The 130966-nt window shown below is 44.0% G+C and overlaps 4 protein-coding genes across 7 annotated transcripts; 2 read left to right on the top strand and 2 right to left on the bottom strand.

Annotated features, from left to right (window-relative positions):
* Positions 1-8697: 8697 nt before the first annotated feature.
* Positions 8698-31702, bottom strand: LOC135236179 (neprilysin-like). 4 transcript variants are annotated; one of them, XM_064302406.1, is made up of 24 exons: positions 30935-31702; positions 28214-28384; positions 27483-27518; positions 27023-27184; positions 21655-21735; positions 20487-20582; positions 20290-20408; positions 20052-20117; positions 18845-18979; positions 18112-18213; positions 17683-17819; positions 17301-17394; positions 16913-17041; positions 15896-15994; positions 15611-15688; positions 15220-15323; positions 13936-13994; positions 13528-13647; positions 12569-12702; positions 12107-12172; positions 10754-10849; positions 10546-10622; positions 10188-10306; positions 8698-9885 (listed from the first exon to the last, which is right to left on the bottom strand). In XM_064302406.1, the coding sequence occupies exons 1-23, from the start codon at positions 30975-30977 to the stop codon at positions 10207-10209; spliced, it is 2304 nt and encodes a 767-aa protein (XP_064158476.1). In that variant the 5' UTR covers positions 30978-31702; the 3' UTR covers positions 8698-9885; positions 10188-10206. The 4 variants fall into 4 exon arrangements, with proteins under 4 accessions (XP_064158476.1, XP_064158477.1, XP_064158474.1 ...); XM_064302407.1 differs by having other exon boundaries at positions 8698-9279; positions 30935-31701; XM_064302404.1 differs by having other exon boundaries at positions 8698-10306; positions 30935-31699.
* Positions 31703-55991: 24289 nt separating this feature from the next.
* Positions 55992-62702, top strand: LOC135236408 (probable G-protein coupled receptor 149). The gene is made up of 4 exons (XM_064302725.1): positions 55992-57481; positions 58246-58417; positions 58756-59201; positions 61636-62702. Exons 1-4 carry the CDS (start codon positions 56510-56512, stop codon positions 62206-62208), a joined length of 2163 nt encoding a protein of 720 aa, XP_064158795.1. The 5' UTR covers positions 55992-56509; the 3' UTR covers positions 62209-62702.
* A 7244-nt stretch (positions 62703-69946) lies between these two features.
* Positions 69947-95388, top strand: dhx36 (DEAH (Asp-Glu-Ala-His) box polypeptide 36). Its single transcript, XM_064303045.1, has 25 exons — positions 69947-70613; positions 71103-71251; positions 71538-71727; positions 72082-72120; positions 73053-73223; positions 73771-73850; positions 75740-75814; positions 76598-76764; positions 76869-76950; positions 77103-77243; positions 77454-77559; positions 80182-80275; positions 80697-80752; positions 80962-81026; positions 81459-81602; positions 83309-83426; positions 84809-84907; positions 85179-85352; positions 85504-85590; positions 85801-85884; positions 86563-86662; positions 89555-89645; positions 90588-90708; positions 93472-93624; positions 94093-95388. Exons 1-25 carry the CDS (start codon positions 70356-70358, stop codon positions 94276-94278), a joined length of 3030 nt encoding a protein of 1009 aa, XP_064159115.1. The 5' UTR covers positions 69947-70355; the 3' UTR covers positions 94279-95388.
* Positions 95389-95933: 545 nt separating this feature from the next.
* On the bottom strand, positions 95934-130636 carry LOC135236775 (rho guanine nucleotide exchange factor 26-like). The gene is made up of 17 exons (XM_064303306.1): positions 130385-130636; positions 128837-129551; positions 128560-128784; positions 127883-128477; positions 127126-127177; positions 126501-126646; positions 124351-124407; positions 123531-123691; positions 117662-117814; positions 116852-116981; positions 114468-114542; positions 114283-114372; positions 111081-111235; positions 106556-106765; positions 98965-99035; positions 98304-98408; positions 95934-96964 (listed from the first exon to the last, which is right to left on the bottom strand). Exons 2-17 carry the CDS (start codon positions 129445-129447, stop codon positions 96822-96824), a joined length of 2979 nt encoding a protein of 992 aa, XP_064159376.1. The 5' UTR covers positions 129448-129551; positions 130385-130636; the 3' UTR covers positions 95934-96821.
* Positions 130637-130966: the final 330 nt, after the last annotated feature.

Raw genomic sequence — 130966 nt, 5'->3', positions numbered from 1 at the left:
AATTAGCTGGTTCATAAAAGCAAACTATTATTCTTAGAAATTCATATAAATATGTAGCATTATGTCCCTTTTTTCCTCAATAAGGAAAATACCTCTGTTTGGAGACACTTCACAGGCAACAATATGAATATGAATTATGAACTCTATGGTCAGTAAATTGAACATAATGCAATTGGGTTTTAAGTAAGTGCTGCTGCAACCCTGAAGAGGCTTCTCTCGAGTGAACTCTGTTTGATCCACCTGCGGCTCTTTTCCAGTGGTAATTTTGGTAGTGATGCTGAGTACTGCCCAGTGAGTGGTTACAGGCACCTAGGGGGTCAGCCATTTTCAAGACACATTTCAACATCAGGTGTTTTGAGTGATGGGGTTGCCATGGTTACATAAGAGCCCATGGCTTTTCATTTCACGGAGCTACACAATCTTAGTGACAAAAAAGCCATGGTAGTGATGCACTGTAAAACCCTGTTACCAAAAAGAGTCTGAAAGTCTGAAAGCTTAATGCAAGTGAAAGTTACCATGAACAGCCTCTCAACAGTAATCTCCTGTACCATTGTCTAACAGAGTCTTTTCCTAATCTTATTTATGCCTCAAAATTATTACGGTGACTATGGCCAGGATGTAATAAATGTATTCTGATGAAGGGCATTATCATACTAAATAGAATAATCATAAATATCTCTTAAATCACTTCCTATTTTTTATGGAAGAATAAATATCTAAGTAGATTCTTTGTATATTGCAAAGAATCGAGTCCACATAAAAAAAAGAAAATTAGGCCAGGAACATTTTAATATCAGAGATGAGGCCAAAAAAGGGTCTATATATAACAAACAAGTTATAAGTTAGTTTCCTACTGAATACATCCATAAATAAGTGTAAAGTTGTATGCATAAGTAAAAATCTGAATTAAAGTTTCATGTACATTAAAGTGTTCATAGAGCCACACAGAAACATCTCATCCAACACAAAATTCTGAAAGAACACTTGCTTAAGAGGCATGTTTACATCAGACACAGACTATTAGTTTAATGCATACAGCAGACCTAAAATTCATCCTGAAAATCTCTTAAAATGGACTTCTTAAAAAGAAATAGTACTAATTGTTTTTTTAAAGTTATTTGTTTCTAAAAAGATTGATTGAAGGCATGATAAAAAATTTAATATACATTAATATTGTTAAATAGCATTTATGTTGATAACATTTATAATGTGCATAGTCTGACAATTTAATGTGAAGAGTATATGAAACATATGAGTAGGGCCACCGGTTTGTCTCTGTCATGCGACCTGCAGGGATTTAATCTTGTATGTCAATGGTTTTCCTCCAGGGGTCCCCACAAACACTTCAGCAGCACAGTCAAGTGACTAATCATACAATTGAGTTTCTAATTAAAACATTTATAGAAGCAATTACTTGATCTATTATGGGGGGAGTCCAGAAGGAAACTGACCATGGATGGAATTTGATGTGCTGCAAAAAGCATACCTTTGAACCAGTGGTCCTCGCTCCTGGGGGCCGCAGGGTCTGCTGGCTTCCGTTGTTGCTCAGCACTTGAGTAGCTCAGCAATTGGTCAGTTAAATCAGTTGATTACACAGTTAATGCAGGTCACCTGGTTTCTTGGGTCTGAAATAGTCCCTGATCTTAAAGGGGGGGGGGGTCTTGAGTGAAGACCATACGTTAATTTGTTGAATCATGAATTTATTTTATTTTATTTAACTTTATTGTGCAAGTTAAATGTTTTATAACTGCTCTCATTTTTTATTTGGGCATGTCCCACTGCCCATGTACTACATTAAAAAAATATTGTTACATGTCCACGGTAGTAAGCCTTGCTTTTAAACATTGTTGGCAATGATCGTCTCTGCTTAATTATTGGCAATTACTTTTTCAACTTAGATTACTGAGGTGGCGCAAACTGGATAATTGAGAAGTGGGCTGACAAAGAGGCCATCACAATTTCTACTTGGTGGGAGACTAAAGACAAACTGGTGGCCTTAATTATCACAGAATGATTGCTTGATGACTGGTTGCATGTATGACTGACTGACAGACTGAAGGTCAACACACGCAAGCTATAGTGCTAAATGGTGTAGAGCAGGGGTGGGCAACACTGGTCCAGGAGAGTCACATGATCTGCTGGGTTTTGTTGATACTCTCAACTTTATTGATACATTAAAGCAATTAATTTAATTTGACTCATCTTACCTAGAAAAGGTACTTATAAAATATTCCACTTATAAAATATACAGAATGCAATTCATAATAATAACAGCAGTGCATGTTACTGTTTTTACTCTGTTTGCTGTACTTCAGGGAGAAAATGTGCCCCAACACCGACCCAAAAATCATTTTTTAGATTTTTGTGCCAGCTCTTTGGAAAGGTTTTGTGAGTCGATTATGTTCTGTCTACGAAGACATATTTAGTCATTATTTATTTATTTTTTTAAACACAAACATAACACAAGAAGACTCCGAGTGTCATGCACACTTTACATGGGGAAAGTCTGCCACCAGAGCGAGTTCTCTTTCTGCTGAAAGGAGTCGTGGCAGTTTGATTTGCGGTTTGCGTCTGTCACAGGAGTTATGACAGGGAAAGTTTCACAGGAAGCCAGCAGCAGTGCTGCCATCAGGTCTCCAGGAATAGCTCCGCTGTATCACTGCTAATATCTCCCCCTGTCAGCTGTAACCGCATTACTGGGAATGAGTCTGGAGTCCAGGACAATCTATGCACATTGTCTCAGGGGTATCCATTATCCGGATGCCATTACAGTGAACACACCAGCATCATCCACAATTACGTGCCCTGGTCTGATGAAATGATATTGCCAGATCCTGCTCAATATAGATTTGTTTACATTGGCGAGTGCAGGATCATACAGGGGGATACTGGCGAGTTTATAGAGAGAGTATAGGGAAATTTATACTTTAAATTTAATGCAGGTAAGTGCACATAAAGGAATTTGTATATGTCCATGCAGAGAAATGTAGAATTCACACGTGGAAGCTCATGTGTGTTTATTCAGGAGAGTGTAAGTGAGTTAGTACAAATCAGATGCTGGAGAGTTCATGAAGATACATTGTATTATTATTATTATTATTATTTTTTGATTGTTCATTGTTTTTGCTTTGCCCACAAAAATATTGAAGATTACTCAATGATTCTTAGGGTCTTTTTTTATTTTTTTGCAAGATTCCATTTTAAAATGTGAGTAATTTTTAAATGCAAAATACAAATGCCCAGAAATATATATTGGCTATGGTATGGCAAAATAAAATAGGCTTGTTTAAATTTAGCATATTTTTTTATCATACATTACCACATCCACCTGTAATAATAAAGTTATTAACATAAGTACTTAACAGTGAATTTAATGCCGTATTATTGTCAGAGTAGACAGAGACCAGTTTTAGGGGCAGAAGAAATTAACTATGTCAGGTCACATATGGAATAGTTTATTAAATAACAAATAACATGTTTTGTGATAAAACCATTTGTTGGAAGTATGCAAACATGTTTCAAATGACATCACCTCACAAACCTTGAGTTTTACAGATGAAAACAGATCTTTCACAAAGTGAAAACACAATTTTTAAAAAAAATTGACACTATTTTTCTCAACATAAATTTCTCATATGATTTTCATCCAGGGAGTTGTTTCACCTTCTAAGTTATGTTTGACAAGTGAGTGTTCGACCATGGTCCTCTTGAAATGCAGTACAGCTTTACACTTATGACAGCAACATCATGTAACTTGTTGGCCAAGCATGGCAGAATGTATAATACCACTGTGAACCATACACAGTATTTGGACATAATGTAGTCATTATGAAAATTGCTAACATACACTTTAACATGTGGATGTATGTAATTAAATTATTCCCAGATGGACTGAATTGGATTCTTGCGTGTCCTTGGACTTTAAAGAATGTACAGGTATTGCGCATTGCCATGTACATGTGTTTGTATAGTAAAATGCATAATCCTGAGGGATGCCTTTTCTTCTTCCACTAATAAAATATACAGAATGCAATTTATAATAATAACAGCAGTGCATCTTACTGTTTTTACTCTGTTTGCTATACTTCAGGTAGAAAATGTGCCCCAACACCGACCCTTAAATCATTTTTCAGATTTTTGTGCCAGCTCTTTGGACAGGTTTTGTGAGTCGATAATGTCTTGTTTACAAAGACATATTTACATTTGTAGTTTGCTACCCCAACACAATCTTAACAGCTAGCTCAATCATAAAAATACACTCCGGCTGCACATTAAGATTGCAACAAATACCTAGTGCTGGCAAAAGGTCCAGACATTACATAGCACAAAAATTGGCAGCAGATTGGAAATCAAAATATATAAAGAATTCAAAATAATAATGTTAGTATTGCCAGATCATCAGATTATGGCCCATGTAACTGCAGGCACAATGGTCAGGAAAAAAAGATAATGCATGCCATGGCCACAGGGTGTCATCATTTCACAGAGTTGTTTTAATTTTAAGTGGTGGTTTTGAGGTGCCAATGATACAAATAGTAATCAGTCTGCATACTGAGCAATACATACTATCATAAAATATGCTTCCTTTTAAATATAACTAGCCTGCAATCATGGACATGGTCATTATCCACACTGCTATTCAAACCTGTTCTTGCTGTCATGGCACTAATTCCTTGAATCTGTCACTTGTCTCTGGACTGTTTGTTAGAAAACAATTATCTACACTTAAGAGATACACACAACAACTGGCCTGAATGTCTCTAAGATGGAAGTCAGGTCCACAAGTGATGGGAATGTGTTGTGCTTTATTCCAAAATGATCTCTCAAAACAGATATATAAAACAAAGGTTTTATAAAGTTTGAAAATAATCATTTTAGCATTTTGACATTTCTTGCATGTTTAATGATTTCCAAGTCTGTCCAGGACCTTCTGCCTTCAGTAGCCAATTACCTTTTGTTGGTCTTCACTTAGGGTGGCACAGTGGTGCGGTGAATAGTACTATCACCACACTGCAAGGACGTACCGAGTTCTCCCCAAATACACAAGTTTCTGACCGGTACTCCAGTTTCCTCCTGCAGTCCAACGACATGCAGTATGCTGGCTGGAGACTCAAAATTTCCTGTCGGTACGAATGTGCACATGAATGTGTGTGGGCCCTGCTATGGATCGGCGACCTATCCATGGTGTACTCCTGCCTCTTGCCCACTGCATGCTGGGGTAGGCTCCAGCCCCCCCTTCCACGACTTGGCCCAGGAGTAAGCAGCTTAGAAAATTGATGACTGGATGGTCTTTCCTTAGTGGTTGGCCACTTCTTTGAAAAATAATATATCAAAAAATATCAAATATAGAATATATCCTGAACGCAAAGGAAATCTGTATTTCGGTCCTAAATTATGAAGAATATTGCCTGTTTCCATGTCAGCTCGCACTGTTTTAATGATTTTTCTGCTCATCTAACATTCATTTCTTTCTGAGGATATTCAGCGCAACAATTCAACTGTGCTCAAGCTTTGCTGACCAGTGGTGACTCAACTGGGATTTGGACCTACAACCTTTCATTTACCAGCCCAGTTCCCTCTTCATAAATCTCAACTGCCACCCTTAAACCCAAATTGTTCTCAATCCTGTAGTCAGACTGCATGCACAGCCCAGAGCACCCCCAGAGCACCCCGAGAGAGGTGTCTGCAGTCACCCAGTGCTAAAGACCCAGTGGGTGACTGTAAGCAGATTGCTTTGGGGTGTTAAATGCTGCAGCTCGTCCAGGACATCCCAGACAGGGGGCGGCCACTCGCCAGGAAATTGGACTCCCATCATATGGGTCATGCTGAGGTAAATCTACAGGCTTGTTAACATCAAAAGGGGCTATGACTGACAGCAAAAAAATTGTAGACAGAAATACTTAAAGAAATATAAACACAAAGGGGGAAGGGATGGAGTCAAGGTTTGATTTCCCTTCACTCAAAAACTGGAAAGTGCTCTGTACCTTGTTAGCATCTATAGACTAGGACCTCGCAGTTGTAGAGGTTAGACTTCCTTGCTTTGTTTCTCCTCCTCCTCTCTCTCTCACCCCTCTCTCCTGCTCCATATATGCCTATCCTGCACAGTGCTCGATTGACTCACTCACTCACAAATCAGTACTGCTCATTGGGTTCCCAAAAAATAATTGAATGATAAAATAATAAATTGCAGAACTTCTAGACTCTTTCCAATTTCCGCTGCTCCTCCACCCTCTCAGCATGTGCAGCTATGTTTTGCGCATAACCTCTCTGATCCCATTTGAAAGCAGCTAATTTGATGTGACTTTGTTTAATCCCTCTCTAAGCGCTGTTTTTAAGGGAATCCTTCCTAGGTTGGCTGAGTGACATGAGCGGGTTTTAAACGGTCAGAATTCAGTTTCACATCTCAATGGACCGGCTTTCTTTTTGACAGTTAACTTCTCAACAACTTTCTTTACAGCACTATTCCTAATCTTAAAGTGTCATTTTGCTCTAAATCCAGATGACTTTTGCTCCAGGTATTAATCTTCTTCACAAAAGATAGATTTTGCAATCGCTGAGTGACTAATGCTGGCAGCATCATCAGGGTGATGGTAAATTCCTTTCAAGCACAAAATAATTTAACCTTTGGATAGCTGATAAAAATGGTTTATTATTGTTATGCGGCAAAGAAGTTATTACGAAAATGGTCACCTCAGCTTGCATAATCAGGATAATGTGGCTGTTATAAAGAAGCATAGATACCTTCCATCTTATACAATGGCTACATTGAGGAGACAGTGCAGGAAAGAAGAGACGTGCTTTCAGAGAGAGAGAGAGGGAGATTTGATATTATTAAGGTCAAAGCGACCCAGAGTTTTCTCAAATTCAGTGATACATCAGCTTTACACTGGCCATCTCTTCACAAAAATGTGTTATAGCCTGTGTGTGTGTATGTGTGTGTTCGTACTACTGTCTTTGTGAGGACCAAATGTACGAGAAGTGAGGACATTTTGCTGGTCCTCACAATTTCAAGAGGCTGTTTTAGGGTTAAGACTTAGGGTTAGAGTTACAGTAGAATTACGTTAAGGTTAGGGTTAGGCATGTAGTGGTTAGGGTTAGGGTTAGAGGTTACTTAATGAATGTAGTCAATGGAAGTCAGTCAAAAGTCCTCACAACTATAGCAATACATATGTGTGTGTGTGTGTGTGTGTGTGTGTGTGTGCAGGGTATGTACACATCTCAACAAAAACATGTTGTAAACTAAAGAAAAAAGCTAAGTGACTCATGCATACAAAACACTGTCCATAAGTCATTAAAACTGCTGTTAAAAGTATTTTAAAATGAGGCCAAGTTACAGCAAACAATATTGGTTATCATAGCTCATACAAATTAAATGAGCTCCATTCCAAAGCAATACTACCCAATGTTTCCTAAATTATTTGGTCCAACAGTACTATTTCTTTCTAGCTAGGTAGCTAACCTCAACGTCAAGGGGGGAGTGCAATGATACTAGCTGATTTACTGTACTTAAGTTTTAACTATAGTTAATATCACTGGCTAGCTAGCTATTGTTCAGTATGTTTAGTTTTTATTATAAGTTAATAGCACAGATGGTTGCTAGCTAGTGTGGTGTGATGAAACATCTGAAGAGTAGCTAGGTAGATGCTAGTTAAGCAGGCAGCAAGTTAGTCATCCACCTAGACTAGCTACACTTCAGTAACGTTAGTTTGATTCTTCATTTTAACTCAACTGTGATGAAGATAGCCATGCAGGTTTAATGAGGCTGTTTTATTCATAGAGCTATCTGGTATGAATAAAACAAACATTGTTATGTAGCTGGCTATACAATGTTTTGGTCAAAGAGTAATAACGTTAACATCAGTCCAAGGTTTTATGGCCTACCTTGAAGTCATGTAGTCATGCAACTTTATTATGTGGGGTTTGTGCGTGAATTGATAACCAATGAATTTAAATGAAATATAAATTAGCTTCCAAAAACATTATACAGCAGTAAAAGCAATATTTCTAGCTTCCACAGAAAACTAAGATGGCTACCACAAGGTTTCTACAACGTCCTTTGTCTGGTGTTCATTAACCTGTAGTTGGCTAGTTTCAAAATGAGATATTGTTATTGGCAGATGTAGCTAAATATCCTATTGTAAGAAGTATAGAGGTACTGGAACATTTGTGATGATATAATCTGCAGGAAAAAGAAGGTAAAAATGCAAAATCCAATAAATTTGAGGCTTTATTGTCTGAACGTTGTTTGTGAATTTTGTATATGCTTATATATCAGGTGGGCTTTGGTAGCAGGCGGGCTGTGCAGGAGGTGTTTAATGCTGACCAGAGTAACGCGGACTCATGGTTCAAGTTTCAACCCTTACTGCATGCCGTCGCCAAAGTGCCAACAAATGTTTTTTTAATCAGATGGAGGCCAGAGTGGGATATATTTAACACAGCCCAAGGGTAGCAATAAAGATAGGCAGAAAAATATGCCGTGTAAAAGGTATGGGGTGGCAAAACTAACATGGGGGGATGGATGGTGTTGGTGGGTTCTAACCTCAGCCAAATTGCCAAACAGAATATAATAGTGTCACCTGTGCTATACATTTTTTTTTTTCAAAGTTTCAGACCTGAGTGGTGATGCTTATTACCTGCTGATCATCTTTTCACTGATGCTTCAAGCACACAGGTGACTCAAAAGGAAAGAGACCATAGTATTGTTTAGAATTTATTAAACAAATGCTCTTTTCTCATTACAAAGTATTTGAGGTAATTCTGTCTCTTTCTGTTGGCAAGGTGGTTTGGGATGTGTTCATTGTCCCAAATGTGTGAGAATCTAAGTAAAACAAAAACAGTAGTAGGTATTTTAAAAATGCAGCATACATTTTGAAACAGAAATTTGCTGTGTGATGGTACACAACTCTCATTTAAACAACCTAATTTCTCATATAAAGAAAAATGAAAAGAAAATATACATCTTATACAACTTACAGAAAGTTATGTTAATTTCAAGATTTGTTAAAAAATGCACTTTGATTTGGCTTGTGTAGGGAGTAGTGGGTTATGAGACAGGACATTATTATGTCACAATCATGAATATAATAACAAATATAAGGGAAAACCAGTGAAAGAGACAGGCAATCTTTGGCATTGTCATCTGGTAATGTTGTCTTTTTACACTAACACTCTACAGAACAACTGTGAGCATGTACAGTTTCCCCATCTGGTTTGAAGGGGGAGATCCAGGGATGTCGCACACCCACACCAACCGCTGTGGTTAGGCAAGATGCCACAATCCTGGAGGCACACCATTCACCTTGTGTAAGTTTATGTTATCTGTAGACATATACCTGTGAACTACATTTTAACTTAACTATAAAACACTGACAACATTATTGATTGACGCAGTACTAGAGATTAAAATTTTGATCTTTAAGTATATATAGAAGGAAAAACTGTATTGTGACTTGCAACTACTAAATATTCCTTTGTTTTAATGCTATATAGAAATGAGGCAATTATTTATTACACATGTGGCACCACAAGGCGTGCAACAATGCTTCTGGCACCACATGCCAGAAGGAACACTTTCATATGTGTGTGTGTGTGTGTGTGTGTGTGTGTGTGTTTGTATGTGTAAAAAGTCGCAATACAGTTTTTGAATATTCTGAATTGGGCTCATATATTCCAGTACGTATGAATAAAGCATATTATGCTAATTTATAATGAAAATAAATAAAAATACACATATATCAAAAGACTTGGTGTGCACTGTAATTTCAGTGGCTTTAGTGGATCTACCCCAGAGGAAGTCGAGTTCAGTTCCTGCAGGACCTTGTGTATGTGCTGGGATTTTTCCAATAACTGTTCAACGATCCCGATCATTTCATTGCAATATTAGTCCTGATGGGAAAGATTTTTAAAATATCATTTAGCTCAATAGTTCTGTGAATACACAAATATGCAAAATCATAGCACATTTACCATGGCTGTGTGCACATGTACACAGAAAAGAACATTTTTGTTTGTAATTGAAGAACTAGGAGTCTGGCTATTCCCTATAACAGCACCCCCCTGTATGCACACCACAGTCCTCCAGGAAGTGAGTGTGACAGCCCTAGTCTACCCTGTGGAGAGGCATGGAGTAGTCCTGTCCCTGCCATAGTGGTCTAACAGTCCTAGGAGAGGAGGGAACACCCCCTTACTTCTCTCTCTTATGGTTCATCACCAAACTTGACATGTTTTCTCAGGCACCATGTAGGAGTCCCTCCGGCAGTTGAAAGCTTTGGCAAACTCTGGGAAATTCTGCAGGGAGCCCAGCACCCTGTGAACCACAGTTGTTTCATCAGAAGTTTGTTTTCCTTAAACTTCGCTCACAGCATTCCCACAAAACCCAAGCACCGAGTTTATCAAAAAACAGTTCAAGTTCGACAGAAAACATAGTAATGTACAGCACCTGGGACACAGTTGTCCTGAAGTCATGTGGTGAATTATCAGCACAAAAGGGATATGAAATACATAATCTATTTTATGCTGAGTGGTTAAAAAGTGAGAAAGACATACCTGAACTTTCCTGGGCTGTGGACATCTGTTTTTATGGAGTTGATGGCATGCTCGGGTCTGTGAGTTCCACACCAAACCTTCGGAAGCACCAAGAGAAAGATAAAAAATAATAAATATAAGAAATAAAAAACTTGGGGCAGATAGGAGACTATCACTGTTCCTCTACTCCCAGTCAACCCCCTCTCTCCGCATCTCACTCTTTTATCACCTGGGCAAAATTGAGGAAGAACAGTTGCTGGTGGTTGAGGTTGATCCCTGGCAGTGGAGCCTCCTCCCCGTGTTTGATCACATAGTTCTGGTAAGCCTGCAGTGTCAAAGACAGTCCCACCATCAGTACACTAAGCAGATTAGCATGAGACCACACATCTAACCAAAAGAAAAAGGCTTTCTTTTCATTGTCTTACATAGACCTGTGTACCTTAATCATCATTTATATTGCTGAATATAGCCATTCTGGCAATTTTGGCAAATGTCACCCAGTGTTAACTTCTATTTAAGAGCCAGCCCTGTTTTATCAAAGCATCGTTAAGACCCACAAAGCAGGGAATGACTGAAGAGGGAATGTGTCGATACAGAATGTTTCAGCAGATGCATATGTAAAAATCTATGAAAGCTGAAAAATTGTAAAGATTTGAGGAGTAAAACTGCATTAAGAATGAAACCTGGTGCTGAAACCTGTTTCAATGCACACAGTCCTCATATTCCCAGTGGAAAGAAAAACAGATTGTAGGGCTGCTGGGCCGCTCGACCTGTTAAGGATTGAGCTCAGCAGCCCTGCAGGGTGATGCACACTTGGCGGTATTAGGGAGGGTTCAGTTCACCGGGATCCATGCCCCACCGCTCTAGTGACCTTTACTGGTCGATTAGGCACCTGCGGTCTGCTTGCTGAAAGCTGCACATGAAGTGTCGTCCTCCAGCTCATGTGTGTGCAAAGCTTGGCTTAAGCTGCAGTGGAAAAGAAGCAGCAGGCGACATCATGTGCTTCGGAGGAGAGTGTGTGCATGTCTACCCTTTCCTACAACAGATACTGCAGTCTGAACCCTGCTGTATATGATTGGGCAGCCGAAACTGGTGGCAAAGCATTAAAAAAATAATTACTGGTTCTAGCTGCTCTATAATCAAACATTGTAACCACTTTTCATCGAGTGAAAATACCTGGATGCTATTGGAACTTGTGTGTGCGTGTATCTACGCCATCCCTCATTCAGAGTTTTGGGTGCACGACTTCATTTATTTTTCCCTCTCTTTCTCTCACACTCTCATATCCTTTACAAACAAGTCTTATTACAAGGCCAGTAATCATGTCCAACATCAGGCTCAGCACAGTAAGTGGAGGGTGACAATTGAGAAACAGGAGAAAAGTATTTTTTTCTGAAAAATCCATTACAGCACTTGCCAATTTCAAGATTTTCTTCACAAAGGCTATTTTTCGCATGGGGTAAAATCCCAATGAATATGGACCTGCTGTATTTCCCGAAAAAGGAACAATTTTCCTGGCTAGATAGCAGAACATGGAGCAGCAACAGTCAATGCTGAAATGCACTGTGATTACATTACTTACTTGATATGACTGACGCATCCCTCCGTTGTCAGCGATGTTCTCTCCTAATGTATTATTTCCACTGAGCTGCTCACACAAAGAGGGTGTGCAGAAAATTAGCACAAAAAAAAACAGATTTTTTAAATCAAATTTCTGGAAATGACAAACTACTCTGGAGAAAACAATCACTGAAACTGATAGTGGCAGTTTCCAGCATGGAAAAATAAACTGGTGTTAACAAAAAATCAGCCTATAATGAAATTATGTAGCATAAGGTGGCAGGAGAGGCTGGAGGATAATGGGGTTCCAACATTTTATGTATTGGATACATGTGACCATTTTAAAAATCAGCCAAAAATGAAATGAAGAATTTGTTTGAAAACTGTTTGCGTAGAAAAGGTTTGTTGTGCCTGGTACCACACTGATATCTAAAATAATAAAGTGGAATGTTTTCTGCCAAAGGGGAAAACCTGGCACCCTCACATTTTGACCATTAGCCAGGTCCCAGGAGAAGTTTCCATACTGGTAGACCATGCACTTTGAGAGCTCCTGGAACTTCTCAGTCGACCCCGCAGTCCACCAGTCCTTCAGATCACCATCCTTGTCAAAGTTTCTCCCTGATTAAAGAAGAAACTCAGTTTAGTTGGAAAATTCTCAGTGCGAGTTATCACACGACACACTCAGTCACAGAGATATTACAGTATGCCACCATTCTTTGTTGAAAATATGAACAGTACTATTTGAGAAAAAAAAAGCTCTATTAATTCAGGAATGTGCTGCAGGAAAGGTGGCATCTGAATGCAATAAATACCACTGAGTTTAAGAGTACAATAAGCTTTCGATATCGCATTGGTTAACTCAATTGTTTTAGGTAACTAGCACTTTGCCATTACACCACATGGCAGCTTCAATTCAAACTTTAATTGGGCATAAGAGGAAAATGGAATACATTTTCACTGATCATAATCCTGAAATATTCATCTTTAACCTGTGTATGACAGAATATTGCAGATCACTCGAAATGTGGAATTTTTAGGAATGGATATTGTTGAAGGACGTTTGTAAGCATGCCAAATTACACTTGATTTGAAGGTTGTCTATTAGTTAGATAAACAGTCTAGTCTGACTAGCTGATTTCAACACTTTTGTAGTGAATACAGGCTTTTAAAAAAACATTTGGAATTAAATAGTGTTTACATTGGAACAAACGCATTATTTCAGTAGTAAAGAGTCAACCCTTCACCTCCACCAACTGGGTCTGTGTTTTTGTTCTTTTTCTCATTTACAGAGAAATTAAATATTCTGCAAATAAAATAATAGAGTGGTGCTCTTCTCAAATATCTCTTGTAAAAGTTGACCGGATTAACATTGTGTTGGAGAAGCTCCAAGTACAACATTAAAATGCATCATGAAGAAAAGATGCTTGGACTGACTTCCCTTACCGTTGTCATCAAAACCATGAGTTATTTCATGGCCTATGACCATGCCGATGCCACCATAGTTGAGAGACTTGGCTTGCCCTTTGCCAAAGAAAGGAGGCTGCAGGATACCAGCAGGAAATACTGCAGAGGAGATCCACACATACAGTACTGTATTTATGCCAGCTAACTTTCCAAAATCAATTTTACTTCATATAGTTTTTGAGAATGAAGTATCACAGAGTGCTGCAGAGACTACCTTTACATAAACACGAAGCAAGCAAAATATGATATTCACAGAGCATCAGCCAGTGTTTTATAGGTTGGGAAGCCAAACGGAGTGTCAGAAGCAATGAAAAGCTATATTTCAAATATTTCATATGTACCATATAATGGAAGAATGATTGCCATAGACGGTTGAAGTTCTGTTACCTATCTGGTTTCTGTTGGTGGAATAGAAGGCATTTACAACAGCTGCTCCTGAGATCCACCTTGTGTCAGGAACAAAAACCATTCAAAAGAATAACTTTATCAGTGCTCACAAGAAAGCATATACAACATGAAGGTCCTGAATCAATGTAAATGGAGATGTGGTTAGTAAGACATCCATTAAAAATACTTCTTGAGTATTTTTCTATAAATCACAATCTATAAAAAAAAAAAACTCTTATTTTTACTCAATTAAATATTTAAGGAAAAACTGTATGTTTTCTGTTACATTTTCAAATGGCCCCTTGTCCTTAGTTCCAAATCCTGTTGTCCTTAGTTACTATTGGTAATAGTAAATCAAGCTTTCATCTTCTGGAGCAACTCTACATTGGAAACAAAGCCACAGGGCTTATCACAGTCAAATTAAGCCAAAAAAAAACCTGTTTATCAGGAGACCTTTGAATACATACAGATCACATGACACTATTGTATAATTTTTATTGTTTTCATATGTGGTTAGTTGGTGAACTATGGCTAGTTATAGTTTTGATAATCAATAACCTAACATTAGAGTAGATTACAGTTTTGCAAGATAACAAGCAAGAAAAGGCTTTATTTAACTTAATATTAAGTTAATATTTTACATCTTATACATCTGAAACTTCAGAACTGAAAAAAGTGAGCAGACTTAGCAAAGAAACAATGTTTACTAATGGTCAAGATGTTGTCTAGTGGAATGCTCTGTGATCTAATCAAAAGTTTGCACTTTCTTAAATAAACCATAAATGGTTCAGGAAATGGAATAAGAGACTGTCCACTGACTGCCAGCATACCTGTCACTCTTAGTGGCCTATTTGCACAATTTTTTTAACTGGTAAGCATTTGGTACATTACACAGAAAAATGTGTAATGTAACAAAGAATGGGACAAAAAGTTATCTGTTAAGAGTTGAATTAACTGGGCATTTTACTGTGTAGACTTAAAAATAACACTCTTCATGCTTTAAACCAAAGGTTTGACAGAGGCAAGTGCTTACATTTACTAACAAAGTAACAATACTTTAGAGTAACAATATTTGAGTACAGTTTTTGAGTATTCTATCCAAATTTGTGCAGATAAGAGAAAAGTGCACAAAAATAAAACTGACAGGGAACACAATTAGCTATACTAAGACACACAAATTGATGAGAAAGATCAGGTTACTAGCACCTCAAACACAAAGCAGTCATTATGCCTGAGCTTGATGCAAGGCCATTTTGTTTTTCAATAGTGATAAAAGATACATACTCTTCCTTGTTCACTTTCTGTCTCAATTTCTTCAGTGATTTCCTCTGTAAGAACTCAAGATTTTGCAGGATGTTCTCAAAGTACTCCTCCTCATTGTAACTCAACTGAAGAAGAAAAAATGCAAAGAAAAAAAAGAAAAATGTGATTATTGCTATATCTCTGGAGACCCCATGTGTCCTCAGAAATTAGGCCATAAAATAGTGTTCCTGTCAGGACCCCAGCTGTGATGACTCTCCAGGTGACTGTGAGCCACATGGCCAGGACACAGCTGGGGGGCCCCTCATCATGCTGAGTGGAAGCACTCTCTGTCTTTCACTGTGCAGTCTGTCCTGCTTCACAACCTGCCACCCACCCCTTTTTTACCACCAAACACAGGCTCACTGAAACTCACGTCCTTGTATTCTTTGTCCAAGTAGGCATTGTCCTTGATGTTTTCCGAATAGCCGATCCTCTCTCGAATGGCCCACGCCTGCAGTGAGAAAGAAGACAGAAGGCTGACAAAATCTTTAAAAACACTTTTTAAAAATTAGAAGATGGAACTACACCGGACTTTTTGTGAAATTTACATGAAGCCAAAGTACATGCCCTGACTGGTCACTTCACTCACTGAAAACAAACAAAAACAGATATATTTAGATGTTTGATTCAAACCCCAAGAAGCAGAGATAGATCTCACCTTTTCTTCAGCAGCTTTTCTGGTCTCTGCATCCATCCAGTTGAGGTCATCCAAATTTTTCACAAAGACTTCCCTGATCTCAGCAATCATTTCATTCATCTGGGACAGAGAGCATTTAAGCATCTAAGCATTTATCAGTGAAAATATTAATGCTATAGGTCAAAAAACTTCAATTCACAGAAGCCCTGAAGTATCAGTCACACAACACCGGCGCACTGAAATTTGAATCACTACCACGCTTAAGCACAGATATTGTGTGGCTTTTTATCTTGTCTTGATATTGTGAATCTTCTACTGTCCTAAAAATACTTTTTGTACAGGGATATGTCCTGTACTATTGTTTACCGGGCATAAGATATCTGCGCAACACTTATGCTAAAAGACCCCCTCACACAGTTTGATAACAGCGAGCAGCAAGCTGCGTTATCCACAGGGACCTGCTGTACTTGCTGCATTTCACATGTATCCCAGTTACCAATCTCTCAGCACGCCTCAGTCTAAAACAGAATTTTTTTTATATCGCCTTTCATTTCTGCACACTGTGTTTTATTGCTATTTGACCTTAAATGAAAAGATTATGAGGAATAGTTTAGATTAAAAAATTGAATCGCAAAAATGCATTTAATTCCCTTGGCCAACAGTAACAGGCAAGATATTCATGCAGTTAACAGTGGTAGGGGGCATCGTGAAAGTTAATCAGTGATATGAGGCCATTACACACACACGCACACGCACACGCACACGCACACGCACACACACACACACAAACGCGTGTGCGCGAGCCGCATGGTGCATGGCTGGAAGTGAGCTCCTGCGTGCTGCTGTTGCGCGCAGTGCTAGTTAGAAGCTGTGATTTATGGCCTGTTCAAATTTCCTTTTAACGACATGTGGTGAGGGGAGACCCCTTGTCCAGCATGGACCTGCACTCCTGCTGCATGCCTACATGTACACACGTACACCCACACTCTCTCTCTCACACACATACATTCATATACACAACCGCAGGACTGAATTCACCATTTCCTTGCTCTCTCCAGCGAAGGCCTCTTCCACATACAGCCTTCCTACTGCCTTTTCCAGGTTGTTGTTGACGTAATTGGCACACTGACGCCACACAGCAGTTTCTGATGTCGTACCATAGATGGCCTAAAAGGGAAGGGGAAGGGTATCTGTGAACATAGTTAAAGCAAGCAAAGGAATCTGAAAGACATTAACTGAGCATTTAGCATGCATGTTCAGCAGGAAGTCTGCACAGGGTGAAAGCTGGGGAGAACCCCCCAATCAAATCAAATCAAATCGAACCAGATGAAGATTCTGAGATGACCAGTTTATTGAGGCTAACATTAGTCAACTAATATTTAACCTACTCCAAAAAATGCTGGAAAGGTGAGATCGTCCACGGTACCTTTCGGAAGGCTTTTTTTGTGTTTTTGTATGCTCTGCTGAGACCAACCACCATATTCATCACGTATCGCCAGACCAAGTAGTTCTGTATATCTCTGTGAACAAGGGAGAAGAGTGGGTGACTACTCACACCTATTCCTGTCTACAACCTGCCCACTCCATGCCCTCATTCACTGTTCATATGTTAGTTGGTCGCTTCCTAGCATAGTAGTGTAGCTGGAGCAGTGTCATTGCAAGGTGCTTAACCTGAATTGGTTCACTAAATTGTACTGACAATGTGCAAAAGAAGTGCGCTACATAAGCCGCCATAGTTAAGAAAATGTCTGCCGAGTAAATAAACAGTAAACAACAATAAAAGTTAGAAACAGTGTGGAAAAATGTACCTTGGGCTGTATTCTGCAAGGATGGGATTCAGCCTCAATAAATAGTTTGGGGCATACACAATCACCTGCTCATCTTCGGTCACTGTGATGTTCACTGTTTTCATGATACTATTTGTGAAACGGGTCCAGTTAAATTCCTGCCAGGCACAAAGAGAGGCTTTTTTCTCCAATGATCAATGCAAACACACAAAGGTACTCAGGCTAGTTATGGCCAAGACAAAAAAAGGAAGTGCATATTTTAAAATATATGGAAACAGGACTGAAATGTGTGGAATAAAAGGTGAGCAGCTTATTTGGTCATGATTTTCCAAGCCTGCAGAAGGCATATTACAAAAGCAGAAATAATAAAACCTTTTATTGAATGACATCATTCATTTAACTTTAAATTTTATCAATAAAGCATGGAGCTACACAAACAAGAAATCTTACTTTTGAATCGATCTGTAAGGTGAAGTTCTCATTGAGAACACGCAATTGCATTTTGTTGTAGAGAAAAACGGGATTGTTCCTGTCATCGGGTGTGTCTGTGGCCTGCAATAAATAAACGGTTAGGACAACATCGGTCTCTCTTACCAAGACGCACAACCCTCACAGAGAGAATGAGATTCCATCTTAGATTTCAATCTAGCGGCACATTCTGCATGGGATAAACATTTTGGAACGCTATCATGGCGTTCCAAAGTCCTGCTCAATGTCAGTGATCGGTGCAAGGTGACGCAAACACACTCAGAGCCAACTTAAAATGTCTCTGCCTCACAGACTGGCTCCACATCTCATTCCAAAGACCTTTGGTCAGCCCAAGTGCTCTGGACAAAACAACACCCAACACAATGGGTACGCTGTGTGCCAGCATGACGAGAGAAAGGGTTGTGGGTCCTTACTTATGTCCAAAAGCAACAAACCAATGTACTCCCTCAAAAACCAACAGGCTGTAAAAGTCAAACTATGACTGTCGTTGTTGAATCCTAAAAAAATGGTTGGGCAATAATGAAAATAATAAAAACACAATTTTTTTTTTTTTTTTTTTTTTGCTAGTTACAGTTTTGAGGCTTGAGGGTACAGAGGCTAAAAGCAACAACTGGAACTGGAAACATAAAACCGTGCCCACAGAGTTGTTGGGAAGGAAACAGCGCTTTGGCCCAGAGTCTGCTGTGACACTTACGTTAGCGAGCTCCTTCTCCAGCTGCATCACTCGAGTCACCTCCTGCGCGATCAGGGTCTCGTTGAGACTTAGGCCCCGGTCCGTCCGGATCAGCCAGGCCACATTGAACATGAACTCTTCGTATGCCTTGCATGCCTGTGCAAACGGGAGGGAGGCCAGCTGTGAGAGAGTCCCATGGAACAGGACTGGACATATTTTGCCTGCAAGCTTTCCACGTACAAACTCGTGTACACACATAATCAATGCAAGATATCCTGTACGGAGAGAGGTGAGGGGGAATTTTTTACAGCATTGGTGAATATTCAACTGACGAAAACACCATGAGGGAACATTTTTTTTCTGATCCTTTGGGACATTTTGGAATGATAAATATTCGCACTGCAGTCACGAACTCCCTTGAGCATCTCTGCTCCCCATTAATAACCAGACAGGACACCCCAATGGGGGGAGGGGGGGTAGTGCTAAATGCTAATTTATTTAATAAGTGCAGCCCCTCCCATTAGAGAATCGTTTCCAAATCTTTCCTCTTAACCGGTGCATAATAGACTGAAACAGGAGATAGGATGTCAACTGCAAAGGGTACATCTGGTTTGGGTTGTGGTTAGACTGCACCAGACAGTCTGCCTTGTTTCTATTTTTTAATGATTTATTTTGTATCTGGAAAGTATTATACATCAAAAGAGGAAGGCAGAAAAATGCAAATAATACATTAGAACAATATCTGCTCTGAGGCTTGGATGTTCATGCTGCAAGATGAGAAACCAAGCAATCAGGGATCAGATCCTTTCAAAGATTTTTTCCATTCGAGGGACTGAACTTTAAAAGAGTTGCATGTGTACAACTGGGATTTCTGTCTCATTATTTAAGATTTTGTTTTTGTGATCAGAACCACAGGGAAATTGAGAATTAAAAAAACATCTCAATCATGAAAAAATAATCTGTTGTGGATTTGGGTATTCCTGTCAGATGTCCGTTGAGAAATGTTTACTTTCAGTATCCCACAGTTTCCAGGATTCTGTTTGTGTGCATGTGAGTGTGTGCGTGTGTGCCCAATAACAGTACAGATATAACTGGAAAATAACCGAAAGCAGAAAGTCACACACTTAACACTGTTACAATGCATGCAAAAAGCGTATGTGACTGGGCGGTGTAGATTTCAGTATGGCCCCGCTCAGTTGTGTGGGAAGTGATGCAAAGTAAGCCCTACCTCTTCATAGGGCCCTGTGCACATATAGTAATCCCGGGAGGAGAGGCCTAGTGAAGGTTGGTCAAACTGCAGAGGGGACAAAACCATGAATTTTCCTTTGAAGAACAGCTGCTTCCATCAGCAGTAGCATGGAAATACTAAAAGTTATCATTTACATATAACTCTGGATTTGGTGAATGGTGTAAATGTCCAAAGGATATATAAAGCTGCACCAGGTGCACTGTGTTTTCACACTTACATGGATAATATGGGAATTGGAGTCTCTGTCATCGGCTCCGATGTAAAAATTAAGAAGGACTTGCATTCTATATTTCTCATTTAGCCTTGCTATGGAGTCTTCTGCCGCCCATGTCTGGCCTGTGGAGGGGAGGGAAAAATGGTCAGATCAGCAGGCTTAGCCATGGTGCATGTGCTCCGTGCTCTGTTGCATCTCACCATAATCAACCTCCCAGTTGTCCACAGCCATTGGCCACTCGAAGATATCTGGCAGCATGTTGTGTAAAGGAGTCCCGCCTCTTTTTTCAATTGTACCTGCCAGAAAGGCAAAAAAAAGAAAGTGTTTTGTTACCTCGAATGGGGTGTTCTTCTGGGTCCGATTTGCTCGTATTGGCAACCCCCGTTCTCGTAGAGAAAGTTTCTTTCGAAAACATCTCCAACTAGAAGAGTGCACTCAGTAGAGTGCAGATCTTCGCCAGGTGTGTTAGCTTTGTCTATGCAACAATAGAGGCTACACAATCAATGCAACCAGACCAATACAATATTACAAGTTTTTACCACTTGTAATATTGTATTGGTCTGGTTGCATTGATTGTGTAGCCTTTATTGTTGCATCAGCAAAGCTAACATGTGCCACTGAAAATCCCAAAAACGCCGATTCAGTGATGTAACGCTAAAGGTGGTGACATGTTAACTAATTTCATTCATATCAGCCACGATGTGTTAGAGCTAACGTCGACGTTATAGTCTGGCACTTTTGTTTCAAATCTGGACAGGAACAATTCCAAAAGACCAGCGATGTAAAATATCAATTTCAACGTGAAAATGGCAACAAAATAATTGCCACAGATTCAAACATTAGCGTACCCCATTAGTTGGCGGATTATTTAGTTGACATTTTAACGTTGAAATTGACATTTTACATCGCTTGTCTTTCATTCCAAATGGAAGCAGTTGTTGATCACTTGCGGCCCGTACCGGCAGGTTAGGAGGAGTGAGGAGTTAGCACTCAATTTATTTCAATGGACAATGATGGAAATTAATTAAAATAAAATACTTGTCATTGCAAAATATTCTAGAATTCAGGTCCTTGGTCTGCTGTCAGCATGCACAAGTATATGCTGATCGGCCCAGTAGTATGCGAGATTAGCTGCGGACAGATACATAAACACACACACGCGACCAAACGCATAATCCCCTCCAGGCTCTTGCCTGGAGGAGACAACAAACCATTACTTCATTAAGGCCTATTTATTTATTCAATTCATGCTTCATCATGGCAGAATGGAATGGAATCAAAAAATCAAGAACCAGCAGACTCCTGCGTGTAAGGAAGAGGTGGTGGTGGTGGAGGTAGTGGGTGTGTCAGTGTATTTGATAAACTCACTTTCATTTGTGCAGGATTTGTACAGCGTCTTGGCTTTCATCAAGGCACTGCTGTCACTTGAGCCTTGCCTCTCAAGAACACCTGGAACAAAAATGACATCAAGATAGTGACAGCAAACAAAAAATGGAGCTGGACAGCTTCTCACATTGAAGGCTTTTGGTGGTTCCATAATGGTGTGAGGTGCATTTTTCTACTTTGGATGCACTCATACACTTAGAAGGAAAGTTGTATGGCGATTGTTGCTTAATAGTACTCAGTGATCAACCATGTAAAAACATTTCTTTCTCTGTCCACAGAGCATGAGAAGTCACACAATGGTTTGAGCGGCATGACATGCATGTTATCCATGTCCGGGTCTTCTCAGGCACCATTACTGAACCCAGTCAAGCATGTATGGAACATTCTGGAATGATGCCTGATGCACTGTTACACCCTTCCATCAACTACCCATGAGCTTACATAATTTGTCACAACGTATTCTAACTGCAGAATTCCAGATGCTAATATATTTTGTGCCTTGGTGCATGCAGGCTGTACATGGCAGACTTGATAGCCCTGTTACATGACTTAACATTGGTGCCTGAATTTTTACAAGCACTGCCTGGCTGTGTTGGCAGATGTAACGTTTCTGTTAAAACAGTCAGTGAGGAGCCACACTCCTGGTAAAAATGGGCCGCTACACCTATTGCAAGTCATGTTTTATGGTGACAGGTTTCAGTGCTATCTATTCAGGTTATAGGACCACCTAAGTTAAGGAGTATAAGTAGAAAATAAGAAAATTATCCAAATCCTTCTTTCTGGATGTCCAATTGCACTTTAAAAATCTCTCTTTCTCTCTAATGATTTTTCTAGGATGTAAGTGCCAGTTTAATATTAATTAAGGCCAAATGGGCACCTCCTGCAGAGGGCAGGGATCACGTGTGTGATTGGATTACGGACTGCCTGCAGTCAGAGCAGCAGGAGCTGCTCGGGCTTCAAACCGCTCCCTTGGATTTGGAGTGCTCTTTGCCCCTCACACTGCACCTAAATGATGTTGTTTTGGATGTAGGGTTCAATGATTGTTAATTCCTTTTCCAGGAAAAATGTGATGTCTCTGCCACCTGCTGCTATCCTTAAAAAGGAAACGGTCAGAGAAATAAACTTTACCGCAGCAGTGCTATGTAGGGTCTTTCGGTCCAACAGAATTATTTCATGTAACAATTAGTACAGGCTTCTGAGAATATATACTGGGATTTATTGTCCTTTTTATGTCTTTTCAGCATGACATTAAGTTAAGTATTGAATATCTGTACTGAAGTATGTAGCTGATCCTGAAACCCAGAGACCCATGAACCAAGGTAACCTTAGAGAGACTCTCCCCCTTTAAGGAAAGGTAGCTACTGCACCACTTAAGAGCCACAATTGCATGGCTATGACTATGAGTGTAAATGAAGGAGTTCATCCTACACATCCTATTCTGCATCATGCAGGCAGTGGGCCTTATTGTTGATACAACCTCTTTTCAAACGTAAGTACACTTCACAGCCAACTGCGTACTGGAACACACAGCTTTCTTCATAAAACCAGAATGACTTTTCTCATTCCGGGACAGACTTTTTACAGACCCATGGCATCTGGGCAGACGTGCAATTATTTTATAATGGATTTCACACACGAAAGCAGAGTTGAACCAAACGTATGATATAAAGATTTATACGCAGACTGTGATGTCATGTCTGATGGTTTTCAGACCCAGTGACACAGCTGCATGTCCCTTCCCAACCCCGGATGTATCAACACGGGTGGAGGTTATTTATTTCTTCCTCTGCTTTGCATCTCGGAGAGATTATGCAAACAAGCTTGATATGCCCCTCGCTGTCAGTCGGATCTGCACTGGCAAAGCCTCCCACTGATGCAGCTGCTCCACTCCGTCGCACTTCAGTCACAACCAGTTTGCCACACTGCACAGAAACAGGCGCTGTGTGACATTTCTGATTCTCTGAGGTTAAATGGAATATTCCTTTCATCTGCAGTTCTCACATAGCTCACATACATGATATATACAGTATATACTGTATATATATATATATAGTTGTTGCACACATTAAATGATGTTTGGAATTGTTTCACTTAAACAGTGTGCATATAAATATATAATTTGTGGTTTTATTAATGTTAATGGAAACTACTTGTTGCATTTATTGAATAATAAACATTTTTTTCTGCTTCCGCCAACAATAATACATAATCTTAGACACAACACTAAATCTGCAAGATATATGGCAAAGAAGAAGGTGTTAAGATTAGATGTGCAAGGCCGAGTAAACATATTTGCGACAAGGGTATTCCCTGCGAGAAATTGCAAAGAAGCTTAAGACTTTTAGGTGCAGTGTTGGGTACACACTCCGAAGGATCTAGCTGATGGGCAGCAATGTTAACAGGAAAATTGTATGAGAACTGGAGTCTTTTCTTCTTGTTAGCAGAATATAGCAAGGTCTTTTTGCAGAAGCACATCCTTTTAGACTAGCAGAGTTTAGTTGCCATTTTACTGTAGTCAGGGGAACTGGTTTCTCTCTAGCTGAGTTCTTCCTGCAGTTGTGTTGCGGTTTTATGATGGTTTCCCTTGCTAGACAACACAAAATATTTGTCTTCAGTCTCTTGATCTTTCTGGTCTTCTCCTGTTAACATTACTGCCCATCAGCTAGAACCTTCTGAGTGTGTACAGAGCACTGCATCTGGAAATCTTAAACTTTTCTTAAGCTATTTCTCACTTCTTTGCCCCATTTCTTGCTAATTTAGCACCCATTTAGCACCCTAACTACTTTGGTGCAAGCCTTTGCATGCAATGACTGCTTGCAGTCTGTGACCCATAGGCATCTAATTGTCTTCTCTGTCGATACTCTGCCAAGCCAGTACTGCAGCCATCTTCAGATCCTGCTTGCTTTGGAGACTAGTTGCCATAGGTTTCTTCTTCAGCAAATGAAATGCATGGTCAGTTGGATTCAGATTGGGCTTGGTCAGTAAAGAATATTCCAGTTTTTGGCTTCAAAAAAGTCCTTTGTTGTGTTAGCAGTATGTTTGGGATCACTGTCTTTCTGTAGGATGAAGTGCCATCCAATGAGTTTGAACTTGAGCAGATAAGATGCTTCTGTATACTTTGGGGGGGGGGGCTATTTTGTTTTGGCCTCCACCCTTGCCATCATTCTGATACAAGTGAATCTTGGTCTCACCTGTCCACAAGACCTTATTCCAGAACTTTTCTCTTTTAGGTACTTCTTAAACTGTAACCAAGCCATCCTGTTTTGTGGCTAACTAGATTAGTATCTTGCAGTGTAGCCTCTGTATGTCAGTTTGTGAAGTCTTCTGCAGACAGTAGTCACTGACACATCCACACCTCCTGAAGAGTGCCTCTGATTGGTAGGCCAGGTGTTTGGGGTTTTGTTTCATTATGGCGAGAATTCTTCGGTCATCAACTGTAGAGGTCTTCTTTGGCCTACCATGCCCTTCACGATTACTGAGCTCACCAGTGCTGTCTTTCTTCTTAAATATGTTCCAAACCACATTCATTTTTATAAGTCAAAGTTTTAGCATATGGCTCTGACTGTTTTTTTCTCAGCCTCATAACAACTTCATTGACTTTAACAGACACTGAAGTCACAAGCCTAGAATCAAGACTAGATACAGAAAGCTCTCCTATCTTACCTGCACTACGGAATTCACCTGACTAATCAGGGACACCATCTGTCCCAAATGTTATGGTGCCCTGAAATGGGGGGGGGGGCTATGTATAAAAAGTTCTGTAATTTCTACATGGTGAAACCAACATGCAAAAAAATACTTTAATACAAGCTGAGAATCTGCACTTTAACCACATGTGAATTGTTTGATTACAAAGCTCTGTGCAGCACAGAGCAAAATCAAGAAAGAAATGTCCTTGCCTATATATATATATATATATATATATATATATATATATATATATATATATGTATATATATAATACAGTGTACGTGATGAGATGCAGGACTGTGCTCTACACTATTGTATGGATAACTTCACACTTCACTGTACTTCATGAATATGGTGCGTTCTTTCTTTGATAGATCACACTTAGTTTGAAACACCTGGGCCTTGGGCCAGGAACAGTGTATCAGATATAGCAGACAAACAAATTTAAGCCAACAGGTCAGCTTCATGTACCTATGCATGAACATACATACACACCCACGCACACGCACACACAAACACATCATGCACAGCTTTGTGCTAAACATAACCATGACAAAACAATTTTGATCTTGCACCAGCAAGTTTACATGGCCCAGAGCAAGATGCTCCCCACAATTTTGGCAGGGTTTGGTTGTTTTGCTATATTTAATTTGTTATGTTTGTTTTCTATTGAATTTGATAGAATGTGTTATTCTCAGTAACCTGGCCATCACTGAATGAATCCATGACAGCGATGAAATTAAAGGGCTCACTTCATAATAGAAGCCCTGAATATTACCCATTTTCAAGAAAGTATTATGTTGACTAAGTGCTATAGAACTTAGGACACTTAGCTTGGCACAGAGAATACTGGCTTCTTTCTACAATCCTTCAAGCCTGCCTTTTTACACATATGGTGTCCAAGGATTCCACTCTGGCATGGGTTATGCTAATAGACAGTGTTTCCTACAGAAAAGTGCTGAATAAAAATGACTTCATGAATGTAATTATATCAGAAGGAAGTCTCTGAAGAAGAAGTAACAGTCTCCTTTGATGGAGGGTGACAGTCCTTCAAATTTCCACTCATTTAAAGTGCACAGCAGTGTTAACAACACCACCACCCCTGGAACCTCACCTAATCATTAATGTTTAACCCCCTTAATGGAACAGAAAGCCCTTCTGCTAAAGTCTGCTTAGTCAGACTCCCTGGACTCCACTGTCCTTTCTAAAAAACCCAGAACATGAGGCCTGTGCAGAACTGAACATGTTGATCCCCCCCTGCAACAGGATCCCCACAGACAGTAAATCAGGTGCCACTGTGGGACTAATGAGTCTCTCAGTTCTATCATGTCCACCAGGGCTACAGGGCCTTCCGGATACCTCGACCTAAGTGCTGAGCAGGGTTAAGCCAGACACTGCCCCCTCCTCCCCTTATTGCCCCCCACCATCAATCCCAGCATGCTTGACTCGAAGTGTGAGAACACATAGCAATGCGCATGTTTGTTTTTTGCTTATGCACATTGCTCATCTGCAACAAAAAATAAATGAATAAAAATGTATTCATTAATAAAGAGGATGTTTCTCTGGCAAAATCCAGTGTAAATATTTTACCACTGCTGTGCCAGTCTTTGACCTACACTCAGTCAATGTTTCATCTACATGAAATCAATGTTTCACTGACCTTTCAGCACAACCTCCAGCTCGTCCCTCAGGATGTCGAAGGTGCTGTACCGGGAGCTGGTCTCTGGGATTATGTTCCTTTTCAGCCAGCCCCCGCAAGCATACTGGTAGAAGTTATCACATGGATTAACGCTGGGGTCCATGTTTGAAATGATGCGGGAAGCTGTAACAGCACCGGGATTAAAAGCCCTATTAGGCTCAGCTAGTCAGAAGAACATTAACCCCATATGAGTCTGGCAAGTGTCCAAACAGAGGTGCTACAGCCAGATTGTGAAATTTTTTTGGATTATTCAGTAAACAAAGTCAGAGTCCAGTTAAAATCTTTGAATTGCTAGATGCCATAAATGGGTTTAAAAGCATTTATTAGGGATAATAACCATTATGCAGCAAGTGAATTGCAAAAGCTTATTAGAATCGGTGATTGATGTTAATATCATTGACATTGATGTCATTCAACTCACCTGATTGGGTGCAATCTGCGCTTGTGCAAACAGCATCTGTGAAGAAAACCACAAACACCTTCAGCCATGTGTTTCACATCAGCCCATGTTAAAATATTCACCACCACATACCACTCACTCTGCACTGCATTTGAAAGTGCAGTCACCAAGGAATGCTGTGGAACCCACACTCAAATCTGTCTCCTGGGGCGCCGATGATATAAAGCTGCGCAGGATTTTAAACAAGCACAATATTGTGGGGGAAATCATTCCTTTTATAACAGGGTTATCAGCAGACAGAGCAAAGACTCGCCAGCCATTCTCACTGCTTGTTTTTTTTTTTTGGAGGGAAATGAGATGCAGTTATTTCTCCTCTTTCTCCTTATTATCCTGAGGTGCCATGCCTCCTAACCACTCCCCCCCCCCCCCAACACACACACACACACACACACTCACATTCCCATGGAGAAATCCTTGTGTGCTTGTGTTCTGCCTGGAATAGCTTATTAAACATTTATTGAGTGTCATAATTACAGTCAATGCAGTCAATGCAAGGGCCTGTTTATGTTTGTCATCCGCTACAGCCTCCAAGGGCCGCTGGATCTGTTTTTGGGATCTCAACTGAAGGTACACCAACAGTGTTGATATTACTGCATCCCACTACTGGCTGTCATCAATTGCCATTTCCTTTTTGTCTCATTATCATCAAAATCTAATTATGATTCATTAAATAAGCACACACTTCCACTTACCATGCCGTTGTGTTGCAAACAGGACAATCAAAGCAACCAGTACAATAAAGAGGAGTGACACAATAGTTATAAGTCCAATCTCCAGGGATGTCCATCGCAGCTTCTTGGCAGACTTGGGAGTGTTGTTCTCTGCCATAGTCTGTCCTTCAAGTGCAGCCTGTGTCAAGTCACCTGAATAACCAACAAAAAATTTTCAATGAAAAAGTATTGTCAAAAATGTGTCCCTTTATAACGGACGACTTTGACATCACTGGGGGAAAAAACCATAAAAAAGGGTATTTGATGCATAAAAATGTCCAAACTTTAAGTCCAGAGTACGTGTGAGTTATTTTAGATACCTTCCCTGCCTCGTCTGAGCCGTGTCTGTCACTGAATAGATAAAGGAGATCAGCAAAGTTCCCAGTGCACTGTTTAGTTTATCTTGCAGAGCAATTAATCCTTGATCCTTGGCAGTGAAGCAGACTGACTGTATTTACGGCAGGCCTTTCGAGCACTCATTAAGATGAAAGACCCAACCTGAGGACAAAGTCTTAAATTCCCCTTTGAAGCAGACAGGGAGACAGAGAGAGAGAGAGACACTTCTCACAGAAGTGGCTTCAGCCTGTATCTGTCCATTCTGAAGACGCGGATGACATTCTCTGCCAGGGGGCTTCCCCTGAGTGAGTGAGTGTGTGTGTGTGTGTGTGTGTGTGTGTGTGTGTTTGGGGGTGGGGGGGGGGGGCAAGACGAAGGCTTCTGATTTGTACATTACATTACATTACATTACATTTGTAATGAGATTCTTATGGTGTATTTTTCTAATGTGTTTCAGAACCCTCATACCCTTGGGCTTCAGGAGCCAGAAAGTCAGGTGAAGAATGACTCACTCCATTTGATTACATTTTGCAAGAAATATGCCATAGGTAATTACCGTGTGTGTGCGTGCTTGCGTGTATGTGTTCCAATGGAACCTGTTACAGAATGTGTTTGTGCTTTAAAAAAAATTGTTGTTATCCTTTATCTCATAAAAGTACGTTGGACACGCAGTTATTATATCCATGTGTTCAGAGACGAGACACTACAGGCTATTTTTGATTACACATGCTGTTCTTCTTTCTGTACATTGCAAAACAGTAGCTTACAGAGGTAGAAGAACTTATTAGGCAAATTTGTTAATACCTAGGCCTATAAGAAGACAGTAAAATAAGTCCTGCCTCTGAGCTGTTTCTTCAGTAGTCATGTCCTTTATACAACAGAAATGGTTAATCAATGTAGCTTCATGTTACTAAACCACTTAGGTTTTGCAATTTATTATATTATAAATGTATTGATTTTTTAATTTATTTATTTTTTTTTTTTACGCGGTGCAACCAGTTTTTCCCCCAGGGTTAAATGGCATGACATCACTTGGGAGCCAATCTAAGCCTGAACAGACCCATGTTCCCGCTATCATCCGTGTCATATTGCCATTCCTTTCACTAGCGTATGATTGATATTCACAGAAAGACAGCGATAGCGTTAACTGACACGCTCCGGCGTGTCAAAGCTAGCTGACAGTCACGCGCCTCGTTGAGAGTCCAGAGGAGGCTCCTTTACAATACTATTCTCACAGCAGCTCTGGTGCCGACTGCGGCCAGGAGTTGTTTCACATGGCAGGGGTCCGTAGTCTATTCAAAGGCCAAGAGAGGAATGACGCTTTGAGAGTGAAGTAACAGCGCTTAGTGCAAACGGGGAACGGTCTGCATCACTTATGTTGAGAACAGCTAGTGCTATAAAATAATGAAAATAGTTTTGAATTCCAATTACCTACAGCATATCTGAGCTCTTTTAAGTTTAGTTTTTCCTATAAGACACTTGTATAGAATCTTATGCATATTTTGTTGCAGTGTCTGCAATAACAAACGAAACAACATCCTCTTAGATTTATTGATGTTGCCACACTGGAGCGTTTACAGCTCTTAATTCGATTGTGCGACTTGTAGCGCTCGGTTGGTTGAGCGAAATCCCCAAAAACTCAGAAAACAATTTCAAACAGCGATCAGGCACTAAGCTTGTGTAAAGTTACTAAGAAATACAAAGCTTGCATGTTAAGTTCCTCAGAAACATTGGATGCATTGAGAATGTCCAGCTGATGATAAAAGACATAAAAGGTAGGCTATAAAATCTCCAATTACGGGACAGTGCGTTTATGAAATACTTAAAAGAGAATGGAATGAAGCAGGAAAAACTGTTAATCCCCGTTCATATTTCATTGCATATATATACATTTGAAACGTAATTTCTGTGCTATTATATGGTGACCGTTAGCAATTTTTAAAAATTGTTATTCCATGTGATGAAAAAGGAGATATATACATCAATATCTATAGATATATTTCTATATGTAAATAATTCAGATTATTAACATGTATCAATGCAGGTTGATAAGGTCTGAGCAATATCGATGAACTATTCGGCTATAATGACCGCTGTATGCTATAACAGCTGCACTGTTTCTATTAGAAATAGGGTTACATTCTTCAAATTGCTTATAGGAGGGTACCGTGCATTATATGAATAGATTAATGAAACAGGTGATCGGGCAATATTATTGCATTGATAGTATTTCAACGTAGTTGCAAATAAATGCATTATAAATAATTCAATGCACGCAACCGGTGCACAGTCCAAACAAGATCGCTAGCTATAGATATGCACATTACAGTACTAAAAACCTGTGTTTTCCAGGCGGGACTGACTTACCAGGTGTCTCTGGAAATTTTCGCTCGATGATGTAAATGGGCATCACCGACCAATCAAACAGTCATCAAATCCATAAAAGAACAACCTTCTTGAGTAAGCGCTGAACAACCTGGAAAATCGATAGCGAAAAAGGTACTCTGCTTCGGTTCTTGCTGGTTTTAAAAAAATGCGTTCCCCTCTGTAGCCTACTAGAAACGGAGGGTCTTTTTCTACCTGTTAACGGCACGACACCATCATCAATCCCTTAATACTGAAGTGCCGCTGATTCAGTATAGGCTTACTGTGTGCCAAAATAACCGACAAACAGCACGCAAAACTAAAACGAACAGCATACAAATAATTATCTAGCCGAGGAAGTACTTAAATGGCTCTAGTACCCGACGTTGACTATCTTAAAAGCCGGCGTTTAGTAGCCTACAGATCTTGTCAGTGACGCTCAAGCCGCCTCAGTGGTCTCGTAAGGAGTGCGCTGACAGTCAATCCTAAATAGCTCGGGAATGGATTTTGCCTCAAGTAAATGCCGTGGTTTATTCTAACACCCTGACGCAGATGATCCTGTGGAGGTAGGATTTACTAGGTGCATGACACCAACTTGTGCTCGGTGTTGTGGACGGAATAGTTGTAGTCACCCCACCACCCTCTGGTTTTACATTAGGCTAATATTGTGATACTCGCCGTCAAATCGCGGACTCAAAAATTAACTAAGCTCTTCCGAAGTTGGCCGCTTGTGTTAGTGATGGAGATAAATCACTGTTGCGGAAGCTCAAGAGCAGCAATTGTCAAATGGTATGTTAGCATTGGCAGGCTGTTTGAACTTGTAGTAGGATTTAATAGGACAGGAATTTTACAGGCTCCATTTAAAGCTGAATGCATGCGCATGGTAATAGCTGCATATATGAGCGTGATTTATTCATTTATTTCCCCTGGAACTGTAGCTTATATTTTTATAATAAAATTACATGTCTTGGTCTGTTTTGCAATTTTCTACATCCTGTAATTTACAACATCCTTTAATACACCCTGATATTATCAAACCAACCAGCTTTATTAGCATTTTTGTAGAATTTTTTGTAGGCTACATCATATTTTCTTTAATTCTCTTTGGAAAAAATTGGCACAGAAGAGAAGCTGCCAAAATTGTAATAACTTATTGAAAGGTTTACAGCATTCCACATTTCATACCCTCAATTCAACAAAGATTTTTCTGGATTTGGAGGTTTTATTGAATGCATGTTCTTCCCAAAATATATTATTATTATTAATAATAATAATAATAATAATAATAATAATAATAATAATAATAGCAGTAGTAGAAGTAGTTTTGGATGGTAGTTCTTGCAAAGAACACCAAAGAGCAGCATTTTAAGTCATCTAAGGATAGAGTGTGCATGTATTAATGACTGATTTTCTCACATAAATCATCTAAGCTAAACTGTCTTCTGCACTCTAGTTCCTGAATTTTTCATTTAAAAAATAATGCATTTTTTAATTGTAAACCATTTGAGAATAGTGTTGAAAAGCATAAAAAATGGGAATAATGTTGAAAAGTGTTAACAAAAAAAAAAAAAACATTACATCCAGGCATCCCTCCTGCGTCTCTTGAACACTTTTTTTTTTTAAATCATCAATTCAATAGTTATACATGTAAGGGAAACATGTCATGGCTTACAGAAATGATATATTTACAGAAAAACTGGAAAATAGTGGAATAACTGAGGAACTATCAAACAAAGTTGTATGAATTTGGGTAAATTTTTGAATGATAACATGTCTGGGACTAAAAAGGTGGCGTATAAGGGATAAGATTAAGAAGATTAAGAAGGATTAAGAATGTGTTATGGATGAGTGAGATATGACGTGTGGAAATACAGTGACTTGAATTTGGGCTGACATATTCAGTTCACCTAAACTTTGAAGGATTCTTATACATTCTTATATATATATATATATATATATATAAGATAACAGTAATAAACTGTTTTGAGCACTGGCATAGCTAAATTCTGATGATTATTTTGAATATAGTTATTGTTTTAGTGTGGTTTGTCATGTTTATTTGAAGTGCATTTCTTACCCAAGGCTATAAAAATCAATATTATAAATTCAAAAGTTTTCCATCTTGATGTGTGCATGTTTTATCAATAAATTTAGTAAAATTTCAATATGCTTTTCAGTTTTTTGTCCATTTGCCATAATACAGTCTCTGTACTTAAAGTAATGATATGCAAGACCTGATGAGAAAAAAAAAGAAAAGCAAAAATCCAAGGGCCCCCCAAAATGGGGAAAGTAGGCCCCAGACTTCTCAGTGTTAAACAGCAGGGCCCAATCATGTGCCACCTTGCTGCCATCATACCTCGTGTGGCAGTAGCTGGCCGTCCATATCAAAATAGTCCTACATCTTTCAGTTTTTCTCTTCTTTTGACCTGAGGAAATCCAGACTGGCCCCCCGCACAGACAAATCACATTTCAAGAAAGGCCTGCAACAACACCCCAGATGGGTTCCATTTGGAATTAAATCCTGGCTTTGCTCTAAGTGATCATTACACTAATGGCAAACCTCTCTCTCTCTCTCTCTCTCTCTCTCTCTCTCTCTCTCTCTCTCTCTCTCTCTCTCTCTCTCTCTCTCTCTCTCTCTCTCTCTCTCTCTCTCTCTCTCTCTCTCTCTCTCTCTCTCTCTCTCTCTCTCTCTCTCTCTCTCTCTCTCTCTCTTTCTTTCTTTTCAGAATTTAATTTCCTTCACTGTGAGTAATCCAGCACATTTCATTCTCTTGTTAAAAATTTATTTTTAATAGCACCGTCCTCCCGGGAGTGCTGGCTTTATCTTTTGGCTGTGTGTCACCCCTTAGTGCACTGGCATCAGTCCACCCTCTTGGGGCTGTTGGGGGCTTCACAGGGAGGCTTCTCAAAGTGCAATAGTATCCTATTACAATTGGCTGCCTGTGGTTCGAAAGCATAGCTGCTGCTTTTCCTGAAACGTCGTGAAACAGGCCTACCTGCAGCATAAATGAATCTGTGTTGAGGCCTGCTATCCATGTTACATCACTCCCCGGCACAAATGAAAAATGACTATATTTATTTTATTGCCACAAGAATCCACAGACCAGAGGATCATGGGGTCAGGCCCCAGATGTGACCACTGCCACTGTACCACAAGGCACTTCACCTGATTTTCTTAAGTTTCCATGTGACTGAGGGGACTATCTGTATTAATTTTGGTAGGTTTAGAGGATGCCCTCAGTGACTATGTTACACTATGTTACTTTATGATGACTAGAACAGGCCTTGGTCTCTATCTGTATCAAATCTCCTGGCTGTGTTGCCTGCCTCCAGGACTTGAGATTACCACCCCTGATGTAGACACTACTACCACGGAGAACATTCCTCCTGTAACTTTCCACCCCAGTACTGCGCTGGGTTGCCATATCAGTATCTCAGAGAGTGGTTTTATGTCTTCATGAGCCTGAACCCAGCAAGTTATTTTATTCATTTGATTTAATATCCCACAGTTCATAATGTTTGTGTATATATTCTTTGTTTTTGGTTTATTTGCTGCAACTTTATGATAATTATAGATGTTTAAACAAAAGGTGTGTTATAGCAGCAGTGAAAATACATGCTACTATAATACATTCTTCATAAAATGCATGCCTATGATGTACATATTTGCAGTATCCCAGTCAATAACTTAAAGAATTCAGCTGGTACTTGTTTTTTTTTTTCCTTTACAGTGCAGATTTCTGACAGACAGTGCAGTAAACATCATTATCTTGTTTCCTTGGTGATGAGGATGGACAAACATGATAATGATTATAATATCCGGAGACCTGAACACACAGGGCTGCTTGGTACCAGTAAAAAACCGGCTGTTCTAAAAAATAAATTGTTGAAAAATCTTTAGTTCTTTCTTAGTTTGCAGTTATATTTTATTATTGATTTATATTGGTGTAATATTGGTAGATGACTCCAAAGGTTGTGTGTGTGTGCTTATTGGTTGAAGGTTTGGGTGGGAGTAAGGGGTGGTTATAATTTAAATGACAGGGGTGGAGTGAACAAACTTACCTGTGTAGCAGGTGTAACATATGTGGAGAAAAGGAATTCCGCTGACAGGCCATTTGTTTGATGTGCCTCTTCTCCTTATAAGGTATCGCAATCAAACTGTCCCAAACTAGAACCTTCTCACCTTAATTCTTAGCCCCGGGGGTATCAGTATTGTATGGTGTGATGCTTTTTTTATGATTCTCATCAAACAAAAGTATCATTCTATACCACCATACCTTACCTATTAAAACTGTCTCATACTGGGCATTACTCTAAAATAGTGGACTGAAATTTCATACTGCATCAGATAATTCATTAAAATGAGGAAATATCAGCATTCAAACTACTCCTTTTATAATTTTAACTTCAGATCTAAATTTTATTGTACTGTATTTCTGCTCTGCTGTGGCATGTATCATTTGGCCAGCAGCCACACCACCATTTACTCTGCTCCTGCCGACTGCCTGAAGCTAAGCAAGTGTGGGCTTGGTTAGTACTTGAATGGGAGACCACCAGGGAATACTGAGTTGCTGCTGGAAGTGGTGTTGGTGGGCCAGCAGGGGGCAATCTTCCCTCTGGTCAAATAAGCCCCAATGCCCCAGTGCAGTGACGGGGACACTGTGCTGTAGGAGATGTTGTCTTTCGGATGAGACCTTAAACCGAGGTCCTGACTCACTGTGGTCATTAAAGATCCCATGACACTTATCGCAAAGAGTAGGGGGTTCCCCGGTGTCCTGGCTAAAATCCAAGATCTGGCTCTCGCAAAAAACTTGCCACCTAATCATCCCCTGATTTAATTGCCTAAAAAAATGTTCTCTCCCTTCAGTGGAGCTGCTCAGTGGCCAACAATAGAAGATTGTGGTTGAACTGAGCAGCTCCCAGGTGTGAATGTGTATGAGTGTGAAGCAGGGCGTTCCTGAAAAAGAGCATCCATGCTCAGCGAACCTACCCTGGGTAAATAAAGGTTAAATAAATAAAATAAAATAAAAAATGGTATTTACATGGTTTCAAACAGGATGCATGAAGTGGTTAACTCAGCGTATTGTTTAGTTCTCACTGTTTTCATTATCCACTCCTGTTGGATTGTATCCCCAAGGGAGAATGTTTCTCAGGGATCAGGTTCTCTTCTTTCCCTTCATTCTTTTCACAGAGGATTTTGCCAATTCAATAATTTATTTTAATCTATCTCTTCTGCTAACCTTTGCTTAAATTAATAAAACCAAATTCAGTTATAAGGAAATGCTAAATTCATAATATTATATTTTTTTGTGTCGTCGCTACTACTCCACATTTCAGATAAACATATCTTTACTTAATGTGTTCCTGCTGTTGTTAGTTAGAGAACATAGTTGTGCGTTAGTTCAGATAATCTCTCTTTAATTTGTTTCAGTTGTCCCAGCTGTTGCTGTTGCTAGTTAGAGAACATAGTTGTGCGTTAGTTCAGATAATCTCTCTTTAATTTATTTCAGTTGTTAGTTAGAGAACATAGTTGCGTTAGTTCAGTATCTCTTAATTGTCCAGCTTAGTGAGACTAGTGGCTAGTAACAGCAGTCACGTCCTATTCTGCCCTAACGAGCTCAATGCAATTATGTAATTGCCACCCTGTATTTTTAACTCCAGCTGAGGCTGCCATAGCCTTGTCGTTAGTTTGCCCTGTGTTTCACCCCGATTCCCTTGTGCGCGTTGCCTCGCTCCAGACAGGCCATCTACCGCAGGCGCAACTATCTAACCTGGTCTACCCACCCCTGTCCACTTCTCAGGAACTGTTGTGGGGGGACCATGGAACTGACAGTCAGCTATCCAGAAGGCTGACTTCATTACTGCCTTTTCCAAGACAAAGTCTCTTGACTTCTGGCTCTCACAGAAACCTGGATCACTCCCAACAACACCGCCACCCCAGCTGGACTGTCTGCGGGATACTCATTCTCGCACACCCCCAGGGCCTGTGGCCGAGGCGGGGGCACTGGTTTGCTCATTTCCCTGTCCTGGAAGTTCTGCATCCTCCCCAGTCCTAACCTTAATCCCTCCACCTTTGAATTTCATGCAGTTACTGTAACTCATCTTACACAACTCCAGATTGTTGTTCTGTACTCCTCCAGTTCCACTCGGCTGCTTCCTGGATGAGCTGGACACTCTCCTGAGCTCCCTCCCTGAGGATGGCACTCCTGCTACTCTACTGGGAGACTTCAGCCTCCCACCAGAGACCTCCCAACTATCCAGGGTTGCCTCACTCTTCCAGTCTTTTGCCCTCTCCCAGTCTTCTCCCTCCACACACAAGGCTGGTAACCAACTACACCTTGTATTCACCAGAAGCTGCTCCATTCCCCAACTCACAGTGACACCCCTCTATGTCTCAGACAACTTGTTTCTTTCTTTTACTCATGCTTACTCCCCCATAACTCATTTAACAGCTCACCCACAGTAACTTTCAGGAGAAATCTCTCTACTCTGTCACAATCCTCCCTCATCTGCACTGCTCTCTCTACTCTTCCTCCTCCTGCTTCTTTCTCTAACCTGCCAGTTGACCTTGCTACCTCCACCCTCGAGATAGCGACCATGCAGGCAAGACCATATCCAGCTGGTGGGCCAGCTTGGTACTGGCAACAGACCTTCACCAAATTCCAGATGGTATCAAGCTTTGTTTTGCCTACCCTGTCACAGTGTGGGCAAACATAGAAGCCATCTGCATTTACCCTCCCACATTCCAAATTTTGCTCCGATCATCTACCATGTAAATGCTACAGGGAATTCTAGCGTTGATGCCTCTACTGTATTGACTCAAAAGCATTCTGTGGAAGCAGAATTTTACACTGGGCGCTGCTGTGCTTTCCCAGTGCTTGCAAACGACGGTGTCCCTCTGAGAGAAACCAGTGATGTGGGGGTCCTGATGACTGAAGCATGACAGCAGATGTGCTCATGAAGCATCAGAGGCCTAGCCTGTCCAGCAGCTGGTTGGACAGAGACAATAACCATGCCCCCAAAATGGGGCAGTTAATATGCGGTCAGTTAGAGGTCCTCCGTAGCAGGACAGCATCTCCTCTTCTCTGTCCTCCGGAGACCTGCAGCTGACCACCTCAGGCTTGTTTTTTTTCATTTTCAATTTCCTCCACAGCCCCTTCCCACCCCAAACTCACTTTGAATAGAGTCTTTGAGTGTGCATGCATTTCTGGTATTTTCTCCTCTGTCTCAGGATGACCGTGTCTGCACGCTGGCTTCGACACAGCTCCATAAGGCTGAGGCATGTTATTTTTAACAAGCAGCTACAGAGAAAGTGGATGGAATTTATGTGGAGTGTAAAGTACTCCCGGAATCTGAGACGACAAGCAAAGAAAAAAGGCGCCATACGCCTTTCATCGGTTTCACGAGCAGATGCTGCAGGTCCCCATAGCGTCTGGGATCAAATTTGGGACATGTTGGACAGTGCATGCATGCCCATTCAGCGAGAAGGGAGAGATGGAGAATGACAGTAAATAAATTGTGCTAAACTTTTACAGTGATTGCTTACACTTAATGTTTCTACATCTAAAACAAAAAAAAATATTTCTCATGAACATGCCATACTTATATTTTTCATTCAACAAACATGAGCTTGTAATTTATAATCTGTTGCTTCATACACAGAGTATTTTTGGTGAATCATGTACCCACTACCCACAAATGTGTGGCACCGGTCTCATGGTCTTAGAGTACGGTGTACAATACTTTTTAAAGGTATATTTACACGCTCTGGAATGGTGTGGTAAAGAAATGAATTCTGATACATTTTTATCATGGAATGTTAATCCCACACGGTGGAGCACAAACCAAAAGTTCTGACTCAAATGGGAGGATTATCTGGAACAGCAGATTCAAGCAGGGACCAAGTGATTATTTCTGTGGAAATGCCCATGAAAATGTATGACTCCGAGCATAGTTACAGCTGTACATTGTGAACCCCTGCACGTGGCACTGCATGCACGCTGATAAATCATGTTTTACTCCAGAGATGCCGCTAAGAGAAGCAGTTTGCACGTGCTATGGATCTGAACGCCGTTGACAGTCTATTGGGAGAACACCATTAAGACAATATTTATCTGTATGAAAATTCATCATCTTTATTTAATAGGTAATGAACTGGGAAGTCTTTTCAACAAACATTTCTGCAAGACTTAACAGCTGCAAATAAAATAAAATGCAATAAAATAACATGAACACCACATATGAAAACACGATTCAGGCAATTTCCATGAGGGGTGGGTATCTCAAATGGCCCATCTAAAATTGAAAGGGTACAACACTTAGAATTTGACACTTATGATAATTGAATTTCTCTATAAGAGTCTTATATTTTCCTTTGTTTTTTCCCCTTTCCTTTCATTTCATGTTTTTTTTTTTTTAACTGATTTTTATGTATCTTTAAAGGTGTTAATATATCACTTCAGTTGCATTTTGTGGTTTTGTTTGTCCAATGGAACATAAAATAATACTGTATGTAAAACCCATAAACAAGCAGATATATGGCCTATGAAATCTAGGGAAGGTGTTTGGTTGGTAAACCCTTTTGTGGACCGAACAAAACACTATCCATGAGTTTTTATTTTAAATAGTTTTTGCCATTTTACCCACTGAATGGTGAATACACCATGTAGGAACTTTTGGATCAAAGGTAAAAGCAAGTATGCTTCCAGATTCAATTTCATATGTATTCAGGAGGAATTGAGAAATGGAGGAAAAACAAATGGAGATTTCTTTCTGGAGTTTTGTCAGATTGCATGTGTAACAAAGGATATTATGACTGAATATCCAAGACTCACACAGAATAGGAATCAGGTGGTGATCAGATGGCCCCTCTCCTACACAGATCCAGTGCTCAGAGCTGAAAGCACAGGGACTGTGGATGTTGTTTGCTCTGACAGAATCTGAATTTACAGACTAGATTAATGCCCAAAGACAACAGCATGTGGAAGATCATGGAACTGCAATGATGTGTGTTACGCCCCTGCCTCATTTGTGGTTCACAGCTGAATCGGATAGGGAGCGCTACTATTAAAGGCTCCTCCTCTACCCTGCACTCACTCTACTCTTCCCCCGTACACGCTGTGCTTGTACTTTTGTTTTTACACAACGTACAACACCCTTTTTTACTGACTCCATGCAACACTATGCTTTACACACTGACATCACACACTCACTCCATAGCCTTGGGTACGCATTAAAGTTTATTATTGAGTTTATTATTAAGCGTCTTGTTTTCTGCTTAATCATTGATGTTATCTTCCCTGTTCATGTTTCGGCCTCAAGCCAGCTGTTATTCATGAGCCATTCAGTTATTCAGCCACACAAGAATTTTTTTTTTTTAATTTGGAATTTTCATGCAAACTGAGCTGGCTTTTGTTCCTGTTCCCCCCCTCTGTGCCTGTACGCTCAGCCCTTTATAGCTCAGGGATGATGGGTCCAAGTGCAACCCACAGACGACATTATGAAGCAACTCCAGTGGCTAACCACCAGAATATTCAACATTCAACCAGAAATCTTTCAATGCATCATCTGCTTGCCACAGCCACATCACTGTTCCCTTTCCTCCACTGTTTCCCTGGGAAGTCCTGCATTATATTGTTCACTCATTTCATTGTCCAAAATTGTTTCAGGATCTTTTTACAGTCTCCTCTTTAGTGAAATGAATGCTGGATTGGATTTAAATTTAGTGACTTTGCCAATCCAAAACACTCCACTTTTTCCATTGATAAATGCTTTGGTTATGTAGGTAGTGTGTCTTGCTGCAGGATGAAGTTCCTGATGAGGTTTGAGAAAAATCAATTTCTGATTGTACTTTTGTCACATATTCATCTGAAATGAAAATACCTTACGTCTGTAGTAAAAAATACAAATTTCATTCTTCCCTTCCCATAATTTCGGTGGGCACTGTGACCAGCTTTGCTGAGTACACTTATCTGCTGGGTAGGACCCCGTTTTATCTCCGTAATAGTCAGATTTTCTCATGGCATTGATTCAGCAAGGTGCTGGAATCCATCTTTTGGGATTTTAATCCATGCTGGCTCCCATTCCACCTCATCCCAAAGGTGCTCTATTGGACTGAGATCTGGGGACTGTGCAGACAATTGGAGCAAACTGAAGTCGCTGACATGTTCGTGGAACCACCTTATGATGATGTGTGCTTTATGAAATTACATATTATCCTGCTCGGTTGGTATGAAAAGGCTTAATGTGTGCCACAAAAACATTCCCCACACCATTAAACCACCACCACCAGTCTGCAATGTTGATACAAGGCAGGATGGATCCATGGATTCATGCTGTTTTTGAAAAATTCTGACCCTACCATCTGCATGTCGCAGCAGAAATGAAGATTCGTCAGACCAGGGAACATTTTTACAGTGTTCAGTTACCCTGTGTCATTGATCATATGCCTGCTGTTGTCTCATCATTTTGTTTTTAGCTGAAAGGTGTGGAACCCGGCATGGTCATCTGCTCCTACAGCCCATCTGCTTCAACGCTCGATACCCTTAGATACCCTTCTGCACACCGCTGTTGTTGTAAACAGCTGTTATTTGTAAATTTGTAGCCTTTCTATTAGCTTGAAAGAGTCTGCCCATTCTCCTCTGACTTCTCTCATTAACAAGGTATTTTTGCCCACAGAACTTCCACTCAACTGATGTTTTTTTATTGCACCATTCTCTGTAAATTCTAGAGACTGCAGTGTGTGAAAATCCCAGGAAGGCAGGTGTTTGTGAGATGCTGGAACCACCACGTCTGGCACCAGCAATCATTCCATAGTCAAAGCCTTTTTGATAGTGTGTCATGCCCATTTAATTATTTGGTTAGAAAATGAGTTAACCTCGTCACCATGCCTGCATGCTTTGTATATTGAGTTGCACCAGCCACATAATTCATTATTTGGAGGAGCACGCTATTTGCGCTAACAGGCAGGTATACCTAGTGAAGTTGCCACCTAATGTACATACCACAAGGCAATATTAATTCCAAATAAACACACAGTCTGAATTCTGGCTGGTTGACACATGTAGGCTTATACTTCAAACCCGGTAATATATACATGATAAGCTTATACAGTGAAACGAAACATTAGGAGGGGTTGGTCGTTAGGGTTAGTGAGTCGTCTGGGTGTGCATGTGAGAGATGTGTTCTAGTGAGAGGTGGGTTGCTGTTTTAACATGATTTGTGTGTGGTGAATGTTCGGGTTTGTGGAGCATGTGGGTTTGAGCAATGGGTAGCGGAATTCAATACTCTTAGGAGGAATTTTGTTTGGAAAATAAAAAACACTTTCATTGCTCTGTTGTATTACAACACTTTTCTAATGTTGTTCCGGCAACACATTTATATATTGTATACAGTATATGCATATTCATTATTTACCTATACTTAACTGCAATATAGGGTAATGATTGGAGAATATTTATCATTAGTAAACTTTTAAATACAACAGTAAAAAAAAAACCTAACAAAATGTAACAGCTTAGATTACAGCTGAGGCTGACTTTTTTTTTTTTTTGGTCCAGTAACCACAGTCAGCTTTAGTAAACCATACAGTCATTTTAGATTAAAGCTGTGTCCCAGGACCTCGTATTGACTTGTGCGAACTCTGACCCAAAGAGCAAGCTTCTATGAGAGGAAGGCGATGGAGAGGATATGGCATGAGGAAGAGCAGATGGCCTCTGAGAGGCTGGTGATATGCCTATGCCAGTATGAGAATGCCAGTGCTGGGATGTTGGGTATGGAGAGAAGCACTGCTGATAAATACCCAGTGCTGGCACCTCAGCTTGTAGGCCGCAGACACCGTGGTCTGGGTTCACTCGCTCACATCTCAATATCATTCACAGAAAGAGAGAGAGAGAGACCACGTGAGAGAGAAGCAGCCAGAGGTACAAAGATAAAACGAGCACTTGCAAGTGTTCAATTTGGAGTTGGTCCATAAGCATGCACTTGCATCTTAGGTAGAGAGTGTGTGTGCTAGCATTTATGTACATTTGTAAATGACAAGTGTCACCGTGATTATTATTATTGCTTTTTGGGTTAATAGACATCCTTGTTCAAGGTAAGAATTCAGGGAAGATACTCTGTGTGCTTGGTCTTCTACAGACTCACCAGACTCCATCATCTGAGTCACTGATGTCCTTTGATTCAGAATCAAATATTTCAGTGCTGTCCATTATCATCTTATATCATCATATTAATGTCATTGTCCAAAGCCTGTTGAGGCTAATGGACAGTGGTGACCTCACCTACAGGCACACCCAGTTGAGGCTGGTTCCTAATCTGCCCAGTTGTTGCTCATTGTCTTCGTCAGGCCAGTTGTGTAGTCTCTGCCTGCAGTGCTTTTAATTGAGTGCCTGTGGGAATGCATTCTTTTCCAGATGCCTGATGCAGTCTCAAGATCGAGGTCTTCAGGCTGCGTCTCAAGATGGACAATGATATCACTGTCCTGACCATCATGACAAGCCATTCCACCATTGGGGGCCCAGTGCAGACATGCATTGTGACAGGGAGGAGTGACTATGGAAGAAGAGAATAGCCAGTTGCCCCAAGGGTGCAGAGAGCATAGATCTGGCAAGAGTTAATGTAATGTAACATATTGTAAGGTAATGGTTAGGGACTGCAGATTGATTAGAGATATGATGAAGTTGTTACATTAACTGCCCTGTAGGCTAGGGCCAAAGTTTTGTCCTTGATGCAAGCAGCCCATGACGTGCGATAAAGAGGGGTGTGACATAAGCATGCTTGGGAAGATTGTCAACAAGTTTTGTGACTGCATTCTGGGTAGAGGGAGGAAAACTGGCACATCGGAAATTGCAACAACCTGGCAACTAGAGTACCAAGACCAGGGCTAAGAGCTGTAGTGAGAAAGGGGTGGATTCTTTGGATGAAATATCCATTGTCCAAATACATTTGATACCTCTCCTGTTGGAAAATAAAATTATTATTTTGCAATTGTATACATTTAAAATAATAGCATTTTCCTATTTTTGAGTGTACATTATAGCTTGTTACCTGTGTTGTTTATTTTATACAGGCCTTTTACTCATCTGTAGTTACTTGTCTAGTGTAGGAGTGGGGTAAATTAGGTCAGGGTGATACAATATGTGTGTACTCGTGTGCTTTGTAGTTGCGTGGGGTTTTCACATTTTTCAGTGAAACAAATGCCTGAAAATGATTTATACAAGTGGATTTTCTCTGAAGCAATTCAAGTTAAAATCCAATCTCTTAACCAAGGTCCCACACTACCACCCACTGTAATATATATCTATATATACAATTCAGTTCCAAGTAGCAAGTGTCTTTCCCCTTCTCTGGAAGAGCAGGTCATCATGGTAGGATGTGGTATGTGCTGTTGCTCTAGTCATTGTGTTAAATATACAAGCATCAACTCGTTGAACCATGTACACACACCCACCCAAAATATATAAATGTTAGAAAATGTAAATTAATTTTATGTCAGATTAGTTTAAATGTATTGTGTGGCGCCCTAAATAACAATACGTACATATAGAGACTAAAAGCACCCTACAGACATTAGATAATTAGGGAAAAGAAACAAGCATTCAAACACAAGCAGATTTGCGATTTGCGGAAGTTCGTTTGGCTTAATCGTCTGTGCAATGAGGTTTAATGTTTATGTACAGCTGCTTCCCAATAGGCAGAAACACAATCCCAGTGCACATGAGGTCCATACTCCCAGGGAGGCTGCCACAGACCCCTTCCACCATATCAGCTCAGAGAAAGAACAGAACAGAACTTTATATCTCAAATAGACCCAAGAGACATGCACGATTGTGAAACTACAGCCATCTCAGAACACCATATCCCATGAAATCAGACCTTCTCCGGTCACCAGTGGAATATCAAACATGAACACTCAAAGGAAGGAGCCCAAAGACAGATGCAAAAAATACACAGATATCATCAGTAAAAATACTTCTTATTATTATTATTTTTTACATTTTTGTTCTGGTCAGAATGTGACTGCTTCTTTTAGCTTCATAGGTCCACATTAATAACACTTGAAATGTTATTAATGGAGTTGTATGATCACTGGATTTTATTTCAAATCTTTACTAATAGTTAATTGAATAGTTTGTTTTTACAATGCAATTTGGGTAGATGTTTGATCAATGAAAGACATAAATCTGCAGCTACTATGCAATTTCTTGTTTTCATTCATTCATTCATTCGTTCATTCATCCATGGTTTTGTTCATTTATATTACCTTTTGATCACTACCTTATAATTTAATACATGATGGTAAAAAATAGTACTCCATAAGACATCAGCTTCTGTTTACAATATAATTACACGTGCAACTTAGCATCCTGCAACTATGCAAATCCACTGCCCTCTAGTGCGTATATAAAAAAGTACAACACACTTCTCTTTTTCCATCGTATAGAAGAATTTTTAATCCATACCAAATAAAAAACTGATATTGAAATATGTTAATTATCACAGTCTTAAAATATTTATTTACTGTGATTGTACCACATCATTCTGTCAAAGAATTCTTGAAAAGGTGTCAGTTAATACACCTGCAATTGCATGTTGTGTGGAGAATAACTTGAATATATACAGTGCTACACATTTCTGTGAGTATTTCTATTATGCTTCAGCACCGTTCAGCATTAAAGGAGAAACTAAATAATAGCCTGCTGATAGCTGGCTGAAAACACCAGAACACTGTACCTGTATATGTGCAGAATTCAGTTAGAAGACTAAAGCTGAAGGTGAAATAAGTGTGGCTGTTTCCTAATGGTGTCTGTGTTAAACAGCATTAACTGTGCTCTGACAAAGTGGTTGATTTTACACGCTCATATATTGTGCTGTGATAACTGTGTGCATCTGACCTGTGGGAACTCTACTGCCATGCAGAGATCGCTCACACAAGATGCAGGTGTTTAGCTAATGAATAATTTCCAGCCTCCTCATTAAAGACAAGCGCACAGCGTGTGTACACATGTGGAGCATGCACAACCAGGAGCTTGGGTGGCCTTTCTGACAAGCTCTGGGGGGTTGACAAACAGCAGAACTCCCGACCCTCATCTTGTATTTTGAGTCATAAAGCCAAACTCACTGCTGTTTGAAAATCCTTAGAGGCCTTGAATATCCCCAGGCAGTGTGTGTGTGTGTGTGTGTTTATGCATGTGTGTACATACGTCAACACACGTGTGCTTGTGTTTATGTCTTGTGTGTGTGCTTGTTTTTAAATGGTTTTTAAATTTGTTCTTAGTCTTTGGTGCTTTGAACCCATGTGCTGGTTTATAGCAGAATGGTAATGCCATTTGTTGTTGCACCCTTGATGTTTATCATGGTAATGATTCCATTAATGGCCATGCAGTGCATGAATACATTACTGTGATCAGCCAGCACTTAACAGAATGTTTCTCATTTCTACTCAGGCAGATTCCGCGGGTTGATTGCATGCAGAGAGAAAGAGAGCATCTTGGGGTGCCTTTGAAGGATGACCTTCATTTTTCTATGACTGTCCCCCAGCTTAACACATTTAAAACACATAGACTGCATCTTTGTAGTTGTAAACACCCAGAGGATAGACAGGATAGGCACAATAATAAATTGGACAGAAGAAAATGTCAATATTTTCTTCTTTGACTAACGGAGATGGGACCACATGTTAACATAAGATGCTAGTTCACCATCTGACAGACCAGTATTTGACAGCATTTTCAAAAATCTGAATCTTCTTAGTTCTTTTGTCAATTTACCCCTTAGAAAAAATGAGATTCCATACTAAAATACTGCATATGTAGTCTTGGATTTATCTATTACATTTGAATCAAATTACAGGACTAAAACATTTTAAAATAGAATCATTATTAATTGGAGTGCTGCTCAGATTTTCTTAAGAAAATAAAGCAGGACCACAATACTGCAGGTGCCAAAATCAAAAGTCAAAATCAGGGGAAATTGGAGGAAATATTTTGTTTGGGGGGGGGGGGGGTTGTTAGAATGATAAAAGTGGTGGGTAACTTGAAGTGACACTTAGAAAAGCAGATGGGCAAAATGTTCTTGATTAAATATTTGTTTTCAGAAGATGAGAGAGGATAATCGGGCTGAACACTTATAATATTTATGGGCAGTTGCATTTTCCCCACAGTGATGGAGCAGGGACAGACTGAGGTGTAGAAATTTAAGAGCCAATAGAAGGACATTGTTGTTCTGTATATATAAAAATATTTAACTCCGGAGTCTTAAGAAGTGCTGGTCTAACTTGGTCCAATAGACCCCTCTAGTGGCAGTAACATAGTCAGATTTAAAACATGTCCTTCTGTGGGAAAATTGTATTTGGAATGCTAATTCTTGCTTTGAAATGATTTGAAATATGATTTGACAAAGACAGATTTGGTTATTGGCCCATAGGTGGACGGCTGACCTGATCTGGGGACATGTGCGTATCTTAGGCAATGCCTTAGGGAAGTGGAAAGGGTGATGCCTGACCTTTCATATGTGGCTCAGGGCTGAGCTCTCCAGGTCTCGGGGGAACATCGGTGTGGAGGAGTCTCTCGCAGTCGCTAAAAGGCTAAACGGGCGGGATACTCGGCCTGTGCCTCTTGTGTCATGTGGGAGAAGGTTTCCGCCCCCTCTTCTCCGCTGTGTTTGCCATGGTTGACCTTCAATCACCGTCTCCGTAGCAACTGGCCCAGTGTTAACAAGGGAGATGCGCTTAAACTCATCTGTTGGAGTGTCGTCTTCAAGTGTCTTCCTGGCGAGTGCCTCCTATTTCCACTGAAGGTAGTGTAATCATCGAGACTCTGCAGCGACTGCATCGGGATGAGCGGGCCAGGGTGGGCCACAGCCACCTGAGTGTCATCCTGCCCACCTATTTATCTCGGCTGAAGCACCACACTTAAATGTGAATGCCCAAGTAGGTAGTTCTGGCCCACATAGTTCTAGGCAGGCCCACCTATATGAATATTTCTGGCTCTGCTGCTGTTCTGCAGAGCTGAGGCAATGTCACATGAACTCCCACCACACACGTACATGGATGCACACATTTGCACACACGTGCATATGCATCTGCAGGCTTAATGCACACGCAAATGTATGCGCAGGCTCAATGCACACCAGTGCACATGCTCACACAATCTCATACTATGTGTACACATGTACTGACACATTCATGCACATACTGTATACAGACATGCTCACAAACACACACACAAAATCCATGCATGGTCACCTCACATGCACAGACTAACAGGTATGCAATTTAACACTCAAAACATGCAGACACATTCAGAACAGACAGAAGCACATACATAAAATCTCACACTCACCACAGCATGCGCAGCCGTATGCATATTCACACAGTCTTGACCTCGAAGTGCTCAGATAGCCTGTGAAGCAGAATCTCCCAGGCCCACTCTACAGAAGAGGCCCACTTCACCCCTCCTCAGTACACCTTCCCCTTCCTCAACCTCACTAGCTAACCCCCCCACCCACTTCACTCCTCTTCGGTACACCTTCCCCTTCCTCAACCTCACTAGCTAACCCCCCCACCCACTTCACTCCTCTTCGGTACACTTCCCTTCCTCAACCTCACTAGCTAACCCCCCCACCCACTTCACTCCTCTTCGGTACACCTTCCCCTTCCTCAACCTCACTAGCTAACCCCCCCACCCCCACCGCCACCTCAATCCCATTATCCCTCTCTTCACTCACACCCCCATACTGTCCACCATAATCCTTCAATCCAACCCAAATCCTAACTACCACCGTTATTATGACAGACAGTGAAACTGGTGCAGGGTCAGTGCTTGGGAGATGATTCTGTCCATAAAAGAAACAGTGGAGTGGAGCAGGTGTGCTCTCCTCAGGATTCAAAGAGTCTGTCCTAATAAGGACTCAATTGTGTCAGCACAATGGGTTGTTCAACATGTATCAATAATTAAAGAGAGAGAGATGGAGAGATGGAGACCTGCATGCTGTGCACACAAGACATAATAAGCACAGAAACACAGTTTAATGCTCACACAATATTCAAATAAACATGCACACAAACACTTAAACAAAACGCTCAAATACATGTATGCAAACACACAGTTACTACACGGAAACAAGACAGAGATACACATAATCAAATATTAATTTAAACACACATAGCACACAAGCACACTTACACACATGCTACAATCAGAGTAAAGTAGGCTCTTCTTTCATCTCTGGTGGGCAACTGACACTTTGGTGGGCATCTATAACAGGGAACACACAGATAACACAGGCATTTCACGTCCACATGTACACACACACACACACACACACACACATAGAAACACTCAAGCACATGCACACACACACAAGCACACACACTCACACACACTCACAGCAGCACCAGAATCACCTGCCCCCAATGAGTGGTGATTAAAACAACAAGCTCACTCATACATTAATAATGAAAAATATATATATTTTTATTTATTTACAGCATTCCTTAAATTAGTCACAACTTAGAACACAACCTGTCTGTTTTAAATCTTGATTTCACTCTATATAGTGACAAATGAGTGAATAATGTATCTGTCTGATGGAGATCTAAACTACTTTGACTGTTATGTGTGCTCATGTGCTTTGTGTGGCACTGCCTGTGTGTGTGTGTGTGTGTGTGTGTGTGTGTGTGTGTGTGCACACATGTGTACGTGTGTGTTTGTGTATGTGTAATATCAAATTTGGTTTTGTTTGATCTTTCACTTTGGACGGCACCATTGAGGAGATGACTGGTTTTCATCTTCAATTTTTTTTTTTCGGTATGGGTAGGGGTGCAGGGGGTGGGGGGCATGTGATTGCACTTCAAAGCCAAAAGGACACCTGGCAACATCTTTTGTGTCTTTCTTCATTCTCATGCAGACATACACACACGCAAACACACACACGTACACACACACGCACACACGCACGCTCACACACACCCGCACATGCACACACACACACACATACACACATACACACGCACGCACACACACACACACAGTAACACACACACACACACACAGTCAGGTCACAAACGTCAGCTTAATGGTCTGTGAGGAGCTGAGAAGCCTTCCCACAGAGTGAACGCAATATACCATGAAAGAGAAAGAGGACCAGATCTTTTGTTCAGCTTCTTGTCCTCTTTTTGGGCTGTTCCTGGAATTTTCATATCAGGTACAATTGGTCTAATATGAAATTATCCTCTGCCAACCTTGTTCTAACATGAGATGTTGTTTGTTGGGAATGAATTTTAAAATACAATTCTAGAAGCATAACAGTTTGAAAATACAAACCATATTAGCAGTCCAGGCTATGACAAGACTTCCATACTTTAAAGCTATCTAGGATTTTTAAAAAGAATAATTATCCCCAAACAAATCCTCAGCCCTATCAAATGTACAATCACAATTGTACTGCACTACTGTTACTACTGCCCCACACACAGACTATGTTAACGTTTGTTTAAATTGTACACAAAACATTTGCAATCACCTCAAACTTAAATTGATTTATTGTAGCAGACAAGTGTACGTGCTTTGTAGTGAAATTTCACAGCTTTTGATTACATTACTACTGAGTAATTCAGTAAAAAGTGAAAATTTTCACAATATTGCCGGTTCTCCCCTATTCAAAATTTTTTTGGCCAAAATGTTTTGTGACTATGAGTAATTTGAAATAACATATACAAGCCAAAAATTATTTTCTTTTCTTAGCATGAATGCTATCATTTTTACGTAGAAAAATACAGACAGAATTTTGAAACGTATTGCATTATTCATCAACTTATGTTGATAAATTAAGTTTATCCATAATTTGTGCCAGTACTGTAGCTCTCATGTTAACTACAGTCAATTAAAATGAAAATATTGTTCAAGTTGTGTTTATTGTCATTCTTCTCATTACAGATGGGTGAAAGAAAAATAAATGGAAATACGGTACCCAGGCACAGCAATGCAGTATAAGAATAGCCATAAACAATTTAAAATAGAAATAAATACAAAAATTAAAATTATAAAAAAGAAAAAAAAAGGACGATGAATAGTAAATGCAAAGCATGCATTTTTCTTGCTTCTGGGATTTATATCAAAGTCAAATTGGACATATGATCATGAAAACTGTTGATTGGCTTTTGAATAGACTGTAATCAGCAATCTGAAATTAGCAATCCATTCTATGCTGGGCTGTGATTTACACCGTAAACCTTGTCTGAGCAGGTGGATTGTGATACCACAAATTACACACCAGACGGACTGGGGAATTTCAATGAGCTGCACCAAAACTGCAGTCCGCTCCTCGATCTTGACTGACACACCCCCAGCAGTGACTCTCCTCCCACTTGATGCACATCAGGAAATTACCAAATGGCTAAGGCGCATCAAAATCCATGATAAAGATACCATTTTGTCAGTGCAACGGCTCACAACAGGCCATGCTCCGGCCAGAAAATAGAACCCTAAGTGTTCATGCTGCAAGTGAGCAGGATTCTAATTGTGTGAATGTTGCTTCATGAGATCTAAATGTATCATATTTAGACAGTCATATTTTAGTAGCTGGAGTGCGTCTGTGTGTCAGGCGTTGCGGGCACAGTTCCCTAATTGCTTGATCGAGCCTGAAGCACTGGTGTAACGAGGGAATTGGGGTGCGTGTGAGGAATGTTAATTGCACAGCTGACATTCCTTTTTCATTGGCTGGCAGGTTAATGCTGCGCAACAGATCGCTGTTTGTTAGGTTCCGGATTGGGCTAAAAAAGGGGAAAAAAGGAAGCAGTCTAGGTGAGGTGCAAGGGGACAAAAAAAATCTTTCCGTTAAGTTTAATTTAGTCGGTGGCAGGCAACGGCCGTATTCATTTGCATTGTTTCTTTTGTCGTCTTTATTTGAATTTTTGTAGCTTTTGTTTTGGTTTTTGTTGCTTTCCTGCTTTCTTTTTTTTGTTTGTTCTGTGTTTTGTGTTTTTGTGCTTGTGTTGGTGACTGTGGCTTGCCTGGTGGTGTCCAGCGGTGATCCTGGTGCATCCTTCGTCTTGCAAAGAGTGACCAGAGGTGGCGAGTGGCAGTGGAACTTCCCTGGTCTGATGTGCCATGGCTGGGGAGCAGGATTCTCACTGTAGTGAGGGAGTGGAAATCTGGTGAGTGCATCCCATGTGGGGTAGGTACATGAGCTGAGCAGCTTCTCTTGCCAGCAACAGTGTGTCCAGGGACCGGTGGAGCCCAGGGCCATGTCCAAACATGGGGTCAGGGGCAGTGTGCTGCAGGAGTAAAAAGTCTTGCGTTACTGTCACAGGAAACCCTAACCCTGAGGGAGAGGAAGAGGGAGAGGGAAAAGGGGGGGGGGGATGGGAGTAAACAAACTGGGGGACTAGTTCATGCATGGGAGTCATGTATATGATGACTAATGCTGATAAACAGTCATATACCTGTTATTAAAAATACTAGCATTGGTATGAGTTGATACAGCCTGTGAGAAGAATTTTTAAAAATTGTAGTTTGAACAACATTAGTCTCAGCCACTGAAAAGGACTTTACTGCAAGATTGTCTTTATTTTTAGCATTTCAAGACAAATTTGTGTTGCACTGCGAGGAGGGTCACTGTGATGCTAGAGTCCCAGCCTGTCTTTATTGCTTACTCAGTGGCACACCATAATCCTAAATTCAATTAAGACCAAGCAATGTCCCAGACAGGCCCTGTGTGTGTTTGTGTGCACGTGTGTGTGTACGTGTGCGTGCATGAATGCGCTTACATGTCTGAGTGAGTATTTGCATAAGTTTATGCAGATGAAGGTACCCTCCCCTCAGACAGCTTGTCTAATTGCCTCAGTGTCAGATACTCTGCCCTGGTTCCATCTTGAGAAGGATGTGTTCTGTCTTCAGGTGCTGATGACTGATCATGTGTATTTGCACAGCTAATTTACATTTCACACATAATCCCTTTACTCAGTGATGCGATGCTTTCCATTTTCCATCAATCAAACCTAATTCAAGTATATGACTAATAACCTTCTCCTGTATACGTATCTGTGTGCGCATGTATTTGTGCGCATACAACTGTACAAATGTTTGTGTTTCAGTATGATTCCAGGTTGAGGGAGAGCCAGTGAGTAACAGACGCAGGGAAAGAAAGATAGAGAGGGAGAAACAGAGATGACATTATGAAATTACATCTGTAATTGCCTCCGATGCCTCCATATATTCACTGGTGCCCAGAGAGCCATGAAGATGAATTTGGAATATGCAATGGGTACATAAAACAGAGAGGGGGAGAATTAGATGTAAAGGGGTACATAGTGACACTTTATCTATATTAAAGACAAACTTCCTCCACGGCATTAAGATTAAGATGCTGTGCCGTGCCGCCATTCTGCGAGTGTGTATTCCCAGTGCATGCAGATATATTGGTTATGCTGTGGAGATGAGAAGCTGTGGTGTTTGTCTGGTATTTTAAGGCTGAGACCTCAGCCTCACTGCATTCCAGCAGTCTGGGCGAATGCCTGTCTTTCTCATTCAAATTCAGAAAGACACTTTCTGACAGAAATCTTTGAGAAAATGACAATCACACCTCCACGGCCCAAACAGCATATTACCTGTCTCTTGTGATCATAGGTGGGAAATCCAGGTTCAGAAGTATTTGTTTACATTACATTGCAGGCATTTAGCAGATGCTCTTACCCCGCACAACTTACACAACTTTTTACAATCACATGGACTTGCTAATTAACACCATTCTTCAGCCAGGAACTATTCAGCTGTTTCATGGGTGAGTTTATTTTCTGGCCCCTAGCCTTCCCACCTCTGCTTATTATATTCCTGTGTTTGATTTCTTCTTTGCTCCTGCTGTTATTGGTTTTGTTTCCCAGTGTTCGTATCCTGTGTTCCTTCCTGTTTGTTACTCTGTTATTTACTTATAAAAGTTGTTTGCTTATTCCTCATTGAGTTATTCTCTGCACTTGCTCCACAGAATTACAATTCTGCACATTTACAAGACTACATAAACCAACACTACGTGAAAAGCTCCTCTGAGAACATACGCGCACACGCACACACACGCACGCACACACAATATGGTGATCATTTCTGAACTCTAATGTCAGGTTCCTCACGATAAAATTCAAATCACCAATTTATTTAAAATTCAGTTACAGGACTCCACACTCAATTATGGCCAAATAAATCAAATCAAAAGCAAATTAATTCACAAATAAATGAAGATATTAAAAATGAACAATTACATCCCTGTGTCATTATTCCGATTCAGAGAGAGAGAGAGAGAGACAGAGAGAGAAAGATAAAGAGAGTTTGTTACAACTCTGGCATATATATGCTGATGAGTTTTGCTGCAACAAACAAATATAACAGAACAATGAAAGTACTGAGAAAGGACAGCTTAACTTGACAGCCTGAACAGGAGGATTAGAATTTAAAAAAAGCTTGTTGTTAGTATAACCCTGAGCCTGTAAATGAAGGACATTTCCCATCCAGTTGGTTAGGATAGAAAATGAAAATGGCCGCGTCTTGCTTTATAGAAACCTTGCGCAAGGACAAGGCCTCCATTTCACAAAAATGGTCCCATGTATTGGTCCAGCTGTCCTTGGGTACAAAAAATAAAAAGAGTCAAGGCACTACCATCTGTCATGGCGTTGAACAGAACAGAAAGCAGAAAGAAGCCTTCCTGCCACATATAACCAGATGCCCTGTAATCCAAGCATGGAGTATCAGGGCTGGGGCTTCCATGTTGCTCAACAAGCAGCCCTTTTGTGTCACATGGGACTCCCAGTCACCTGGGTATTGCATTTGGGAAAACCTATTTTAACCGCTCAAACTGCTGACGCTCCCAAACCTATTTAGGGCAAAATAATTCAAAAGATCAATTCTGTCACTCAGCATTTGCTTCCTCATGTCCTAATCGATCATGCTCTCTCATTCTAATGCCTTGTCTGCTTGAAATCATAGCATGGACTTATTTTGTATTGTTATTACATTATTGTGTGCATTACATGACCACAAATGACACAAATCACATCTATACACAGGCATCATGCTTTGTCTGCATGGCTGTATATAGTATGTACATAGGCTTAAATTGGCCACTTCTGCATGAACAGAGCCTTGCACCCCGGCCTTATTATTCTCCGAGCGAGCTAAACAAACCAGTGATTATTTATTTTCATCTGGACAGAGACAACACATTTTGTCATTAAATAGGTTGCAGTGATGTGTTGATACCATCAAAAAGAAGCTTTATGCAATATATTTCTAGGCATTTACATATAAAGTAAAATCGTATTTAATGGACTGTGCCAATGCATGCACTGCAATATGAAGTGTAATGTGCATGGGGTGATGTGGATACTGCGACTAGACACCCTGAATTTTATAAGGAGTTGTGCTTTGACACTCCCCTCCCATTCTTCATCTTGGTCCATCCCAGGCCCTTCCCACAGTAAGCATATGAGTAAAAATGATGCTTGAAATTGCACAAGAGAAGAGGACCTTAGCACTTGATACCTTGAAAGGACAAAAAATCAAATCTGTAACAAGACTGCTGCATTTGATATGATCAGGACTAGGTGAGAAATGTAAAAAAATGTTTTTAATTTGCCCTCTCTTACCATTTTATATAGCTAAACTATGCTTTACCCGGAGTGTTACAAACAACCCAAAGGAATCCCATGTCCATGTCCCAGATGGGGACTCAACTGCTACAGCAAAAAAAACATCAGCATAAAGACAGGCTATGTAATGCACAGTGCGCAAATATTACTATCGCTTCATTAAAAATAATACATTAATTGATAAATGAATAAATTGTAACACAACCACAAATTCAACCAAACCAAGCTTCTGAATTATGATTACGTTAGATAGGGAAAAGGCTCTCTCTAAATCGACTGCTTAGATCCAGTTCCATTCTCCACGTGCTACCTGGTATATCTTCTGCATTAATTAATTTGAACTCATTGGATAAATAGACTGCTTTGTCTTATCACCAACAATGATATAATGTTTTCTGGAAGTTCCAGGGCACATTAGCATTCTCCAAAGGAAGTGGAGGGGAGGAAATGTACTCCTCCCACTACAAACGGCACGGGAGACAGGGGGCAGGAGCGCTGCGCGAGCTCATTCATGTTGGCTACAGTACATCAATATGCTGCGAGAGGCCAGGCTGCTGGATGGCAGTAATGCACGCTCTGTCACATACACACCCTCCCTCGCGCCTTAAAAAAACGAATGATTCGATCTACATTTAGGAGACCAGCTGGAGACAAAAGATGCGACGTTCGGCTGAAAATGATTAAATCGGAGCGTCTGCTGAACACCTCGCCCGTACTTGCAACGGGCTGCAGCAGCATTCGTGGAGAGTAGCCTTGTCTTTTTTTTTTTCTAGTTAGAAGCGAGACATTTGTAGGCTGTATGTTATTATCTGTACTTTGGACCTATATGGAATGATACGAATGGCCGTAGGCGTGATTCAAACTTTCTTATAGTAGGCTATATATTGCAAGGTGGAAGTCTGTTAAAGGGTAAAAGGGCAGAAGGTAGAGGTGACATTAAAATGCCGACAACCTATAGCTCGATTTCGCTCAACAAAACCAACCTTTTTACAGAGAGCTACGAAATAATGGATTCTTCTGAAGCTAAAAGGCAGATTAACTTGATTTTATTCTGCCTGTCTTTTGTCATCACCACTGTTACTTTAGTTGGTGGAATTTTCTCGCTCCTCTCATTGTCAAAGATGCGCAGTAAAACCTCTCTGTCTCTTATTGTGGCTTCGATGTCTATAGACGACCTTATTAGCGTGATACCGCTCTCCCTGTTCTTGTTCGTGCAGTGGGAGAGAAATGATGTGGCCAGGTCCGGAACACGGTGCACTTTGTCAGGACTTCTTTATATTTTTCAGGGAGTATCGAGCAATTTGAAAGCTTCTTTGATTGTAGCCTACACATTTTACATTACGAAACGTTTTGGAGCATTCCAGTCCGCCAGACGACCGTTGAGGGTGATGTGGGCGATAGCCGCGGTATGGATAGTCAGCTTGACCGTCAGCATTCTGCCAGTGTGCGGCTGGGGGTCTTTTTCTCCAACAACCTTAGGCTGCTTTGCTGAGAGCACAAGTTCTTATGTTTTGCTCCTTTTTGTTTTATACTCGATATGTTTTTGTGGGCTAGTCGCGTTCTCTGTTCCTCTCACATATCGCCTGCTATGTTTGGGGGACCCTCAGAAGACTTTTCATCCAAACTATCTGGAAATCACCGGGGGACTTAACGCAGATGGATCTGCTCCGCTATGTGAAATTCAGTCTTTTTCTCGGGACAGCCTCGATAAAAGTTTTGGAACATACAGCGAAATTAATTCGGAGCCTTCTGGCTTAAACAACAAGGCGGAGATATACACTTGTTCGACGTCAGCTATCCCTAACCGCCAGGATGCTGCCCAAAGTGGAAGGAACTCTCCTGTATTCTTTGCACAGAAACGCTTCTCTTTGATTGTGGCGATGGTCCGGGTTGTTTTATGGATGCCTATGATGGTAAGTCAAGATTACATACCTTGATGAAAAGCTTAGATATGACGCGGGCTGTGTTGCTTAATAAGGATCTCGTTGTTGTTTTCTGACATGAAGTGCCTGGGCTACTGACACCCGTCAATTGGATAAGCTCTCTCAATAGGGTACGCTATGCAATTATAGCCAAGTTTTTTCTTTGTCATTTAACTTCTATGTAGCAATGGGCTATGCACGTTTTAAACAGACTTTCTCATGCACTGCTTCACCTTATCGGCATGCAAGAATTGTATATTTCTGTAAACCTGTCGGTGAGAATATGAGCTAACTTTTCCGCAATTATTTTGAAGAAAATCATCAAATGCATGCGCGCTGACAAAATTAGAACGTTAACTAAACTTCTAAAAAAACAACAAAAAAAAAGGAACTTAAGGCAAAAAAAAGCAAAGAAGCCCAAATGTATGAAAATATCAGCAAGCTTTGAGTTTCTTTCATATTTTTTAATTTCACGATTGTTTACAGATGTGGTAGTAGCCTATTTACCTATTTGTTGAGAAGGAATGAGTTTGCAGGAGAGAAATGCATAGGATATGGCACGTTGGGACTGGGAAATGCCGTTCTTGTAACTCGAGTTGGATAGAAAGCGTAGGCCATTTTATATTTTTAAACGAAGCCTGTTTCACTCTCCCTACTGGCTATGCACTGACAGTCTTGCTCCCATTATACCTCCAGCAGTTACCACGTTAACCGTATTTGCTGCCCTTTTATATTGACATTTATTCCATCCGCAGGTACAGATCTTTGTGAGTCACACGGTCCACTTACGGAGCTCGTCCCTTGAGACCCTGTGTTTTTTCCTGACCTCACTCTCTGCTGCGGTCACACCAGTTTTCGTCCTGTCAGAACACTTCATTCACCTCCCGTGCGGCTGCTTCATAAATTGCCGCCGCGAGCCCTCCACTGGTAAGAGAGTTGAGTATGGAGAAATAACCACAATAAAGGTCAATTTGTATAGGTTCAGTGGGTTTGACCGTTTATAGGCTCAAATGCACTGAGGTATACATAAGTAGGTGTTGTTTATATAGGCTAGGCCAACATACGCACCAGGGTTTAAGATAACAAAATTTAAATACATTTAAAAAAAAATAAAAGTATGTTTAAAATGTGTACTGGTCGTTGACTAACCAGTTATATTTTGTTGTGAATTTGAATACATTCTCTGGAATGCAATTTATAATTAAAATTAAGAAGCCGTTTCGCAGTTATCCAGAATTCAACCTGCGCCTATACTCTCTTCACAGCGAAAAAAAGAGGTTTTGAATTCAATCTGTCCTTCCAGCAAGGCTACGGATTTTATAAAATTGCTCAAGCAAAGACGCCCACCATCGAAAAACCTCCTTACCACAACCTGTTCAATTGTGAATCCTCTGAGAGCAAAGACGGTGGTCAGGTATCAAGCCTGGACCATCTCGAGTTCAGGACCATGCGTGCGGACAGCTCTCTACCCAGTGAGCTCCTCGGAACTATCACGTGCGAAGCGAGAGCGGACAGTCTCACGCACAATGCCGAGGAGCAGGGCGTCTTCTGCGGCGGCTCACCCCCTGTGTCCGTACGAGAAGACCACAATCTCGATACGTCCTCTGTTTTCGAGGGCCCAGAGCGAAGGCTGTCCCATGAGGAGAGTCGCAATATCGAGCTCACTGACTGGGAGTGGTGTCGAAGTAAATCGGAAAGGACTCCACGACAGGTAATGCAGGAAGGAATCGTATTCTTTACCTTTGATACCCATTTATTCTCGTAAGAACAGTGTACACTCTGCCATTAGTAGCACCATATTAGTTTATAATAAGGCCAATAGGTGACCTACAACACAGCATTGTATGTATTTAAGTGCTTTGTGTTTCTTAATTCCAAATCTAAAGGCCTACTTTCTGTAAAATGACAGTGGATGAAACCACAAGTAGGCCGGATTTTACATGACCCTGTCCTAATTGTGGTGTTTGCACAGGAAATGACCTGCCCCTCCTCCAGGCAGAGCCACCACTAGGCACTGCACCTGTCCAGCTTTCGCATTCAAGTGTTTGGCGTTGCCATGGGGGTTGTATTTCCAAAGGAAGCAATGAAAATGGCTGAGATTACCATCAGCTCTGAATAGCCATTTGCAACAGGACAATAATTAAACAACACGGTTTTTTTTTTTTTTTTTTTGGTGGTGAAAGATGTACCGTTTCATCTTCACTATTCAATTTATCACATGAGAAAGTACTCTATAAAACTAAGATTATATGTACTCAGTTTAAATGAAATCAATTTATTGACTGCGTTTCCGAAGTGTCTTCTGCAACTAGTACTGTCACCATTCAGTACTCAAACAACACTTCAAAAGCTTTGACTGACAGAATGTTTAGAATATGAAAATCTCATTAAAATGTTTTTTTTTTTTTTTTAAATGTGAACTTTCCACACACTGCTAAGTGAGAAGAGCTGATTCAGAACCATGCTTTGTAGGTCCAATTGTATAAGAGCCCAATGACACATGCTAGAATTGATTAGTGTGCTTTAGAATATACATTTGCTTTTTATGTCCATTGTCTGTTGTCATTGACTGTAGGATTTGCCTTATATATGAAACAAATAACAACTGTTTTGAGCACAGTAACCATAATTTGCAAGATCATAGTGCCAATGTGAATGAACTCTTTGCTGTAAGCCATATTTGAAACTTATGTCCATTTTAGTCTCTCTTCAAAATCCCAGATGGCCCTGAATAGCAATTAAAAGCAAGAATTGTTATTTTTTGACCAGAAGCACAGTTTGATAAGTTCAGCAATCAAAAAGCTAATTTCTGAACGGAGTGTTGAAGAAACACTCAAAGTGTTGTGCCAAAGTGTTAAGGGCAAATATTGATTAAATCCAAGCCCGTGTCAAATTTTGTCCCAAACTGTAGTGCTCACTAATGCATCACAATGTTTGTTCACAAACAGTACTTTTACCAAGTGAGCTACACAGCAGATACTTACGATTGACAACTTTTTAAGGAAAAAATGCATGTTTTAATGCCAGCACATTTGCTGAAATTTAGTGAAAAGAAATCAATATTGCTGCTAGTTTATCTAAAAGCATTTAAAAAAAACCTTTATCAGTTCTGTTCTCTATTCCCTTACTTTACTCACCATTGCTCTTGACAAAGGTGTGTTTTGCACGGGTAACCTGATTGCATGACCTTTTCATCATTCAGTTTTCCATACAGATTTAGTAAGAAAGCTGTTATCCTTCAGAACTTCTGCTCTTTGTATGTCCTGTGACTCTAAGGAGTAAAAAGAAGAAAAAAGTGTTTCTTCTTCCCTCCTCTATATTGGGGCTGGCTGAAGGCATATTTCAGGCCCAGCTCTAAACTCCATTTCCATGGCAGCTGACGAGTCGTGTGAATTATTTAAATCGATTGACACAGTATTTTCAGCACAGCTTGATGGAAGTCAGGTCGGATTATTGATGACTCTCTTCTTCATTTATTTCCACGAATGCAAAAGGGGTCATTATGCACGGCCAACTATGACCAAATTAAATGTCGAAATTCATTCAATTCAGTCACTTGTGACGGGTGTGTTTTCCCCATTCCATCTGATACATATTATAAATGGTTTTGTTTTGTTATCCATCATTTGTTTTAATGAACAGAACATTTTGTTTTTAATGTTTCTCTTGGAAATACAAAATATTTGGCATTTGAGCAGCTCAGTGAATCATGAAGTGGTTCATATTTCCAGATATTATCATTAGAAGCTTGGCTTATTCCCTTATTTTACAAATCAAGTGAAATTTGCCTTTTCACATTCGAAAACCAGTTTCGCGCGTGAATTTAATATTTCCACGTGCAAATTAAAATATTCACATGTGGAAATACAATGTCACAGGTGAACTGGATATTTTGGTCATTTTTGTCACAGAAGTCCTATTGTTAATGTCAAATATAATATGTGGTGTTTCACAAGACTCACAGGGGACAATTTGACATTCTGAATGTCCTGATGTATGGTTGAATGTTGCTGTGGGATCCTATCTCAAACAGATGAACAGGAAAAATCTGTAGTTGGACACAATTATGGATTTTTTAAAGATAATAGACAGATTCTCATTAACCAAGCTCACTTGTTGTTTTTGTGTGTGTGTTTCTGTCACAGAGGTCCAGTGGAGGCTTAGCCATACCACTGTGTGCGTTCCAGGGCACTGTGTCTCTCCATGCCCCCACAGGGAAGACCCTTTCGCTTTCCACCTACGAGGTGAGCAGCGACGGCCTCAAGATATCTCCCAACGGCAAGAAAGTGGAGGTGTACCGCTCCAAGTCAGTGGGGCACGAGCCCAGGACGGAGGAGCCGACGAGCTCTGTCGGCGGTGACACCAACGTGAAGATTCACCTGGAGGTGCTGGAGATCTGTGACAACGAGGAGGCCATGGACAGCGTCTCCATCATCTCCAACATCAGCCAGTCGTCCACGCACGCCCGCTCGCCCTCGCTGCGGTACTCTCGCCGGGAGAACCGCTTCGTGTCCTGCGATCTGGGCGAGAGCGCCTCCTATTCGCTCCTCATTCCCACCAGCAACCCTGACTCTGACATCAACATACACATCCCAGACACGGTGGAGGCTCATCGCCAGAACAGCAGGCGCCAGCACCAGGAGAAGTCGGGCTACCAGGAGGAGATCCAGCTGCTGAACGAGGCCTACAGGAAGCAGGAGGCAGATCCAGAGAACTGAGCATCAGAGGAAGAGCACCAACAGATGAACTGACAGTCAAGGAACCAAACATCAGGTGAACCGTGGGCCAAAGAGAGAGAAAAGACCAGGAGAGAGAGAGAGAGAGAGAGAGAGAGAGAGAGAGAGAGAGCCATACTTAGCCATAGAAACTGGCAGGCACAGAAAATCATGGTTGCCAGAAGAAAAAAGATTGTGCCAACAATGCAAAGGCAACCAAATTGAAACGGAAAAACACTTCCTAATGGAATGCACAAAATTTGACCAAATTCGCCAAAAATTCTACCAAAAAATAATCCAGAAATGTCCCCAATTCAATGATATACCCAATGACGATAGATTACCCTACCTATTAGGAGAAGAAAAAGGCTGCTGCATACTAGCAGCACAATTTGTGTTCTCTTGCCATAATCTGAGGGACAATGTGTGACCACCTCATGCACACATTTACACACAGCATACACACGTACAAGCAGACACATAGTATTCACTCATGCACACAACACACAGATAGTCAGACACACACACACACCTAACATCACTTACTGATATTTTTGTATATATTTTTTAACGGATTAATTGTATATAATTGTATGTTATAACCACTGCTTTGGCAACACAAGTGCCTATATTGGTCATGCCAATAAAGCACTTTGAAATTGAATTGAAATTGAAATTGAGAGAGAGATGGAGAGAGAGACCTGGAGAGTTGAGAATCAGGCTTTTCACTGATCACAATTATGGTTTTTCATTCAGCAGTCACCCTGACTCATCACAGACAAATGGTGTGTCTGAGTCCCTGAGTGAGTCTTTATGTGTGTGTGTGTATATATCTGTGTCTGTGAGAGGGAGAGCAGCTTTCTCAGTCTCATTTCCAGTCATACAATGTTGTGGAGCGTAAGATGGAATTCTGCAGTGTAGAAGTAACTCCTGGTGTTTTTGTGGCTCAGACTTGGGAGTGAGGTGCTGTTTAGACAAACTGTTCAGCCATTTTATGGCTTATATTCATTCAGAAAAACCTACAGCCATGGATATGGTAACAAAGGCACATGATTTCTGATTCACATGCATTCCAGAAATGTTATTTACATGAGTGAAAATGTATGTTTATGGTTGGTGGGGACAAAAATGAATGTTCTCTATGTTCGTTACAAACCAGTTATGTTCCCTTTGTTCATGTCACTTGACAGCATTTGCTTGGCCAGGTCACTGTTACATTTAATAAATGCATAATTTAGCTTAGCAATTGAATATTCGTTGCAGTTTCAATACTCAGAACTATTAAATATTCATCAAATGACTTTGAAGGCAACATTTTATTCCTTTTAAAAGTAATCTTTAAAAAAATGCACCCAGCACACACACACACACATACACACACAAAAGGTAATTTAATTGTGACTTATTAGAGAAAATAGCTGTAGCCATTCTCTATGTTAGTGTTTGGTTCCTTGTAAGAATGGACTCATTCAGTTTTTCTAGGAAATACATGCCTTATGTTGGTGTAATGATGTAACGAAGCCTCTGATAAAAGCCTCTGACTGTACCTGACTGAACAGACATGGCTTAGTAGATTAGTTCCAGGATGGTAATACAATGCATAAAGACCTAGTATGTTTTCAAAGAGCTCTATTGCTATGTAAATAAACCTTTTCGGACTGAAATGGTATTTCTCTTCATTCATGTATGTCACAAGTGTACAAATGTAATGTTACCGTCTCCATAATCAGCATGCATTCTGGTCCAGCAGTTGTTATGGTCTAACAGATCTCGCTGTCAACATTCCCTTTATTTCAAAGATCGACTTATAGTCTGAGGTGGCCGTCATCCATGCTGGCATTCTGTTTCTCTCTTAAATTGTAACACGAAGGTTCACTTTTTGAATCACACACTACAGTTGTGCCAAAAGTTGCAGATACTTAATATGAATATAATCGGCACATTCGACATTAAACTCCATAAATTGACAGACATCATGTCAGTGTAAGCTATGCCATGTAAATTTCCCTTGATAAGCAAATAAACAATGTAAATTTTGTAATCTTATTCAATAGTTGCAGTGGACCATGCAAATTTGCAGTATAGTGGTTCCATCCATGGTCACGTGTGTGCATGCTTTATTTAAACATGAACACCCAATTATAAATAAATTTAATTGAGCTGTTTGCCAAATCTGATTGTTATTTGACATATTTGCAATTAATCTGTCATGCATCCTTCATGAAAGAGAAGTATCGTTGAAGGTGCATATACACTTACACAAATAATTGTTTTTTAGAGATTGTATTAGCATCTGCTTTTTGGACAAAAATCAACTTGTTGTTTTTGTTTTTAGTCAATCAGTTATTTGGTTACCTGCCTTTCTCCCAATGCACACTGGGATAGGCTCCAGTACCCCCCAGTGACCCTGCCCAGGATAAACGGATATAGATAATGGATGGATGGATAGATGAATACTTATTTGTTCTTGGCCCTTAGAACAACTAATTAGTCTCAATCAATAAATGAAATGTCTGTCCACATTACTAGATAGAAATAGCTTTTTATCAATAGCCTTCGTTTAGACCCATTCATATTTGTGACAAATACCTATTAGTGAATTCATGTTCACTGATAATCCCACATAGTATTCAGTTTACAGCAATGGTAAACCAAGTGTCATTAACATAATGATCAGTTTGAAAGAAAGCCAGGTTACATAATTTGTCCCAAGGAAACACTGGAATAGAGCATCTCGTCCTGTGACTAGTTCCTGAGACATGTTTAATGTCATCACCACTGTAGGAAGGATCAGCACCCATGTGACATAAATATTAGAGAGCTATGCTTGAAACCAGAAGATTCAAGATCTAAAACATTCATTCAGGATGTTTGCTTGGGCAAGGTCTTACTCTGGATTACATAAGTAAGAATCTGGGTCTATGTGAAATATTTAAACTACTGTAAGTCACCCACGGTACAGTTGTTAAATAAGAAAATAAATAAATAATAGAATGTCCTGTACTGTACAAAATTCTTGGTAAAAATACTGTGACAGTGAAATATTTATACCCAAGAGGCCCTGCTCAAAATTAAACAATGAAGTATTGTTTCTAATTTAGACAGTGTCACTTATCTGTTTAAAAGTTTTCGTCCTCTTTTTCTACTTGTCATTGTTGCTAATCTCTGCCTCATCCTTCACTTGTTTTTTCTCATGTGTCCCTGTTTTTGACCAATATTCTCTGGTTCTCTGTTTGTTCCCGGTGAAGTTTCTGTGCTGTCACAAATTTGTCACTGCAAATACAAAGTTGTTTTTGTGGCAGCCTACGTCTCCTCAATTAGCTGTACATCTTCGGTGGAGGGTGGAGGGTGGGAAAGAAAAAAGAGAGGGAGAGAGAAAGACAAAGAGAATGGAAAATGAACGACAGTACGTGGGAGCAGAGTGGCGCATAAGGAACCCGAAAGACTGACAGAGCGCTTGTGAAAGCATGCGCAGCGAATCCAAGGCCACTGTCCCTGCTTGGGGTCAGCCTCACAAGAGCCAGGGCAGCACGTCTGTGTTGAGCGAAGATGAATCTGAGGCTGCCTCCTCCCTCCGTGTCACTCCCCCTGACCAGCACGCACCGTTGCCATAAATAGCAGTGTCAAAAAGTCAAATGCTTCCTGTCTGCTTAATAATTTAAAAAGCTGAGGTCAAAGAGCTGGCAGGCATCCCAAGGATGAAAGAAAGGCCGAATGGCGGCGAGGTGTGTCAGAAAGGCTGCAGTCGGTGAAAACCAAGCCGTAACCTCACACAGAAGTGCAGTAGGGGGGAAGACACTTGGCTGTAGACGGAGCTGTGTAATGAAGTTGCCAGAGGCAGGAGCTTTTGATTCCTGAGAGCTCTCCCTTGCTTGGCGCTAATTGGTTCCTTTGTTTCTACTGAGGGAGAACCTGTGATGAAAACTCTTTGTGAGAGATTTTCTGAAGGGGAAAATTAGTCTCAGATCTCAGCTCCTTGGTTTAGGGTTTCCATTGGACTGAGGGGGGTCGATTAAAATCATTTATTGTTGATATTTGTGTTTGCTTTAAAAGTTCCTTGAGATATATAAATGATGGATGAATTTGAAAAGCGTGAATGATTGCAGTGATGCCTTTTCAGGTTTTACTGCATCCAGTAAGAGTTACGCTGTGACCCTTCTATTTTAATGTTTCCATAGACTCTCTATGGATCTCTAGGGATAATGGACGAATTGAAAGCTGGTTTCCCTCCCTGTTATGTGTTTTTTGTAGGTACAGCTATAAGGTGAGACACAAGTGATACAAGTGACACAAGTTTTGTTGTTTTGGCTCTGTACCCAGCACACTGGATTTGAACTAATAGAATTAATACAAGGTTAAAATGCAGACTGCCTTTTTTGTAAAGCTGTCCCAATTCATTTGCATTTAACTGTATGTCGGAAGAAATGGGAATACATACATTTCAAAGGGTTGGTGTGCTTGTACAGATCTGATACATATTCAACAACAGACACTTACGATATCCCAGTATAAGCCCTCGCTCCGGAGATTTTGACTGGCATCACACCCTGTTCAGGACTGCAGGTTTCAGGGGCCTAATTATCTTTCTGCTCTTACAAAAAAACTGAATTTCACAAACCTTATTAATCCTTATGGATTTAAAAGAAGGAGCTGACGGCTATCTGAGCATAGACCAATTTAATCCTCCACTTTCCAAAGGCTTCTCTTAAGCTGTATTCACACAAAACAATCTGTTTCTTACGGACTAAAATCCCAAAAGAAAGATTGTCAGCGTATGTCCATCCCTTCACCAAGACAGGATTTATTATTATTCTTGTGTTCACCAATGAGACCTCAATGTCCACATGACCTTGCACTGCAAAGCAAGTGGTATTCAACTCCCCACCGGCTCCTTTGAAAAAATGCAAGTGCACTCACCAAAAGCATGCTGATTCAATTTGCTCCAGGATAATTATGTCCCCAATTGACATTTATACAGCTGAATGAAGCAGCTGTCCTTTATAAAAGGTCATCCTGCTTTTCCTACACAATGGCAAGTAATCCACACCTTGCTTTTCTGATAAAGTCACACTAGGGACAATTTATCAATTACTACCAGATAGCACAACACCATAGAAGAGGAACAATTTCTATCAATTGCAATTTTTTTGGTGGGGAGGGGGGTGTGTGTGCACGATAATGGTTACCAGTCATCATAAACTGATATAATCCAACTATAAACTGATAGATGTATTGTACTCCATTACTGATTCTTCTCAATTTTCCATTTCAGATCACAATTTCCAGATCCTGCCATTCATTTAAAGGCTTTCTAATACATTGAAAACGTTGAGGAACTCATTACAAAGGTTTCAGGTTGCAACAAATTGCATAAAATAAAACGTTTTTTATATCACTTTGTTATTGATATGATGATGGGTGGTTGGTTTTTCTTTTTGGTTTTTTCGTGTTGGGAAACATTGATTTTGTAGAAATACAGTCGTTATGTAGCAGGAAATGCACAATGTAGAATGAATTTCACTTTTGATAATGTGTCTGCCAAATATCGACATATGAGCTCGGATTGCTTTGCCTTCATTGTGAACATTGAGAACCTTCTTCATTACTGACCATTTGGGCTGGATTAGATGAAAGACCTCTTGTACAGTACTGCTGTTTATTGAAATTAAGGTATGGTTGGTATTCATTAATTTAGCATGAAATGAGTGCTGGGCTTTCATAAAGGGCCTCAGTGGGGGATTTGCATCACTGCACTCCCAGCCATTCTTCCCCTGCAGCAGAGTGATTTGATCTGAAAGTGTCATTTTCCTTTTACAACGGTTAAACTGGATGTTTCAGTATGCTTAATGTTTAATACACACAACTGATAACTGAACAATCTCTTTTCTGAGACACACTTTGTTGTTTTAAATGCGGTAGTGATATTTAATGTGTCAGGGCAGTGAAATTACAATGGCCTCAAAAATTACTCACACCCTTGATGAAGATAAGCAAGGAAAGCTATATAAAATAAGCATTACAGGTAATGAGCAGTATCTCATGCTCAACAAATTCGAACATTATGTTTTATACTTATTTGTTCACTGGAAAAGATTTTGTTCAGGAAATAATCTGTCCCTTGTGATAATTATTTGCATCCTTAATAATCATTTGAAACAAAATCCAAGAAATATAAATATGCATTAACATGCTACTCAGTCTGAACACTACACAGCCTACTTATATGAAGAGCACACATTTTATGCCAGCAAAGTGGGATGGTTTGCAGAATGAAGGAAGATTGGTCATGATGATTTTATCGGGATGAGCCATAGGACAGCAAGTGTAATTTTGCTGCCTCAGTAACATACAGTCAGATGACATTTTCCCAAATAGGTTAAATTGCGTTTCAGTTTAATATTCACCAATGAAAAATGGATCCCCTTAAAACTTAATCCAGATCAACTGATTTATAGATGAAAATGCAGCTTTGATTTCATTTTGAGTTCTTTTTATGCCGAAACTAGTTAAAGGTTTCCGCATAGTTTTGCACATTTAGCGGAGTATAAATTCTATACTATAAATTCCTCTATCTTCCTTAGACCTGGTAATTGATGTTAGTTCCCTGTAGAGGACATGGTTCTTAATCTCATGAACCATATATTGTATTATGATGAAATCTAGACTACCATGGACATTCATTAAAAATAAAATAAATAATATTTTCTCTGCAACATGTTTGCAGGACACTTTCAATATGTGAAATACTTACACATTTCAAGAGGATATCTGAGCAGTTGTAATATCATGTGAGTATGTTCACCTTGCCTCCTGGAAAATAACATTTGCTAATTTATTTTTTCAAATTACCATCTACAGTGTGTTTTAATTAACTACAAGGGCTATCAATGATTTATTCACCATTAATACTGCACTTTTCTGCAAACCACTGGATACTTGTTTGGCTGTAAATATATGATAAGCTGATGGCTTGCTGAAACAAGCAGAGAAAAGTCCACAAGGGCTATCTCCTGCCTCAGGCGGTATTTCCCATTTGTGACACCGGCTGAAGGAGTTACCCAGTAATTCCGTCCCCTGTTGTAGCACACAGTACATTTGTGAAAGCATGCTGAAATAATAATAAATAAATTAAAAAAAAACATTATAGATCATTTAAAAAGTACACCTTTTTTGGATATGTTTGGTCCTATAGGTGCCTCCTTTAAGACAATGTCATTTGAACCATACATTGTACCGACAACATCTTGGTTAATCATTTTATTCCTTACAGAATGCTCGGAATTATAAGGGTAATTACAGTTCAGTGCATTATTAATGTACCATAATTTATTCATTTAGGAAAGTATAAATGTTCATGTTTCAAAAGTACCATATTTTTAACATGCATTTGCAAAAGTAATATGCCAAACAGTTCATGATAAAATGATAACAAAAAAATATAGTATACTACCCACAGTTACACCTCAATATCATGCTTCTTCGGTTATTTGGTGTACAGAATTCTGTCTGCTGAAATATTCCATTAGGGTATTTTCGTTTTACGTCATTTCTCAAACAGTACTCAATATCCTCCAAATTTCATAGCAGTCGCGTCGTGTAAATAATTGTAACCTACACTGGCAGAACGGCATTTCAATTAAAATGTTGTCATCTATTTTCAACGTTTTTTAAACTCACCGCATTGAGGATCAGCAACCAATCGTCGTTTAAAGCGTATTTTTTGTGTTGACATCGCGTAGTTGATGTCGTCATTTAAACGCGACATGCCGGATATGTCTGTTTACTTTACCTGAAATTCATCAACCCTTACATTAGATACATATTTACAGTTTCACTAGTGCTTCTGCAAATTGTGTTATATATTTGTTTGGAAATTTTTACGTTTCATTGAGTTCATTTATGTATTTTGCAAATTCCGATTTTTGGTTGGTTAGCCTATTTCGAACACTGATTACCCAGCTAGCATTGGATTGCTTCTGCAACCGTTGTTCTGTCTGTAGGTTAGCTAGCTAGCTGGCTTCCTAGGGACCGAAAATTGTATTGTTACCGTGACAGATAAGTTAGCGTCAGCTGACACCAGAAGTTCCAGACATCTAATAAACGGTGACTAGTCGTAGCATAGGTGCATTCGGACACCCGTACAGGACGGTATGAGTTATGGTTACGGTAATAGGCGAGGCCGGCGAGAGGGTCGAGGATTTGGACATGGAAACGAGGATAGGTGGGACAGAGAAGCCGGGTCGAGCGGAGGGGGATACCAGGGAAACTCGGGCTGGGAGTCCCGGGAGGATCGGGGACGCGGTGGTGGCTCACGGGGTCGGCACCCGGGACACCTGAAAGGCCGAGAAATCGGCCTGTGGTATGCAAAGAGAGGAGGCATAAAAAGGAAAGAAGAGGAGAGGAAATCGGCAAGTATTAATCCATTGAGTATTAATGACATTGTACACACTGGTACTAGGGCTGGAAAATTTCCATGGGAATCAATGGGGAATTAACGACAATATGTGGGTATTAACTGGAACAAAAGTTAAATTGAGGGGGTTATTTGCACGGGCTGCATTCACCATGCCATATAGAAACAAACCTTTCACCTTACCATAAGCATGCATAATGACTAATAGAAATCAAAAATGGACTATTTCGTTTTGAGTTGAGCTTTAAATGAGTTTACTGTTACATGAGATTCTTTAACTGAATGACAAAAAAACAGGAAAGTTGAATAATGTATTCCCTCTGTTGGGATAATGCACCTTGTAAGCAGAGGGTTGTATTTCTACTTAATTCCCATCAAATGGGATGCTGACAATTTTGTCAATGTATTTCTGTGTAAGCTAACTGACCCAGCTGATGGGATGTGTGCCAGCTGGAGGGTAAGATTGGTTGTGTTATTTGTTTAGAGAGCGGTAGTGCAGATGGACGAGTCTAGAGAGGAGCACATCACTAGACTGTTAAACACGGTCCAGAAAGAGCCTTGCGTTCCTGGAAGGGATGCCCACCCCTCCACGTCTGAGAGCTGGCGCTCAGGGTCCAAGACAGGTGGACACAGGTAAGTAACCCAGCAGTACTTATAATATCACTGTTTTTCAAATCTTTTGGAGAAAGTCTGAAAATACTCTTCAGTGTTGGTCCACCAATGTATGTTTACCTGAACGATTACATGTGGCTCAACCGAATTGCCAATTGTAATAACGTGCATTTAATTGGTTTCTAAAGTTTAACAGGTTGAAGATGGTCGATCTAATAGTTTTCTGAGTAGACTGTTGGTCAGAATGAAATCACATCCCAAGCATATGTACAGTCCTCCATATCAACCAGGAAATATGTTTTTTCAGCTACTTTGATGGTGAAGAGCCACCTCCAGAGGTTCTTAAAAAGCCAAGTCCTGCAGAAGTGAAAGAGGCAGTGAAAGACAAAGACCTAGAGTATCTGTTCCAGGACATCACCAGAGATTCCAGCCTAGACCAGGAGCTGAAGAGAGATCTGCTTAAGAAAAGAGAAAACCCAAAGTACACAGAGATGCTGGTGAGAGCTGGGAAACCATTATTGTCGTACAGACGCTGACAATGTCCCCATTGACTAGTCATTAAAAATAATGCTATTACAGTTCCTGAAATTGTGCTTATGACTATTGGCATGCATTCATTTGTTTTATAATCTGTATTTATGCTAATGGGGCTGTGGTGGTAGGTGGTACACAGGAGTACAGCGAGAGCTGGTCTGTCTGTTGGGTTGCTGCCAGGTTGACAGTTGTCTCCTAAAGACTGATGCATTCAGCACCATGCACAGTCACCAATAGGAATTTTCACTCGATAGGTACCTCCCCAGACTCTGCAATTTAGTATATATATTTATTTTATTTATTTATTTTTTTTTCAGAATTTCCGGGAGAAACTTCCCTCGTACAAAATGAAAGAGGTAAGATAAACACAGACATTTTACTTCCTTTTCCCTCTCAACACTGGAATAAAAACTTCTCTTTAATTATGATTGAGGTGTTCAGCTCCAAGCCATCAGTGGAACCAGATGTTCCAGGACACCCTTTTCCATTGTGACTTGAATTGCTTACATTTGTGAATGTTTAGCATGTAATGAGCTACATCCTGGTGAAGCACTTTGCTTAAGGATACAACTGCAGTGCTCCCACCAGGCTGTTCAGTGTACAGCCTTTTGGTTACAAGCCCTACAACTTAACCAGCACTGCTGAGCAGTCCATCCAGTAGGTTACATCCAGCACGTTGCTGCCGGCATTTATAAGACCCACTCTCCCAGCCATGTGACTCTTCAGAGTGAATTATGAAACCCGCTGTCACTCAAAAGTCTCTTTAAACTCCCAGTTTCCCAAGAGCAGAGTCAAGGATAAAACACTGAGCTCATCCAATAAAACGACTCAACGGTTTTATCAGTCAATTAGGAAATGAAGGAAAGGTACAGTACCCTCTCTCCAGAAGGACAAGGTGTATATGGGAACCATTAAGAGTTGCTCTCATGTGTTTATTTGCTTTTTTTGGTTCGAGTACATTGTGGCATGTCCCGGCAGGGTTGGTAAAATATTGTGTGTTATTTGTCTACATGCTGTTAGATGGGTGTTAAGGTATAGCTTGGAGTCTTAAGAATGAGTGGTGGTCATATGATCAACTTTTGGTTTCTACTAAGCAATTGGAAAGGGTGACTGTAGATACCTCACCCCTGTAAGACCTGGGTTGAACTTTGAGAATGCAAGAATCACCCCCCCCCCAGCCTGACTGGAAGCAAGCACTTGGAAGAGAAGGTTTTGTGAATAGCAGTGAGGTAATGCTATTTGGGTTTTACGCATAGCCGCCTGGACGGGTCTCTTCTCTTGTGTTTAGGAGCTGGTCCAGCTGCTCCGGGCCAACCAGGTTCTGGTGGTGAGCGGGGAGACGGGCTGCGGAAAGACCACACAGGTGACCCAGTTCATCCTGGACGACTACATCGAGCGCGGCATGGGCTCTGCGTGCAGGGTGGTGTGCACCCAGCCCCGCCGCATCAGTGCCATCTCCGTAAGTTCACTTCGCCCCACGGCTGCGGGGGCCAACTGTGGGTACACTTCTGTAATGTGCAGCTTATACAGCGTTAGGATAGATGCCCATATAAGTGCATTATCAGTATGTGGACACGTGAAAAGGATGTACAGCTGTTTTTTAGATTCTTGCATTACTGTGGAAATTTCTCGTGTGTGTCTTTGCAAGGTAGAGAGAATGCTGTTTTATTTGTCTAAATGCTGTGAGATTGGTGTAAACGTTCAGATCGGTGCCTTAGGAATGTGTGTTGATCATGTGATCAGCTTTTAGTTGCTACAGGCTACATACTGGACGTGGGTCTAGAGACCCTTGGTGACCTAGCCATGCTCTCATATGAAATGCCATTAATATACCCAATGGCCATAGGACTGTGTGTGTGTGTGTGTGTGTTTGGAGTTTCAGCAGTATCGCATTATGCTGCATCAGTTCTTACATGTCTTGGGTGTGTCTGCACCCGTCGCTTGTTCATTCTCACGTGTCTGTGGTATATTATGGTGTGTATTATTGTCTGTAATGTGTTTTTTAGGTGGCAGAGAGGGTGTCTGCAGAGAGGGCTGAGGTGGTGGGGGAAGGGAACTCCTGTGGGTACCAGATTCGGCTGCAGAGGTAAACGGACTGACCTGTCAATCACCTTCTTTATGGAGTGCAGAGGAGGGGCCAAGTGAACGCATAGAAGGTCATGGGTGGCACTTTAACTTTGAGCGCGGCTCTCTTCCTGATTGATTGGATGTATTACGTGTCAGCCGTGTTGTGTGCGTTTGACGTGCTGTAAGTGCGTTCCTTTAAGCTGCTGGCATGAAATGTCTCCTCGTGTGATATTCTAGCGGGCGGGTTTCGTTCTCAGGCTTTGTGCTTTTCAGTGTTAGACAGCAGAATGGTTCCTTTTGTCTGCGAGAATCAAATTTCCGTGAGATTTCATTTGATATCATGCTTTTAAAGTAATTTTCACAGAGTGCAGTTGATGGATTTGCATACTGGTATGTAGAGCGAAAGCGAAATGTTTCGTGTGAGCCGTTTCACAAATAAATAAAAAATGTGAAGCTCATTTAACAGAATTATGCAAATTACCTTGAGTATAGACGACAGGTTTTTGAGGGGGGGGGGGGGTTGTAGTGCTTGAGGTCTCGGTTTTTTCCGGTGAAGTGAAGCAGCTTTCTGCTCTGTGTTTTAAGCGAAGGGGATGCGCTCTGGGACCGCGATTATAAGCGGGCGGGGGAGCGGCTCGCCGCGAGTAATTGGGTCTTTTTTGGCAGCGTGTCAGAAGAGAGGGTCTGGAGTACGCGCGTGTCCTCTCCACCTCACTGGCTCCCTCCATCTCTCCCCTCCACACCCCCCCCTCCTTCTCCCTGGCTCTCCACCCTGGGGCTCTCGCTGCATCCCCGCTGCATCTCGCTGCCGCTAACTAGCGCGCGGGCTTGAGGATGACGGGGGCTTTGCGCACGCAGAGAAGCGGCCCGTCTCGTCTAGCGCTAATCGGTTGCTTTAGCCGTCAGCGCCCTGCGCAGGCAGGCGAGAGGCCAGCTCTGCCAGCGCGTCCCTCAGTGTAACTGCAGCCTGGCCCCTGGTGCTTTGACATGCAGCCTGAGTGCTGTATAAACAGGGCCCGATGCGTCCCGCCCAATGAGCTGCATACGTCAGTCCCTTGGACCATACCCAGAATGCATTGCAGCAGAGGAAAAGAGGTGGGGGACCTACGGTGTTTTGTTCTCGCAAACAGGTCTTGTTGTTGAAAGTGATGAAAGCGTGTTCCGCACAGGTTGCTGGCGGGGGGTGGGGGTGGGGGGGGGGGTGGGGAAGGTCGCTGTCAGGCCTCTGCTGAGTCTTACTGTATTATTTACCAGCGCATCGCTGTCTGAGTCACTCCTTCTCCTGGGCCCTACAGAGTCAGAGTGTAGAATGACACGGTCTGCTCAGGAGAGAGGGAGGGGCAGAAAGCAGGATGTTTTTTTCTGCTGGGAGAGGGGAGGAGAGGTCAGGGAAAGGAGGCTGACGCTAGCGATGTTAAAGAGAGGAGGGTAATGGTCATCAGAGAGATCAGAGGGGATGGTGGAGGAGTTACATTTAGCAAAGCCGGCGTCACTTAGGTGTCACTTACCCTTTTCCACACGAATCACCTTCATTTAGTTTGATTCAGTGTTGATATTGATTCATATGTTGTTGCAGAAAAAGGTTTTGGTTTCGCTCAGTATTGTGTTGAATAGGATTCTATGTTGCATGGCATCTGTTGATGTTCCAGACCCATGCAGCCCTGTTAGTACACAAGGTTCATCTGCACTGGCTGTCCACGGTGTGACTGTAGCTCTACAATGGGAGAAAACCTAATTATAATTTGAAATTACTTGGATACACTGCTTAACAAATGAGGCCTCTGTGTGCTTTTACATTTATGTATTTGTTTTTTTTTTTCGGTGGGGGGCGGGGTGGAGGTTTGCTCCTACCTTCTCCCACCCCGCTCATCTCTTGCCCGCTCTGTTTTTTTTGTTTTTCTTTCCCAGCCGGTTACCACGGAAACAAGGCTCGGTGCTGTATTGTACGACGGGCATCATCCTTCAGTGGCTGCGCTCGGACCCGTGAGTGCACAGCCGCCTCCCTCACCTCTGCCCGCCTTTCACGCGCTTCATTCCCCTCCTCTTCAGCGCTCGCTCGCTCTCTCTGTTCTTGGCCGCTGCCTTTGACAGGCGGGCCTGTATTGTATCGGCGGAGCGCAGCGGCGTCCAATCAGCGCGGCTGCTGGGATACGGGGGGGGGGGGGGGCGGGCTTCCTCGAGCCCGTGTTTTTAGAAAGTGAATGTGCTCGGGGCTGATACCTCCGTCTGAAGCCAACACAATGCTCCCCCCATTGACACAAGCTGGACATCGAAAGGACGTAAAACACGTGCGGCTTTCTTTGTGGCTGGCAACCATTTGCAGTTGGTTGCGAAGCTGCAAACAAAAGCATGATAATGTGGCGGGCTGGAGGAGAGGAGACCGAGGCTTTTGTTGTGAGGTCTGTGTGCTCCTGTCGCCTTTATATTTCATATTCCCTGATTCACTGTGTTCATTACAATGTGGTGTGTATGATGTAGGTCTGAAAAGACCTCTGACTTATTAAAAAAGCAGCGCAAGAAAGAACATGACTGCTAAATACCCGGATGTTACGCCTGAAAATCTCAAGACTTTTGGGATGCTCCACACTTGAAAATGCTTTGTCCTTCTTTCCGGATGTTTAAAATTTTGCCAGTTGAACGTGTGCATCATGAAAGGTGAATGACTAACAGCTCAGCCCTCAGAGGAAGGCTGCTGGTTTTGCTAAACTTTGCTAAAGCCTGTGCTAAAGACCCCCCGCCCAACATCACTTATCATTTCCTGTTCAGACACCTGTCCAGCATCAGTCACCTGGTCCTGGATGAGATTCACGAGAGGAACCTGCAGTCTGACGTCCTCATCACCATCGTCAAGGATCTGATCCGTCTCCGCGACGACCTCAAAGTCATCCTCATGAGTGCCACGCTCAACGCAGACAAGTTCTCCAAGTATTTTGGTGAGAGGAACGGGCGAGTTTGCACCAACTGAGCGGAGAAAATAATGCTCGTTATGATAGTCTTTCTCTGCCCTCGCTTACGTTTTGTGCGTCCCTCTCCTCAGACAACTGTCCCATGGTCCACATCCCCGGCTTCACCTATCCGGTGAAGGAATACCTGCTGGAGGACGTGGTGGAGATGCTCAGGTGAGACAATGACTGCGGAGGAAAAATGAGTAGAACTGGCAACCCGAGGAGTGTCCCAGGTTGCATTCTGGGAAACGGAGTCTATTTTTAAATTAAAAACCCAGAATCATAGGTAGCGCTTACTCTGCTGCTCTCCTGCGCCCGGTGTGCAGGTACCGGCCGCAGAGCCAGGACCGGAGGCCCCGGTGGAAGCGGCGCTTCATGCAGGGGCAGATGTCCCGGCCGGAGAAGGAGCAGAAGGAGGAGGAGTACAAGGAGAGCTGGCCCTGCTTTGCCCGTATGCTGCGGAGCAGGTGAGATGCCCCGAAACCCGGGCGGGGACCGGCGGGGGGCCACGCGATTGACCGGAATCTCACCGACCCTCGCGACCGGCGCCTTGTTCCCGGCGGGTGGCTGCAGGTTCAAGTCCCTGCATTGTTCTGTGAAACAAACACATCTGTCCTCGTCTCTCACATGGCCGCCCGCTAAAGCTGCACTTTGCTTTCTCTCCTTGTTTACCTCAGATACTCAGACAGCACGGTCGATGTGCTGGAGGCCATGGACGATGACGATAAGATCGACCTGGCGCTGATTGTGGAGCTGATCCGATACATCGTATTGAACGACGATGTGAGTCGTTTCTTGTATTCTTATCTCAGGAAATTTGTAGGGCTGTTACTCAGTTTTCAGTCCATCGGTTGATCATTAAAAATGTTGCATCATTTCACAGTTTCATTTAAGTAGGAAAACAAAAGCAGTCGGGTCAATACCTTGTTAGTTTTTAAGATGGCGTGAAATGCTGCCAACAACACTTTCTATTTTTACAGTGTTATTGTTACAGGCCCTGTTGCTAAATCCTAGAAATCAATATTATGTTATTTTGGTAGCTATTTACAAGCGATGAGAGAAATATTTAGGGAGGCACTATTCTAAGTTAACTTGCAGGTTAAAAAGACAAAACAAAAAAACTATCAAGGTAAATATATAAAAATTCAGTACGTCCAAATATTCATTTGTGCTCTTGGAATATTCATCCTTTCCAGCCTAAAATGTACGGCGTCTTGAAATTGAATGCACTTTGGCTGCATATGTCTTTGCTGTCCCTGCTGCCAGAAGCATCAGCGATGGTACAGATCTGCTGATCCAAACGTGATCCAGCTCCCATCTGTCCTCATTAGTTCCCAGGTCGCAAAGCGAAATGTTACTGCATTTCCTAAAATGAAATTGAAACTGAAGAAAATTGTAAGGATGCATTTATAGCTGTATTTTACATCTCACTGGTCAGAACATACCACGGGAAACTCTTTCTTAAAGGTTAAAGTCCAGACCCCTAACAGATTTTAACATTTAAATACCCAAGTTAAAAAAATGGATCAAAACTAATCTGCGTTTGGTTTGTTGCAGCCTTTTCCCCCCCTGCAGCTGGCTGCCTTGCTAAGTAGGTCATGGGCTTGGCCTGTTGTTTAACAATATATATTTATATTTTCACCATGAATATTTTATCCAAGTCAGTGCATAGCTGTGCCCAGAGATGGACATATCCTCCAGCACTTTAAGCACCTCGATCAGTTTGTACCTGAAAAAGTGCTCTTATGTCCAAGTCTTAAGTTGAGAGGCAATGCACTTCAGTGATTAAGGAAACAGGCTCGGGGGAGGCATTGCAGGTTAATGGGAGAGTTGAACTGCTTCTTCGAAATGGTCTTCTCTCTTCTACTCTCCTCTCCATTTCTCCTTTCCTCTCTCCTGTGTTCCTCTCATCCTCTCTTGTCTCCTCCCCTCTCTGGATATCTGGGCTAAGATAAACTGATTAAAAGGTACTCAAGCCTGGATCTCTGACGGACTCCGTTTCCCACGAGTCCCCTGGTGGTTTGAGCTCGGGCTCTGACATCACTCGGTGCTCTCCTATGGAGAGTCGGGGCTCAGCTCTATTAGTGGCCGCTCTCATCACCGTCCCCTCCGAGGGACGGTTGTCTCTGTGACTTTGTCTCTGGGTTCAGGGAACAAGCCAGTCTTTTTGTCCACTGATACCTTTAGCCTCCCCTGGCTTTTCAGCTAAAGACCCGGGCTCCAGTGCAATCTGCCGGATTAGCACTATCACATCTTCTCCCCGACCGATTCTTACAGTCCTTTCTCAGATAAAGCAGAGGAAATGGTTCGGTATCAGAATGTTCGCACATAGATTACCCTACTTTTTCCCCCTCGCTGGATGTCCTCATCCAGGGCCACATAAATGGCTTCTATTTTTACATTGTCCTGCTGCAGAGCTGAAATTGAGCATAATGCAGCTGGTGAAAGGCTGAGTGCTTTAGAGGGGTCTCGGCTGTTCGTTGGACTGATATTACGGACTGAATCCATCTGCTGCTTTTCTCTAAGTAACCCCCCCTCCCCCCGCGTAATGAGCTGGCGCAGTTCCTGCGTCACTTCTGCCACCGTGCCAGTCCCAGATGTGGAAGGCCGAGATTAATTACCATTAATTAAGCATCGGGTTTGGGAATACCGAGCCGAGTCTGGTCTCGCAAGCGTCAGGAATGTGGGTCACCGATCCCTCGCGCGCCAGAACACGCACTCCTCCCCGCCCCACTGTTTTATTTTTATTTGTTTGTTTCCCGTTTCGAAACGAGAGTGGCTTCACGCTTGTGTAGCACCTCTTATCCAACCTGAAAATTGTGGTGGGGGGGGATGGGCCTGAGGCAGGGGGGGCGGGTGGAGGAGAGGGAGGGGCCGTGGAGCGGGTGTGGCAGAACGGCCTGCAGCGGAGGGGCTGAAAATAGCAGCCGGAGACAGCTGGAGCAAACGCAGCGCACCGTCCGCTTCCGGCCCGGTTCACTGGCCCCCAGCCTCCATCGGTTTCACCGTTTCTTTCATATCTGAAATACCCACCCGTCCTTTTTTTTTTTCTTTGTTGTTGTTAATTACAACTGAAAGCTCCTTTTCAGCGAATCCAGACGTCCAATTCCACACAATCGTCAGGAAGCGGTGCACTCTGCTGTCGATTTCTGTGCGCTCGATTGTGGAGGGGGGGGGGGAGAGAAAAGCGCGTCTAAATTTACATGGAAAACAACAGGACACTTTTTCCTTTTTTATGCGTGTGCGCATCACACACAGGGCGGTACTGATCTGTCCTGTCAGCAGTGGCTTATATATAGCAAGCTATGAAATTTAAGTTTGTTCTGAATATTGATTAGGAATAGATGTTTATTTTTAAATGGTCAGTAATCTGTGTTGTTTTAAATGCACGGTGCTGCGTTTCAGGAAGGGGCTATTCTTGTCTTCCTGCCTGGCTGGGACAACATCAGTGGGCTCAACGATCTTCTCATGGCCCAGCAGATGTCGTGGTACAACTACAGTGACCCACTGAAGCCACACACCCCTACCACACTCTGTTAATTAGGTCCACACAACCCCCACACCACACCCTGTTTAATTAGCCACACCCCCCCACACCACACCCTGTTTAATTAGCCACACTTCCCCCCACCACACCCCTGTTTAATTAGCCACACCTTCCCCCAACCACACCCTGTTTAATTAGCCACACCCCCCCACACACCCCTGTTTAATTAGCCACACCTTCCCCCATACCACACCCCTGTTTAATTAGCCACACCTTCACCCCTATACCACACCCCTGTTTAATTAGCCACACCTTCACCCCCACACCACACCCCTATGTAAGTAGCCACACCTTTATATCTACACCCCTTTTCACCGCATACTGCATACTTGTTCAAATAAACACACAGTAAAATGACTTTTTTCTTTTCCAGAAAACTTTGTCATCATTCCGCTACACTCTTTGATGCCCACTGTCAATCAGACTCAGGTAAGCATGCCTCTTATTCTCAGATAAAAAAAGCCCTTGAAATGTTAGGGTGAAGGAGCTTTTCTCTGTGCGGGTGCGGGACGCGTGAGAGTATCGTGTCTGGCTATTGACGGGAGCTGCGTTTGATGTCAGTGAGCGATTGCGTTTGATGTCAGTGAGCGATTGCGTTTGATGTCAGTGAGCGATTGCGCTCTCCTCCGCCCTGTCAGGTGTTCAAGAAGCCGCCTCCGGGCGTGCGCAAGATAGTGATCGCCACCAACATCGCCGAGACCAGGTCTGTCAGCGCCTCCGTGCGCGCCTTTTATCTGCTCTTCATGCCTCAGGCCCGCTCCCGTCCAAGATCTAAAACCGGAGCTGTCACACCGATTCGGGGAAAGCTTAAACGGGCCCCTCGGATTGGTTAATTACCATACTGTCACGGGCCCTGTAACCGGTGCTGTCACCACTTTAGATTTAAGGCGTGATGGCACCCAGACTGCTGATTCATTCACAGCACTTAATAATAATAATAATAATAATAATAATAATAATAATAATCTGTCTTCATTTTATAAGCAAATAAAAAACTTTTTGAAGGTACTTCAGATTTGTTTGTGTATTTTTCAGTTCTCTATGATCTGTCTCTGTTAAACTGAAATGATTGTGAATAATAGCATGCTGTGTGCTAACTGGATTCGTTTCTCTCGCTCTCTCTGCTGCCCCCCAGCATCACCATCGATGATGTGGTCTATGTTATTGACGGGGGAAAGATCAAGGAGACGCACTTCGACACCCAGAACAACATCAGCACCATGACGGCCGAGTGGGTGAGCCTGGCCAACGCTAAGCAGAGGAGGGGCCGGGCGGGAAGGTACGCACTCCGCCCGCTCGCCCGCGGCTCTGCTTCTCCTCCCTTCATTTCTCTCTCTCTCTCTCTCTCTCCTATATTTTCAGCCAGTCCGTCTTCTGTTTATTGGCTTCTTGCTTTCTTCGGTTTGATCTCTTGCTCTCATCTACATCTCTCTCTCCTAAAATGGGTCCCGTACAGGTTTGTACTGAGTCAGAGTTTGCCGGCATTGTGGTTAAAATTTATTTTTGACTCTAACAGCTCATCGTTAAGAGCGTAATCAAGAGTAATCAGGTCGTCTTAAAATAAAGAATCGATATCATTATTTGAGGCTTTCTTTGTGTTCGGTTTACGTGGGGCCTGTCATAGACACCGAGTCCCGCTTTGGAAACGTCAGAGGAAGACGTCACTGACGTCGCAGAATGGAAGTTTGCTCGGTGACTCAGAAAAACTCGGAGTTTGGGGCTGGCGGTCGGGGCCAGGCCAGATATGACGAGCGGCGAGCGTGAGTGACGTGTTCGTGCGGGGAGGGCGCGGCGTCTGCTTCCTGGGGGACGGGCCGGCGAGGGAAAAAGGGCGAGGTTGATGCTGGCGCGCGTAAGAGAGCGAGGATGGACACCACTCTCCCCGCGGGGGGGGCGGGCAAGGCGTCTTCACGTCGCCGCTGGTTTTAAACGAAACCGCCCCCCCCCCCCCCATGCAGTTTAATATGCGCCAGTCAACAAAAAGCCCCCCTGCAATCGCCGTCTCCAACCATCAGCGATGTTGATGTGGCTGTGCCGTTGCATTATTCATGAGGAGAGAGGAGCTGCAGGTGTACGACTGATTTAATGCATTTTTGTGTTTTTGGGGGCGAGGCAGCGGGGGTTGGAGGAAGTTTTAAATCTGACGAGCGGCTTCAGACCGGCGTTAAGAGCTCCTCTCTCCGTCGCCGGGCAACGAAAGGAAGGCGGGAGCGGCGTCACGTCGCCCCGCGGAGCCCGCGCCCCGGCTCGGTCGGTCCCGGCCGCGCCCGGTGTGCGCCCGCTGGGAAGAGGCGGCTGAAACGCAGACGCCGCGCGTTCCCGGTGTCCAAGTGTGTCCTCCTGACCTCGAACAGGCCTTTCGGCCAACTGAGGCGGCAAACATGGCGGTGCCCGCATGGTCCGATTCGCCCGGTTGTCCCGGAGTGCCTGACCACATCACGCAGGGGTCCAATCCGTGTGGTGCGTGCGTGCGGGCGGGCGGGCGTGTAGCTTGCACGCTTTGGGTATAAATGGTTTACCGAGTGCATGTCTGCGGTGTTCTCTCTGTTAATGCTGACTTCCCATCCAGTGGAGTATTTCTCATCTGCGTGGTGTTTATTACCCCCCCCCGTCCAGATAGAGAAAGTGTGTGTGTGTGTGTACGTGTGTGTGTGTGTGAGCGCAAATGCGCATAGTGGTTTGTAATTGTCAATTAGGACAGGGCACGAGGATCATTTACTGTACTGCCAATGAGCTCATCCAGACAAATTGCCCTCAAACAGCCAGATGCATTGCTGAGAGCTTTAATCGCTCTGCTGCGGTCGTCTAATTGCAGTGTCGCCGCTGTTCGTGCTCGAGCCCCGCCCCCGCGTGCGTGCGTGGGCCGGGGCCTGTAAATGCTGTGCGCTCCTGCTCGGGTACAGTTTCCTCCTCTTTGCACACTTTCTCTCTGGTGGTTTGGAGACCCTTAGAGCCGGAATGGAGGTTGTGTGTGTGTCTGTGCAGGGTTTCCCCGGGGAAGTGCTACCACCTGTACAACAGCCTGCGCGCCAGCCTGCTGGACGCCTACCAGCTGCCTGAGATCATGCGCACGCCGCTGGAGGAGCTCTGCCTGCAGATCAAGGTACGGGTGTGCGAGGGGAAAAGGGCGGGGCGGCAGGATGGGGTAAGGGGAGGCAGGGATGGGGGAGGGGAAAAAGGGAGGGCAGGGGAATGGGGGAGGAGGGGAGATGGTAGTGTGGCTGAGGATGTGAGGGTGGCAGCGCTGAGAGGTTAGGATGTCAGTGCTGAGAGGGGTTGGGTTAGGATGGCAGTGATGGGGGTTTGATTAGGGTGGCAATGCTGGGGGGTTGGGTTAGGATAGCAGTGATGGGGGAGTTCAGGTCAGGGTGGCAGTGCTGGGGGGTGGGGTTGGGCTGGGAGTGGTACATAGCGTATAGGCGGTGGGAGTTGGCGGGGTGAGAGGAGAGAACATTCATTTCAGACGTGACTGCAGTGCTGTGGTGCTTGCAGACCACCAGGCCCTGCTGATTATTTACTGAGATGAGCTCATGTGGGGAATCAGTCTCTCTCTCCTAATGGATTTGTGTGAGTTTTATTGTTCCCAAACAGACGGGTGTGTTATTGAGCGCGTTATTAATCACTCCACTCGTCTGCTCTGAAGCTCACAGGCAGCTAGCCCCAGCAGTGCTTCTCACATTCATATTTATGAGTGCTGCCTCACCGACGCGCTCGGGTCTTCTAGCATGGGTTTATGTTTCATGTGAAGTTATTGTCAGGTGACTACATCTGAGGAAAAAATAGCTCCGTCTTATAAATATAAATATCTGTGTTCAAAATAACCTGCTCTAGGGGGCAAAAAAAGTTCTTTATGTTTCTTAGCAAGGTGAGCGCCAAAAATATCTGCGCTAAGAGCTGTATTTAGTCCGCTTTCATCTGCAAAGTTTTATTTAGCATCCTTTGAGTTAATGTGATATACTGGTTTGTACAAACTGTTTGTACTAGAAATAATCCCACGGGACGTACATCAGTTGAACATAAATGCTTGAGATATATGCCTTGTAACAAACTGAATGTAAACACCCTGATTGAATAAGAGGATGTCGTACCGACAAACCTGTTAGCCTTCTCTGACTATTGGGATGAGAGGAGTGCAGCCGAAGCGTGATTTGTGGCACGATCGTAGCCTTTTCTCTGTGATGTTCCATGCGGTTCCTACCTAAATGTTACCTGGAGAAGGTTAGCAAGGTAATTCTAATCTATTCAGAGCAGTTCATATTTTATTGACTCTGTAGTTTGAAGGTGAGAAAATTAGATGTGTAGACGTTGACGTGTTACGACTTGAGCAGAACTGAATTCTTGTGAGGATTGTTCTTAGGTGTCATGGATGGATTCTCGTGTCATTTAAGAGGATGGCGCACCTGTTGGGAAGCTGTCCCAGGCCTGTGTTCTAGCAGCAGACGTGTTTTAAGTGTTTGGGCCGGTTCTCCATGCTGTGCTGTGCAGATCCTGAAGCTGGGAGGGATCGCCTCCTTCTTGCGCAAGGCCCTAGACCCGCCCTCAGAACAGGCAGTCCAGCTGGCCATCACACACCTCATGGATCTGGTGAGAAAGGGGAGGGGCAGTTCACATGGGGGGGAGGGGCGATTCAAAAGGGGATGAAGGGGATAAAGTGCGGGTGGGGAAGAGTTTAAATGTGTAACTTTTTTGCTTGGGACTCGTATGCGGGCGCAGAGTCTGGATATACTGTGTGCTACTGAATAGTCTATCTGTCCTGAAGCATTTCGACTTTAATGCAAAGGCCATTCATTGCTTGTTCTGTTGTATTAAGGAGTCTCATTGTGTATTAGCAGAATGTTAATGTGTTTGTGGTCAGAACGCTTTGGACCGCAGTGAGGAGCTGACTCCCCTGGGCTTCCACCTGGCCCGCCTGCCCGTGGAGCCCCACATTGGGAAGATGATCCTGTTTGGAGCTCTGCTGGGCTGCCTGGAGCCCGTACTGACCATCGCTGCGAGCCTGAGCTTCAAAGACCCCTTCTTCATACCACTGGTACTGCTGTCTCTCTCGCTCTCTCACCCACGCACACACAAACGCGCACACACACACACACACACATACTGTACACACATACATACACACACGCCCGCACCCACGCACACACATAAAGGTGTTATGTGTTCTCTGCTTTTTCCCCCCTCAGGGCAAGGAGAAGCTTGCAGACATGAGGAGAAAAGTTTTGTCCAAAAACTCCAAGAGTGACCACCTGACCATCGTTAATGCCTTCTGGGTATGATCACTGTTCAGAGGTTTATGGGGACACTCTGAATCTACTTAAACCTTTCTGTGCGTTTCTCTCATCCTGTCTTGGGTAGGAGGATGGGGTTTCTCAATAATATAGGTCCCTGAGGTTCAGGGATTGTGAGGTTTGGCAGTGTAGCATCCCCCCCCCCCAAACCCCTTAACCCCTGAAAAAACATTGGAAATGTTCACTTTTCAGGGCTGGGAGGACGCTAAACGACGGGGCGGCAGATTCGAACGGGAATTCTGCTGGGACAACTTCCTCTCAGCCAACACACTCCAGGTGCGTCACGGAAACACAACACGGGGAGCTGCTAAATGCAGAGGGAAATCGGCCAATAAGCTGCCCTCTTCCTGAATGATGATAATAGTAATGATAATAATAATACATTTATACTGCGCATTTCCAGAGCCCAAGGTCACTTAACAAAGTTAAACGGCAGAAATGCACACCATCAGCTGTCACATTACCAAATGGGAGGAATAGGAAACGCTAATAGAGACAAAGCTGGTAACCTTGAAGAATATCCAGTTACAGTTATACAGACAAAAGGGATTATTTTGTGTGTGTGTTGTGCATGGGTGAGTGTGTGTGTGTATGCGTGCGTGCGTGTGCATGCGTGTGGGTTCATCAGCGGTTAAAGTTGTTTAAAGATAAAGATGTTTTGCTCGGAGCTGAGTCAGCGGGAAGTTGAATGTGCGTGTGATTGAATCAGTCCAGAATGTGATAAGCATACAGGTTGACGTAAACACTCCCGTGAACGCAGAGTATCCAGAAAGCTTGCTGCCTTTCTTCAGAGAAGCTCTAAACAGATTTGTATATCTTTCCACTACAATGGTTAATGTAATTTAAGAGTGAAATGTTGCTCTACCTGAGAGGGCTTGATGTGGTCCTAGGTTTCAGTATATTTGCTGCAGATGGTCTGCCGTGTCGCGTGACTTCATCCTGTCACTTTTGCAGATGCTGCACAACATGAAGGGCCAGTTCGCTGAGCACCTTCTGGGCGCAGGCTTTGTCAGCAGCAAGAACCCCAAAGACCCCAGCTCCAACATCAACTCCGGTAAGCATTACATTACATTACATTATAGGTTCTTAGCAGACGCTCTTATCCAGAGCGACTTACAACAAGTGCATTACAAAACTCGGAGACAAGCGCTTTACAACATTCCTGCAAGAGAGCTACAATAGGTATAACTTTGCTTAGGTATAAGTGTGAATTGTACACCCTATTTTTTTTTTTTTTTTTTTTTTTTTTTAGAAAAAAATGTTAGAGGGTAGTGGGGGGTGATGAGGTGAGATGTAGCTTGAAGAGGTGAGTCTTCAGTCTACGTTTGAAGACGGCCAGGGTCTCTGCTGTTCTGACTTGCACAGGAAGGTCATTCCACCACCGTGGGGCTAGAACAGACAGGAGGCGTGACCGGGTGCTGGTGCGAGCCGGGGCAGGGACCAGGCGACATGTGGCAGCAGAACGGAGAGGTCTAGCTGGGGTGTAGGGTCTGATGAGTTGACGTAGATAGGGAGGGGCTGACCCCCTGGCTGCTTTGAAGGCAAGCACTAATGTTTTAAATTTGATGCGAGCCATCACGGGGAGCCAGTGGAGGGTGGTGAGCAGGGGGGTAACGTGGGAATGTCTGGGGAGGTTGAAGACCAGACGCGCTGCTGCGTTCTGGATGAGTTGCAGGGTCTGATAGATGATGCTGGGAGGCCAGCAAGCAGGGAGTTACAGTAGTCCAGGCGGGACAGGACCACTGCCTGGACGAGGAGTTGGGTCGAGTAAGTTGTGAGGAAGGGGCGGATCCTCCGGATGTTATACAGGAAGAACCTGCATGAACGTGTCACTGCTGAAATGTGCTCGGTGAGGGACAGTCTGTTGTCCATCACCACGCCAAGGTTTCTAGTTGAGGGTGATGGTGTGAGGATGGTATTACCTAGGGAGATAGAGAGATCAGAGAGAGGGGAGTTAAGAGCCGGAATATAAATGAGCTCTGTCTTACCTGGATTGAGCTTGAGATGGTGGCGGACCATCCAGCTCTGAATATCACTCAGGCAGGCAGTGATGCGGGCTGAGACCTGTGTGTCAGAGGGTGGGAAGGAGAGAAACAGTTGTGTGTCATCAGCATAGCAATGGTAAGACATACCATGAGCTGTGATGACAGGGCCAAGGGATTGGGTGTAGAGAGAGAAGAGGAGAGGACCAAGGACCGAGCCCTGTGGGACTCCGGTGATGAGGGGGTGTGGCGCAGATACTTTACCAGCCCAGGCTACCTGGAAGGAGCGATCTGAGAGGTAAGACTCAATCCAATTGAGGACTGTGCCACAGATCCCCATTGCAGATAGGGAGGACAGGAGGGTGGGGTGGTCGACTGTGTCGAAGGCTGCCGATAGGTCCAGAAGTAATAAGACGGAGGAGAGGGAGGCTGCTCGGGCTGCGTGGAGAGCTTCGTTGACAGAGAGGAGTGCGGTCTCTGTCGAGTGGCCTGGTCTGAATCCAGACTGATGGGGATCGAGGAGCTCATTCTGTGAAAGAAACACAGAGAGTTGATTTGATGCAGCACGTTCAATGGTTTTTGACAGAAATGGAAGGAGAGATACCGGTCTGTAGTTCCCAATGATGGAGGGGTCTAGTGTGGTCTTTTTCAGGAGGGGGAGATGAGGGCCTTCTTGAAGGTTGACGGGAAGCAGCCGGATGTCAGGGAGGAGTTAACCAGGGAGGTGATGAATGGGAGAATCTCGGGTGAGATTGCCTGGAGGAGTGGTGAGGGAATGGGGTCAAGGGCACAGGTTGTGGGGCGATGGGAAAGTAGGAGTTGTGAAACCTCAGAATCGGTGAGGGAGAGAAGTCGGAGAAACAAGGGGAAATGGTGAGGGAGGGGAGAGTACAGGTTGAGGGGTGGGGAGTTGGGAGCCAGTGACCGTAAGCAGAGGAGTGGAGAGACAAGGGGAGGGGAGCATAGGGTGAGGTGGAGTGCAGAAGGAGTTGCGGATGACTGCAATCTTCTCGTCAAAGAAGGTTGCAAAGTCGTCAGCAGTGAGCGAGGACTGAGGGCGTGCAGATGGCTGGCTGAGGAGAGAGGAAAAGACAGAAAACAGTTGCCGAGGGTTAGAACGGTAGTTATGGATTTTGGTTTGATAGTAGTTTACCTTGGCAGCAGTCACCGTGGAGGAGAACGCTGCAAGGAGGGATTGGTAGGCAGAGAGGTCTGAAGCATCTCTGGATGTCCTCCACTTCCTCTCTGCTGCACGGAGTCCAACCCTGGAGGTGCGTATGGCATTGGACATCCACGGGCGGGGAGGAGATGGACGTGTTGGCCTAGAGACAGTGGGGCAGAGGGAGTCAAGAGCAGATGTAAGGGAGGAAAGTAGGGAGGTGGATGCAGAATCAGTGGGGAGGGTAGTGAAGGATTCGAGAGGAGGGAGGGCAGCAGTGACAGATGAAGCAAGAGAGGAGGTTGAGAGGGAGCAGAGATTGCGGCGGACAGATACAGTGGGTGTGGGGGAGAAGGTGGGTGAGAGGGAGCAAGGGGGAGGGAGAAGGAAACGAAGTGGTGGTCAGAGGTGTGCAGAGGGGTTACAGTGATATCGGTGCAAGGGCTATTCCTCAGAAAAACCAGGTCGAGGAGGTTGCCCGCCTTGTGGGTAGGGGGAGATGACTGTAGGGAGAGGTCAAAGGAGTGGAGGAGATGTAGGACAGCTGAAGACTGGGATGTTTCCAGGTGGAGGTTGAAATCTCCAAGCAGGATCAGTGGGGTGCCGTCCTCAGGGAAAGAGCTGAGTAGGATATCCAGCTCATCGATGAAGTTTCCCAGTGGACCTGGGGGGCGATAAATGACAACAATGTATAGATTAGTTGGACAGGTGATTGAAACAGAATGGAACGTGTGCCCGAATGAGCGTCTGACCTTGCGTTTCTGCCGCTTTTACAACGTCTGCCTGTCCGTGTGCCTCTCCACAGAAAACGAGAAGCTGATCAAAGCCGTTATCGTCGCCGGGCTGTACCCCAAAGTAGCCAAGATCCGCCCCAGCTTCAGCAAGAAGAGGCCCATGTGAGTGTGTGCCCTGCTGTGTGTGTGTGTGTGTGTGTGTGCGTGTGTGTGTGCCCTGCTGTGTGTGTGTGTGCGCGCGCGTGTGTGTCTGTGTGCCCTGCTGTGTGTGTGTGTGTGTGTGTGTGTGTGTGTGTGTGTGTGTGTGTGTGTGTGTGTGTGTGTGTGTGTGTGTGTGTGTGTGAGTGTGTGTGTGTGTGCGCGTGTGTGCCCGGCTGTGTGTGTGTGTGTGTGAGTGTGTGAGTGTGTGAGTGCGTGTGTGCGTGTGTGCGTGTGTGCGTGTGTGCGTGTGTGCGTGTGTGTGTGTGTGTGTGTGTGTGTGTGTGTGTGTGTGTGTGTGTGCGTGTGTGTGTGTGCGTGTGTGTGTGTGCCCTGCTGTGTGTGTGTGTGTGCGCGCGTGTGTGTCTGTGTGCCCTGCTGTCTGTGTGTGTGTGTGTTGTATTTGTGTTTAAGTGGCGGGTATGTTACATGTAGCTCTGTTTTGGTGGAGGGAAAAACAGTAACTACATAATAACATTTAATAATAGTAATTTAACTTACAATGCAACACAAGAATGACTACTGAATCAATGGAAATTCATGCTGCCCTTCACTGACTCTGCACTTCTCCACTGCTGAGCAGAATGCCTGAAGGGCTCGTTTTGCCTTTTTAATATATTTAGGGAAGGTTTACGCAAAGCTGGGTATCTGCAAGATCGAAGAACGCCAGTGTGTGCGTGCGAGATCATCGGTTGCAGCTCTGAATCTTACAGAGAGTGTGAATGGGGCACTAGTGTAGTGTGGCAGTTAGAGACTGCCTTCAAAGTTCTTACCCAAGAGGTGCAGACTAAATTCCTGTGAGAACTGCCATTGCATCCTTGAGCAAGGAGCTAAACATGGAGGACTTCAGTAAATGTCTAGCGGTATTAAAATTTTGATTTAGATGTTCTTAACGTTGTTTTCCAGGGTGAAGGTTTACACTAAGTCAGACGGAAAGGTCAACATCCACCCCAAGTCTGTGAATGCTGAAGAGACAGAGTTTCACTACACCTGGCTCATCTACCACCTGAAAATGAAGACGAGCAGTGTGAGTGTGCTACACCTCTGCATGTACTCTCCCTCTAGTCCACTACGTCTACACCGCTGAGTCTACACCTCTGCATGTACTCTTCCTCTAGTCCACTACGTCTACACCGCTGAGTCTACACCTCTGCATGTACTCTTCCTCTAGTCCATTACGTCTACACCGCTGAGTCTACACCACTGCTTCTACACCACAGCGTCTACACCGCTGAGTCTACAGCTCTGCCTCTACACCACTGCTTCTACACCTCTGCGTCTACACCGCTGAGTCTACAGCTCTGCGTCTACTACACCTCTGTGTCTACACCTCAGCATGTACTCTGCCTCTACACCTTTGTGTCAATACCACTGAGTCTACAAAACTGCATTTACTTCTGTGTGTCTACTCCCCTGCAGCTACACCAATAAATAGAAGGCAGTCGCTCTCCACCACTATTTAATATTCAGTTTCCATATACAGAGCCATCAAAGAGTAATGAATCATCCCTCGTCTGTTTTTGCAAGTCGTGATAAATCATTTAGGCGGAATGCTTTTTTTTTCCTCTTTAGTTTTTGGGGTGGATTTATGGTCAGTTCTTTTTCTTTTTTGGCCACATCTAGAATTGTTTCTGAAGGTTGTAAATACTGTTATCCCCCCTGCATTAATCTTATTCGGGCAGACTGCCCTGTCCAGGGTGATGTTGAATTTCCATTGCTTTACTCGCACAAAAACTCTGACAGCCGCTAATTGACTACAGGTCATACAGGCAAGCATATCACTCATAATAAGGAGATCCTGCAGGATACGGGTGCAGCGGGTAGCAGGCCAGGCAGGTTTGATAGTGAGCTCTCGCCATTTTCCATTTTCTTAATTCATAAGATATGAGAAGGTTCCATCTCCATTTGCTTTCAAAACGTGGCTTTTGCAATCTAATTCAGTCCGATTTAAGGTTGCATTGTGAGAAGGTTTCTCAAGGGTACCCAGTTAGCGCTCTTGAGATTTTAAAGCCGCAGCCTCCATTTTGTCACCACTGGAGCTGGGACTCACCTTGGCAGAGGAAGAAGAAGGGGGGACAGTAGCGTTTCTAAAGCTAGGTGAAGACCCGAAGTGCTTCTCACTCGGTTTTTGATTGGAAGCTGGCAGCGATCTGTGAGGTCAAGATCCAGGAGCTGAATCTCTGAATACAAAGGCATGGACGCACATGCGCACTCTCTCTCTCTCACACACACACACACGCATACACACACAGGGTCCTCTTTTATTCCGTGTTAATTCACCCTGCCAGTATTATCCAAGCACTTTTTGTTCTCATCTTCTTCCAAAGAAGGCCAAGGTCAGGTAACTTTCTCAGAGGCATAGCAGCTGTGTTCTAAACCAGATTTTGTCTCTATATCGCGCTCCTAGATGGTGCCTTGTTCATTCAAACCTCTGGGCTTGTGTAGGCAGGTGGAAAGGCGAATGTAAGCGCACATTGTGCGTGCGTGTCTGTCTGTGTGTGTGTTTGTGTTGTTGCCTCCAGCCTTCTCCATGTCGATTCAGTCTTCATCATTCAGACATTGATGTATCCACTGCTGTTTGTACGAGCCGTGCCTTCAGCCTGGTTCTCCAGCTCTGTGTTAGAGAGAGAGCCATGGACCGGGGGCATCTCTGCAGGGGAGGGGGGGGCAGCTCAGCCTGGTTCTCCAGCTCTGTGTTAGAGAGAGAGCCATGGACCGGGGCATCTCTGCAGGGGAGGGGGGGCAGCTCAGCCTGGTTCTCCAGCTCTGTGTTAGAGAGAAGCCATGGACCGGGGGCATCTCTGCAGGGGAGGGGGGGGGCAGCTCAGCCTGGTTCTCCAGCTCTCAGTGTTAGAGAGAGAGCCATGGACGGGGCATCTCTGCGGGGGGGGGGCAGCTCAGCCTGGTTCTCCAGCTCTCAGCGTTGGTGAGACAGCGATGGACCGGGGGCATCTCTGCAGTGGGGGCAGCTCAGCCTGGTTCTCCAGCTCTCAGCGTTGGTGAGACAGCGATGGACCGGGGGCATCTCTGCAGTGGGGGGCAGCTCAGCCTGGTTCTCCAGCTCTCAGCGTTGGTGAGACAGCGATGGACCGGGGGCATCTCTGCAGTGGGGGGCAGCTCAGCCTGGTTCTCCAGCTCTCAGCGTTGGTGAGACAGCGATGGACCGGGGGCATCTCTGCAGTGGGGGGCAGCTCAGCCTGGTTCTCCAGCTCTCAGCGTTGGTGAGACAGCGATGGACCGGGGGCATCTCTGCAGCGGGGGGCAGCCCTGCCGCGGGCTCCATTCGCACCTCAGGAACGACGGGATGGGAAATGTGTTCACTTCACACGTTAGCAGAAGCCGGTCGGGCCCCGTCGGGCCAGATGGGACGTTGGCAGCGCGATGACTGCTGGTTCAGAGGCTCTCTGAAAATGGACAGGCGCGTCTGAGCCAGGAGAGGACGTGTTCAGCGGGGTGTATCTGCCAGGGGCCAGCCCGTCATCCAGACGGCAGCTCGGGGAGCGCGTTTGATTTCCTGCGGCTCAGAACCTGGTGTCCGTGCGTGTCGCTGGTGTGTGTGTGTGTGCGTGTCACTGGCGTGTGTGTGTGTCGCTGGCGTGTGTGTGCGCGTGTGCGATGTTGAGCCATCTTACAGAAGAGTCGGGCGCACAGTGCTGAAGGACTGTTGTCACACGTTGGAACACTTTGCTGTGTGGAGCCTCATTGCGTTCTCCTGAAGAGAAATTCGTTTTCACCGCGGTATGTCAGGGTAGCCTCTCCTCAGCCGATGACCTCTGACCTCTGACCCCAGATCTTCCTGTACGACTGCACGGAGGTGTCGCCCTTCTCGCTGCTCTTCTTCGGCGGGGACATCTCCATCCAGAAGGACCAAGACCAGGAAACCATCGCCGTGGACGAGTGGATCGTCTTTCAGTCCCCCGCCCGGATCGCACACCTCGTCAAGGTGACTCTCACAGCCAGCTGTAACGAGCTGTGCAAGCGAACCCCCCCCCCCCACCCCCACCCCCACGCAACATCGGTTTAGTCAGCTGAGCTTTTCAGTGGTAGCGTAATTAAATCCAACCGATGAACTGGTTAATATATTCGGTTGGTACTATTGTTGCAGAACCGTATGACCTTACGGGTCATAGGTTCAAATCCAGTGGTGCATTGCAAGTAAATGTACTTGCGCATTTATTGATGCAGTTTTGTGTAACAGAATAAATGAATTAAATTTATATCAAGTATAAAAAATCAACACTGTTCACACTGACCAATTGAGCCTTGGTGGAGAATGCATAATAAGATGTAGCGATACCTCAGGTTCCACCTCATATTGTTTCAGTTGAAGTGCTAACAGAAACTGACCAGTTGTTGTCTTTTTACCCTCGTCAAAAAAAAAGATCTCATTAAAACGAAACATTTTTTTCAGGATCTGAAGAAGGAGCTCGATTCTCTTCTCCAGGAGAGGATTAAAAACCCTCAACCCGTGAACTGGAACGACACCAAGTCCAAGGACTGCGCCGTCATCTCGGCCATCATCGACCTCATCACCACCCAGGAGAGCCGCTCTGGCCAAGGCGCTGCCCCTAGAGGCGGAGACAGTTACTACGATTAGCTGGGGCACGTGCACTGACCTTGGATCAGTTTCAGCACTGTTGCCCCCCCCACCCCCACAGGGTTTTTTGAGGTGCTGAACAGAAAGCAGATCAGCAATGATAGAGGCTTGACAAAATGTTCAAACTGATTTTTCAGTTTTTTTTCTTCTTTATTTAACAATGGAACGTTGCAAAAGGACTGCGCACGTAAATGTTGAGGATGATTATTTGTATCTCTAAAAAACAAATGCAAAATACAAAAGTGAAAGTGTTAGACCTCACTGCTCGTATATTCTGTTATTTGTGGAACTTTTTTTTTATATAGCTTCTTGTGCATCTGGTGTACTGCAGTCTTGTTTGACCCAGTGTAAAAGCTACATACGTGTGCATTCATGTTTTTTTACATATGAAGTGGCACAGGGGGGCTGCTGGGTGGCTTATTCTTTTTAGATAGCACGCTGTAGTGTAAGGATGAACCCCACAGCCTGATTGAATCCAGACCGTGGCAGTGCCGTCTGTGGCCGATAACTCCATTGGGCAACGTGCAGTTGGCAATCGCTGCCCTCCAGCACCCCCTGCTGGTGGATCGGGCACTGCATATGAATTTACTTCCTCCGATTCCACTCCACGCGAGCGTAGCTGCAGTCAGCGGTGTCAAGAGAAGCAACTGGGGACGCCACGTTACGTAGGAGAACCACGGACGTGTCCGTTCCAGAATCGGCGGTGGGGTTGCGCTCGAATGAGCCTGCGTTCGCAGATAATTGGACAAGTTCAGTCTGACGTTGCGTGCCAAGCTTTTATGATTAAAAAAAAAAAAGTATGAGTGGCACAGTTGAGTCATGTTGAATTTCCCCCCCTCCCTTCACCCCTCACCCGTGCTAACCTATTAAAGCTGGCTGAACGTCGATTCAGACCGTCTTTCATGGAAGCAGCGCCTGTTTGTACCTCTTAAAAAAAGATAGTCACACCAAGGTCAGAACACATTGTCAAAATGATAGTTTCAGTCTCTTTAAATGCACAAAAAAAAAAGTACTGGAAGCCTTTCCGTCAGTTCTGCATCACAGCTAAATGTCATTTCAAGGTTTTGAGTCAGCAGAAAATAAACTTTATGTGCACCTTTAGGAATTGAATACAGTGCTTTGTGCTGGTTTCCTTTGATGCATAAAATGAGTAATGACAGCTGGAATTAAACTGACCTTTCATTTGCATAACCTTAAATGAAATGTGCACCAGGCTTCTGGATGAGGCATTTCAGTCTGTGTCACTGAGGATTCCGTGGGCCAGGCTGTTCTCTCTAGTTGTTTGCAGAGTCCATTAACTATGAACAACAAGCTTCTGGACACGGTTCCCCCTGACCTGAATGAAGTATCGCTCACTTTCTGATCGTACAGCCTCCCCAGCAGTGCGGTAGATCAACTATAAATGTAGCTAGAATAATAAGCCCGTAACACACAACGGAAAAATGCATTCGTTCTGCAAGGAAGGGAGCAACAAGCAGGACCTGAAGAAAAAAATGCATAGCATGATGGAAAAGTGACCCTGCAGAGCTCAATTTCTCACCAAATAAAGGGTGGGGTGTGCAACTGCTTTCATGTTGGGTGGGTGTTGCCCAAAAGACTTGCCTGGGGTTTCTCCCTTTTATGCCCAGAACACAATGAAAATGCAGAGATCACAGTGAAGTCCGCCTTTAGCTTTATTAACCATGGATAAAAACGTTGATATGCCGTAAGCAGTTTCACGTGTCTGCGATATAAATCTGTTGATCAGAAAGGATTACACGTTTAAAAATAGGTTCTGAGGCATTTACAATACATTTACATTTTTTTGTGATTTACAGTCATTGCATACATTTTCCCTGAGTGCAAATTAGACTAGTTCCAATGACAATATTCATCCTGTTATTTTACTAAGTTTGATTTCTACTGCGCAAATTGAGTGTGGTGGCCCCTGGAGATTTCATATTAAACCCCTGTGTTCCAGTTTTGATATTCATTCACTCCAATACAAATTACAAATATACTCACAAGTATACCAATTGAGACTCTTTGGTCATTTTCAGTCATTAAAAAACCCTCTCACCGTCATGCCAAGAATAGTTTCAAAACACTTCCGATCTGTTTGGCGAGAAGAGTTATGGGCAGTTTGCATTCGTAAATCAAGACACTACGCAATAATGGGGAATAAACCTAATTCACATTACAGATAATTTTCACAACAAATCCTATCAGTTACATACCCCCTTTTATTTCCATCTGTCCCTCTGCAGAACATTTAAGGCTTAGTGGTTGTTTTTAAAAGGAAAAGTCGTGTGTGATTATCACATTGAGTCTGTCCATTCGCAGCTGCACACTGTAAAATACAAGGTCCTAGTTGTGTGCAGTCATTGAAGATGTGGCAGGAAGAGCTTTTTTGTAGTCCTTCAATGGTAGGAGGAGGAGCTGACGCATGTAGTGAGTGCGGTCTTTGGGTAGGTAGGTGGTTGTGGTCTTTGGGTGGGTGGGTGGGTGTGGTCTTTGGGTGGGTGGGTGTGGTCTTTAGTGGTCTTTGGGTGGGTGGGTCCTGCTCACACATTGGTTTCCAGCCCTTGGAGGCGGTCCATTCTCTGCATGTTCTTCTCGATGGTGGCCTGGCAGGTTATCTTCTGGGCACACTCGGCTAAGAACCACCCCCTCTCCCCGTCCCGCAGACGGTCACCCTCATACCAGCCTGTGGGAGAGCAGCCAGGATCAGCGCACACAATTATCACGCAAACAAGACACACTGACTCGTGTGATGTGTATCAGCCACAGTCCCACTCAGTGAACCACACAACTCACACACCCTGCCACACAGAAGACACGCACATAAGCACATACTCTGTCATGACATGAAACACACACTCCATCACTAAGTACACCTTCACCCACATTCACAACACAGCAATTGTGGCATAGCCCTCAAAAAACCCTCTCACACACGTTCTTACATGGTTCCTAGGAGTCCTTAAAAACATTCAATGCGGAAAATTCAAGGGTATGAAAGCATTTGGTACTTGATTTTCTGTTGGTTTGTATAGTTATATTCATGGATATTATTCCAATGCCAAGTTTCTCTTTTAAGCTACTGTATTTACCAATGTGAGGACAGGATTTTATAGCAAGATGTTACAGATTTACTAAGGCTTGTGTAAGACTTCATTTACTGGTACATAATTGGCAATTGTTCTTGAACATTCTTGGAAAGTCCCAGAATTTTTTTTAAATTAAAACTAGGACTGTAAAAAGTTTGCCAGTAAACCGATGAGATTAAAAAGAACTACAAGTCGTACTCTCTGAGACAAATCTTGCATATAAATTAGTACAAAGAGACAGCCCTTCATTGGAGGAAGTAAAAATAAAGAAAAAGTGGCCTCTTTAAAAATACTGCTAAAAATAAGTTCATACGCGGTGGACAGAAAGCTTCCCTTTCAAAGCTGGAAGTCGGCTTTCAACTCGATGCTGTATTTTTAATGCGTGATAAAGGATTCACAGGTGCCTTTTGATGGTCTATTCTCATATTGGGTGCCCTTTTCCCACATGAAAGCTGGCCAGTGGAGATGCAGCTCAGACTTCTACCTCACCTTTACACATCCCCCTAAGATGGCTGTCTGATACACTACTGCAGTCAGACTGATGCGACTCTGGTATCCACAGCATCAACTCTTTTTAAGTTAAAAACCAGACAATCAGACACTAGCTACTCTGCATAATAAATAATAAATTCTACACCAAAGATAAACTGTAGACATCAAAAGGCTGAATTGATTTCAGCTGGGGGGGATATATAAAGTCAATAAAATATTGATATTTTAGCTTGCGAATACATGTCTCGGGTTCTAAGGCTGTAATACAAAAGCAAAAAGCAAAAGCTACAGTCTTTATGGAGTCTCTGGGACCTAAGAAACATTAAGTCATATCCAATGGCCAAAAAAGAAGGATAAAAAATGAATAAATAAAACGTTTTTATTTATAGGCTCCCACTAATGTAAATGTAAAAAACAGGGAGCGAGAAGAGGGAGGATACCTACCATCCTCTACGGCCTGTGACACCAGCACCACATCTGCCACCTGAAGGCTCAGCTCGTCTGGCTGCCTGGCTGTGTACGTCCTTATAATCTCCACCTGCATCACGTCTGACAGGACAAAGAATGTTCAGCAGACGTTACTCTTAATTATCTATCGCAGCTACATCTATGGTACAGATGTATTTCAGTAATATCAACGTTGACATAGATTTTATGCACGCAAACACACACAAAAAGGCCTTTGAGATACTTCTATTCTTTAGACACCAGTTATAATCTTGGAAAATAACATGAAGCCTCAATTTTCACCAATATTCAAAAAATTCAAAGTAAAAAATTCTGTCATATACAGGAGATTTTTTTTCCAGTTTTCTCCAGCATCTCAATCTAAAGCATTTCAAGCCTATACACAACTAAAGTCTAACACACATCTTTCTTTTATAAAATACTTTATAAAAAATAAAAAATAAATCATGCATTCTCTGAGGCTTAGGCAAGGCAACAAAAACTGTATTCAAATATATATATATACATTGTAAAATTTTAAATACAGATACTTATTGACGTTTGTATATATGTATGAAACTACAGAGATAACACATTATTGACATTAAGACATTGACCACTAGGTGGCGGTGTGTCACCGAGCCAAGGCCACACTCACTGGTCCTGTCGGCGTCCTTCCTGTTGCTGCCGCTCTGGCCCAGGGCGCTGATCCAGCGCGCTCGCTCGTTCCTGTGTCGATGAGAGCAGAAACCCGCGTCAGACGTGCGAGAGGCCCCGGGGCCCGTATCTGCACCGGCGAAAGCAGCCTCCCGCCACAGAGCACGAAACCGCCACGCAGAGCACGAAACCGCCACACAGCCGTGCCCCAGCACGACTTTCCCCTCCGTCACACAATGAACCAGTAACCCAAGAACAGAGCTCAAACTTGGCATGAGACGCACCTTTCTATAAATAGCACTGCATCGATACTCTTTGTTTACGAAAACCATTTACAAAAGATTTTACCAAGTCGCTCCAAGTCACTCAAATCGAAATTAAACACAGAGAATTGCAGATTGACACAGCATTTTAAGTAAGCAGCACACATAGCCATATATACCCTTACTGCTGTCCCCGGGCATTTTCTATGCCGCCCTACCAAATGTTTGGACCACTGTGCCAATGGCTGTCCAGATTTGGCACAGTCATGTCTTCACGACCATGACCAGCCACCTCCTCTTCCAGTTGCTTGGTTTTGACAAACTAAACAACAAACTCATCAACATTTTATGAAGTAGTGCAAAGATTACAGTGTAAACTAGGCCATTATGCATTCTCATCCGTACAAAGCAATTTGCCAGCGACCACTGGCTGTAACAAGACGAGCATAATTATGCACTCAGCCCGATTACCACTAGCACATAGTAAAATGAGTTGAGGTTTAAAGTCAGTTCAGCTCACTGTGCATTTGAAGGGGACTGTGGTATGACAAACGCAACTAGCAGTGACATTACAGATGCTAGAATACCCTGAAACTTTTCAGCCATCCTCCAAACGGCTGCCCCTCTGCCGGACGGGACGGGACGGGGTGGGGTGGGGCGGCGGGGGTGTGCGATACACAGGGCTGAAATGTGAGCCCCGGTTTCAGAACGGGAAGACCTGAGCGCATTCTCACAGGTGCGTTCTCCCCGCGGTCCAGCCCCCGCTGCCCTTTCCCACCGCGCGGAGCCCAGGTGAGACGGGTAGGGTTACCTGAGGAAACCTGAGCCCGCCCACCGAACGGAGGAGAAGCCGCTCTGTTCCTTCCTCTCAATCCCCCTTTGTTCCGCTGCAGCGCAGCTGAAAACACCTCAGTGTTCCAGCAGAGCCGGCGGACAGAGGGGAGAAAAACGGAGGGAAGCGGGGAGGGAGAGAGAGAGAGAGAGAGAGACAAAGAGAGAGGAAGACGGGAACAATGTGCGCTTCTTGCGGGAAACGGCGCAGAAATGGCTCGGTGACGGCGGTACGCAGGGCGCTGCAGAGTTCACAGATATTGGATTCGCTGCGAGCGTGAAAGACCTCGAAAACATTCCACACAAAAGGGCCCCTATGACCGATCCCCACTTGGTTGCAGTTTAAGCTGATAAATATGGTCATGAGGCTGAGTAACCAACTCAAGCAACTTAAATCATCACTTTAGTTGTTTTTTTCAGTGTGCAACGGGATCTTATACAAGTTACTTATGCAAATTACGTTGCAGAGTAAACAAAATTGTTATACAACATTGGGGAAGTTAATTGACAGAGGAGTGGGCGGTGGAAAATGATCTTGCGCTGTTACAGAAGCTCATTAATCTGGGCACTTGCTCGCCAGGATGCTGAATGTAGCATTAAGGTATGATAACAGATACAGCAGAGGCTCATGCATATTCATGCGCTTTTGAAAAACCACCATCGCCTCGCACAAGGGACTGCTGCCTGACACTCAGAATCTCGCGCTGAGATCAACAGGTAGCGTTCCCACAATGTGAAACGTCAGCTGAGGTGGCTTTATTTATACAGCCACGCACACATATGGTCACATTGTTATCATTAATGGCCGTGTGTGGAATGGCATGAGTGACCCAGGGGCCAGGCTAACCGCGCTGAGGGAGAGTGTGTGTGTGTGTGTGCGCGTGTGCGCGCGAGTGTGAGTGTGTGTGTGTGTGCGTGCGAGTGTGAGAGATACTGGTATACTTTATATACCTGTTACATGTTGTATGTGTGGTTTCCATGTTTCACATGTGTTGCTTTGGCAATATGACTGTAGTTGTCCTGCCAATACAGCAAATTGAAAATTGTGAGGGAGAGGGAGGAAGATGGAAAAACAGCAGGTGTGTCCTGCTGCTCAAACGCACACACAGGAATGTTGCCTCCACACACTCAGACTTGCAGGATATCTCCGGAATGGTGTCCCACAGTAAGGAATGCATGATGACAGTTACCTCAGGCTTGGGGGAGGGGTGTCTGGACACCACTCCTACAAGCCATTCTCTCACTTGTGTGCCAATGTCCCCTACCACTCTACTGTCTATTCATCAATGCTACACCACATTTCTGAACTCATTTTATATGCCCATTCATTTGAATTTTCCAACTTCAGGTACACCAAAACAAAATTCAATCTTAAAATCCTATATGAATGAAACACTTATAGTGTGAATAGTGTGACCAGGCCAGGGTCTGCTCATTCTCCTTCTCACTCTCACACACACATGCCCGTACGCACTCATACGAAAAAACTGTGTTAAAGGATAATTGTTTCCATGACAAGGTACTGATTTAATGTCATACTATGATACTTAAGATGCTAATTAATCGGTTTTAATAGCAGTAGCTTCGTAAAAATTCTCCAAATGGCTTTCTCAAGCTGTTCAACTAGTCATTCCACCTACAGCTGATGAGCTGCTAAATCTCTAGTATTGTCTGCCCACGATGATGGTTGCCTCATCACTGAGACATCTGAATTCTCACTTGACCTGACTGGCAATTTCAGGGTGGAATAACTTCCACAGCTACAACCAAGAGTGTGTCATTTGATCAGTTACTGATAACTAAGGCCTTTTGATCTCATTTTACAAGCAGCTAATTCATTTCAATGAAACCCCTATAAAATGTTCTTGCCTTGCATCAAAAACAGTTTTTCTTTTTTTTTTAATCTTCAGAGAACATTTTCTATGTCATTTTTCCGGAATCTCTCCTCCCCCTCAAATTGAATCCCAGACTGGGCCAAGTCATCCTGGAGTATTTCCGCCAAATGTGAAAGTCTGGTACTCTGGCTCTTTTGGGCTTGGATTGGGAAGGGGGGGGAGGGAATTCTGTCCGTCTGGGAATCCTGACCAGGAGCCCCGTGCTTGCATGGTGGCCTGGCAGTGGGATACTGGGCTAGCTCACAACACCTCTTCCCTGTTTTTTTGGCCAGAGAGGTGGTGGCTACTGGGCTGAGGCATACCCACAGGGGCCACACCCAGGTTCAGTACGTATTCCCTTAAAACTCTCTTGCCGTCTTTCGGATGAGACGTTAAACCGAGGTCCTGACTCACTGTGGTCATTAAAGATCCCATGACACTTATCGCAAAGAGTAGGGGGTTCCCCGGTGTCCTGGCTAAATCCCAGATCTGGCTCTTGCAAACTGGCCACCAAAATCATCCCCTGATTTAATTGGCTAAAAAATCTCTCCCTCTCCACCTTCCCTAATGTGTGGTGAGCTTTCTGGTGCAAAATGGCTGCTGTGCATCACCCAGGTGGGTGCTACACATTGGTGGTGGGTGAGGTGAGTTCCCCTTCATCACTGTAAAGCACTTTGAGCGTTCGGGAGTTCGGAAAAGTGCTATATAAATGCAATTAATTAATTTAAATAAATTCTAAAACCATGACCCGGAGCACACAGGGATTTGACTTCCCATTCAATCATGGATTTGGAATGTCATCGTTAGTTTCGCTGGGGTTAAATAAATTTAAAAAAATCTAACAGAACCTTTCCTGAGTTAAAACTTGCTATGGAGGGCAGGATATGGCTTGTCGCTGCCAACAGCTGGCAATGGGTCACAGATTACAAATTACTGGCTATCGGGTTCTCGAAAACATTACACCCATCTCATGCCATGCGAATAAATATGTTCCTTCATGCAATCTGACATTTACTGTATGCGTTGTCTCCACTCATAAAAAAAAAAAAAAAAAGAAAGGTTGGCTTCCGTTCCAGCCAGCTGTCTACAATAGGCTTCTCTTTAAGTTAACATCACAATATCGAAAAACACAAGAGATATAAACAGATGCAAAAAAAATAAAAACAAAAACGGTAGGTCAAAGCACAAAGCTATTGTTGACTTAGCAAGTTCACGCAGGAATTAAAAATAACCAAAAACATACAATAATTATGTCATTAGTTATTTATGATAGTTAGTACCGCCAAGAGTCTGTCATGTCAGATTACAACTGGCCTCGTCTCACGTGTAGGGTGGGTTTAACTTAGCTAGGGTTCCTCTGGTTACCATGGCGTTAGCGCCTCCCAATGACATGCCAAATTCTCAGACTATCAGCTGTCATTAGTAGGAGATAAAGCCCTACTCTGACTGTCACAGGTTGTCCTGTATTGCCCTGGGGCAGGTAGAATGAAATGACTGGTCCACAGGTGAGTGCACTACAGAAGTGCACGATAGCTCCTTGCACAGGGGCCAACTTGAATGGGAAAACAAATCGTACTCTATTGGGGAGGAAAAAATGTGATTTTCTTTCCAGAGAGATAACCAAAGACATTACTGCCAGGCTCAGAGCCTAACTGGCCCTAGTCGCAATATCCAGCTCTCCTCATCTCAGTAGCTAACTGACCCCGCCGCCTCTGTGTTGAATCGACTCCCAGTTTCAAGAGCTCATGAGCCCTATCTGCTACACTTAGCTCACTGGCAACAGACTAGGCTTATCTTTGGCTTAAAGTTATAAAAAAATGTGCAGCACAGTAGACATCGCTTTTTTTGACAGATTACAAAAAGAACCAAAAAAATGCTTAAAAACAAAGCAGCAGTCCAGCAATCCAAGCCAGAGGGAACACAAGTGAATAAACCAAATAGAAAACCGCATGTCTTTTCCAGATGACAAACAGAACTCCTGAATGTGAGGCAAACTCTGAGTCATAACCTTTGGGCTCCTCTCCTCCCTCACTCGTTCTGTCTGTCTGTCCCCTTGCCCTCTTCTTTCTTCCCCTGAAAGGCAGCCTTGAGGGCTTGGAGTATGTTTGACTCTAATCTCTGCTCCTCTTTTCCAGCGGTTCACTGGGTACGGCTCAGTCATTTGCCCAGGTCCCTTAAGGGCAGAGTCGGGGTGGCCGGTGGACTTCAGACCCATGTCCCCACACCTGCGCACCTTCAGTTAACATTGCGCTGAACTTACGCATCTAGACCAGCAGCCAAGACACCTCCGCTCCTGCCCCTCCCCCACCCTGAGGAACAGCAGTCCCAAGCAGCACCGACAGACAAGGGGGGCGGGGGGACAGAATTGTGGGAACAAGGGGGCCTAACAATAGGCCGCTGCCTCGAAACCACGGAAACAAGGTGCCACAGGACCCGCCAAGAATGAGCCAGAGAAGAATGGCTCGCTGGTGGGGGAAGGGAGCGGAACTCATGGCGTTGGAGGGGCTTGATGATGTCACAGGGCACAGAGAGTTTTTGGGGAACACAGGGGATTTCCAATATGTGGGGGAAGAATCAACATTCCCAATTCAGTCCCAAGCCATAATTTATGAAAAGGGTTACTTGGCCACACAGTAAGCCTGGAGGCAAAACTAGCACTGCAGGAAGCTGAGGATAGTTCTGGTACTGATTACGTTTCAAGACAAAGGCTACTAAGCTAAAAGCTTAAAGTGTGCTGTTTAGTATAGGCATTGGAGTGACTCTGATTAGTAGTGGCTTTGAAATTTGACATCAAGTATTGTTGTAAAATTTCCCCTGATTATGCAGTTAGAAATCCACTGGAATCATAATTTCCATGCCCCCACAGTTCATGCCATTCTGAAAAAATGTTCTTTCATATTGTACAATTCAAAAGCCACAGAGCCACATTCGGTTAAATGTAGGATGGTCTGATATATCTCTGTGCTGTGGCAGTTTAATGGAAGAGATGAAACTGATGATGAGAGGGAACAGAATCCTATGAGAGAAATCAAAGTGTGTATTATATAACAGCAAACAGGAAGAGTATGAGAAGACTGAATTAGGAGAGAGATAACACCACAAAAATGCCTTAAAGGAGCAGAAAGGACATAAAATAAAATGCTACATGGCAGACCTCCAGGCAGTCCTGTGGTTTATTCCAATCGCTTATTTTATCTGTCCTCATCTCCTCGGTCCTCGTGTGACTCCAAAAACAATCGAGGTCTGCCGCCTTTAAAGACAGGCTAATCTGTTAAACGCTCCTTGGACGAGAGAGGAGCATGGAGCAAGGAGGCTCCTGGAGGAGAATTCAGTGAGAATACAAAAGAGCTGCCTTCAGCAGGAGTCTTTTTTCAGATGGTGTGACATTATACATGATCCTCCACGTGTGGATCCACCTCTCCACATCCGCCACGTCCATAACTGACATCGCTTCAAACCGACGCTTAGCTGAACGAGGACGTCCCGACTGACTGATACACGCTGCCTCCATTCCTCCATCCCCATATCTCAATCTCAACCTTGCATCATCTCTTCCCACATGTCCTCCATTGGGTGGATGTAAGGAGCGAGGAAAAGATGCAGGGAAGACAATGGATGGAGTGAAAATAAGCGACTGGATCAAACCTTTGTACTGCAGTTCACCCCAACGCCCCCTACGTGCACCCCCGCACCCCTCACTCAGAGACAGACGGCACAGTCCTGCCACAGGCCCATTCTACTCCAGATGGCTGCGTTTGGGAAAACTTCGGCTGCCCCCCCCCCCCGACAGGAAATGAGCGCTTAATGAAGTCATTCCCCAATTTACCACTCATCCCGACAGTGACAAAGGGTCTTTCATACCACCTCCACAATTTATAAAAGACAAAAGAGAAGAACACAAAGCTCAATCTACAGTCACAGAGAAGCGGCAGAATGGTTTTCTCAGGGTTTTTAAGGAATGCCACTAATGTGCAGCTGCTATTATTTCACCACAATAACAACGACGACAAAAAAAATGAGTGGTGATGACAGCATAAAGAGCAAGTCGGCTGCCTCCTCTTTTTTCTCTCCCTCTATTCTCTCCTTCCATCCTCCTCAACCATGGTTCAAAGCAGGACCCTGACCTGTTCAACAGGCATTTTTACATTAGACAGGCATCAGTAGAGTTCCCCAATACTAAGATTCACCATGTAATAAACCGGAATGTCAACCAATTACAATATTGCAGCATTAGAATACCTTGATAAAAGCATGGAAAGATTCACCAGTGTGAGAAAAAGGATTGCCGTTTACAAAACACAAAATAAGCTGAGACCTGTGAAAGGCAGGATTTGATCTTTACGTCTTTTCAGAGAAGCAGTTCAGACTATGACTGGGGCTCCAGGAGGGTGTACATGGTTGAAGCTCTTTCCTAGTGTGCCATAATTCTCCCCAGTTACGCGTACTGGAATCCATTCATCCCAGTCCCAACAGTAGCTGGGAGACCCACGGGGCGTAATTAGCAATAGCATCGCTAACAGAGAGAGCATTTCAGTCTGCTGGGTATTCCATACCTCGTCATCCAATATAGCAACAGACACGAAGACTCGCTCACACGCTCGCCGGCGGCGGCTGCAATACTCACATTAGCTCCGCCCCCAGGACCATGGGCACCTTCTCTCCGGAGTGGACGCTGCGGAACACGAGGCGGAACAGGTGGCTGGGCACGCTCTGCCGCGAGGTCAGCATTCCGGCCGTGGTCCTGACCGGGGAGAGGTTCAGGTCCTCTGCCTGGCACGGCCCCACCGCGATCTGGTCCCGCAGGGCGTAGTCCATCACGGCGTAGCTGTCCTCACTGCCGAGAGAACGGAGAGAGAGCGGACCGCGGTCAGCGCGCTCGGACGGAACGCGGGGAGGAGACGCGCACGCCTCTGCCCCTCTCTCGGGCCTCCACGCGCGATCTCACGTATCCCATGAGCACCTGGGTCACGTTATCTGTTCATTCACTCATTCGGCTGACAGCCTTCCCAGGCCTCCACCTTTCTGACTCACTGCATCTGGAAGCCATTTGCGTGAAAGTAAAACCAGGTTAATCTCACTCGGGGGGCAAAGCAGGAACGCTCCTACCATGCCTCGCACCCATAACTCCCCTAATCTCACACAATGCAGGGAGCCTCGGTCGCTGGTGTAAGGTTTCTTTTAACATGTGCTACCGTGCACCTTTGGAAATGTAGTGGGAAGCTTCTCTGAACTCAGCTCCTGATTTAAAGGGGAAGTCGCATTCTTCCCTCAGCGATTTCATCCCAGCATCCTCTGCTGTTAAGTTAGGATTTGGTTAATGGGCTCCTGCCTCTTCCGCCTCAAACCCAGTCCCTACAGTCCTCCGGTTCAGGAAGCAGAATGCAAGCTCCTGTTGAGAGTGCCACTGACCTCTGCGGAGTTAAAGAGGAGGAGGAGGAGCTGCTTCATCAGCTGCCTCCATAACAGCCCTCCTGACAGGGAACATCACCACTCTGACTCAGGGCGCTGAACCATCGCTGTTCTTACTCATCACCTTCAGAACCCAAGCCCAGCAAGAGTTCTAAAACTCTGGGCAAAATACAGAGTCCCGCAGGATCAATGCTCACACTCTGGCCTGTTGTTCAACTGGAAAAATAGAAGAAAAAGAAAATACTTCACAAAAACAGAGAAAATGGTGCACCAATTATTCAGTGAACACGAGCCTACAGCCAACGCTTAACCCCAGGTTCACAAACCAGCGGTTATCGGAGACGGGTCCAGGGCTCACAGGAAAACCGGGCCAACCGGGCGCCGCTCCCACCAGTGCGCAGCCGACGCGTTCTCCGCGCGAGCGGCATAAATCTGCAACCCCCTGCCCTTCAAACCGCGCAAGCCAAGGAGGGAGTTCCACCCTTACTGAGGACACGCAGGACAGGTGCCAAGCAGCCTTTCATGTTTACCCGGGGCTAACTCAGGACAGGCGCGCAGACTGCCCAATCCGGCCCCGCGCCCTGCGATGCAGCCTCCATCAGCGTTACAGTAAATCTGCTTTCACACAGTCTGGTCTCAGCCAGTGTGGGCGGATCAGACGTGACCACAGCCCTCCGGATGGCTCCACCAAAACTGACCTGAGGCCAGAATTTAAGACATCTGAGGAATGCTATTTAAGTTTCCATAGTAGGAGGAGGTGAAAGAGGACAGTGTAAAGCAGACTTAGCGTAAAAGGCGCCAAACAGAGAACTGGTCACTTTGCAATAGCAGAGATGACATGTGCGTGCACGTATTTAACAGCCTGCGTGTATGTGTGAGCACATGAGTATGTAATTGCCTGCATAATACACATGTATGCGTTTATTACGCCCATTCAATAGTCAGAAAAACAAGCAAGGGAGGAATGACAGCAGCCTTAAGCTCAAAGAAAGATTCTCAGTGCTGAAAGCCTCCAAACTGGAGCAAACACAGGGCCACAGCTGGACCGCTGCCTCTTTCAGCGCCTTAAGAGTTAATTACTCATGCCATTCCCCCACTCCACAGGACATAGCTGCTTTTCTCTTAGGGAATACATTACTGGGGTATGCATCTGGTACCTTACAACACTTCCCATTTCCTCCGAGAGGCAGTTCAGATTTTACACGCCGGTCTGAGAGTGCATGCTGGGAAACGCACCTCCCTGCCGGAATGAGAAAAACGTGTCCTGCTCCGGCTACCGTCTGATAACCGGAGCGGAACCATCTGCGGCGTCACAGACGCAACGCAGATGCAATCTGGCCTGGTGAGACTTAACCCCTTAACTGCCTGCCGCTTCAGGCGTATCAAACCCGACGTCCTGCTGCCTGCTACGGCCAAGCGGGGAGTGTAAACAGCAAGCCCAGCTGCCTCCTCCTGGAAATGACATACACGGGCACACGCTCACGTGCACGCGCGCACATGCATGCATGTATACCGCTCCCTGGTGCTCAGAGCTATGTGTTATTTACTTTACTCTCCTTAAACATCATTCAAAGCAAACTTCACAATATTTCTGCGGTGTGAATATTTACCGTCTGCCACTGAAGTCGCAGACCAGCAGAGAATCAAACAAGCGGGAGAGTTCAAGAGGCCCTGGAAAATCGCAGTAGAAGTGGGAGGTGGGCAGTAATTCCAGTCAAATAAACAAAGACTCGCAGAACGCAGGATACGGGTAGCTCAGCGCTCACGAGTGCGGCCGTCCCCCGGGACCTGCCTCGGCTGCAACTTGCAGAGAAAAACTGAACAGACCTGAAACAACAAAGGCTAAGGAGAGGAAGACAGCCAGCTGGTCATTACCAGGAGTTACATAACTGTCCCAAAGCCAGAGCCCGGGCTCACGCGTTTCTCATTTCCTCGAAATCTCGGAGGAGTTAGCGTGACACTGCTCCTCTGCTAGCGTGGGAGGCAGCACATCAACATGACAATTCGGTCCCAAGTTATTAAGCCAGAGCTTTCCATCACACTGGAGCGAGAACAGAAGTTTCTGAACACTTTGTTATTTTCCGAGAAAACGGAGAGGAACAAGTGGCAGAGAAGCAATCTGTTTCACAACAGTGGGGATGAAAAACAAGTTTGAGTAATTAAGTCCGTATCGCTTCCAGAAACTCATCCCACTCAACGAAAGTCAAAGCAGCTCCAGTAAGTAGCATATAAAACGCAGCTATATGCATAACAAAGGAACGCAAACACGTAAGCATGCATGTACTTAATGGGGAGAAATTCACTGACATCTGGCCATGTGACGTCCCAGGGCCTGGTCTCATTATGAATGCATGAGAAGATTGGATGCATGCACGTCAGAGCTGTGGTCTTATCTCTGCACCTTGCAAAGTGTTCAGTCCAGCTGAGTCGGACAGCACGTGTTAAGGGCGGAGTGTGGCACAGTGGGTAAGGAACTGGGCTTGTAACCGAAAGGTCGCAGGTTCGATTCCCGGGTAGGACACTGCCGTTGTACCCTTGAGCAAGGTACTTAACTGAAATTGCTTCAGTATATATCCAGCTGTATAAATGGATACAATGTAAAAATGCTATGTAAAAGTTGTGTAAGTCGCTCTGGATAAGAGCGTCTGCTAAATGCCTATAATGTAATGTATAATGTATGTTCTCTTAGGGTACAACCTCAATAACCAGAGGGTTGTGTGTTCTGAGCCACTGCTGCTGGTTTAGTAAGGTATTTGATCAAGGCAGTGCATCTGAAAAAACCTGTAAACATCCTGATGAACATGGGAAGAACGTCAAGATTTTCACAAATTAAGGTGACCTGGATAAGGGTGTAGAGTTTATGAAATAAGTATTTAAAGAATTCTCTCATGGATGGCTAATGTTTGGCATACTTATTGAGGACAAATAACAGATAAAGCAAGCAAGCCAACAGGAGTGATTCCTTTTGCTCAGTTTGCAGTACTGTCCATTTGGCTTGACAAAACATATGACGTGACTTTAACACTGTAACACTATAAAAAATAAGATTTCTGACACATTTAGATGAAGAAAAAAATGAAGATATTATTAATAAATCCAACACGTTTTAGCAAGAACTCTGGCAAAGACATCTTGCCTAAACGGGTTGGTTTTATCAATAAATTATTCATTTTTTCTTTACCTAAATTTGGCTCGACGAGAACTACTTGACACCTTCTTAAGGATAATAAAATGCAGGCAACCCTTTTCCCACAGCTTTTGTAACAGACGTGTGCCAACAGGACGATGCACAATTTAGGCATGACAAACCTGCCAAGGACACCCTCCAGAGTGGATGTGAAGGTAGTTTCCCACAACCCAGGGAGCATTGGGCCACAAAGACATGCACTGGCATGTGAACAAGACAGTCAACAGTGTTTACCCATAATTCCTGAAATCACCTTCATGACTACATCAAAATCTGCTCAACAGATGCTCCTGTTTGAAATGTATACCAATTGATGGCAACTTTTTCTTTCACAATTAAGTTTTCCAGTGCCAACGAGACCATGTTAAATGCACTTATATATAAATTCACTTGTTGCCAGTCACTAAACTGCAAGATCAACTCAGGCATAATCAGACCAGCAAGGTTAGGTTGTTGGTTGCTATGACCACAGCCTAACCTATGTGGCAGGCATTGTTCACAAGTAAGACATTAGATCCTTTGGAACCCAGAACACCTCATGCGAAAGACCAACCTCTTCTTCCTGGTGATGATGAGGACATCATTGAAGAGGAAGAAGTAGACCTGCTGTCGTGAGGTGCGCTTCAGGAAGATGCCATTCTCCTCCACAAATGCGGTCAGCTCGCCTCTTTTCACCATCCACCGGGACGAGGAGACCAGGGGGAAGGGCTGGGGAGAGACACAATCATGCTATTACGCACATATACCACTAGGGGGAAGGGTTTTGGAAAGATATAATGATGCCATTACACACATCTACAACTAGGAGGGAGGGCTGGGGAGAGAATCATGTTATACACCTCCTCTACCATGAGAAGCAAGGTGCGGGAGAGATAATTATGCATTATCTACAGAGTTCTCAATTGAACTCATAAGTTTTCTTTTCTCCCTTTATTGCAATTGCTCAGTTTTTCACCAAAGGTAACACTTTCATTCTTCCCCTAAACTATTAAACAGATTAAGCCTTGGTATTAGCACTCTGCGATTTATTATGAACCACAAATCAAGTTCTCTAAATAATAGGTGATATATAGTTATACATCAATGCTGAATTTTGTCATATTTGAAGACTTCAAAAGTCAAACTCACTTGAGTGCATAAATTTAAAATGAAAGTAACAAAAAGATTGTTCAGCGGAAATGAACCTCTGACATGCTACTGTGGTCGAATGCTCTGATTGGCATGGGAGTGCTTTTGTGGTTCCATTCTATGGGATATACTACAAAGCTAGATTACGAGATAACAAGCTAATTTAAGCTTTTCATGTTCTTTGTATCTGTCCATTATATCTGTCCATACCAGTATTTTCCTCAGTGAGAAATGCTCTGCTCTAGTACAGTCCATGCTGTACTGCTATAGGCGCATTTTTGCCGACAGGCCACTTTTATTGGAATGCGTACAGAGCTTGATTAACAAAGCCTGTGTTCATTTCGTAAGTTGATAACCACCTTCGTGATACCGGTTAAGCCTGATTGTGGTTGTTTGGTTTTGTGAAGCCAGCTAACGCGAAGAAACTCCCGGGAATGTTAAGCTTCCTTCGTAGTGCCCGCCCCGCCCCCCCCCCCTCCCCGGTTGTAAGTATTAAGTGCTGGCCAGGCAGGAACAGCTGCATGAGAGCCTTCTCTGAGCACGCTCACAACTTGGACATCTGTCCACTGCGCATGCTCACAAGCCTCCAGGCATTCACCCACTGAGCACGCTCACAGCTCCTCAGACACTGAGCATGCTCACAAGACCCCAGACATCTGCGTATACCAGGTGTGTCCAGCACCATTTTCCCACACTGCCCTCACACACTTGCGCCAGCTGAGAGATAAGGGCATGTATGTGTGCATGCCTGAGAGAGAGGGAGACCGTATCTGTGCATGCATGTGGACTCTGCATCTGATGCGAGTGTGCATTCATGTGTGAGACAGGGGGCATGGGATAGCGCCCTGAAATACTCTCACCTGTGCACGGGATTAAATATGGAGAGAATTCCGGAGATAGCCCTGATTCCAGCACCCTCTGCAGAGCATGCAGCTGCAGGATGCAGTGGAGGGGGGTGGGTTAACACTCCTCTCTCGTTTGAGCAGTAACAGAACCTCTCATTGGACCACAGGGCAAAGGGCAAGTGGGAGGGCATTCGAACAGCAGCTCAGCCTCTTAACCACCCCCGACCCTGCACACCACCAGCTCTTAGCAGCGACCTGGAGGGAGCTGCACAGAAGCCGTCTGCCACAGACTGATCGGATCTCCCACAGCAACGCCAGGGGGACCGCTGTTCCCCTTTCAGTGACGATTAACTGAGTCATGCCCACGGACAGGGAAAGGGCGTAAAAACAGGATTTGTTCAGGAAATCCGATTAGGGGACTCACAGCCCGGGTTTTGCAGGAGGTGCAAAGGGGCCACGTGGACAAAGGCTGCAGTACGCTGGGCCTCACGCTAGTGAGCGGAGGAAGGACTGAGGGCACAAACAGGCACGCGCGGCCCGATTAGAGTGTGACAGGGAGGGGGACGGACAGCAGCGAATGAAGATTTCTCTCTGTGCTGGAGCAAAAGCAGGACTACAGCACCAGCAAGCACACAAACCAGCACTAAGAACAACACACACACATCACCAGTGCTAACAGCAACACACACACACCAGCGCTAACAGAAACACACACACCAGTGCTAACAGCAACACACACCACCAGCGCTAACAGCAACACACACACCACCAGTGCTAACAGCAACACACACCACCAGCGCTAACAGCAACACACACACTCCAGTGCTAACAGCAGTCACTGTACAGACAAGTACTGTATTCAGCACTGAAAGTTAAAGACAGCATACTGGAGACCATTGGAAAGCAGTCTGCTCGAAGGGAACAGGACAGAACGCATATACCGGTCTTACAGATCGACAAGTCGGAAAATTATTGGCTTGAATCTAAGACGTGGCACCATGTTGTATCCGTATGTACATCAGTTGCATTAAATGGAATGTATGCAGAAACAGAAAACATCAAAGTTGCTTTTGATTACCATGTTAGGTGAGCAATTAATAATAATAACCATAATACTGACAAAATACAACAGATAAGGGTGCCAATGTAAGAGTTATGTAATGATAACAATACTGAAGTACCTGAATATACCCACATTCACAATCAAATACACACCCACACATTCATGTACACACTCAAATACTTACATATTCTTTAATATGTACCCGCTCGCAAACCCACTCCTCCTGTCATCGTTCTCTCAGCGACCCTGTGCTGAGTGTTTTTCCCTGGGCTGTGCAAACTCCAGCCGTAATGGAGTTATGTAAAAACAGCTCCCCCCCCTCCACATTCCACTCCACATCACCTGGAGTTTGTTAGCAGACAGGAAAGCCCTTGTTGAACCACAGAGAGGAAAATTCTGTCAGTCAGCTGGCCAGACGTCTGTGGACTGAGAGACGAGCGGCAGTGCTTTTGCACCATGGCTGTGGCCCCTCACTCTGGGGGCCAACCCAAAGGAGGACTGCCAGGGACTGTTAAGACTGAGCACTACACCCATTATGTGCCAGTGAAATCAAGGGTATTCATGTGCACTGGGCAGCCCTGGGATATTGTTTCTCCAAACGAGGGAAAGGGGCCAATCAAAGGCAGGGGGAATGATGTCAGTCACAGACAGAGGAAAGACATCAGTCACAGATTAGGAAATAACAGGGCGATAGATCAGACTTAGGATCTGTCTCATACCTTGATTTTGAACTCCAGCTGAGAGTTGATGGTGTACATCATCTCCGTCCTCTCCATTCTGCGGGCTCCTTCATTACACTGACGAACCACCTGCACGTGCACACACACACACACACAGATTAGTTGGTTACTGGTGTTCATTAAACCTGAAGCAGCAGATGAAGATATAAAATCTGATCCCTCACCTTGCTCACAGACTGAAGGGCCTTCTTGCAGACATCATAGTGGGCAGAGTCTTTGGGGGTCTTCTGACAGATGGTCTGTATGGGGAGAGACAAGAGAGAGTGCTGTAACTCCAGTCTCAGGCAGAGAAACAGAGATGAAAGAAACCTCATAAAAATTAATAAAATTGTTCATGTACTTAAGCTTATATCAAATAAAAATCATCTTGGGTAAAAAGCTGTAGTTGTTTTCAGAAGCTTTAGAAAGACTGTTTGCTTTTCTCCACGGAGGGCCACTTCCAGATCATGTACCTCTCTCTCTCTCCCTCTTTCACGCATGTATGATATTTCAGACAGGGTCTCGCTAAACTGCAGGAGGGCAGGGAAGGGGAGAGCGAAGAGGAAAAGAAACTCTCAGCACACTTCCAATGAGTTCTACCAGCTCACCAGGGAATGAGAGAAAGATGGACATGGAAAGATATTAGACCGATAAATCCTGGGGTAGCTGCCTGCCGTGAATGATGGAAATTCTCAAAAACACTTCTCCAAGGCCCCATGAACCGCCATTACTATTTTTAAGCCAATGCAAGAACACAAAATAAAAGCAATTTTCATCAAATTCCCTAGCAACTGCGGAAGCAGGCCCTTGTGTTTGGCGTCAAGATGATTGAAACGTGTGAAGAGCCACACGCTGCAGCCGATGGCATCCGCATCAGACACCGGTCTGCTTTTATTCACTCGAACAACAAGAGGCGAGGACTCTCCCTGGCATTAACTTCAGAGCGGGAGGACTGTCACACATTTTAATGCATCGAGTCGGCGGTGTAAACACAGCCGCAAACGTTGCTAGGATGCGGCCGGCGGTGAAGCTTAAAAGTACTTTTGCTGATGACAGACCATAAACGGACACCTCAGAGGCCACAGCACTGGCGGGATGGACGAGGCGCAAGGTTAGGGCTCGACTCCCAGATCTACGCAGCTTTCAGAAAGCACACAGAATTCGAAACGGGAACAGGGCTGCTGCGGTACGCTAAAGAGTAGTGTTAGCAGAGCACTTCAGCACTACGGTCATTGCTATCGCTACCTTTAGGACCATCAAATTGCCATAATAAAAATGAGACTGGAGGAACAATGTCCAATGCCTGGGAGAGAGAGAGAAAAAAAAAAATTACAATAAAATTTCTCTATGTAAGATGGTGAAACATAACAGGACAGCTGATTCCTAGGGTCCCCCTATTATTTCCAGGGTTCAGCAAATGAAAAATCTCTTCCAAACCTTCCTGGCGTGACTTTCAATAGAGAGAGAGATAAACACAGACAAAAATCCAGCTAAATCCACACTCTAAATCTAACAGGTCAGAGATCCAGTACAGCACAGAGGCCAAGGAACAAGGGACCTTACCCCAAAAGAATGCAGTCAAAACTGCAAGTAAATCCAAACAGACCACAACAGCATGACAGGAGAGAAAAGAGAGATATTTGTGATTTACTATCATTCAGCCCTTAGAAACAACCATTTGCATAGCTCATGTCGTGAGATAAAAACGAACAAAACAGCCATCACTCCTCCCAACTGAAAAATAACAAGAATGAGAGAGAATGGGAAATGGAGAGAGGGAGACAGAGACTTACAGAGATAGAATAGATCACATTAATCTAATCATAAGCATTATGCAACAGTCTGGGCTAATTCCCTTTGAGCACACACATATCTCATACCCAAACACTCTTTTACCACTGATCTTTATTCACCACAGAACCCCAAAGAAACAGAGTGCTTTAATATCTTAAGCCTGCTGGCACCCCAGTGTCACAGCATTATCAGTCCCTGTGACATGTGCCACATCATAAACTGCCTCCTGCATGTACCTAGATTTATTGCCCCATGTCATATTACACATTATCTGGCCCTTGTGTGTTAGACCACAAACCGTCCCGTGACGTGTCGCATCATTATCAGTCCCATGCGCCACATCATTATGTGTCCCCCAGTTACGTGCGCTGCATTACCTCCCATGCCCTTTTAGCCATATCATCATTTGCACCGTGAAGCGTGTCACATCATTACCTTTCCCTGTGATGTCTGTGTCTCATTATTACTGGTCCCCTGTGACATCAGTATGTGCTCTTGGCAGACTGTGTGCCCCGGACGGCGCTGAACGGCAGGTCTCCAAACGGAAAATAAAGTCGCCCCAGCGTGAGGCTAGGACAACTAACGCAGGCGAGCTCTGTCCCAGCTGAACTAGCAGGTCAAGTGTCTGCGACCTCTCTTCTCTTTCAATGAGTGAAGAGAATCACAGAACAGGCGCACGCATACAGGGAGAGATGTGGGTGTGGCCTGAGCTGAGACAGGCGAATAAGAGGCAGAAGAGGGAGGAGGCAGGCGTAGGGGCGGGGGGCTCACTCACATCCATCAGCAGCGGGAGGCGGGTCACCCTCTGCATGGGCAGGATCAGGAAGGAGATCATGGGCAGGTTACGGCAGTCCTGGTGGCTCTCGATCCGGGTCAGAACCTCTTTGAAGGACGGGTTTTTGGTGCTACATAGAGGGAAAAAAACATGCAAACAACATATGGAGACTCTTTAGAGGGGGAAAAAATAATGCCAAAAACGCTTGGTCAGGACTTGCTTAGAATTCCAACCGCTCCATTCAATGCATCTCTGACAGCAGGATAAGTGACTAAATCCTAATCCAAAAACACCTGAATGGGCTGGCAGCCCACGCCCACGTTACACTCCAGACTCAGAGCAGAAAAATGCACACTCAGTCAGTGGGGAAACATTAGCATTCCGCGGACGCTAACAGGTCAGAGATGAGTCACGAACCGTGCTGCAGGGTCAGGGCCCTAGCAGTGAGGGGCAATGACAGAGCTGTGATGCAGCCATGGTGCTCAGTGAGTCAGGGGGAGACACTGCAGGTTGAGGCGCCCTATCGCTGCGATTTCACCCTCAGGAGGGCGGGACAGTCCCTACAGCGCCGCGTGCCCCAGATCTGAATCACAGCAGCGCTAATACTGTGTGCACACGTGTGTTTCTGTTTGTGGTGCTGAATGTCATTACTGGTGGGGAGGAGGGGGGGGTGCAAGTGTGCTTTATGGTCATAAGCAGTCTTAATAGCAAGTATGTGCTATTCAGTGTCAGAGGTTATGAGGTCAACACCTAAATCCTGAACCACACAGGAGGCGGTCTATGGAGGTGTGGGGAGGGGGCTCTGCTTACACAAGCCTCTGCAGTGTCCGCTGCTGGTACACCTCATTGGAGCAGTAGGTCACGTAGGGGTCAAAGTTCGAGTGGGCGTGCTTGATCACAATGTCGCTGATGTCATCGATGAGGAAGTTCTGCTGGTGCCTGTCCTCCAGGTCACTAAAGAACCTGCAAAGAGAAAGAGGAGAGGACAGAAGAGGATGAAGAGGTGGGATTAAGAGGAAGAGGCCTCACAGATAACAATAGCAGACCTCACACCACACCAGGAGCAGCCAGCACCTTGTGATTTAATCATCACACATTAGAGCACAAAAGCAGGAAGTTTTGATGAGACCCAGTTTCCAGCCCCATCCTGACATCACAGTTCAGGAAGGGCCCAGAATAGACGAGGGAACACCGGACTTCTGGAAAACAACGGCACAGGTTTTGAAAGCAAGCCGGATTTACTGAGCACGACAGCGATGGAAAGGGCGCTCCCGTCCCCAAGGTAACAGGCAGGAAGCGGTAATGCAGCTGCGCCGGCATTCCTGGGCAGATGGGGGCCATCTGTGGCGCCACCCCGTGACCCCCGCAGCGGTGACCTGCGTTCCAGGGCCCCACTCCGGGACACCGGCGGCTGAAATCATGTTTCTGTTCCTGAGGCCTCCGTCACGCCGTCCCCTTCCCCCAGGACCCGGCCTCGTACCCTTCCTCAAGGTGTCCACAGCCCTTTCGGTTCTGCAGCCGCAGACCGGTCAAATAGGTACACGTTCCACAAAGAGAAGCGCTCAGGCATTGACATTCTTTGAGGCGTGTTCAACTCAGGCAAAGTTCAGAGAGAGCTGTGTTAGCTTTGAAGACAGCGAGCCGAACAATTCACAGAGCGAGCTACCAGCACAGCCTCACAACCTCAAAAGAAAGAGGCTTCATCAGCTTTCACCACGCGATCACAGCACAAAACCAATGCTCAATAATAAATCAAACATTTCATTTAAAAATCTGATCCTTATTGTTAAGTTTGCCAACATTTGTGAAAGTCAATCAAGGTAAATCCACTTAATATTTCACCATCGCTCAATACAATAGGCCTGATGCTATGGAAAGCAACAGCGCAGAGCAAACAGATTTATACAAGCAAAGTTTTCATGCTAAAGGTACATCCTGTACTAGCCATAAACGCAACACAAAAAAGGGCTACAACCCACCCAGCAAACACTGAACCTCACAGCAATGGTGAAAATGCCAGGTAGCCTGGGCCCCAGCTCCCTTCCCCTTCTTGCTCCACAGAGAATGGTAATCGGTTCTCAACAGGCTCCAGTCCCTGCTCATTAGGGGCCACTGGGTTGGTGTTCTGAGGGAGGTACACCCGTGGACAAAGGGCTGTTCCTAAGCATCACTCAATAAAGGAAGCCAATAACTGAAGAGAACCGCTCGTTTCCTTTAGAAAGTGAAGTGTGCCCACAGAACACACAGTGACATTCATAGTCAGGAAAACATTTACATAATCGGACCGCAAGATTCCCACCCTCAGGAAAAAAAAAGAAACTTTAACATTCCATTTAAAAATGCGAAGCACGTGTGGGGTGGTATGCGAATACAAAGCAACAACCAATCGGTATATCTTTGAGTCAGCCTCCAATACCAGTTACCCTGGAGACGCAGGTGTTACCTCCCAGCCCCGCTCCATGCGAGTCGGGGGAGGGCACAGCGTCTTGGCTTCAACTACAGGGCTGACCGACAGCAAATCTCAAGCCGAGATCACGTTTAAACATCCTGCCAGACCAGAACTTCAGGTAGCATAATTATGCACACCTTGATCCACCACAAGTTCCTGAACCTGAACAAAACAATGACTGAGGTATGCACTGTTCTGATTAAATATTACAGTGCAAAAAAATGGTTTAAATTAGAAAAAAATATCTGCTTATTCACATATTTAGCAGGTGTCTGTACCAAGAGCAATGACTTCACACAAAATGGGAAAGGTGACCTCACTCACTCAGATCCTTAGAATGCCTGTTTCATGGAGAGTCACTGAACCATACCGTAACAACGAAACAAGTCCCGCGGTCAGCCATACTGGGGCTGTGTCTACGCCTACCATAGCATGCTCTCGGTTCATAAGAGGGATCATTACATTCAGAGAAACAGGAAATATATCACACGGCCAGTCTGTAAAAACCATCTACAACATTTAAAGTAGAACAGGTATGCACATACCACTATCACGCAGGTATGGTGTCTAAACCAATCAGAGTTAACCACAGCCCAACCATTTACTTTGGGCTACAACAAAAAGTATTTAAGAAATCTGACTCCTGAAGTAACTGGTCCAGTGTGACCAGTTTTTAGCCTACAGCGTCATTTAGTGCAGCCATAAGTCAGCCCGATGCACTGGAGAATAGCAACTCGCTGCATGGGAGTGCCCTTCACAGCTTTCCCGCCAATCAGAAATGAGGTCAGCACTGCAGGTACAGGAGCCTGACATGATGGCTACCAAGCGGTGTGTCTGGAGGGTAGAAAGTCAACATCTACAATCCATCTTCCTCCTCTCTGTCAGTCTCTCTCCTGGTCGGTTACTTCACTCAGTAACCAACCGGCTTTACTGAACCCGCCTCCCCCAGGGCCTTTCGGCCAGGGAAACCCACCCGCCAGCCACTCCTGATACACGTGTCAGCAGAAAATGCTGGTAAGGTAGGTTGTTCCAGCCCAAGATGATTTTATCAGGAACTTAAACACATTCCGCCAAAAAGACAAACTCAATAATGAAGAGACTCAATGGCTGAGCTGACTCATTAGCAGGAGGCATTAGCTTAGAATGGAGTGTGCCTCTCTCACCCCAACGTTGAGCTTTTCTCTCCCTTTTCAGTTCAATGTTTATGACCAGCGTCTGCATGGAGGAACGCACTGTCGGGAGACTCAGAGGTTACCTGCTGCTAACCTGTGTGCGGAGTGAGAGGAGCACTTGACACTTGTCTTGAGAATCGGGGTTAAATGGCAGGGGGTCGAAATCTTGGCCGAAAAAGGCCAAGCTGTCCAGCTGTCTTTAAACAATTATTAATGTTAACCATTGGGAGGAGATGAAAAAAGCAATTCACTTAAGGCTGTAATTAAGCAGAGAGAATAACTGCCTGTCAGCTGTCATTCCATTCACACTGCAGGAGTTGACTACACAAACAGACTAGCCAAATAACCCAGTCTGTATTAAGAAACACCAGAAACATTTTTTAAGTCACACTGTTCAGCAACACCACAGCCAAAGATCACATCTTCAGGAGCTCCTAGAAACAGTATGGCGTGCATGTGTGCAGCTGTCCATCTGCAGGTGCGTGTGTCTGCAAGTCCTTCCGTGTGTGTGTGTGCGCTTACGTGCGTGCATGCGTGTGCACGCGTATGCGTGTTGTTTGTTTGTGCTGGAGTACTCTGTGCAATCTAAGATGGAGCCTGTGAGTGTGTCTGATCCCTCTCAGCTCTGGGCAGTACTCTATACATTCCCCTTAACCCCATCCCCATTCCTCCATCGGGCCCACGCCCCCCTGCCACCACAGAGCAGGAGAAGCAGAACCCAGTGAACTCCAGCCCTTGCGCCTCCACCCACCGCCTCCTTTCCTGATGCCGCTTTCGGACGCGCGCTTCTGCGCTGAGCTACTGATGGTGCGGAATGCTGCCGATGACGGTCACGATTAGACTCTCAACCTTGTCACCCTCAAGGGCCTGGAGAACTTTACCCAGAAATGGCAGGGCAGATCCAGCCGCCGATTATCTCCATCAGCATCGCTGATATTATGAAACAACGCGCAGCAGAGAGCCTGTTTACAGGAAGAGGGAGGAGACCGAGGAAGGAGTTCCTTCAGAAGAGCGTGAGGGAGTGTCACATCGCTGTCAGTCAGCCAGCGCGGTCAGCTACGAGTGCGTGCCTACGCAGGGCTGCGGCAGGGATACAGACGCCCATATGACGTTCCCGCAGGGCGGTTTAGGGGGTCTGTGTGTGGCAAACAAGGTTAGCGAGGCCTTGGATGCGCCCTAACACGCATGCACGGGAAGTCCAATCCAGCTCACAGTGACACAACCACGTATGTGAGCACCATGCAGGAAGGACTGCCACAGGCAAGTTCTTCTTCGCAATAGACAAACCTCCAGAAAAACCTCTCAAAGCTACTGAGGTATCTCTGAAGTTTCAGAAGTGATGGTGACATAGCTAACCGTTACCCTTGCAGTTCTCTAATCCTATTGTCCTTTCACTCCAGGCTGGGTCATGCCTGCATGACACTATCATCCCAAAAAAAACAACCCTGCAGAAGATGGGAGCCTGGAAACCTTACATACTGACCCAGCATACACAAGGGCATCTCTTTCATTGGAAGTGGGTGCATGACTGAGCCATACCGGAAAAACACAGTGGCGCAGTTGTTCCTGCAAGGTCTGGTTCTGCCTGGTCTGATGCAGTGTCCAGCCAGTCGCCGTGGGGAACAATGTATACACACAGAGAGAGCAGGCGCTGAGAACTGCCGAAGGCCTGGACGGAATGCTGCTGCCCGTCACCACGGCGACACAATAGCAGCTTTATCATGACCCAAGACCATCAAGTATAAGTGTCTAGTACCCTGCCCATTTATTCTGCAGGGTAAGACCACTCCCTGTAGATTAATTTGGCCCCTAGTTAACTTCAAGCTGCTGGATCTGGATGCATACTCTCACACTCTGACCATTGCTAACCTGACTAAGTCCAAAATAAAGAGGAGAAGCCCAGGGCTAGATAAATAGAACCTACAGATATAAACTGTCATTTCCACCCACCCAGAACAAACTACTATACACAGTACTGTACTTTAGCCCAGTGCCTACCGGGGAATACATTGGAAACCATGGCAACACTACCCGGCACAGAAAATATTTACACTCACTTTGTTCAAACTCATAAATTTCAATTATTAACAGACTGCCTTTGAGCTGTCCCAATCAGGATGTGTAGGACCTGAGTAAATATGTAAAAAAAAAAAAGTACTACTTGTTGTAATTGCATAACATATCAAGATTTCTATTTGCTTTTATGCACACTATTACCCACTTTTTAAAAAATCTGTGACCCCCAAGTCTGTGCCTGTTGCCTGCCGACCTTAAAATAGGATTAGACTCAATTTGCTATCACTAGAAGGTAAAACTACACTACTCACATGCCTTTTGCACATTTACCAATGCCAAGAATAAACAAAGTGATTAAACAATCTATAGAGCAAATATACACAACAAACACATAACAGACGTACACATAAAAAATCATAAGAGTACAAATGCAAAGTTAGTAATGTATGTCCTTGGGGCCATTTCTTAGGTAAACTATAAAAGACTACATGGATGACAAAGTTGTAGAGTAACTGCACAAAATACAACGTAGTAATTAAAACACAAAGTAAATATATTTTTGCATTGTATATTTGCTAGTGAATATGTGATTGGCTCAACGTGGTTGAAACAGTTCAGGTTGAAACAGGCTTTGATCTGACAGGTTTCCTTCACAGGCAAATAAAGACACCAGGGCAAGACTAGGACACAACCACTCCCCAGAAAATTGACTTGTGGGCATGGAAATCACCTAATTACTGATATAAATGCACCTGAAGACTTATCAGATTAGTACATAGACTTTCCTGATTACATAATTTAATGTTCACCCAGTGTAGTAGTTCTCAGGGCAAAGGTTCACAGGAATTCTGCTGAAGTATGAACCACCACAAAGAGGGAAAGCAGAATGCGTTTTCAAATGGCAAACCTGATAGATTTTGAACAGCAGCAACCACAATGGCAAAACTTTGAAATCAAGCCTAGAGTCTGAAGTAGCACATACATTTATTTGCACAAGCCTGGGGAAGGGAACATTTTAATGGTTGAAAGACTCGAGGCCTACTTTTTGCTGGCCTCGCACACATCTACAATGTTGGAGAAGAGGTGGTGGCTCTCGGTTTTGGTCATGGTATCGCTCAGCTCTGTGGAGTTCTTGAACATGCGCACCAGGATCTCCAGGCTGTGCAGGTAGGAGTGCTCGGAGGAAATGACCTCGAAGATCGCCTGTGCCAGACGGAAACGGAGAGAAGGGAACAGGCAGAGTCAAAGAAAGGCTTGAGAGATGAGAAACACTTGCCTCTCCATCCACTTGTTTATTTATTCATTGTCCTCTCTTAAAGGGAACAACTTTAAAGATCACCATTTATTTATCTAAACATCCTGGAATTTGTCCATGAACTACTGCCTCCACACCACTCAGCTCTTTTCACATCCTTTGTCTGTTTGTTGTGTTTACATTTCCCCCATTTTATAGGGTTTTATTTATTGGTCTAATGGGGATATTTACTCTTCCACCCACCAGCTCGTGTACACTGTACGTCCAGAGACTTCCCAGCATGCACTGCACCAAACTGTCAGCTCCTCCTCGATTGCCTCAGGGCTCCTGGACAGACTGTTCCCACAGTGCAGAGGCCAGCCTGGCTCCAGAGAACTGGAGAGACCACAGCCCCTACAGCCCCTCCCCCTTAACCTCCTATACTCCCCCTGGGAAATAGCACATCTAAGCTGGGCTCCAGAGGTCAAGGTCAGCCTCCCTCACCCCAACAGCCAGTGAAGAAGAAGGTTGTTGGATGATGTCACAAGTTCAGAGCCCCACCCAGAAACACAGCATCTAGCTACAGGAATCTAACAGAAGTTCTCTACAGGAAGAAATTTGATTTTACCTCTTGTCTTTTGCGCTCCTCTGGGGTTAAGTTCTGGGAAATTCCACTCTTTTTAACCTGAAGGACACAGGAATATGCTTTATTTCCATTGTCATCAAGTAAGCTTCATTTCCAAAACCAATGACTGCGCTTTACTTCCAACGCCACAAAATCAGCATTATTTCCAACTGCATCATATATGCTATATGTCCAAAAGTGGAATATCATGGAGCATCCGGACATGTGGCTTACACATTACTGGGGAGAAACAGCTGCCATAAGAATCAAAAGATACAGCTGGCCAGTGATATTATGCTGCTCCAGTACAGTGTATTGGGCATGGAATGGCTTTACCATTCATCGGGTAGACACTGCCTAGACAAAGCATCATGCTGTTCCAGCTGTATCCCTATGCTGCTCCAGTACAGTGTATGCATGTGTTTATTCATTCAACAACATCTCTGTCCCTGTTCCCATTTTACAGTGCATGTATCCCATTGTTGCTTTGATTGACCTTCCTTAGACTTTCCCAAAACATCTTGTGTCATGTGCGTGCACTCACACTGAGGATATGTACATGTTTGCACGCGTCTCTGTCTTAATGCATGACACTATCACATTTCACTCGCAACTCCCCTGGAGCCACCGCAGCACATTCTGTTAATTCTTAACCTGGTCAAACAGAAAGTCCAATAAAGCCAATACAAAAATAGCTTCAGTTCAGCCAGGCCAGGTAAGGTGCCCAAAACAATGAATTCAATGGTTTGTGCATTCTCCTAGTTCACATCTGCAAGGCAATCAGATGTAAATGTAAAAAAGAAGGGGAAAAGCACAAATGGCTGTATCTTCCTTAAGATTCAAAACCATGGCCACTGTCTCAGGGTGAAAGCTTTCCAGGAAATCCTGTCAACGAGCTCCTTCCAAGCCTCTTCAAAACACACGCAGCCAGCCACTCTTGAGCATTCGCTGCAGCAAGAGGAAACGAAGCACAGATTCTTGGCAATAGCCTGCTCTTCAACCTCACCTCAACCTCACCTCGAGCGCCTTTGGACAAACAGAGAAAACAAACACAGCAGGATGGCACAAAGGCGGGGCAGCTTTACATCGCCCGTTTCCAAAGAACCATTCCAGGCAGCCAAGCCTCTGCGTTTCTCAAATTTCTCAAACGATGGCTTCGCTTTCTGTCCCGTCCGCATCCCACACAAACACTGGGGAAACCCCCAAAAAAAGAGTTTTTGCCATACCTCAGAACTGAAACTGAAACCTTGATCGTTTCTACTCTGATCCCCATTTCAGGGAAATAAGAACACCGGGGCAAAGTTCAAATATCCGGACTTTCCCATCAACAAAACACAGGAAAAAAACAGCAATTCCCAGGTGCCAGATAACTCTGACATGGTACAATACAACAATTCAGTGTCTTTCCACTGACCTACAGCTTATTCCTGAATTAAGGGGTTCTTCCCCAACATGCACGCATTGGCTACATACTTTGCACTTTATTTCTTTTCTGATACACCTTTAATATAAACATTTTTAACTTAATCTTGGCTATTGGCACTGTTGAGCCGTCCTTGTGCTTAGGCTGATGTTGAGGCAAAACACTACTCCTTAGCTTCATTCCTATAAATGACTGCATAGTGTTGATGACCAATTACTGAACGCGGGCAGGAGTACGAGGAACCCCACAGTGCTTGGATCAGTGTTCAGACTGCGTGCGTAAGATGCCAGAGTGCCGAGGTAGAGGGCCAACTCCTCTTCCTGCCTCCTCAGTCTGGGAACATTCACACGCCTGATTAGCTGGAAAATACCATTAAAACTGGGCCATCCAGCTTCCAAACGGGATTACGTAATGTGTCAATACCAGAGGAACCACAGTCTCTTCTCTCCACATTCCCTGCATTTTTGGAGGGAAATATCCATAGCCTTTCCGCGGGGGTGTTGTTTATCTCCCCACCCCGGCATACTGAAGCAGACTGCTCCTCCCTGACCCGTCCATAAGGAACGCTGCCTTGACCTGGACTCAACTCAACACCGTTAAATCTCCAGGCATCCTTCGGCCCAATAACTGTGCGTGAGGGGCATGAGTCTGTACTGCGTGCGTGTGTGTGTGTGCGTGTGTGTGTGTGTGCCTGTGTGTGTACGCTGTGTTTTGCGTAGTAAAGCCTCACCACACTGAGCTGGCTCCAGGAGGTCCGTATGGGTCTGTACTGAACCACGATGCGATCATCAGGCTTGGGCTCCCTAGCCTCGGCGTCCTCATCGGAGTCATTGTGCAGGGCCTTCTCCTTATAGTTCTGGTACAGAACCTCGTCCTCTGAACAGACACGGCGAGATCACGGGGAGAAGCAACACGATCAGTAGCTGTGGCGTGCTGCAATGTACAACCTCAATATTTACATTCTTTCAATGTGTTTTCAGACCAGCGAGTACTCCTGTACTCATCCTGGTCTGTGTGCAGTGAAGCAGACAGCCAGTATGTAATTTGAAAACCGTTTTGGAGGGCGATGTGTAAGTCACACAGATGTTTGTCTGCATGCAGACATACACACAAACAACAATACATGGACAACCTATACAAACCTTCACATCTGGTCTACCAGAAAACACATCTTTAACACTGAGAATCACCTCCACTATAGCCATAGGGTAAACCCTAATGAAGCAACATTACACACATTAAGAGCAGGAACAGTGAGGATGACAGGTGCAGACTGAAATACAGTACCGCACAGCTGGATTCCCCTCTCATAAAGCAAACAGACTAGCGGTACAAAATCCATGACACCCTCTCACCTTCGTTATCGAATGTTCTCTGAGGCTGTAGTCCTTTCTTCTTCTCGTTACTCTGATGAACAAAGACACAGATGGAAAATGATTTACTGCTACTCTGGCTTCGGGCCTCGCGCGTCCCGCCAGCCAAAGGTCACCTGTGCCGGTTCATTTATGGCGGCTGTTTCCACACCGAAGCCGCACGGCTTGGATGACTTTCGGCCGGAGGTCAGCGGGGTTGGCCCGCGATGGCTACTGAATGCGTTTGTGCGGAAGGCGCAAAGTGACAAGACGGAGTTCCCCCAAATTTGCGTGGCGACAGCAGGGGCCCATAGCGGACATAATTGGCTAATGGAACACAGCTGTTTTTTTTCTAATCCCCGCAAATCATCTGTTAGTTTGGAAGGCAGCTTTATGCTACCCTGTTGAACCAATAAAATCCCCAGGATGAACAGAGTACGCTAGCTGATGAGAATCGCCTGTTTATGGATATTCTCATGAACTCCAGCATCCCTTCCCTCTAATGTGAAAGTGCCACACTAATAAAGCAGACAACCAAATTAAGGTAGGCAACCATACATGCAGTTGAAATACACATATAAGACTATAACTATTATACATGATTCCAACGCAGAAGATAAAAACACTAGGGCTGAAACCCTTGAGCAATTTAGAAAGAACCCAAACCAAATTAAGTAAACAAGTCTTTCCTTCAATTCGGGGACATACGCTTTTAGCTGCAGGCACATGCTAGCTGTGAAAATAAGTAGGCGTAGCCTACCTTTCCCTTCCCTGGGCTGGAGGGTTTCTCCTTGTCCACAGGCAGCCCCCTGAGCACTGGCTGGGACAGGCGATGCGCTTTGGGGTCAGTTTTGGGGACCTCCATGTCCACCCCGCTGACCACGGCCCGGCGATAGGATGTGGATCGGAGGCCCCTCCTCAGCATCCCGGGGCTGTCGCCATCACCGTCCCCGTTGGGGTCCACCTCAGCATCGCCCCATCCCGTGGAGAAGTAGGAGCCCGTCTCCACCATGCTGATGGCCCGCAGCGCCCGCTTGCTGGGCTCCAGCTGGCCCACGTTACCGTGGTTCCCATGGTTACCCTGGGCAGTCTTGCAGAGCCGCACGTCAGAGGCCAGGCCCCAGGGTATGAGCTGCTGGGTGCCCATCTTCTGGGCCACCGGACTGTGGGTGCTCAGGACGAACGTGGGCTGGGGCTTACTGTCAGGGCCCTGGGACGGTCCTGAAGTCTGACGAAGGAGCACCACGTCTCTGTCCTCCAGGGGTGGGGCAGGGTGTGTAGGGGAGTCAGAGGGGGTGCGGGTGGGGTGGGGTGGAGGGTGTGGGCGAGTGGGTATGGGATGGGTGGGGCAGGGGCTGGAGGTGGTGAGGTGGGAGGGGGTGAGGGGGTGGGGCGAGAGGGAGTGGGAGGGGGTGAGGGTGAGGGGGTGAGAGGGTGTGGGGCGAGGGGGGTGGGAGGGAGCGTGGGGTGAGGGGGTGAGAGGGTTGTGGGGCGAGAGGGGGTGATTGGGTGTATGGGGCGAGAGGGGTGGAGGGGGTGCAAGGTGAGGGGATGGGTGGGTGTGAGGTGGGGTGGGGTGGGAGGGTGTGCGAGGGGAAGGGGGTGGGAAGAGATGCGGGCGAGGGCTGGCAGGAGGGTGTGCGGGGCGAGGGGGATGGGATGGTGTGCGGGTGAGGGAGGGTGGGAGGGTGTGCGGGGTGAGGGGGGGTGGGAGGGTGTGCGGGATGAAGGGGAATGGCTTCGGGCCTCAGGCGGCTGGTTTGGGGGGGGCAGGTGGCCGTAGCTGTTAGTGGGAGAGCTCGTTTTCCAAAGAGGCGTGTCCGAAGGACTGGAGCCGAAGACAATCTGATCTGTCTGAGAGGTCAGGGTCATGGGGCTGGACAACCGCTTCTGCACATCCCTGTGCCGGTCGCAGGGTGGGCACCTGTCCTGCCTGTGCGCCACCCCGTTCCCCGTTTGGGCCCCGTCCACATCGTGGTGCGCCCGGTTGTCCGTGCTCGGCTTGTCGCCCTCCGACTTGAGCTTGGACAGGGTAAAGCGGCCGCTGGACAGATGCCCGATGCTGATGCTCCTCACCACCCTCGCCTTGCGGGAGGGCTTGTTGAGGACATGCTTCAAAACGGCCGTGCCGCCGGGCGAGGCCACGATCTTCTCGGCGGGCTGGCTCAAGGTGAAGGCGCTTTTGTCCTCCGTTAAAACACCCGCTGTCTGACCGCTGAGGGGCCTGGGATTGGGCCTGCTTGAGACAGCTCCATTAACTGGCCTTTTCTTCCACCGTGGAGTGATGTTGTTATTGGACAGATCTACATCGTTTCCGCCTTCCATAGCGCATCCACTGACGCTCGCAGCGAAGCCAAGTCCGATCCAAGCCGCTCAACGCGTAAACATTGAAATCACATAGAAAGTGCCGAAGATTCCAAGGTGAGCCTCTACAAAAATATATATTCCATTAATTCATTTATGATAATATGTAAGATTCCAATGAGCTAGTGGTGAATTTTAGCATTAGTATTTTAAAACCTTTCTAGGTCAGCATAAAGACATCTCTGGAATTCCTGCACTCCAACACCTGAAACCGCGGCATGGCAATGGATAATTTAATGTAAAACTGCCGTTCTGGCTTAAACAATAAAAAAAACTACCAATAATCTTTAACATGCACTGCTGAATTAATGCGTGTATACATTTCGATGTGTTGTATATTATCTAACCCTTAGTTCGACGTTTTGAATTTCCTCCCTTTGTACTTTCATTTTCTTCCAAATCTGGAGACAATTAAGTATTGTGTCCATGTTGGATCCAAATCAGTCAAACGCAGAAAAACACACAAACGCATGTATCAAAGAGCACACCAGTACTGAAGAACCAAAGAAAATGTTTTCACACTGGTCAGTGAGCCATTGAGAATCGCAGCAAAATTACGCACAAACATTTTTTTGCTGCTCAGTGACGTTAGTAGATTTTTAATATTTAACTCGATACCCAAGCAAAGGGTCAAACAGAAAAGCTTTGAACCTTGAAGCGACCAGGTTGGCATCCAAACCTATGCACAGAACTCAATCACAGCATCGCGTACTTCAAGGCGAACAGTGCAATGACCAACAGTAATAAGTTTCGTTTAAAAATGCTAGTGTTTCCCAAACACATTCAGCGAAGAGAAAGCTGCTTTAGTGGGGTCGAAAAGTTTGCAAGGACATGAAACACGCAAAAAAACCATGCCAGAAACTCTTCCAAACTTTTTTTGAAAACCGTGAGCGTTTACCTTTCTGGTTTCTCCTTGTTCAGCGGTCGCAATTCCTCATTATCTTGTATTTGAATGAGCTTTTTTATCCTCAATCAACAGGTGGTGACTCATACATAATGTATGTATTTTACTTTTTTGTAGTTCCACTGGTGTCTCTGTTTAAGTTTGCTATCCCCGCGTTCTCTGTGCACCCTGCGGACTGAGCGCTCTTCTGACGAACTGAGCGTGGAACGCAAAACTTGAAGCCCAAGCTTACCGAAGTTCAAATGACGTCATAAACTTTCAGACTTCAGTGAGTCCATTGAACTTTAATACAGCGGCAGTGTGCGCGAAAGGACAGTACAGAGCCGAAATGATTAAACAATCAGGAGGCTATGTATCAGCTTTACACGACACGGAGGAAATACGTTTAGGAACGTTAAGGAAAGTAAAACCAAGGAGAAAAAAATAAGGCATTTCACCAGTTTCTCCAAATGATTTCATTTTCATTTAAATGTATTTTTATGGTTTGGTTCCCCCCTCTGGTTACGATGGTGTCTGCAACGCTCTGCTGTGTTCGTATAAAATGTAGAATATTTAAAACCCTTCAGATATACAGAA

The sequence above is a fragment of the Anguilla rostrata genome, chromosome 12, assembly GCF_018555375.3.
Source record: "Anguilla rostrata isolate EN2019 chromosome 12, ASM1855537v3, whole genome shotgun sequence".
NCBI lineage: Eukaryota > Metazoa > Chordata > Actinopteri > Anguilliformes > Anguillidae > Anguilla > Anguilla rostrata.
This window is presented reverse-complemented; position numbering and strand designations above follow the sequence as displayed.

Excerpts from the sequence above, each read along its gene's own strand:
- LOC135236179 (XM_064302406.1), bottom strand. The coding sequence starts at position 30,977 with ATGCCCATTTACATCATCGAGCGAAAATTTCCAGAGACACCTG. Across the intron at positions 13,995-15,219 it reads CAGAAAGTGAACAAGGAAGA|GTGGATCTCAGGAGCAGCTG; the intron begins GTATGTATCTTT and ends TCCTGACACAAG. Across the intron at positions 13,648-13,935 it reads CACCAACAGAAACCAGATAG|TATTTCCTGCTGGTATCCTG; the intron begins GTAACAGAACTT and ends TCTCCTCTGCAG.
- LOC135236408 (XM_064302725.1), top strand. The coding sequence starts at position 56,510 with ATGCCGACAACCTATAGCTCGATTTCGCTCAACAAAACCAACCTTTTT. Across the intron at positions 58,418-58,755 it reads CCGCCGCGAGCCCTCCACTG|CGAAAAAAAGAGGTTTTGAA; the intron begins GTAAGAGAGTTG and ends CTCTCTTCACAG. Across the intron at positions 59,202-61,635 it reads CGGAAAGGACTCCACGACAG|AGGTCCAGTGGAGGCTTAGC; the intron begins GTAATGCAGGAA and ends TTTCTGTCACAG.
- dhx36 (XM_064303045.1), top strand. The coding sequence starts at position 70,356 with ATGAGTTATGGTTACGGTAATAGGCGAGGCCGGCGAGAGGGTCGAGGA. Across the intron at positions 72,121-73,052 it reads CCTCGTACAAAATGAAAGAG|GAGCTGGTCCAGCTGCTCCG; the intron begins GTAAGATAAACA and ends TCTTGTGTTTAG. Across the intron at positions 77,560-80,181 it reads ACATCGTATTGAACGACGAT|GAAGGGGCTATTCTTGTCTT; the intron begins GTGAGTCGTTTC and ends GCTGCGTTTCAG.
- LOC135236775 (XM_064303306.1), bottom strand. The coding sequence starts at position 129,447 with ATGGAAGGCGGAAACGATGTAGATCTGTCCAATAACAACATCACTCCA. Across the intron at positions 124,408-126,500 it reads CCTGGAGCCAGCTCAGTGTG|GTTAAAAAGAGTGGAATTTC; the intron begins GTGAGGCTTTAC and ends TGTGTCCTTCAG. Across the intron at positions 116,982-117,661 it reads CGGACACTGCAGAGGCTTGT|CACCAAAAACCCGTCCTTCA; the intron begins GTAAGCAGAGCC and ends CCCTCTATGTAG.